The sequence below is a fragment of the Microtus oregoni genome, unplaced genomic scaffold (assembly GCF_018167655.1).
Source record: "Microtus oregoni isolate MIOR12 unplaced genomic scaffold, Mior012 000005F_ref0000423, whole genome shotgun sequence".
NCBI classification, from domain to species: Eukaryota; Metazoa; Chordata; class Mammalia; order Rodentia; family Cricetidae; genus Microtus; species Microtus oregoni.
This window is the reverse complement of record NW_024543064.1, coordinates 13,406,142-13,549,112: the sequence shown is the minus strand read 5'-3', so window position 1 is coordinate 13,549,112 and position 142,971 is coordinate 13,406,142. Positions and strand designations below refer to the sequence as shown.

Below are 142,971 nucleotides of genomic sequence, written 5' to 3'. Positions count from 1 at the left end.
GAGAGGGGCATGGTTAGGATTCCACTGGGGTCCACCAGGTTCTCAAGATTTTGCTGCTATCCCTCAGCCAAGAATCAGGGCCAGAGACATTGTCTCAGTGTGCTTCATGATAAACACCGTGACCAAAAGCAACTTGGGGAGAAAGGGTTTATTTGAGATGTGTCCCAGGTCACATGGTCCATTGCTGAGGAAAGTCAGGGCCGGAATTCCAGGCAGGAACTGATAGAGGGGTCTTGGAGGAACGCTGCTTCCTGACTTGTTCCTCATGGCTTGCTCAGCCTGCTTCCTTATACATGCCAGGACCCCCTGCCTAGGGATGGCTCTTCCCACAGTGGGCTGGACCCTCCCACATCAGTCATCAATCAAGAAGACACCCTACAGCCTTTCCTACAGGCTAATCTGATGGAGATATTTTCTCACTTGAGGTCCCTCTTCCCAGATGACTCGAGCTTGTGTCAAGTCGACAAAAAAACAAAAACAAATAAACACAAAAGACCAAGGGAGCAGACACCAAGGGCATTCCATGAGTGGTTCGATGTGGTTCATAATGTCACAGATGTGTTCCTGCCAACACCAGTTCCCAATTGTGTGTGTGTATGGGTGTGTATGTGAGTGTGCGTATGGGTGTGTGTGTGTGTGTACGTGTGTGTATGTGCATGTGTGTGTACGAGTGTGAGTACGTGTGTGTGTGTGTGAGTGTAGGCAGACAGTCAGTATCAAGTACCTTCTCTGGTTGTTCTCCACTATATTGTTTGAGGCAGGATCTCTCACTGACCCTGAAGCTTGCTATTTCAGTTAGACCAACTGGCAAGTGAGGTTCTGGGATCTGATCTGCCTGTCTCCACTTGTCCCCCCATAGGCACTGGGGTGCAAGTGCACATAGCCCGCATGTAAAGGCAACTGATGTGTGGGCTTTCTGTGTTTTCCTCTCTTCTTTCCTTCGGCACAGTTCCCTTGCTGTTCACCCTGTCTTTTCTCTCACGGTGCTGTCTCTTGCACCACCATGTCTTTTCTCTCATGGCTATTGGGGAGGTGATTTTTGTGGTGTGGATGGGCCCCTGGATATTAGTCCATTTATCGTTGAAGGATCTTGGGGTGGCCCCAGTGTTTGATTCTTGCATATGACGCTCCTACAAACATTTGTGCACTGGCATCTGCAGGGACATCCTGCCTCCAGGATAAATGTCCTGCCTGGGCTGCATCATAGAAGCTGCCCAGAAGCCAGGTGTGGTACTTTGAATGTAATCAGCCCCCATAATCTCATAAGGATTGGCACTATTAGGAGGGGGTGAACTGTTTGTGGGTCAGTATTGGGAGCAGATCCTGAATTTCTTGTAATCCCCTGATCTGAGTGCCTACAGCTGCTCTGAGCACGAGACCTTCAGGAGTTCCTGATGGCAGGAGAGTGGTTTCTGGTGGGTTTGGCTGGGGCGTGGCTATCTCTATATAAGCTGCCCCTGAACACAATAAAGGGGGCATTCTTGGGGAATTCAAGGATGACCCGTGTCGCTGTCTCTCTGTGTGTGTGTGTCTGTGTATTTTAACCTCCAGCCCCCTTGCCCAAAGCTCACGAGCTGGGTGCCAGTGCACAGAGCGCAGACATGGGGGCGCGGTGCGCAGCAGGCCAGCAAGAGGGCTCAGTAGGGTAAAGGTGGCATGCTGAACACTGCAGGCCTGGGCCAACCCTCACCTGCATCGCTCTGCTAGACAAGAGTCCTAAGGGTGACTCTCCTGTATCAGAGGGTTGAGCCACGATACCATGGAGACTTTCATCATGCTGCCATGCTTCCTGATTTTCTGCAGCCTCTTTAGTGCTGATCAACTCTTTGGACTCACAGGAAGGCATACGGTATTATTAAAATGAGATCCTGGGTATAGGCTTTTTGAGTTCAAATCCTGGTCCCGCTATCCACTTGCTGTGTAGCCTCGGTAAACTTGCTTGAGTTTCTAAGTCCTGTTTGCCTCTTATACATGAAAGGTAAAATAGAGACCCTGTTGGGAGGGTTGTTGAAAGCCCAAATAACACATTTGCATAAAGAATACAGTGTAGGGCTAGAGATGGTTCAGCAGGTAGGAGCACTTATTGCTCTTCCAGAGGACCTGGTTTCAGTTCCTAGCACCTATATTAGGCAGCTCACAATAGTCTGTAACTCTAGTCCCTGCACTCATGTGGTGGATATAAACTCACTCAGGCAAGCACATATCTTTACAGTGAAAATAAACGGAATACACAGAATCTTTCTTGGCACAGAGAAATTCAGTAGTAAGTAGTGACTCATCCTTTTAATCACTACCACCACTGTCTCCATCATGATCATCATCACCGTCATCACCTTAACTACCATCATCAACATCACCACCATCATCACCATTAGCACCATTACCACCAGCACCATCATTACCACTATCCTCATCACCATCAACAGCACCACCATTATCATCACACAGCATCACCACTACCATCTTCATCACTACCATTATCTGCACCACCATCATTACCACCATCACCACCATCAGCATCATCATCACTACCATCTTCATCACTACCATTATCTACACCACCATCATTACCACCATCACCACCATCAGCATCATCATCACTACCATCTTCATCACTACCATTATCTACACCACCATCATTACCACCATCACCATTATCACCATCAGCATCATCACCATCTTCATCACTACCATTATCTACACCACCATCATTACCACCATCACTACCAACATCATCACCATCTTCATCATTACCATTATCTACACCACCATCACCATTATCACCGCCATCAGCATCACCACCACCTTCATCATTACCATTATCTACACCACCATCATTACCACCATCATCATCATCACCACCATCTTCATCACTACTATTATCTACACCACCATCATTACCACCATCACCGCCATCAGCATCAGCATCCACATTACCATCATCATCGATGCTAAGCAGCACCATTTTCCTGGCACCAGCGATCTAGAGATGACTAACTGCTTCAGAGGGGTGCTCAAAGTCTCTCTTCAGGGACACAGGCATAGATGGGTCACTCAGGAGTCATGTGACAAGTGTCTGTGAATGGTGGAAAAGCACAGTAAAAGCCCCAGGGCAAGAGGAGGAATACTTGCTTGCCTGGATCTGGGGATGGGAAGGATGACTGAACTTCGAATCCTCCCGCCTCCATGAGTGCTGGGATTGCAGGTATGTGCCACCATCTCTTGTTCATGCTTTGCTGGGGATCTAACCCAGGCCTTCCTGACTGCTGGGCAGGTTCCCTATTCACTGAGCTGCAGCCGAACCCCTCCCCCCAAACTTGTTGAGATGCAGACACCTCAGGAGCTGATGGTACAGCTGGATGGGCTTCTAAGAGCCTCACAAATCAGATTCCGAGCCCCGCCCCCTGGGCTTCCTGGGTTTGGGCTTAGGCCGGTGGTGGTCTGGCTGGGTGGTGGGTGTTTGGAAAGGGGTGGGAGCTTCCAGAGAGAGTACAGATTTGCACTTGAGACCGTGTGATAAGGGGGGAGTGAGAAAGAGAGTACCACACAGTCCTGGGGGAAGGGTGTTCCAGGTAGAATGGGAAGCAGATACCAAAGCTGAACTTGGAGCCCAGAGGCAGAAGCCATGGTCACCATCGAGTGTCTTCTTTCTCTGTCTCCACATAGCCCATCATGACTTGCTCATGCCAGCAGCCCTAAGCTTTGGAGGAAGGGAGTCATTCTGAGGAGGAGAGAAATCTGGCAGGAAGCCTGCTTGGGCAGGATGTGGCACCTGCTTCTGGCTCCGTTGCTGGCAGAGTCAACTCACCCCTTCTGCACCTACGCCAGCCAGTGACCATGGCAACTTAGGAAGGACTATCCACCACGTCACCTCTCCAGGAGATTGAAGCATCACCCTCCAGATGGTGCCCGGGGAAGGAGAGGTGTTTAGGAAGGACAGCTGGAAATTGGTGAGATTAAGAACGGGGCAGTGCAGCCCTGTAATGAACCCCGATGCTCACTTCAGGAGCTCCCCCAGCTGCTCGGGTGGTCTCTGCTGTGCAAAACTGACAGAAATGGCATAGCGATGATCTCTTACTTAACATCCAAACCAATATTCACAGCACTTCCCAGGTCAGGCACAGTGGCTCACACCTATCATCCTGGCACTCAGGAGCCTGAGGCTGGAGGTTCATGAGTTCGAGGCCAGCCTGGCATGTCCAGGGAGCGTTTAATCGGAAGAAAAACAAACCTGGGGCCGAGGATGGAGCTCAGTGGAAGGGGAATTGCCTGGCTTACTCAAGGTGCTGTGTCTAAACTCCTGCAAATGCAAGCACCTGCAAAGCCAAAGGAGCAAAATCTGTCAGAAATGTTTGAAGGAACCCAAACAGGTGGCGGAGACTGGAGCCACCACAGTGGACTTCGCTTTGGGTGAACTTTGTGGCAAGTGAGGGGGTTGCATTATCTGAGCCTAGGTGCTGGTAGCTGGCATGGTGACTGTTGGCTCCTGTCTGGTTTTGTGCCCAGCTGTAGCACCTGCTGCTGTGTGACCTTGGGCATGTCCTTCGACCTCCACTGTCTGAGTTCTTTTCACCTGCAGTGTGGATGGATGGCCATGAGGGACTTACCATCTCTGGTCATGATAAATATGAAGGGTGTGGTGGCACATTCCTGTGATCCCAGCACTCCAGAGGCAGAGGCAAGAAGATGAGGCGTTCAAGGTCACCCTCAGCTACTTAGTAATTTCTTTCTGCGGAGTTGCTTACAAGAGTTTTGTGCGCTTCTGCTCACATTCCACTGATGGGTACTTAGTCATATGACCACATCTGGCCCAAGAAGAGCTGAAGCCAAGTAGTACTCGGTAAGTTACTAAGGGCTTTGGAACTCGTGGTCTGGAGCGTCAGCCCCTTTCACCCCGGGTGAGTCAGCCCCACCGTGGGATGTCCTAGACATTCACAAAGCTCAGACTGGCAAATTCAGCAGCTACAAAGAACATCTGACTGGCCTGGTAAGACTGACTTTGGGGCCATATTTAGACTGAAAAATTACCATTGAAACATGGTAGAGGCAGCTAATGAGGCCACAGGGAGGGCCCTGGCCTGCGCCTGTTACCACACCTCACCCAGGCTAGGAAGACCTCAGATCACTGAAGGTCTAGGTCAAGTCCAGTTCTGCAGGTGGCCTTGGGCAGGTCTCTCAAATCCTGAGTCTTTCCTTCCGCAGAAGGAGTTTCCTGGGTCAACCTGCTAGTGAGGTAGGAGCATGCTTTTAAATGCACCTGCATGCACTTGGGCTCACAAACGAAGACAGGCAGGTGTTGCTCCTTATAGAGTTCCCAACAATTCCACTGAGCTTTGCAGGGAACAAAGGGCTCAAATTGTTCCTCAGGAGGGAGGATGCTCCTGCAGGAGGAAGGATGGACTTGGCGAAGCAGGTGACCTAACTCGGGGTGGACTGGGGATAACAGTAGTCCTCCTCCTCTGGTCCCCATTCTCATCTTTTGCCTGCACTTGTGTATCCCTGGGTTCCTGCTCCCCACGGTGTCCCCGGCCCTCCGTGGCCACAGCCACGCTGTAGAATTTCCAATTTTCAGCTAATATGCAGGTCGTGACAGAGGCTCAGAGGCCCTGGTCGGACATAATGGTAGGAGAATTGTAAATGTCGCCCCGGTGAATGGCAATGAGCAGGGCAGGGAGGGGACTGTGCAGTGGCGGTGCGCCTGGGCAGGAATGCATTTTCTCTCGGACTGTGTCGTATTGGATTTCCAGAGGTGCGAGGGCTCCAGGTACATGTCATTAGTAACAGTTTGGGCGGTAATGAATCCTTTTATTTCTTTTCCTCACAGCTCATGAATACATAATGAGGCCCTGCTCAGGCGCATCTGGCCTGGGCCCTGCTCCTCTGCCACCTAATCTAGGTCCTGCTCCAATATCCAGGCAGCCCAGCTGGGGCCTGCCTTAAAGGAACCGCTGCCCTTTCCTGCCCTGCGGCTGCTGGCCTGGCCAAGGGCTGGGCACTCTTGATGCCCAGGATGGTGAGGAAATGGTAACATCAGGGAAAGACAGAGTCACCAGTTCCTGCCCTGGCGTATGGAGTAAGCACTCAGCAGTACATTCAGCAGGCACTCAACAGTGTATCCAGTAAGTCTTTAGCTTGCATCCAGCAGGTACTCAACAGTGTACCCAGCACAAATTGCACAATGTGTCCAGTAGGCACTTACAATGTATCTAGCACTTGACAATGTATCCAGCAGGTATATCCAGGCCAGCCCTGTATACAGCAGGAGGTCAACCAAGTGGGTCTGTGCAAGGCTATACTAAACATCTCCTTGAACTTGGCCAGCCACTCCATGTGGAACTTGGGACCGACTTTACAGCAAGAAACTGAGTCTTGGAAAGGGCAGGGTTGGTTACATGCTCATGCTTACACATATGCATACAAGTACATGTACACACACACATGCACACATGCATGCTCCTGTCCCTTCCCAGCTGACAGCTATTTGTGGAAGGCTCTTGGGAGTGGCATGTGCCCAGTTACCAGCTCTACATCCTTCCAGCCCACAGATTCCTTCTCTGCCTCCTCAACTCTCTACAGCTCTGTTGCATGATGAGCCATGCTTTCTGGAAGGCCACAGAGTTCAGTTTTTATCATTGTCTCCTCCCACTTCTCTGGGTGTCTATAATGTTTTAGGACTTTTTGTGGCCTTCGCCATGTCCCCTCGCTGTGTTGGGACATCTCTCGTCTCATCCCTCAGTGTCATTTCTCACTGGTCCCGGCCTTGGTTTGTGGTACCTTGAGCAGAGACTTTGCAGGTGAATCTCCATGGCTGTGGGCAATGCCTGGTTCGTAGCAGGTGCTCAACAAACACCCAGAGGATACCCATGCTTGATCACAGACACACAATGGGAGTGAAGGTGCCTGGAAAGTCACAGCGATGTCTGGAGCTGGAGTGAGCCCGCAGCCTGGCTCCTGGGTTCACTAGGCTGTTTGATGGTCTCTGGGCCTGAGGGTGAAGCATCTGGGGCAGCAAAGCTGCTCGCTGGTGGGACATATGAAACTCCTAGAAGGACCACAAGGCCCTGACTTGGGCCTGTGTTGTGGGACTCTGACATTGCTACCCTAGCTGGAAGCCTTCACCTATCAGAACCTTATGGCCCTCAGCATGGAAGTCCACTCTGAGGCCAGGTGGCAGCCAGGGACACTCAGATCGAATGCATAGGACAAGTGCTAAGTGACACTGAAGTAGTTGACCCTGAGCTCTAGGAGGTGGCCCAGTCACGAGCGTCTCTCCTAGGTGAAGAACCAGAGACAGAGAAACTGAGCCACCTGCCCAGAGACAAACAGCAACAAAAGCAGGCTTTGAACTCAGTCTGTAGGGTTTTGGAGGCAGGTTTTCAAAGTTCAGACCTCTGTCTCCTGTACTATACTGAGACAGAGATGTCCTGGGGTCCTCTGCCCAAAACATACCAGCCTGTCTTTCTAGAAATCCACAGAATACAGGGAATTTACCCCAGTTGGTACACCACTGAATCAGCAGAGGGATCTGGGAGGTATCTTTAAGGGACAGGCAGGTGGCCCAGAGTCAGGCGGGACCTGCCTGGTGTTGGGTGTGCTTCTGATAGCTATGGGTTCTCAGTGAAGCCACTGGGTATCTCTGGGCCTCATCGCCCTTGTCTGTCATCTGGGGGCACGTGGTAGGAAACAGAGCAACTCCCATGAGATTTAGAACAGTATACAGCAGGGTGTGAGAAAGGACTTTTCATGGCACAGGTCGTGGGTACAGAGGACACAAGTTGTCCTCAACATTTTTTTTTTCAGTTTCTTGTAGCTCAGGCTGGCCTCCAACTCCAACTATTTAGCTGAGGATGGCCTTGGGTTTCTGCTCCACCCTCACGTGTGCGCTACCATACGTGGTTAGCTTATCTTCTGTTCTGACTGGCCACCCCCGTGGCTCCCATCTCCACCCGCCTCCTGGCCGCTGTCCCAGCACTGCCACTATCATTTTGATGCTCATCTCAGCCTGAAGGGCACTGGTTGAGAGTCAGGCATGAGGACCTGGAGCATCAGGAGCCATCGGAAGAAGAGAAGAAACACAGACAAGGGCCTACTCCGCCTTGGGAGGGTGTTGCCGATACCACCCCAATCCACAGGAACACTTCTTCCAGGGAGCTCAGATCCGACTGGGTCCTCATGGTACTACCTGGTTACCCAGACTCTGACCTAAAGATTAGTATACTGAATACCTACTATGTGTTTTTGGGACTAAGACCTTTATGACTTCATACAGTGCTCACAGATTCCAGAGAAGACATCATTTCTATGTCGTAGGCAAAGAAAGTGGGGCTCAGGGAGGTTGAGTTATATGCTTAAGGCCACACAACAGGACTAAGGCAGAGCCTGGGTCTCTCCGACTCCAAAGCCTCTGAGCATTCTTTTTAATAGTGTGTTTGTAGACATGTCTATTGTAATATGAGTTCAGAATGTGAGCCATTTTTTTCAGAGAGAGAGAGAGCGTTTCTTTGTAACAGTCTTCCTAGCCAGCATTCAGCGGCTGAATGCGGCAATCCCAGCATTCAGGTGGCTGAAGAGGAAAGATCACCACAAGTCTGAGGTCAGCCTGGGTTATATAATGAATTCCAGTTCGATGTAGGCTACAGTGTGAAGCCTTGTCTCAAACAAGCAAAGGGACAAACAAACAAACTTTTTTTACTTGGGGTTAATTATACCACGCCCTTGCAATACTGCACATGCTCAGAGGGGCTGCGGAGATGGTGCCTTGCAAGCATAAAGAGCTAAGTTGCATCCCAAGCACCTACATAGAAAAGCCAGGCATGATAGCACACACTTGTTAATCCTAACCCTGGAGAGACTGAGCCTGGAAAATCCTGGGGCTAGCTGGCTGGCCTCGTCGGTGAGCTGCAGGTTCCGTGAGAGACCCTGCCTTAAAACATAAGGTGAAGAAGTGATTGAGGAAAACACTAGAGGTTTTCCTCTGTCCTCTGACACAGGAGCACACAAGCGCACACACACCTTTACACACATACACATACACACAGTCATGAATAAGCAGCATACATGTGAACACATACACACACAGGAGAGAAAGGGACAGAGAGATATAGAGAGAGGACACACACACACACGAGAGAGAGACAGAGACACAGACAGAAAGACACACACACACACACACACACACACACACAGAGAGAGAGAGAGAGAGAGAGAGAGAGAGAGAGAGAGAGAGAGAGAGATACAGTCAGGGAAGAGCACTAGGCTGGGTCTTTGGAAGTTTCCAGCAAAAAATGCTGTCTGTAATTACGGAACTTAGTCTTTCTTTTCCTTCCCTTCTTACGGCCCTCTCCATCCAGGGTTCTGCTAGGCTGACATCACCACACCGTTTCTGTCTCCATCTCATCTTCATCCCCTTTTGTGAGGGTCACCTTGGCCATCTTCGGACACCCAATCTGGTCACACCAATGCTGCTCATAAGTCTTAGATGGCTTCAGACTGTCCGTGAGATGAAGTGGGAGCCATTTATCCTGACATTCAAAGATTATTTCTTCTGAATCCAGACACCACTCAACGACATCTCCACTTTCTTGGTGCCCACCCAGGGTATGGGCTATCTGCCTCATTGGTGCCTCTGCTCCTCTGGGTCCTCAGCTCAGAACAGCTCCCTATCCTTTCTCCAGCCTGTGTGCCAGTCTCCAATAATCCATCCTCAGCCCCTCCCCCAGGCTCCCTGTGTCCAGTTTGTGTAGTATGTATTCCCACAGATATTCTCAGAACACAGGAGGCTGGTCTAATCCCCAAACTCTGTGGCTGTCCGCTTCTCTTGCCCAGTGTCCTCACAGAGTAAAGACAGAGCCAAGCTGGGTCATGTGGGCTCCCCAATCCTTGCAGGACATTCTGGGTAGCAACCTGAACACGATGAAGTCCCCAAATGCCCTGGGACAGATCCCATCTGCCTACCCCAGAGACACTGGTCTTTCTTTGGCTCTCACCTAGCCTGCATGACTGGCCTGGAATGTCTGGCTGAATTTGATTTGTCCTGTTCTGTGGGGTCAGTCCCTAAACCAAACCATATTCCCGCTAACCTGAGGTGCCCAATGTCCCCAGGGAGGTGGAGGCCAAGCCAGGCTGGGCCACAGCCTGCGGCCACCTTTACCAGTCCCTGCCCAGCGCGGCCACCTGAACTAATTTCCTAATCCTACTTCAGCCGTCCTGGCCCAGCAGCTCAGGAAGGCCCCATGCTTGCCCTATCCACCTTCCTGCCCGCCAGGATCTGAGGCCCTGGGCCCCTCACCCGCCAGCACCAGGCCTCAGCAGCCGAAGCTCTGAAACTGATTTAAGTCCGCTACTCTGCTGGCTTAGCAACCCCACCCCCCCGACCCCCAGCTAGGCCTCATAAGTGGATCCAGATGTCCTTTCCCCATCCCCAGGGTCCCCTGGATAATCCGTGACAGTCGGGGGGCATAGGGGGCAGGGGAAGTACAGGGGTTGCTGGGATGGGGGACAGACTCAGATGGGAGGCACAGGGTCAGGAGCACTGCCCAAGAAGCCACTGCCTATGTCTCTGGGGGGACCAAGACCAGGTGCACTAGCATGAGGGCAGGTTTACCTCACCTGCTGAACCAGCTAAGATTTCACACTGTTAATTCTGGTCTAACTGTGGAGGTCTCCTTTGTCATGGGGGCACATAGTAAGTCTTCATTAGGCAGGCTTGGGTGGGTCACCTCACCTACTCACCTGTAAAATTTGGGTGCTGAGAACTGTTCTCAAGGACTCCAGGGAGAACTGGTTTGCATCCTTATGGGGGAAGGAAGGGCTCCCCCTCCCAGAGTTTGCCCTGGCTGAGAGCCCCACCCCTACGGGGCTGTGGAGAGCAGAGACCCAGGTTTAGCCCCCAGTCTGCTATTCCTTATCTGGGCCTCAGTGTCTCCACCTGAAAGTCTTTTGAGTTCCAAGTTCTCAGAACACAGAAAATGCTACATAAGTGTTCATTGAATCACATTTAGTAAATTCTCCCTTTTACCCACACCCACCATCCCCCTTTCCTCCCCTGAACCCTCTCCAGTGGCTGTGACAGCCAGGATCACATTCAACAGACAGAGATGGAGGCCAGGGACTCAGACTGCAGGTCCTACCTACAGGGAAGGTTTGGAGTTGAAGGAGAATGGTCCCCTGCCCACAGAACACAGGAGAGGGCAGGAGGCAGGGCGAGGGGACTCTCTTACCAGTCCAGCCCTCTAGGTGACCCTGTCCTCCCTTGAGGGTGTGTCCTCATGCCTAAGGTCAGTTCTTGCATTACTGAGTGGACCACCCTTGAGCCACACTCCGCTGACCCAGCCTCCAAAGCAGCTGGGATGACAGGCTGGCATCCTCGGGCCCAACTTCTGATGCGTTTAGAGAAACTCACTCCTAATTTTTTGTTCCATTTATGTAACGCTCAGAGCCTGATGGCGATATGGAGGTAAGTAAGACCCAGATGTTCTCAGGAGACTGGGTGGCTGGGCTTGTAAGCGCTGGGGTTGAAGACTGAGGCAGGGTGAGAGGCAGGGTTGGGTGTGGAAGGGAAGAATGGACAGGTGGGAGTTTACAGGTGAAAGGAACCTCAGGATTTGGAAGCCACCATCATTCTATCTCCAGGCTGAAATGTAAGGCCCAAGGAATCAAATGACTCGCTGAGACCCTGTCTCTGTCAGTGTCCCCTTTAGGGCCTTTGCATATACGGTTACTCTGCCTGCAATGCCTTTCCTGGGCTTAGACAGTTGCTGCTTCTCCATCAGTTTGACATGTTAGTTCAGGCTTCTTGGGGACACACAGGAGAGCCCTGCAGGCTTTCTCCTTTACCTGACTGAGCAGGTCTGCAATGGCTATTTTCAATATGTACTGTTTGGCCGTTTGCTCTCTGAGATAGGGACTGACTGTGTTATTCAGCGTTGTGACTCTGGAATACTCAGGACCTGGCACTGGTTTGTCGAGTGAGTACAACCCGCATCAACACTCTCTCCACCTCCTCTACTTTATACAAATATCACTACTTTTGATAATTGTTTTTCATGGAGGAGTGAGATGTATCAGTGAGCAAAGGAGCTTGCTGCCAAGCCTGGCAGCCTGAGTTCAATCCCTGAATTCAGGATTCAATCCCACATTGTGAAAGGAGAAACCGCTCACTCACACTGTCTGTCTGTCTGCCTGTCTGTCTCTATCTCTTTCTCACTTTGTCTCTCCCCAACCCCCTGCTGGCTCAGTACTATGGGCTGCACACATGCTAAGCATGTTCTATCACTAAGTTAGACTCCAGTTTCCCCTCAACCATCTTTTATCTCTCTGTCATCTTGGCTTCCTAAATCAAATCTCAACTGTCAAATGCTCCCAGTATTCTAGGCTCCTCACTAACTTGGGCTTCCTGAAATGACTGTCTGATGGTGGAAATCAGCCATTCTCAGATCTCGACAGAGCAGAGCCCTGGATCTGAGGCCACAATGCCTGAGAACCATGTAGGGAGACAGCTGGCAGCCCAGCCTCAGACTTGTACAGCTGGCATGCTCTAGAGGGTTATAGTTCAAAAACATTTTAAAATGTATTTTATTTTATGTGTCTGAATGTTTCATCTGCATATATGTATGTCTGTCCATCCATGTGTGCCTGTGCCCATGGAGGTCAGAAGTGGATGTATGATCCCCTGGAACTGAACTTAGGGATGGTTGTGGGTCACCATGTGGGTGTTGGGGATCAAACCCAGGTCCTCTGCAAGAGCAGCCAGTGCTCTAAACTGCTGTGCTATCTGTCCAGGGCTGTACTTTCTTTCAATGGCTGTCCATTGTATGCCTTCCCTGAATGTTTTAAATTTGTAAAATTTCATATATATTCATGCTTCAAAACTCACCATCGCTTCCATAGTGTGGGTCCCAAGATTCTTCTTCCAACCGTTGCATGATGTGGGTGGTATATGTGATGTGGGATTCCCCTCTGTATGCTGTGATTACCATTGGTTAATAAAGAAACTGGCTTGGCCTATAGGCTAGAATAGATCTAGGCAGGGAAAACTAAACTGAATGCTGGGAAAAAGGAGGTGGAGAAAAAGAGAAGCCAGGTAGCCCTGCTAGAGACAGAATCCAAAACTTTAGCCAGTAAGCCACAGCCACATGGCAATACACAGATTAATGGAGATAGGCTAAATTAAGATATAAGAGTTAGCCAATAAGCTGCTAGAGTTAATCAGCCAAGCAATGATTTAAATGATATAGTTTCTGTGTGATTATTTTGGGGCTGAGCAGCCAGGAACAAACAAGCGGCTCCTTACAACAAATTGGCACCCAACATGGGTAACTAAAATCCACATAAAACCTGAGAGGGCTTGGAAAGGAATTCTAGACACTAAAAAAAAGTTTAGCTGCATTTTTTTCCCCTGAATGGGCTTTTCTTGCTGGTAGCATGATGGGGCTCCTTTAAAAGAGGTTTTCCTGATTCAGTGGTAGCAGAAAACAAGCCGTGGTTTTGAAATGCTGGCTTTCTGGGCCATGTGACCAGCATGAACTCAAACTCTTTTGAGAGACCTAGCCAAGCATTTAAATGAGGTTTGTAGCCTTTTCCATCTCCCTCTTAAAGAGGCAGTTTCTATCTCTCCTCTCTCTCTTTCCTCTCTCTCTGTTCTTCTCCTTCTCCTCATTCCCTTCTATAACCCATTAAATAAATATCCAACCTCACTCTGCAAAAAATAATAAAAATAAAAAATAAATTAAAAATGAGGTTTGTAAGCAGCATGTTACAAACTGTTTAATGGCTTGACATAGACCCACTGCATACTTGAAACTGGGGCAGTATGAGCAGCTCAGAAGCAGCAAACAGCTCTGCCATGTTGGACTGGGTGGGACAAGCAGGCAGTGCCTTATTTCCCCCTAGCAATGGTGCCACTTAAGTTCATAAGAAGGGCTTAGCATTTGAAGAAGCAGTCCTGGTCAGAAAATAATTATAAATACACAATAAAGACAAATCAGACATAAAAGACCTCTAAATGAGTCACAGTGTTGGATAAATGTACTTAGGTTTAGAAGAGAGAAGAAAATGAATACAGACAATCATAGATTAAAGGAGTAAAGACAATAAAATAAATATTAAAACGTAATAGATTTAAAACAAATAAGCTATGTAAAGACGGGAAATGCACAGAGAGTCTGGATTATGTATATTATTGTGTTTTCTTTGAATTTTTTGACTGTAAAAGAGCTAAGTAACCAACATATATACTTGTATCTTGACTTCAGAATTTGAGTCTAAGGATATATTGCTTTGGAAAAGAGCTTCTTCTTTTGTTTCCAGAGAGGATGAGAACCCGTGGATTGTTTCCAGACTAATATAGTTTGATGGACCAAGACCCCCTGAAAGGTCACCTGGAACACCCCTCAAAAATTACTTCACCCAATAAACAGCAGGAAGCAGTTTGGAGAAGAACTACGCCCATATTCCCAAATATTGTTTATAAATGTTTCTTTACATTTAAAGGGAGATATGCTATAGAGATTTGCATTGGTATGGATCTTGGTTTATTGATACAAATTAAAGTTGATTTTCTTATACTGTATATATTCATTCATTCATTCATTCACTTTTGTTTTTCTGAGACAGGGTCTCTATATGTAGTCTTGGCTGTCCTGGAACTTGCTGTGTAGACCAGGCTGATCTTGAACTCACAGAGATCATGAGTGTTGGGACTAAAGGAATATACACCACACCTGGGAGATTATATATATATATATATATATATATATATATATATATATATATGGAGAGAGAGAGAGAGAGAGAGAGAGAGAGAGAGAGAGAGAGAGTTGTGGTCTTACTATTTAGTTCAAGCTGGCCTTGAACTCACAATCCTTCCTGCTCATTTAACAGATGTATACCACTATGTCCAGTTCAGAGATGCTTCAAACACACAGCAAGCACTCAGATTTACTTTTTCTGTGCATGTATATGCTTTACACCCATGGACTAACTAATTGGCTGTCTTGGAGGTCATTCACTCTGTGTGTGTGTGTGTGTGTGTGTGTGTGTGTGTGTGTGCCACAGCATACGTGTGAAGATCAGAAGACAACTTGAAGGAATTGGTTCTCTCACCATGTGGGTCCTGGGGATTGAACTCACTCTTGGTGGCAAGCTCCTTTACCTGCTGAGCCATCTCTTCGGCCCTTTTCTACATTTTAATATGTGGCTGACTCAGTAGATCCTGACTTTGTAGCAGACATGACTCTCACTCAAGAGACCCAAATTCAGCATTTGTACTTCCCACATCATCCCCAATATCCAAAGTCCTTTTATCCTTGACCTTCACAGTAGGGTCATTTAAGCTGCCTGGTGAGGCTGGGCCCCATCCCATGGTAGAAAGAGAATTGTGCTTCTAGCAGCAGACTACCCTGGGTTCCAGCCCCTCCCATCTGCTGCCCCATCCTTTACTCTGAGGTCTTGAGCCTGTCTGAGCAGCAGTTACCTTTAAAATAGGCAAGCTCTTCTCCCAGAAGAAGACTGGCTTGGTCAGGCAGTGGTGGTGCACGGCTTTAATCCCAACCCTTGAGAGGCAGAGGCAGGTGGATTTCTGTGAGTTCAAGGCCAGCCTGGTTTGCAACAACTAGTTTTAAGACAGCTAGAACTGTTACACAGAGAAACCCTGTCTTGAAAAAACAAACAAACAAACAAACAAACAAACAAGGCTGGTTCATGTTCATTGCCCATTCAGTTAACAGTCTCATCAAAGGATATAGGTGACCTCCCTCAGTCCTGTTTGGGTTCATGTTCTTGATCCCACTGCCCTCTATGTACTCACAGGCTCAACAGATGACCAAGCACCCAGCAGTCAAAGGTTAAAAAATCCCGTCTCTCTCACCAACTTACTGTGGGACTCAGGCAAGTTGCTAACCCTCCCTAGGGCTTAGTTTTCCTGTCTGTACTTTAGAAACAATGATGGTATCCTGTAAAGATGTTGTGAGGCCTTGTCCCAGCCATATCCTGGCTCAAATAGCAGCAACTGTAACCATTATTAAACTGTGTCCAGTTGCATCGGGGGCCCTCGGGCCTCTGTGGTTCTCATTTTGTCTCTGTTTCAGACAAACCACTTAACTGCATCTAAGTCACATATCCAGAGAGTAGCGAGAGAGGTTGAGATGTGTCTGGGGCTGACAGAAAGGTTCTCCAGGTCCCTGGGCAAGGGGACAGCAAGGTGTGGTGCCTTCTTGTCTATGGCTTCGACCAGGCCCTGGACACAGAGGGACTGAGGATGGAGCAATGAGTGAGCCAAAAGGAGCCTATAATCAAACGTGGGAGCCATGTCAGCATCTGAAGGGACTGTGCTGAGTAAAAAGAGCTGTGCCATCTTCTGAGGTGACCATGGCATGGTCTCAGGACTCTTAAATGACTCCATGCGAGACCCCATGGATGTCACAAAGATGTCTAGAACATTATTCTACAGGAACCTTGACCACATTGGGGTGACCAGAGAGAACCTTCCCTGTTGTTGAAGCTGGATGGGGAAGTGGGGGGCACAAGAGAAGAAATACTATCAACTGTTTTTGAGGGTCGCTGGTGACTTTAGATGACTCAATCACAAGCTGCATTGCACTGGGTTTTGGTATATGCATTTAGGAAGAGAACATAAAATCTACAAGCAATTGTGCATGTATGCATGTGTGTGTACATATGTGTGTGAGCCTTTGGGCATGCATGGTCCCGTGTATGTGGGTGCACGTGTGTGGGAGTGCACTTGTATGTGTGTTCAGGTCCACATGTGAGGCCGAGTCTTTCCCTGAACCCAGAGCTCATGGATTCAGCTAGTCTAGCTAGCCATTTTGCCCCTGGGAACCAGTTTCTGCTTCCAGAGTGCTGGGTTATAGATGGCTGCCATGATTGCCTAGCATTTGCATGGATTCTGGGGGTCCAAACTTGAGTCCTTATACTTGGGTGGAAGGTGCTTTACCTACTGAGCCACCTCCCCAGCCTCTATATACATTTTTAAGATTAAAATGTTTGGACTCTTTGGGCTGGTGTCATGGTTCAGCAGACAAGGCCCTTGTTATGAAACTTGATGTCCTGAGTTCAATCACGGGGCCCCGCATTGTGAAGGAGGGCAACAATACCTGAGCGGGCTTTCCTCCTCCTCCTCCAAATGGGCCCATGCATGCCCTTTTCCACAAATAAATAAATGTAAACATTTTTTAAAAACTGGACCATTTTGGCTGAAATGGTGGTGATGGAGCGCTTGCCTTGCTTGTACAAGGCTCTGGATTCAGTCCCCAGCAACAAAAACAACTGATCATTTAAGTAATGTTGGGGATTGCTTGCCTGTCTTTGGTACCTTGGGCATGGATACCCACAGTGCCTTTCTCTCCTGTCCCCATGGCACTCACGGGAACAGGTGCGAGCTTTGATCTCATTGGTTCAGTCCATGCATCCTGCACCTAGAGATGCAGACATGCAACACATCCTGCACCTGGAGATGCAGACATGCAACGCTAAATGGCCAAGCCATGTCAGGGCTTTGCAGAGCAGGATGGAGCCTGGCCTCCTGATTATGCTGTTCTCTTCCTACCTCTGCTACCTCTGCTTTGCCAGGTTCAAGTCTGGCCAGAGTGCCATGGGCCTAATATTTGTCTCCTGAAGTACGATTAATAAAAGCTCAGAGACAGAAATTGGGGTTTGATGGAGGAAGGTCATTGGCTAATAAAGGCACTGCCCTGGCCCATTTTATTGGTTAGAGGATAGGTGGGAGGAGAAAACAGGACAGAACGCTGGGAGGAAGAGGAAGTGAGGTCAGAGACTCCACAGCTCTCTCGGGATCAGATGCCTGAGAGAGACGCCATGCCCCGCTCCCGGCATGAAGCTCCGACCCAGGATGGACTAGGCTAGAATCTTCCCGGTAAGACCGGTTCTCACAGATTATTAGAGATGGGTTGATCGGGATGTGAGAATTAGCCTGTAAGTGCTAGAGCTAAAGGGCCAAGCAGTGCTTAAAAGAATACAGTGTCTGTGTAATTATTTTGGGGCATAAGCTAGCCGGGCGGGCGGCTGGGGGGCTAGGGACGCAGGGCCGCTGCCCTTATTACTACAGGGGTTCAACCTGAAGACCATAAAAGTAAAACAGCCAGTCACTGGCTCTTACCTCAACTTCAGTCCGAAAATGGCAGTCCTGCCTCCAGGAATCTCACAATGAGACTGAGATTGAGAGCTGTCTCCTCCTGTCTTATATTCCTCTCTAGTTCTGGGATTAAGGGTGTGCACCACTACCGTCTGGTTTCTATGGCAAGCTAGTGTGGCTACTGGGATTAAAGGTGTGTGCCATTGCTACCTGGTCTGTAAGGCTGGCCAGTGTGGCTGTTTTACTTTTCTGATTCTCAGGCAAGCTTTAGTTATTAAAATACAAGTGAAATATCACTACAATCTCCCTGTGGCTGACATCAGTGAATTCCATCAGGAGGGAAACAGTGTGTGTACTCATTTCATTCCACCTGCTGGCTGCTGACATATTTGATCTCATATCTTATTTTACCATATCACAGCATGAAGGAGAGCCATCTGGTCAACCTAGAATAATAGAATAGAACAGTGTTTTAAGAGTCTGGAAGTGTGTGAGTTCAAATCCCAACTCTGCTACTTTCTGACTGTGTGGCCATGAGAAGATCACATGGCCTCTCTCTGTAACTCCATTTTCCCACTTGTCAAGTGATGCTGATATTAACTTCATAATGGTGTCATGTGGCTCAGATGAGATGAAGCCCTTAGTGCAGTGGCTGTGGCAGATAGTAGGGTGTGATCCACAGTGTAGTGACCATCTTCTCTTCTTTGTGCTTCCTCTTCCTCCCTTATGCCTCTTTGGAGGCTCACACAATCATGTTGTTAAGGCTGGTGTCTATTTCAGGCACAAACTCATCCCACGAGTAAATCAGTCTCTAAATGATGGGTACTTGAACACTTCTGAGGAACTGGTAGAAGTGTGTGTGCGTGTGTGTGTGTGTGTGTGTGTGTGTGTGTGTGTGTGGTTTGTGTGAGTGTAAGTATGTATGTGAGCATGTGTGCCTCGATATGTGCACAGTATGTGTTTTGCTTTGTTTTGTTTTGAGCAGGGCCTCTCTACCAAGCTCTGGTTGTCCTAGAATGCACTCTGTAGACCAGGCTGGCTTTGAACTCACAGAGATATGCTTGCCTCTGCTTCCCTAGTGCTAGGATTAAAGGTGTGCACTACTATTGCCCAGCCCACAGGGTCTTTTTGTTTCTACCTCTGCAGTGCTAGGATCACAGGGGAGCACCATGGCACCTCTCTCTCTCTCTCACTCTCTCTTTTTAACCGCTGTGCTAGGGATTACTACCACGTTGCCATGCCCCATTCCTGATTTCTTAAGTAGTACTTATTATTGGCATCATGTGTGCGTGTCTGTGAATATGGTATGTGAGTAAATATGGGCATGGATGTGCTCCAGGGCAGACATGGGGGTCAGAGGAAAACTCTCGGCAGTCAGCTCAGTTCTCCTTCTTTTGCTGTGGGTCTCAGGGATTGAACTCGGGCCATTGGGCTTGTTCAGCAACTTCTTTTACCTGTTGAGCCATCTGGCAGCGACCTGGATTGTTTAACCACCCCTAAATTCCTTAGTGAACTGGGAGCAAGGAGAGCGGTGGACACTGCTGAGGACCTGCCTGGCGTTGTGGAAATCCTTTCTCCAGCCATGCGCAGAAGACTCATGACCCCATCTTACAGCTGAGGAAACTGAGGCACAGAGACCAGGAGATTTGGCCAAGGTCACAGGCAGAGAAAGCAACCGAGACTCAACTCTGAAATTCAGGGGACTTTGGTTTTAAAATATGCTCTGTTCCACCAAGGTGTCTTGTGTTGTTCTCTGAGGCAGTGTGATCCAGGTGTCACTTGGGAAGGACAGAGTGTAGGGCAGCATGGGTCAGGGGGTGAGGGTGGTTTAAGCTCACACGTGCCCACAAAGTACCTTTGAAGTAAGCCACTGGAAGACCTGACGGCCGTGACAATTCTCTAACTCGCTTTCCCCATGCGAAGCTGGATGCTTCTCATGTGAGGGACGTCCTCCTCATGGGACACTTGGAAGATGCCATCTCGCTGAGGCAGGTGACAGTAAGCTAAGCGGACTGGAGGGACTCTGGTGAAGCTGTGTTTCCATTTCCCAGGGAAGGTGGGGGAGACCTCCAAGCTGAGGAAGAGGAAACTTTGGCCTGTCTGCACCGGCTGAACAGGAGCGGAGCCCCAGGAAGAGCCAGAGGTGCCCTACGGGGGACCAGGAGGAATGCCAGGGAGCTAGCAGCAGATGGAAACCAAGGCCAGAGGAGACTTACTGGGGAGCTAGGAGTCCTGAAACCCATCAAGGTGTATGTGTGTTGGAGGCAGGGAGGGAGTGCGGCGCTCAGAAGCAAGAAGCAAAGGAGAGGTCTAAGGCCCTTAGGTCCTCTGGCCCAAGAAACGTGGTCCAAGCTCAGACCAAGAAGCTGGCACATTCAAGATGGTGGCCTTACAGACACAGGGATGAGGCAGAGGAGCACAGGGATGACCTTCATCAATGTCACAAGAAACTCCACTCAGGGACAGGGAGCCAAGACCCCCTGACTGCCTCTCCCCATCTCTGCCTTCTGAACCCCAAAGTTCCATCAGACGGATCAAGTCATCGGCAACGGGTGTGCTCAATCCTTTCCTCTCTAGCCACAAAGAGACAACTGAACGGGGAAATAATTAGAAAATGAGAGCGGAGGTGAGGGTGGGGGTGGGAGTGGGGGGAGATGCACGGGGCCCAGGGAGGGGATTTCCAGAGGGGAGCGGGATGCAGCTCCGAGTGGTTGGCTGCAGATAACCAACAGATGCGATCCCGCAGATAAGCGTAGCAACTTAGATAAATCTTAGGCTTTGGAACTGGTCGCCTGCGTCCCCTCTCCTCCTGTCTGCCTTTTTTCAATTTTATCTCTGAGCCAAGGGAGGGGGAGAAGAGGGCAGGGGGCTCTGAGGGGTGAGGCAGCAGGAGGAGAGGAGGGCAGGGAGGGGGCCAGCTTCATCTTCTGGGGGGGACCTCGGCTTTTCTTTTTAATGTGTTTTTCCCAGAAGGTGGGAAAATGCCAGCACACACCCGGAGAGCTAGAAGGCGGCCTATGTTTTTTAAAAAGCGGCGGACAAAAAAATCAAAATATTTGAAAATGTATTTCATGGTAATTATGTCATATTTCATGGGCTGGTGCCACTACTGAAAGAGAGGCTGAATGCCTTAATTTGTATAGAAATTGTAATCATTTGTTCATTTCAAGGTGAAAATTGCATTTTTTAATTTAAATTGTATCCTGCGTGATGGTCTATTATCTAGTAAAATTGTCCCCATGTATGAATGGCGCCTATGCAGCTGCAATGCTTGTCACAAATCCACTTATATTCATAAAAAGCAGGTGGACATCTCGGGGAAATGGAAGCCCTGTATGTGTGTGTGCATGTGGAAGTGTGTGCACGCCACGGCCTCTCTCACCCTTCTCCGGCTCCGGTCTCCTCCACCCTGCCCCCACCTCCCCGTTGCACATCTGGAGGTGTTGGTGTGCCGAGCAGATGACAACTGGTTGTCATAAAGGTCAGATTCCCGCCTTGTACCTGGGTCCAGTTAGAGGGGCTGGCAAGTCTCTGGCTCTAGATCCCACTATATGTTCAGACCTGAGCTTTCTGTACGTGGCTTTCTTTACTGGGCCCGCATGGTCAAGAGCCTGGTTCCAGAGCCTAATGTGTCTGCTTGATTTTCCTTGCCACTGGCTAGCTATGGAATCACCCACAATGCCTTTTCTCTGGCTACGCGCTCAGTGTGTGTATGTGTGTGCCTGGGATGCATGTGTGTGTACATGTCTGTGGAGGACAGGTAGACATCAGCCGTCTTCTTTAGCTGCTCTGTACTCTAAGTTTTGATGAACTGTGTGTGTGCCCAAGCATGTGAGCAGGTGTGTGTGTGTGTGTGTGTGTGTGTGTGTGTGTGTGTGTGTGCAGGATGTATATACGATGGAGAACCTTGTTAGCCAATCATCTTTAAGATGTAGGTCTTAGTTAAAGTGTGGCTTCGCTGGGACCCAGGGTAAAACGTGTGCACCTCCGTGTGTGCGCTCTCTCTGTGCCGTTTCCTGCGGGACATTGCTGTGCTTGGATTTCTCGTTTCCTGTTTCATGAATTTTTCCCTTATAATAAATAAAGTATAATTGTTTTAATCTTAGCTAGCGTAGTGGTTATGTCAACATATATGTGCACAGGCACAGGTGTGCACGGTGATGTGTGTGTAGTACAGGTGTGTGTAAGTGTGCTCACGCTCACACGTGGAACTTTTAGATGGTTGTCCTCTTCTGCTGCCTTGTGGGATCTGAGAACTGAACTCAGGTTGTTAGGCATGTCCGCAAGCCACTATCTGCTGAGCCAGCTCTCCAGCCCTGCACTTTACTTTTTGAGACACAGTCTCTCACTGAATCTGTGGTTAAACAATTTGGCTGGACTAGTTAACTAGTGAGCTCAGAGATCCTTTACTCTCTGCTGCCCAGAACTGGGATCACAGATGAACACCACCACATGCGACTTTCACACGGGCGCTGGAGGTCTGAGTTCAGGACCTCGTGCTTGAGAGACTGAGCCGCCTCCCCAAACTTCTTAACTGCTTTATGACTCACTTTCTCTTTCTTTAAGAATGGCGTGACAATAACATTTATATACACGCGTCTTCCTGCCACGGCCACACAGCCAGAGAGCATTTTTTTAACCCCTGGAAAAGGAATCACAGCCACATGGTGGCCCACAACTGTCTATCACTCCAGGTCCAGGGGATCCAACGCCTGCTTCTGGTCTCTACAGGCACTGCATTCATGTGGTGCACAAACCTGAGATAAAACACTTATATTTGGGGCTGGAGAGATGGCTCAAAAGGTAAGAGCACTGCCTGCTCTTCCATAGGTCCTGAGTTCAATTCCCAGCAACCACATGGTGGCTCACAACCATCTGTAATGAGGTCTGGTGCCCTCTTCTGGCTTGCAGGCATACACACAGAATATTGTATACATAATAAGTAAATAAATTAAAAAAAACACTTATACTCACAGAATAAAACAAACAATTAAAAGAAGAAGTATTGCTGGCACACAGCTTGCTCCCGGGCATTTGGTGGCCGCTCTTCCAGAGTGGTGAAGTTGAACATTAGCAACAAGATGGCCTCATTCACAAAATCTACCATATTTGCTCCCTGGCTCCTAGGGGAGAATTTGCCAGCCCTTCAAACAATACAAACAAAGGGCTTAGACAAGTGCCAGCCCTTCATGTAAAAGGGCTGGGGTGTCAGGAGGGAAACCAGCCATGCAGGGTGATGTGGCAGGTGCCACAGGTCAAGTTCATTCAGAGTTGTCTGTCACTTATTCGTCAAAGGTACAGAAAATGCCTTTGAGGATTAGGAGGGGTTTTTGTTCCCGGAAGAACTCTACTCAGAATTTTCTCGAAAATTCTCTGACATTTGCTTATTCAAGGATGTCAGAAGGCATTCTGGACCAAGAGGGGCACTCATCTACCTTGGGCTTCAGCACCCACCTGCAAAATGGGTCCTTTCCAACAGCAGTGACCAAAAATGTCCCAGTGTGACCAGCGTGTTCTTGGTGATGGTAATGATGGAGGGGTGATGAGGGTGGTGGTGACGGTGTCTTAGTCACTGCTCTGTCACTGCGAAGAGACACCATGACCAAGGCTACTTATAAAAGAAATCCTTTAATTGGGGTCTGGCTTACAGTTAGAGAGGGTGAGTCCATCATCATCATGGTGGGAAGCAAGGCAGTAGGCAGGCAGGCATGGTGCTGGAGCAGTAGCTGGGAGCTCACAGCCTGGTTTGCAGGCAGAAGACAGAGAGAGACACTGGGCCTGGTATGGGTTTTTGAAACCTCAAAGCCCAACCCCTGTGAGACACCTCCTCCAACAAGGCCACATCCCCTAATCCTCCCCAAATGGTTTCATCAACTGGGACTAGGCATTCAAAGATGAGCCTGTGGGGCTGATCTCATTCAGTCCACCGCAGGTGGTGGTGATGGTGGTGGATAGTGGTAGTCATAGTGACGATCTCGTGTAAACTTGAAATGCTAGCTAAACCCATCACATCCCCTCCTCTCTTCCCGCAGACCTGTCTCCATATGACAACCACTTTTTCTCTAACATAAATTGGAGTGCATCCACCTCTGAAAACCTTTGGGACTGTCCCACATTCTTAGAATAAAGTCCACAGTCTCTTCCCATGTTACCCTTCTAGTCTTCCACCACAAACGAGTGACTGATGTGTGGAGTGAGTGAGTTTGCAAGAAAGGGTCTAGCCTTGGAAGACCTGACTTCATCCCTGGCTATCCTGAGATCCTGGATGAGCCCTTTGTGCTGTTGGGGCCTTTGAACTCAGCATCTTTCGAATGACCCTGGGTTGCAGATACCATCCTGGCTTTTGTAAGCCACTCACCAGTATCATTAACTTTTATTTGCATTCTGTGTTTTATTTTTTGTTAGGCAAAATAATTTCTAATTATTTTAAAAATTTAGAAATAATTTAATTCTAGGCAGATTGTAAAAAGTTGCATCTATACATGTAAATTATACAGATGTAATTTTTCTTACACTAAATCTTCTTCTTGCTTTGCTTTTTGTTTGTTTGTTTGTTTCTCTGTGTAACAGTTCTAGCTGTCCTGGAACTTACCCTGAAGACTAGGCTTGTCTCAAACTCACAGAGATCTGCCTGCCTTTGTCTCCCAAGTTCTATTTTTTTTTTGTTTTGTTTTGTTTTGTTTTTTTTTTTTTTTTTGGATTTTTCGAGACAGGGTTTCTCCATAGCTTTTTGGTTCCTGTCCTGGAACTAGCTCTTGTAGACCAGGCTAGCCTCGAACTCCCAGAGATCCGCCTGCCTCTGCCTCCCGAGTGCTGGAATTAAAGGCATGCGCCACCACCACCCGGCGTCTCCCAAGTTCTGGAACTAAAAGCGTGTGCCACCATGCTCAGCCCTTACACTCATTCTAAAAAATAATTTTTAAAAGGAACAAGTGAATATGAGCAAAGTTCAATGAGGTCCATGTATGAAACTTTCATAACAAACCTATTCATAATAATAAAAATATATTTTAAAAAATAAGGGTTTGGTGAGATGGCTCATGGTTAAAAGAATTTGTTGTGGAAGGTTGGAGACCTGAGTTCAGGCCCCAGAACCCACACAAAGGTGGAAGGAAAGAACCACATCCATAAAATTGCCCTCTGACTTCCAGGTGTGTGCTGTGGAGAACATGTGCCCTCAATAATAGTGAAAAGCAACAATTAACAAAAAAAAACTTAGAAATATTTTGCTGGGTGGTGGTGGCTCATGCCTTTATGCCTTTAATCCCAACACCTGCAGAGGCAGGTGGATCTCTGTGAGTTCAAAGCCAGAGTGGTCTAGAGAGTGAGTTCCAAGACAGTCAAGAATGATACACAGAGAAACCCCCAAAAAAGAAAGAAAGAAAGAAAGAGAAAAGGTATATTTTATTACGTACTGGCTTTGTGGGAGCCTAGGCAGTTTGAATGCTCACCTTTCGAGACCTGGATAGAGGTGGGCAGTCCTTGGGCTTCCCACAGGTCAGGGAACCCTGATTGCTCTTCGAGCAGATGAGGGAGGGGGACTTGATCGGGGGAGGGGGAGGAAAATGGGAAGCGGTTGTGGGGACGAGGCAGAAATCCTTAATAAATAAATAAATTTAAAAAAATAAAAAATAAAAAAAAGAGTAAATTAAAGCAATAAATGAACTGAAATATATTGAAATATTAAAATAACTTGAAGGCTAGAGCTGTAGCTTAGTGGTTCTTACCTGGCATGCATGAGGCCCTGCTCTGGACTCCTAGCACCTAAAGAAACAAACAAAAGCTACACAACACATAAAACATATAAAACATAAGAACAACCCAAAATGAGGAAACAAAGATACAAACAAAAGCAAGTTACAGACAAAAAGTGACATGGTAATAGACCTAAATCCAATTCTGTTAGTTATTATATTAAATGTAAAAGGCCTAAACAGACCTTAGAAGGCAGAGATTGTCAGACTTTGACAAAAACTAACAGAAGAAATATGTGGAGTTCCACACAATAAAAACAGACGGAACATTGCCAAACTTTTTTTATGAGGCTAAAATTATCCTGTTACCCAAACCACATAAAGACATTACTAAGAAAGAGAATTACAGGCAATCTCACTCATGAACACTGATGCAAAAATACTAAATAAAAATACTGGTAAATCAAATTTAAGAACACATCAGAACCATCATTCACCATGATCAGATTGACTTCATCCCAGAGATACAGGGATGGTTCAACATACGAAAATCTGTCAACGTTATCCACCATATAAACAAACTGAAAAATAAAAACCACATCATCATCTCATTAGATGCTTAAAAAGCTTTTAACAAAATATAACATCCCTTCATGATAAAGGTCTTGAAGAGAGCGGGAATACAAAGAACACACTTAAACATAATAAAGACAATTTGCAGCAAGCCAACAGCCAACATCAAACTAAATGGAGAGAAACTCCCAGCGATTCCACTAAAATCAGGAACAAGGCAAGGTTATCCACTCTCTCTATATCTATTCAATATAGTTCTTGAGGTCCTAGCTGGAGCAATAAGACACCAAAGGAAGATCAAGGAGATACAAATCAGAAAAGAAGAAGTCAAACTCTCACTATTTGCTGATGATATGACAGTTTACATAAGCAACCCCAAAACTCCTACCAAGGAACTTCTACAACTCATAAACACGTTCAGTAATATAGCAAGATACAAGATTAACTAAAAAAAAATCAGTAGCCCTCCTATTCACAGATAATAAATAGGCTGAGAAAGAAATCACAGAAACATCACCTTTCACAATAGCCACAAATAGCATAAAATATCTCAGAGTAACTCTAACAAAACAAGTGGAAGACTTTCATGATAAGAACTTTCAGTCTTTGAAGAAAGAAATTGAAGAAGATACCAGAGACTGGAAAGATTACCCATGCTCTTGGGTAGGTAGAATTAACATAGTAAAAATAACAATCTTACCAAAAGCAATCTACAGATTCAATGCAATTCCCATCAAAATTCCAGCAAAATTCTTCTCAGACCTCGAAAGAACGGTACTCAACTTCATATGGAAAAGCAAAAAACCCAGGATAGCCAAAACAATCCCGTACAATAAAAGAACTTCTGGAGACATCACAATCTCTGACTTCAAACTCTACTACAGAGCTGCAGTACTGAAAACAGACTGGTATTGGCATAAAAACAGAAAGGAGGACCAATGGAATCGAATTGAAGACCCGGATATTAATCCACACACCTTCAAACACCTGATTTTTGACAAAGAAGCAAAAAAAAAAAAAGTCAAATGGGAAAAAGAAAGTATATTTAACAAATGGTGCTGGCGTAACTGAATATCAACATGTAGAAGAATGAAAATAGACCCATATCTATCACCATGCACAAAACTCAAGTACAAATGGATCAAAGACCTCAACATAAAGCCAGCCACACTGAACTTCAGAAGAGAAAGTGGTAAGAACACTTGAGTACATTGGAACAGGAGACCACTTCCTAAATATAACCGCAGTAGCACAGACACTGAGAGGAACAGTTGATAAATGGGACCTCCTGAAACTGAAAAGCTTCTGTAAGGCAAAGCACATGATCAATAAGAAAAAAATTACAGCCTACAGAATTGGAAAAGATCTTCACCAACCCCACATCAGACAGAAGTCTGATCTCCAAAATATACAAAGAACTCAAGAAATTGGTCATTAAAAGAAAAAAACAACCCAATAAAAAATGGAGTACAGACTTAAACAGAGAACTCTCAACAGAGGAATCTAAAATGGCTGAAAGACACTTAAGGAAATGTTCAACATCCTTAGTCATCAGAGAAATGCAAATCAAAACAACTCTGAGAGTCCATCTTACACCTGTAGGAATGGCCAAGATCAAAAACACTGATGACAACTTATGCTGGAGAGGTTGTGGGGTAAACCTGCATTGCTGGTGGGAGTGCATTGCCTTTGGATATCAGTGTGGCAATTACTCAGAAAATTAGGAAACAATCTTCCTCAAGACCTAGCAATACCATTTTTGGGTATATATCCTAAGAATGTTCAATCGTGCCACAAGGACATGAGCTCAACTATGTTCACAGCAGCTTTGTTTGTCATAGCCAGAACCTGGAAACAACCTGAATGCCCCTCGACCGAAGAATGGATAAGGAAAATGTGGTACATTTACACAACGGAGTACTACACAGCAGAAATAAATAACGACAGCTTGAAATTTGCAGGCAAATGGATGGATCTAAAAAACATCATTTTGAGTGAGATAACCCATACCCAGAAAGACAGTTATCACATGTACTTATTCGTGTTTTTTAAACATAAAGCAAAGAAAAACAGCCTACAAATCACAATCCCAGAGAACTTAGACAACAATGAGGACTCTAAGAGAGACATACATGCTTTCACACGCCTCATCTCTTTCCATTGATATCAATAGGGTTCTGATTTTTCTATTGACTGCTGGGAAGCCCCTGGCTCATCCATATGTAGTCAGTAAACATTCTGCAGTAAAAGGTCATGTGATCAGTACATCTGTGAAACGTAGCCACAAGGAAATTCTGTGACCTTGCTGAATCCTCCCTACCACCTCGGAGGCTGATGCCATCTTTAACATCCTGTATAGAGAATTGGAGTCCTCAGAGAGAGCTGGGCACCTTGCACAAGATCAACCAGCGGTGGTCCCTAGGTTGGGCTGTAGGCTGACTTCAGAGTGGCTGCCTGAAAACTATAGGCAAATAGTGTGTAGAAGGTGCCTGGCACAGCAGACGTGGTCTTCACAGTGTAGCAGTTAATATAGGATGTCAGCCTAGCTTCCCAAAGCAGGGATTGTCTAAAGGGTAAGGAAGGTGTGGCTCAGTCCAAGACCTCAGGGAAGTCAGTCTCTTCTACCAAGAGCCTTACCTGAGCTCCGTATCTGGGATATTCCTGGTGACACACTCATATCTCATGCTCTTCCTGATAACCCAGTAACTTATCCTGACTCAGGTGATCTGACCTTCGGTCCTCCTGAGAGGCCTAGATGTCTGCCATGAGCCAGTTTGACAGGACTGGGGAAAGAGGCACTCAGGGTTTCAACCCTCCTGAGACGTAATTGTTGTCAATTAACTCTTTGTCCATGGAGTAGAAGAGGTCAGGTCAGACATGATGCAGTCTTGCTGTGTTTCTTGTACAATGCGCATCAATTCTTTACTCCTCTGGGATAAAATCAGATGGGCAGGAAGTGCATCCCCCACCGTTTGATTTGAGATTGGCTATGAGACTTGCCTCGGTCATGAGATGTCTGGGGATTTAGAGTGCGAAATGGGAGATAAATTGAATTAAGTGTACCCACAGTTATGCTGGGTCGTTGGTGCTTTAGAATGATGCTGTACTGCCTAGCTTCATGGCACCTTGACACAAGCTGGAATTATCTGAGGAGAGGAAACCACAATTGAGAAAATGCCTCCATAGGATGGGCTTATAGGGATTGTCTCAATGATTGGTGTGGGAGGACCCATCCCACAGTGGGTGTGCCACCCCTACGCAGGTGGTCTTGAGTTGTATAAGAAAGCAGATAGAGCTAGCCAGTAAGCAACCCTCCTCCATGGCTTCTGTCTAAGTTCCTGCCTCCAGGATCTGTCTTTGAGTTCCTGCCCTGACCTCCCTAGATGATAGACTACAAGCTGTAAGATGAAACAATGTCACAGCGCCACACAGACAAGTTGCTTGTGGTCAAGGTGTTTTATCAGAGCAGTAGAAACAGTGACTAAGACACAGGCGACTCCAGAACAAATACAGTCAGACCTGCAGGTTCTAGCATCCTGTGTCTCTCTGTGGGAGTCTCCATCATTCCACAAGTTAGGTACTCAGACAGCACTGAACATCTCATAAGATCTCAGCTCAGCAGAGCAGGGTCCCTGGCTGAGGATCTGGACTGTGGTGGTGAAGTATGGGCATGGGCGCATGGTTCCAGAGAGAAGATCCAGTTTTACAAGCTCTCTTGGGGTTTGGAGGGTTTTTGTCCCTGTCACTATGGAGAAAGGTCCTCTTCTCCTTAGTGTTGCCCAAGGTGATTTCCAATTTGTAGAGATAGCCATTCTTATCCATGTGACCTATCATTAATATTTCTTTATAGCTGGTAAGGGACCCTCTCTCCAGCCCACCATGATGGAGAACTACAGGATCTTGAGGGTGACTTTCATCATGTATGTTCATGTGTATGCATGCTCTTGTATTTGAGTGTGCATACATGTAACAGTACACACGTGGAGGGCAGAGGCCCACTTTGGTGTCACACTTCAGGCACCGTTCGCCACTTTTTGAGACAGTCTATCACAAAGACCTGGGACTCACCAAAAGTATATTAATTACCTTTCTGTTACTGCATAAAATAGCCTGAAAAGAAACAAGGTGGGGAAGGAAGGGTTTGCTTTGGAGGACGGTTCCAGGTCCCCTCTGAACTATGAGCCAAAGCAGACCCTTGCTCTTTGACAGTCATTGGGTCACAGTGGCCCGAAGAGCAACTGGAAGAGCATCTACATCTTTGTGGTGCTTGGGATTGGACCCAGGCCTTGGCACGTGCTAGACAAATGCTCTACCATTGGGTGCACCCAAGCCACCTTGGTACACAGCCCATCCCACCATGTTGTTATGAGGAAGGAAGCCCTTACCAGGCACTGAACAGATACAGCCTGTACTCTTGGGCTCTCCAGCCTCCAGAGCCATGAGCCAAATCAATGTCCACTCTTTTAACAAATTATTTTTTATTATTGAATGTGTGCACGGTGTATGTGTGGGTGTATAAGCTACAGCACAAGTCTGGAGGTCAGAGGACAATTTTGTGGAGCTGGTTCATGCCTTCCTGGACTCTGGGGTCAAACCCAGGTCTTCAGGTGTGACCAACAGTTGTCTTTACTCGCTAAGCCGTCATGATAGCCATGCCTATCAAGAAGGTCCCCATCTTGAGTGTTTTGCTATAGCAACAGCAATAGAACTAAGATTATAAATAGTGGTTGTGAGCAGTGATAAGGATCCCCCCCCCACACACACACACACACTGCAAGCTGTTGGTGTTTGAATCCAGCAAACCATTGCATTGTTGGCTATAGTTCTGATGCAGAGGGACAGACCCTATTCCTGTTTGAAGCATGGGACAGCTGAGGGAAAGTGACTTTCCTCTGGTCACACAGAAGGGACTTGGTCCTAATGGTGAGGCCTGATCAAAGGAACATTGTTCAACTCTTTGAGGGAAGGCAAGAGAGGTAGTAGAGATTTGAACCCACTCCCCGAAGCCTCCAGAGGAATAAGCCCCACTCCTAGCAGCAGCTGTTCATGTGGCTGGGATTATGAAAGTTGATCTCTGCTCAGAGTAGGTTACATAGCCTGAGGAGGGGACAGAATGGAATACTGGAAACTCTTAGGAAGACCAGGGTAGTAGTCTGAAAGAAAATGGTCCCCAAAGGAAGTGGCACTATTAGGAGGTGTGGTTTTGTTGGAGTAGGTGTGGCCTTGTTGGAGAAAGTGTATCACTGTAGGAGTGGGCTTTGAAGTCTCCTATGCTCAAGCTACACCCAGTGACACAGTTCACTTCCTGTTGCCTGTGGGTCAAGATGTAGTACTCTCAGCTCCTTCATATCTGCCTGCATGCCACCCAGTCACACCATGATGACAATGGACTAAACCTCTGCAAATGTAACCCAACCTAATTAAATGTTTTTTCCTTTATAAAGAGGTGCCATGGTCATGGTATCTCTTCGCAGCAATGGAAACCCTAAGACAACCAGATAGGCAGCAGTTGGGATTGGGCTAGTGTCTGTCTAGGTATCCTTCCCACCTCAGAGGTTCCATGCATCTTCTGTCTAAGCAATCTTTTGTCCCTTGTTAGTCAGTTTCATCCAAGGGAAGGCTTGGGAATGGACTCACGCTGGGGTGAGCGCAGTCAGATCGCTCTCTTACGTGGCATCATCACTGAAATAGCTGACAGGTACAAGTATCTGTCCAATGTCTATCTCTTCTTTTGCTTCATTCATGGAAATCTGACTTTGTGCTGGGTGGCAGTGTGTCCTCTTGAAGACCTTTCAGTTTTCCACGGGACACAGACAAAAGTTGTCAGGGGAAGGATGACCACCAGTAATGCTTCCGAGGAGTGTGTCAGGGAGTTCTCTGGGTCCCTGAGTACAAAGTCCCTGTTTTGGTATCTTATATTTTGGTTCCTTTCCCCAGCCCTGAAGATGAACATCTCGGAGCTGTCCCAGCATCCTGGAAGCAGCATTCAAGACCAGTCTTTGGCTCAGAGGATCTCCATGGTAACCTGGAAGGTCCTTAGAAGTCATCTAGCCTACTTTCTAGAACACATGGAGGTCCAGTCCAAGGGGGAGAGGGATGGCCTCAGGTCCTACAGTCAGTCTGATGCAGAGCTGAGGGTAGAACTTGGGGAGGCCTGGCTGTCCCCAAATCTTCTTAACTGAGAGGTTAAGGGTGTTCATCGGCTATGTTTGAGAGCACCAGTTACAACATTGAGGGTGTATATGGGACTCAGGACCCTCTCTGTGAAGAAGGTACTAGGCAGCTTCTATCTGGTCTCAGGCCAGGGGCATATTCGGCTTCCTTCCAAGTCCTGCTCTAGAGAGCTTGACCTTGGCTAGATAGATTCAGGTCAACAGGAGTGACTGACCCATGGGCCTTCCCCCATTTCTAACTTCCACACAACTCCTTTCTGTTCAGAATTTCATCCAAGGAAACCAGCACCGTGGGGTCACTCAGTCACTCAGCCAGAGTATACCTGTGACATCTGGTACTGCTCTTAGGGAAGCAGGTGCATCTGAGTCCTCTCCTAAGTGGAGTGAGAGCCACCAAAGGTTCTCAGCTCAGTGTTTGGGGGCTTCTCTCTGAAGCCTACAGAGATGCTTCAGTGGCTACCTCTGTTTATCTGTATCCACCTGTGTTGATATCTATTAATACCAAAGAAGCACACACACAGCATGCCAACAGCTGTTTGGTACTTGGGGAGGGTCATATGCAGTGGGGGTATGTATCCCACTCCTGGTACCAAAGGAGATATGATTGTATTTCGAGTTGACATGGGGCAGACTTAAGATGACTGTTCTTGGTTGTCAACTTGACTATATCTGGAATTATCTAAAATCCAAGTGACTGGGCACATCTCTGGGGGGGGGGTTGTTCTTGATTGGTTTATTTGAAGTGGGAAGACCCACCTTTAATCTGGGCCACACCTTCTGGTGACAGCCTATATAAAGGATACAGAAGCAGAAAGTGTTTGCTCTTTGCCTTTTTGCCCTCACAAAAGCAAATTCATTCCTTCAATGACACCAGAGTCTACTTCTTCATGACTCTAGCATACACTGATATCCAGCTGAGACATCCAGTCCGTGGACTGAAAAACAGCTGGATTCTTGGACTTTCTTTTGAGAAAGGACTATTGTTAGAATAGTTGGACTACAACCTGTGAACCAGTCTAATAAATCCCCCCCTTTCTTTCTCTGTGTGTGTATGTATGTGTGTGTGTGTGTGTGAATATTCTATCAGTTCTGTTTCTCTAGCAAACCCACCAATACAGAGTACAACAGAAGCATTTCCACGCCAACCCATTGTACACCCAGACATCCTGGTCCCCCCCAGCCACAGGATGGCAGTCAGTTGAGGATACAGAACCTTCATGTTTTTTTTTTTAATTTCTTTTAATGTATAACAGTTATGCCTGAGTTACAGAGGCAGCGCTTACAAGCAGCAGGTAGTTAAAGCAAATACCAGTTTGTCCTTCTAGTCTACTACTCCATATAGCTGAATAAATTATGGTGCGATTATATTTAGACACCCGCCCACACGCGCACATCCCACGCACACCCCTCATGCACACACACTCACTTCGCATGGAGGAAAATGGCTGAGTCCAACGCTGAAGCAACAATGTTGGGGTTCCTAGAAGGAAGGAATGTTCTCCAGCAGTGTGGGTATTTTCCCAGCAGGGGACTGCCCGGCTCAATAGGGACAGAGGCAACATTAAACACACAGGTGTCTTGAAGCATTTCAACACGGCAGCCTGAGTACCCCCATTTGGTCTTGGCTTAGTGAATCTGCAGAAGGTGAGGATACTTGTGTACCCTAAAAAGTGTCTGAGAGGGAGAGATGTGTCCAGAAGCCTGGGGAGAACGCCAGCCTCATAGAGGATCTACACGAGGTCATATTGCTGCAAAACTCCGCTTCTTTCTTGTCTCCCCAGACAGTCTCTCCCCCTCATTCTTGTCCCCTACTCTCTTGCCTCCCAACTTGTTTCCTCTGCTCCTTCCTGGTCCCCCAAAAGAAGGGCAAAGGTAAACTCAGTACAAAACAAGAGACTAGAAGCTTGGTTCTAACCACCATTGCTTTCATCTTCATAGCAAGAGAGAAATACCAAATTGAGAGGATGGTGGAAAAAAAATAATAATGAAGGAACCCAAGAAAGGCTGGAATACATAATCCAAAACACAGGATGAGCAAATCCCTACAGATGGTCCCTGGCACTAGCACAACACACACTGTGGGGGTTTCTTTCCTTTTTTTTTTTTTTAAGTATATAGATTTATATATAAAAAGCCAATGTTCTATAAACGAACAGCACAACACCACGTTCCCAACTAACATACAATGAGTTCGGGGGGGCCTCCACAGAACCAGGGGCTACTGGAGGTGACACGGAGGGCGCCCCTCTTATCTTGCTATTGACTCTATATACAGTGAAGAGGGGTGTTTCTGGTCTGGCCTACTAACCGGAAGTCAGGCCTCCTAGGCTGCACTCAACTCCAAAGGGACAGAGGCCCGGTGCCTCTCATCTAAACAACGTCACCTCTCTGGTGAAGTTGCAAGCTGCCCAAACAGGGCTGAGTTTTACAGACCAGAGTGGACAGATACACAAAAACATGAGATGCTGGGGAAATCTGTTGGGGACCAAGGGCCCCTCAGAACACAAGTCCAGTTTTATACCAAGATGGTAGCTTGGGGAACGTTCAGAGGTGGAGAATGGAATGAAAAGTCATTTTGTTTTCTCCCAAGCAGGTCTTGGTCGCCTTTACCCTAGTGGGCAGATCACTGTGATTGGTCCAAGCATTGGAATGTTGTCTCCTGGGCTGGGCCCTGGGGACGTCACCTGCTTGAGGTTCCTGCTTCTGAATCATAGTGGATGGAAGAAGATTCAGAGGCATCGAGAGCCAGGCCTCCGGGGAGCAAGGAATGTGCAGGAAAAAGCATTTGGTCTTCTGTTGGGGGCGCTCGCCACTGTGCAAGCAGCGAAAAGGGAAGCTGGGTTTCCAAGGGGCAATGTGGCTTTCCTCTTATCCAGGCCTTGAAGAGCCCAGAAGTCTCCTCTCTTGGAACCTGGACAGAGCTGGCGAGCCCCACCTGACTGGTGCTTGATGCTACCAGAGAGTCCGTGTGTCCCCAGTTATGATAGATGTCTCTAAACCACAGATCCAAGCCATCCTAGTCACGGCCCAGGACAGGCTTCAGATGATAGGTCTAGAGATGAGAAATAGATGTTCATCAGTCACGTGTTCGTGTAAATGAGTGTCCCAGTGTTTCGCCGGTCCAGCTCCCCAGGCAGAAGGAAATAGGTCGGGGCTCCTGAGCAGCAGCCCCTCTTTCTAGGAATGTCTTGCCGGCTAAGGGCAGGCAGTGTGGATTGGGCCAGCAAGTGGCCTCAGGTGTACAGGTGGGGACAGCCATCAGGCCCAGTGTCCGTGGGTTTGGTGCTGTGGCATCCCAGCACTAGATGGAGGTGGTCCAAGTGTAGATTATAGTGAGGGAGAGGGTAAAGATGGGCACAATTGATAAATAGGGGATGTGATGAAGAGCTCCAGGGAGGACACCTGGGGGTGCTGAGCAATCCATTCCCCCAAAGACCCAGCTCTAAAAGAGGGTGGAGTGCAAGGAACCTGGAGTGTTTAAGGAAGGTGCCTTATCCTCTTTGCTGAGATTTTCAGCATCTTCCTCTGCCTAGGGTTGGTGACTTAAAAACCGTGCCCCAGGTGCACTGTGTCTGGTGAGGCGACAGAAGCCTCCTGACCGAGAGCAGCCCACACTGAAAAAAGTGCCACTCTGAAAAGGAGATGGACGCTGCCTTCCACTGAGATGCCAAGGAGACTGGAGCATCTTCTCGGGAGTGAGGGGGGAGGGGACCAGCAGTTTTGCCTGGTCCGAGAAGGCTCTCTGTATCCAGTGGCTTACATGCTGGGAGAGGAGGCCCCCACTTTCAGAATGCGTGAGGCAGGTTCCCAGCTGCCAGCGAGATGGTATGCAGGACTCCAGTGGTGTGGACTTGAAGGCAGATGGCCCTCAGACCCTCTGAGCCTGCCTTGTGCCTCCTGTCACCTCACGATCTTCCCCTCTCCTACCAGTTGAGGAAACCAACAGGTTCTGTGGGCTTCCCCAGGCCCTGATGCAGTGGGCAAGCCTCTGGCAGACTGCAGGCGAGGAGTCCTGCACCTCCTGATGCTGGACCTGGGGCCTGGCATTCTGGGATAGCCCATGGCTGGCAATCTCTGCTTCTGCGCCCCCTGCCCCCTGGTAGAAGCTCTTCGTGGTCTCCTGATGTCCAGCAGAGGTGCGGGGGGGGGGGGCAGTACCAAAGTCCTCTGGATTCCTGGGGAAAACTGAGATGTTGCCTGTTTTCTCCTGGGAACGCCCTGGGGGGCTCATCTCAGTGTCCAGCGAAAGAGGATGCAGTTCTGATGCCAAGCAAGAGATTCACCCCGGTGAGCTCCACCTGCTTCTGTGGCACCCAGGACTCAGAGGCCAAGGATTTCAGGGCCTTGTCGTTGGCACCATTTTCCTCTGACGACTAGGTGCTCGGTTCAGGTTGACCCTCAGTCTCTGTGCTGAGACAGGACCAAGGCCACGACACTGAGAAATGTATATGAGCTGGAGGTCATTGCAGGATGGCTAGGAACCTCTCTGGAGGAGATGGGGGTGGGGAGGGCAGACCCAAGGAGCCACTCTAGGTCACTAACCATGGGCATATGACATACTGGTTGTCTGTCTCCAGGGGGCCATCTATGTGAAGGGAAAGGGTTTCTTCCCTGGCTTTTTTCGACCCCAGGGAGATGAAGGAACGGAGGTGAGGAGCTCAGGGGTTGGAAAGGGCTAGGCTGGGCAAGTTAGCTGGGGCAAGTTGCCCCAGGGGCCCTAGTAAGCCTGGCCTGTTTCCACAGGGAGAAGTCCCAGCACGGCGGAGTGTTCCCCAAGCTTCATGCGGCGCTGTGTGGACAGGCTCACGTTTTTGGCCAGGTAATCAACAGCAGCTGGAAAGAGAGAGAAGCTTCTAGAAATTGAGGTTCTTTTTTCATTTCACCCTTCTGTCCACCTGTACATCCATCCACCATCCATGTTTCTGTCCTCCCATCCATCTTCTGTCCATCCATTCATCTGTGTACCCATTCATCTTAACATTCTATCCATCCATTCTTATATTCATTCATTCTTCTGTCTACATGTCTATTCATCCATCCCTTTTTACAACCATCTATCGTCTGTCTTCCCATCCATCCATCCATCCATCCATCCATCCATCCATTTTCTCTCTGTCTGTCTGGTTACCCATCAATTAATATCCACCCATTTTCCATTCATCCATTATTCTGTCCACTCATCTGTACACATTTCCTTCCAGCTCTCCATCTCCCGACCTAGGCTTCTGTTCTTCTATCCATACTATTTATCTATCCATTCTTCTATTTATTCCATCCTCTGGTCCATCTGTCCATCTTTCCCTTATCCTCTGTTGGCTAGGTTTTATTATCAACTTGACACAGCCTAGAATTAACGGAGAAGCGAGCCTCACTGGAAGAATTGTCTAGATCAGGCTGGCTTGTGGGCGTGTCTGTGGGGAACTGTCTGGACTGCCAGTTGATTATAATCAACCCAGTCCATTGTGGGTGACACATTCCCTGGGCAGGGGGCCTTAAGCTGTATAAGAAAGAAGAAAGCTAGCCAAAGGCAAGGTGGGGTGAGTGCGTTTGTTTCTCTCTGCTTTTGACTGTGGGTGTGATGTGACCGGCTTCAAGTTCTTGCCTTAACTTCCCCGTTATCCCGGACTATCACATGTTATTGTAAGTAAGATGAACTCCTTCCTTCCTTAAGTTGTTTTTGGCCAGGGTATTCACCACAGCAGCAGAACTAAAACTAAAACCCCTCCACCCTTCTCCCACCCCTTCTTCCTCCACTGATCTCTTTCCCTCACCTCCTTTCCAGCCACTCTATAGGTCTTTACTCAAAGCTTATTGTTCTCCCAGCTCTCTTTCTGACCCCGTGGGCAAGTACAGACACACATCCCAGTGTTCAGTGGAGAATTAAGCTCCCTTCCCACAAGCCCTCTGGATATCCAGGCCATGGGGAGGCTAGTGAACCCGGCTGAGTGAGTCCAGGCGGCACTGAGGATGAGGGTTCTTGACCTGTGCTGGACCCTGAGAGTGTCTCATGCACGAGGCCGAGCAGTGCCCTTGATCAAGAGCCAAAGTGGCTTTGCAAGTGAGCCAAGGGGGCCGTCGGGAGAAAGAGTGGGGGCTGAGATCCACGGCCCATTACCTCAGTGAAGACAGGCTGGCATTGGTGGGGATGAGGTGTGAACATGAGTGGTGGTAGGGGGGTGCCCTGAGACCAGTGGAACGAGAGTGTCTTCACAAGGTAATGCTGAGTATAGAATGACCGTTCATACAGAACAATGCCTATCCATGCCCATTTGAGACACACACACACACACACACACACACACACACACACACACTAAGCAAGCACACACACGTGTGTGAACCATGTGCCCTTGTGAGTGGATGCACAAATGGGAACACCCATGCACACGCAGGTCCCGTGAATGTAAGAGGGAGACACAGGTGTCTATCATACACAGCTACAACTGCCTGCCTACAAGTGGACCTGTCCTGATTGAAGCTCTAGAAGAAATCTGTCCTGACCAAGGCACTCGACAGGCATGTGGCTAAGCCTCCCAGGGTGCAGGATGCTGCCTTCTAGGCAGGGCCTTGAGACTGTCGCCAGTGCACCCTATGGGACTCCCATGACACAGAGGACTCAGGGGATGATGGGAAGCTGTGCATGAAGCATCACAAGGCTCCCTCTGTCACCTGCCCTCTGGGCTCCCTGGAGACAGTATCTGTGCTTCCCCAAGCTTGGCACCTTGGGGTGGGGAGGGTAAAACTGAGAGGTGATGGATATAGCCTGATGGTTAGGCCAGGGAGGCCAGAGGGACAATCTCAGTAGCTGAGCTATGTCACACGGTGTGTGTGTGTGTGTGTGTGTGTGTGTGTGTGTGTGTGTCAAATGACCTGGATTTCAATTCTGTGACTGCCAACCTTGAGTATGATCTGAGGCACACCACCTCAGCCTCAGTTTCCTTGCTGGCATCATGGGACATAGCATCTGGACCAAAAAAATGCTGAGAAAGTTAAAAGACTCCACACACATAGCCTCCGAGGGTAGAGCGCAGGCCCAGAATAAATATGGCCTTCAATGGTGATATGGAGGAGGGGTGGCCAAGGGTGGCCACATTCCTGGCCATGTGATTGTGAGCAAACTGTCTTCCCTTTTAGATTTATTTATCCATCTGCAAAGGGGTGGGGTCAATGTTTTTTAAACTGTCACAGAGGGCTCAGAACAAGATCTCAGACTCTAAAGGATGTCCTGAGGTCTCTTTGGACCTTGACTGTGCCTCAGATAGTCGGGCTTGAGGTGGGTAAGTGGAGGAATTCCTGTGATGAGTTCCTGGGCTTAAGGGTCTGTGCCGTCACTCACTCGGCCCCAGGCTCTGGTTGGGAGAGCAGAGGCAGCTGTGGGCAGTGTGGGATTTCCAGCTCTAGCTTTGGGAAGACCCCGCAGCTCTGCCCACACGGTCATTTCTCCTTGGGTTCCAGGGTGCAGGGACCAGTAAGCCACCCTCCCAGAGGGGTGACAGGCACAGAAGGGATAGAACCAGAAGCTGCAAAGAGCTAGTCCTGTGCTGTTCTGTCCCCAGCCCTGTACTTGGGGTGCTTTTGGGTCTCATTCCAGCTCTACAAACCAGGTAGCGTGGCTGTCCCTTTTCCCAGTTTGACAGAGGTAGAGCCGAGGTCCTTGGGGACTGTAACTAAAATCAGCTGCTTTCTCCCATGTTTTCAAACCCAGGAAGCCTGGTGGCTCCTTAGCCTTGAGCTTCATCAGCAGCTCCTGGAATCGACCTTGAGACAGGAGCACCCCTGGAAATGACCCTCTATATGCATATGACCTTCAAGACTGAGGTACTTTGCCTGCCCCTTCCCCCTATATAGTCTTATTTCCTTTTCAGTCAATGTCACGAACTTACTAAGGGCACACATCACCTCCGGTGACCTTTCTTTGGTCACAGAAGGCGGTGGCCTACCTTGCCTCAGTCTATGCCATGCTGGGCTCTGGCATGACCTCATCATTAGTTATCGCTGTGATGGGCTCTGGGGTCTGTCCCTGGGGAGGGACAACAGCAAAGGCAGAGTCCACACTTAGTTGGCTCTTACTGTGTACTAGGGGACATGAGTTCTGTGTCTCAGGGAGGACAGTTCCCTCTTCCTACACGTGGAACAGGAGAGACAGTTTCCAGTCCGGACTAACACTTCACAAGTGGCCTGGAGGAGCTAAAGTTGACACCCATGGAGCTGGGGAGATGGCTTTATAGACAGAACTGTGCAGATGTGAAAACTGAATCCCTGGATGGAACCCATGCAGAAAAGCTGGACCCCAATGCTGGGGAGACAGGCAGCTGGATCCCCCAGGGCTTGGTGGACAGCCTGCTTGGTAAGTTCCAGGTCGGTGAGAGATGCTGTCTCAAAAACAAAATGGACAATGTCTGAGGATGATGCCTGAGCTTGACCTCTGACCTCTATGAGTACAACTCCACATACGTGAACACACACACGTATAAATGCAGGAAAAATAAAGAGTCGTTCCTCTGGCACCTCTACCCACGCTATGCCTGCTACCTGGTTGGCCTCCCCCAGCACATAGTAGGAGCTTTCCCAGCAACTTTCCTGCTGACCCTGGCAACTTCCAGAGCACCCAAGGGGCCAACTGTAGGGCTTGCTTGCCTCTTTCTAGGGTAGAGCCAAGGGGCTGGTGAGAAGGCAGGGAGGTGACATTCCTCATCAGGGACTCTGTCCCTCCGTGTTTCCCTTCTCCTGCCTCACACCCCGCCTGGGCTCTGAACATCTCCAATTACAGTAATCAGGAGTTGGCAGGAGATGGGCCAGCAATGCCAACCCGTAAACAAATCTCAGCCATCAATGCCTCGTCAGCGAGCGGCCCCAGAGGAGGACCCTTCTAGACACAAATTCTTATTAGAGTTGTCAGATCTATTAAAATTCTTTTCACACTCCTGCGTTCTATCAGCGCCATCATTAGTGTGGCCCTGGCCTCTGGGAACACTGGGGCCATATTAATCTACCATGTGCCCCGTCCCTGGCCTCCTGCCCCCACCCACCCTAGGGACGCTGAGAGATGGGCAGATGGATGGACGTGGCCAGAGCTGGAAAAGAAGGTGTGAAGGTGTCCCTGGGAAGGTGAGAGGCCCGAGGAGACAGGGGAGGGTTCTGCTGCACAGGAGTTGGGTCAGGTCCATGTTCCAAGGACGCCTGAAAGTGAGGGCTGGGATGCAGGCGAGGCTACCTCGCCCACCAATACCTTAGGCAGGTGATTTCTCTAGATGCCATTTCTGTAGCGAGCAGTGGGAATTACCAAGCATACGGCTCTGTGTGGTAGTGTAGCTAGGATGTCAACTCCATAGTAGATGCTCAACTAACCATCACTTCTCCTCCCTTCCTGCACACGCACTTTGCACAGCTATGCCTCGCCTCTGCGCACATGCTCAGTGGAACTCACATACATGAGTCTGCACACTGGAAAGCGAGTGTGCACCAATGAATAGCAAAGGTATTGCACGAAACTGGATCCACCTGTGGTTTGAGGTTGGAAAGCTGAGTCACAATCCCCCTGCTGTGGGACCTTGGGAACACTGCTTACTTCTCTGAGCCGAGCAAGCTGAGGACCCAGGAACTGTGAAAGCTATGTGAATAATCACACATTTTGCACAGCGCTACAGGAGCTAAACTCAAGCATGGAACAAGAGACAGCAGGTGACAGGTGGGTCAGGACCAATAAGGGAAGTGTGTGCAGGAATGCGTGACTTTCCAAGCTGATCAGGGAACTTGGCCTTGTGTGTGCTTGGGAATGTTGGCAGGTAGTTAATGGGAAGATGACATGCTCTTGGGCTGTTCCAGAATGTCAACAGAAAAGGAGATGGAGTGACAGGAAACCTCTGAGATGATCTGTCTGGTCCCAGACCCGTCCTGCAGGTGGGAAAGCTGAGGCTAGATGTGTATCTTGTCCATGGCAGAAGAAGAGCCTCAGTGAGTGGGGTCTATGTGGGGCTGGAGAAGATGGCCCAAGAGGAGTCTTTAGTGCTCCCTGCAGCAACAGAGGAGCAGGGAAAGGAGGGGAGGGGCGAGGAAGGAGAGGGAGGGCAACTACCTCTCCTTTCTGGACTCCTGGGCCCCTTCTCTTTTGATCCCCCTCCCCTACCACCCCCATACCGACTTTGGGGTTAATTTTATTTCCGAATTGGGCAGGCGCCCTGGAGCAGGGCAGGGGCTCCAGGCTCCGGGTGTGACTAACGCCTGCCTGGGGCTGGCCATGCTGCTGCTGCTGCTCTCAAAAGTTTTATCAAGAGCATGTGTGTCGCGTGTTGGGCTGGGAACATGTGCTGGGTCAGGAGGTCAACCCGGGACCCACTGGAAAGGCTCTGTGCACATGGGTGCATCCTGTTCACAGATGGTCATGTAAATCTGCTTCTCACACGTGTGTTCACACTCACAGTCCCACAATCCATAGTCACACATAAAACTGCATACACAGTCATAACCAGACACAGCATATACACATCCAGACACAAACAGCACAACCATGCAAGCACCCAAGCATGCCTAATAATAGACGCCTTTATGCACATGCACACACCAAAATACATGATTGCACACAATAATGTTTATCTGCATACTCATTGTACTCAAAGGATACACACACATGTCAATGCACACACACATAAATAGACACACAAGCCCTTAAGAACCCACCCATGAAAATTTAAACGTGTGCATATTACTAAATGCTGTCTGTCATAGGTATGTGTGCCTGTGTGTGCTCATACATGCAAAACCATAAACCTGTACCAGTGGTCATTTGTATGTATTTGCATATAGTTAAAGATAAATGTAAACATGTATGTTCGTCACAAATGTACACACTTATAGGCAACTTATTTATCTGAAAATACGGGGCCATTTTGCAGCTGCTGAATTAATCCAAGTCACATCACTTGTACATAGCTGTGTACAGACACTTGGACTGCAACATACCTGTGATGCATACACACATGCAAGCATGCACACAGGCACATGGGAGGTGGAGGTCCACACAGCTGGCCCTCATTTAACCGTGGAGGCCAAGGCCATGTGATTGGAGTGGGCTGGGGGCCTCAGGAAGCAGAGGTCAGTGTGGCAGGGGCAGGCAGCAGCTGGAGGAGAGGATGCCCTCTGGCTGGAGGCCTCACCCTCTCCACACGCTCTCCTGATTAGTTTGACACCAGCAGGTGAGGCCTTTGCTGGGAGGTGGCAGGAGGGCAGCTTTGTGACCTTTGGCTCCCCCATCCTGTCTGGGCCTGCCCTGCTGCTGGCCCTATCAGGTGGCAGCCAGAGGTTGTGGTCAAGCCCATCTTGTCCAGCTGTTGGCCTGAGGGTCCGCCATCCCCACATCAAGGCAAGATGCCAAGGGAACAATGGCTGGAATGGGTATGTGAAACCTTGGAGCCCGGGGGAGGGGGAGTCATACAGAAGACAGAGCTCTACACAAAGCCGTCCCCCCCATGCATATGGGGAAGAGGGAATCAGATCCCCCACTGTATGGTCCCCACTTCATGCCACCGGCCACATGCAGCTAACTGTCCTGCACTTGACCCTGGTGCAATGGGGAACAGACTCTCAGATGTCAGTTTTATGTCATTCAAACTCAAAAACTGATCTTTAATTTCATAGTTTCATGGTTGAAAACTTACAAATCTATTTAGAAGGACTTGGGGGCGCTGTACCACGTCCTCAACAGCCCCTTCATGAACTTTAAGATGAAAAACAGAAATTCAAGTCCCATCTGGGCTGCAGAGTGAGTTCAGGCCAGTGTGGATGGACATCCTAGTGAGACCTTGTCTCAAAGTAAGAAGTCAATAGAGGACTGGGGATGTAGCCGAGTGGTGGCGCTCTTCTCTAGCTTGGGCAAGGTCCTAGGTTCGAGCCCCAGTATCACTAACAGATAGCAACAAAGTTTCAAAGGCAGTCTGAACAAAATAAGATAGATTGTTTCCTGGGTAATCACATCTTGACTGTGTGAAGCAGTGACCTGCTCTGGGTATATCGGGTTAAATAAAATATGTTAATAAAAATGACCCTGCCCTGTTCTTCTTATATTTTAAAGTTTGGCCTTTAGAAAATGCAGGGACGTTTGTGGCTCTCGGGCTGTAAGTGAGAGTCTCACTCAGAGGTGAGCGGGTTGGATGGGCAGCTCAGAACATCTTAGGTACCTCTGCTTCCTTGAAGGGCCTCTGTTTTCCCTGTGAAAGGGACATCTGGGCCTGAGCAATGGCTCAAAGGGTGAAACACAACCTTGAGTTTGAGTCCCAGAACCCATGTAAAGGTGGACAGAGAGAAACAATTCCCTGAATTTGTCCTCTGACCCCTCCACTCAGGTCCAAGTCCATGCCTCCTTTCACATACATCACACACACACACACACACACACACACACACACACACACACACAATTAAAAAAAAATTGTAGGGGCTGAAGAGATGGGTCAGTGGTCAAGGGCACTGACTGCTCTTCCAGGGGACCCTGGTTCAATTCCCAGTAACCACCTGGCAGCTCACAACTGTCTCTAACTCCAAGACCCAACACCCTCACGCAGACATACATACAGGCAAAACACCAATAAAATAAAACTAAATTTAAAAAAAAATAGTTTCATTTTTGTTGCTTGTTTTCTGAGACAGAGTTTCTTTGTGTAACAGTCCTGGCTGTCCTAGAACTCACACTATAGACCAGGCTGGCCTTGAACTCACAGAGATCCACCTGCCTCTATTCCCCAAGCGCTGGGATTAAAAGAGTGAGCCACCATTGCCTGGCTTATTTTAAGATTTAAATGAGGGCTGGAGAGATGGCTCAGTGGTTAAGAGCACTGACTGCTCTTCCAGGTTAAGAGTACTGGCTGCTCTTGCCAAGGCCCTGGGCTCAGTTCTCAGCACCCATAGCATGACTTACACATATCTGTCACTCCAGTTCCAGGGGATCAGACACCCTCTTCTGGCCATGGCACACCACACTCACGTGGTACACAGACACACAGGCAGACAAAACCTTCATACGCATAAACTAAGATAATTTTAAATATTTTAAAAGAAAGAAACACCCTCCACCCTGGCCACCACTTTGCCCAGGAATAAACCAGCCCACTGGAGGTGGGCAACAAGGGGGACACTCACTTTGGCCATACTGGCCATACTGGTAGCCAGCCACAGGGTCCACACTGTAGCCAGTGGTGCTGTAGGTAGGTGGGCAGTAGGACTGGGACGTGGGCAAGCTGTCTCCTGGCTTGATGGAGTCGGCCCGCTGGCTGCAACTGGCTGAGATAGAGGAAGCAGACTCCAGGCCTCCATGGAGCGGAGAGATGGAGAAGTCGGCCTGGGGCTGTGGAGGCACCGCGCTCGGGTTGCTGAGGATGCTCATCACCTGCAGGAGAGACAGGCAGTGCCAGAGGCTGGACCCCAGGGCACCATCGCGAAAGGACCGAACCGAGAGGCCCAGGGCAGACCTCAGCAGTATAACAGCCTTGTGTAGGAAATGGATGCTGGTCTTCAGTATTTTCCCTGCCCAATATGGGCCCAAGGGACTGTTCCCTATCAGAAGCTCCAGGAGCAAGGCAGGCCCTTTGTCACTTTCTGTCCCTTATGGCCTAGTTTGAGGGGGTTACCCTCTGCCTTCTGCTGAATGAATGAATGAAGGAATGATGCATGCATGAGTAACTTCACTAACTGGATAAGGGTATCCTGGGTCTGTTGACTGAACGAGTGAATAAATGAGGGATGGGTGCTTACAAGACAAGAGGCACTCTGAGCCTATCAGCTGAACGAATAAGCCAGGGCTAAATGCATGAATGATGTACTAACTCACAAAGGGGCATCCTGGACCCATCAGCTACATGAGTGAAGAAATGAATGAATGCATAATGAATGGGTGTATATGTCTCTGAACTAACAAACACGCTAGCCACACAAGGTTTGTCTATCAGTTGAATGAATGAATGAATGAATGAGCGAATGGGCACCAACTAGACAAAGGGCAGTCTGGGCCGATCATCTAGGTGTCTGACTGACTGAATGAATGAATGGAAGAACGAATAAATGCACACATGCACAAGAGATAAATTTACTAACTAGGTAAAAAGGCACTATGGGGCTATCAGCTGAAGGGGTGAATGAATGAATGTAAGCATGAAGGAACAAATGCATTCACTAGATAATGGACACCCTAGGCCCATCAGCTGAAGGGGTGAATGAAAGAATGTAAGCATGAAGGAACAAATGCACTCACTAGCTAATGGACACCCTAGGCCTATCAGCTGAAGGGATGAATGAATGAATGAGTGAATGCATGAATGAGCAAATACACTCACTAGATAATGGACACCCTAGGCCTATCAGGGGTGAATGAATGGTGGAATTGCGCCTGAGTTGCTGAGTGCATTCCTAAATCTCCTAACTAGATGATCATGTCTCTCTCATCAGTCAGGGAGCTTCCCTCTGATAATTAGTTGACTGTGCCTCCCCATCAGATTGGGATGCCCATCTTCACACACACTGAAGTGAGGCTGGTCCTCCTGGCTTCATGACCTCCACACACACATTTGTCATGCTGACTGTAACATTCTCGACTCTGGACTTTGAGCTCCTACCTCTACTATACCAAAGCACAAAGCCTGTGCTTTTAATATTTTATTTGTTCATGTGTGTATGTGTGTCTGCGTGGTGTGTGTGTGTGTGTGTGTGTGTGTGTGTTGGGGGGTGCATGTCATAGCATACATGTGGAGATCAGAAGACAACCTAAGGAAATCACCATGTGGGTCCTGGGGATCGAACTTGGGTCATCAGGCTTGGCAGCCCTTAACCCTCTGACCCATCTCTGCTGTCTCTGGCTTTCACCCATGAGCCTGCTTGGCCTGGTTCAGCAGTAGGACCCCCCAGACTGATCTCTAGGAACTCAGCCTGAAGAATGGATGTTGGGCATTGGGGTGCTCACTGAGTCATTCAACAGATACTGATAACAAGTCTAGCCTCGTGCCCTAGGTTGAAGGCCATGGAACTTCAGAGTTCTGGCCCTTGCCCACTGAAGCAAAAGAATGGGACCAAACTGTCTGGGCAATAAGCAAAGATCCTCACAGCACAGAACGTTGAGGGGTTTGAGAGAGATAGCTTTGAATGTGACCTCTTCACCTGTCTCTAGGCATAAGACTAGCTGCCAGTCCAAGAAAAGTTGAAGCCAGACCCCTCTGAGGACATCTGTCTCCCCATGACTTGGCCTGCACAGGATGAGGCAGAAGAACAGGTCAAGGGCAGACACACAGGTTTTTCAAGCCCTGGATGGAGGGAGGGCTCTCATACTTAACAGCTGCGTAACTGAGGGGGGCGTAGGCAGCCCGGAAATCCCATGTCTCCTGAAGTCCCATGGAAAGAGATTGTGAAGGTGGCTGAGTTAGAGGGTGGCTGGGAGGCTGAAGGGAGCTCTGCCCAGGACAGGCTCCGCCTTGGACATGCTCAGGCTAAGAGCCTGAGAAACAGGGTCCTGTTCTCACAGGCTCCTCAGCGGCCCCTCCCTTCACACCTCTCCTTAGTCACTCGCCTGCATGACAGTCCCCCATCTGGAACACTATGGAGACATGTGGGACAGAGCTAAGAACCCATTTCTCAGGCAAAAGCAGGGGGGTCCACAGAGATCTCACAGCCGGCCAGGGAGCCAGCAGGCTAGGGCCCGGTTCATGGTTCAGATCACCTGCCACAGATTCCCAAGGATCAAGTTGTCCCATCCAAGGCCCTTAGGAGGGCACCACCCCATGGCTATGAATGTAGTTATCTGGTTTTGGGGAACCAGTAGAAGAGGAGAAGCACCTCTTTTGGTGCCCGGACTTTGTGAACCTGACCCTAAGCAGAGCCGGAAGGAGGGGATAGCAGCTGCCCATAGGCTTTGCTGGTGGGATCTTTAGGCTGGGCAGAACCCTGCAGACCCCTTTAAGATGGCAAAGATATTCTGAGTCTTCGGGGAGGTGTGAAAGGGATGCGTGAAACTGTGTGGGATGCACCTGGACCACTCTAAGTTGTCTGCACAGCTCGCAGGCTCACCCTGCCTCTGACATCTCTGGCAGGGCAGGATCAATAGTGGGGTGCTGGGTTTTGGGGATGTGACGACAGCCAAACCCTGACCTGGGTCTGTGGTGTTCAGATCTTCAAGATGGGTGTCCCCAAGGCTGGGAAACCTGCTGTGGGGTGCGTATAGGGATTCCAGGGTGAACTCAGGACTCTAAAACTGATCCAGGCCTGGGAGACTCCATTCCCAGCTGTGTTTGATTCCTAATCAAGACCGCATTTCTCCACCTAAATGATGACACTCATCCTGTCTCCTACAAACAGCTCACTACCCCTTGTAGGGAGCCTGGGCTGCAGGAATAGACTCAGCGGCCCCTTCCTTTCTTTCCGAAAACACATCAGGGTGGGAGGATCCTGGAGGAGGTTGGGGCTCAGCTCGTCTCTAATCCCGCCCTTTACCATCAGCTCAGAAAAGATGTGGGGGAAGTAGAAAGGAGAGGGGTGGGTAGGGAGAAGAGGCGGTACTCCACAGACCCCATGCATGCACATTCTCTATGACAGACACCCACACACGTCTCTATGACAGACACCCACCCACCCTGACCTGACGGGGTCACTCGCGAACTAGCAAGGGCTCCAGCAAGGGCTTCTTGTGACCACACCTTTCCCTGCTAGTCCAGTTTCTCAGGCCCCTCTGCGATCCCACATTGTTGTGTTCTCCAAAGCCAAGAACGTTCATGCACTCATTTGTTATCCAGCAAACGTGTCACGGGATGCTGCGGTGGCACAAAGTACGCGCTCTCAACTGCTTCGCGGCTCCAGCGTGTGCTGTGTATCTGCAGCCCTCAGCGAGCTCAGAGGGCTCACTGAATTCACACACAGGGCTCTAATATTTACTGAGCATTTATCATGCACCTGACCCTAAGCCAAGCACTAGGACATCCCAAAGGATAATCCCAACTCCCTCTTGAAGCTGTCAGTTTAATGAAGGAAGCTGGCAACAAAGAAGTAGACAGATACAAAGTATAATCTGGACTACAGGAGACCACTATGGATGAGACCCTGAAGGGCATGGGGCGGTAGAGCACTGGAGGCAGAGGGGTGGGGGAAGAGGGGTGGGAGCGGGGTTAAGGTAGACCTGTCTCGAGTGTTCATATCCACCAAGTTCAAAAGAACCAGTCATTGCAAGATGTGCTCAGCAGAGGGCTTTCCAGATAGGGGAATCTACAAATGCGAAGGCCCCAAGGTGAGAACACACCCAATAAGCTTAGGAAACAGCCAGAAGGTCAACATCAAGGGAGTTGGGGAGATGGCTGAGGACTCTTGCAGAGGACTCAAGTTTGATCCCCAGAACACATATCAGGCAGCTCACAATCACCTTTAAGTACAGCTGCAGGGACTGTAGCGCCCTCTTCTGGTCTCCTTGGACACCTGCATGGACATGTTGTACATAGACTCATGAAGGTACACACACACACACACACACACACACACACACACACACACACACTGGAAAGTAATGAACTCGTTTTAAAAATATTTTAAGTGGAGCATGATTCTGGATGCTCAGCACTTGGGTGGCAGAGGTAGGTGGAGCTCTGAGAGTTCAGAGTCAGCCTGGTTACATAGTGAGTTCCAAGACAGCCAGGGCTACACGGCGAGGAGACCTGGGAGCTATGAGGCCTCCTGCAGCCCTTTGTAGGAAGGGGTTTGTGTGGTGCCCAGTGGCTCTGAAGGCCTTGGACCCTGCCGGTTAACAGACAGCTCGGCCCAGGGAGCTTTTCCTATAATGGGATTTGCTCAATGGGATTTGGCCTGGAACATCAAATCAAATCCACATCTGGGGTAGGTGTGAATGGTGGATCTGAGTCCCTGGAGGCCTGTGGATCAAATGGTTTCCATTTCATCTGCCCGAGAGCCCCTTTCCAGCAAACAGACAGGGCAAAACCTAAGAGAACCGGGCAGCTACCATGGAGGAGAGGCTTCAGCCAGGGTGGTGGTACCAAGTCATTGCTGTAAATGGTCGCTAGCAAATGGGTTTTCTACCCCTAATCTGTAAATGGGGAAACTGAGGCACCAGGGAATGGATTTCATACAGCTGGTTAGTGGCCACTCCAGGGTCTATGCCTGGGTCTCAGTCTCTCAGGTGGTGCTCCTACTAGGTTTTGGGGTCTTCCCGGCACTGAGGGTGCAGAGGCCTGGGGACCTCTGTAGGAAGTCTCTCTGTCACAGAAGCAGGAAGCATCTTGCCCACAGTGGGGCTCAGCGGAGGTCTGGGCCTGCACACTTTTGAACTTGAGGAAGTACTGGTCTCCTGCGGTAATGCACGCCCCCTCAGGAATGCCGAGGCCTCTCCCGGGTGGGGTTTGCTTTATCTTGGTGACCTTGCTTTCACTAATGTATTACTTCTTGGTAAGGTACCGTTACTAACTCAAAATCAATACTGACCTCCACATCTGTAAGGTTTTATCTGAAGGCAAATCTCGGGGCTGTCCGTCAGCCTGACTGACAGCCTTACCTTCCTCTCTCTTCCTTTCTTCCCCCTTCACCACCACCCCACCCCCAACCCCGTGGCGCACTCACCCCCACCCCCTTCCCCAAATCAGTCCCAGCCCAGACCTGGCTAAATCAATAAGGGGCCAGCTTCACCCACCCTCTTCCGCCCCTGGGGAGAGGCCTGCTGCTTTCAGGGGTGCCTCTCCTTCCACAGCCTCTGCTCTGCAGCCCCTCCTCTGTGGACGCCCCGACGCGCTCCCCTACTTTAAAAGGGGATGGTAGAATGTAATTAATTCCCTTCATTCCTGAGCTGGCCCGAGGGCCTGGGGACTGAAGAGCCTGAGCTTGGAGCTCTGCACCCTCTGTGATAACCCAGCATGGCTTGGGGAGCGGAGTTGAAATTAGAGGTGTCATAGCTAAACCAGGGCTGTGTGGTAGGTAAGCTCTGGGTGGCAGGGAGAGGGAGGAGATGGGCCCAGGACTGAGAAGGTAATGGGAGGGCAACCATTAGGTCGAAGATCCCCACCCACCCCCACCCTTGTGACCAGCTGCAGGTTGGAGACTGTTCCTTCTCCGAGGCCCTGAGCACTACAGTTCTTTCCTCAAGGGCTCTAGATCAGCTGAAGGCAGAAAGGCTGGGGATCCTCCTGGAGACTGGAAGGCGTCTCACCGGAGCCCAGGCTAGCCTCGAACACTCAACTGTCCTACCAGATCCAGTTTCATATAGTCCAAGGCTGCCCCAGAACTCCTTGTGTAGCTAAAAGTAACCGTGAATTGCAGAGCACCGGCTTGCAAACAGACACTCCTACGCCTGGCTTCAGGATCAGGTCTTTTAGTTTAGACACTTAAGACCACGTCGCTGAGCCCACTCTGCCCCCACCCTGACCCTCACACTTTCTTCCCCCATTACCCCTGCTGCAAGCTCTTTAATCTACCAGGCCTTGGTCTTCTCATCTCTGTGATGGGAACAGCGTGGAACTCAGCTGCCTAGAGTGTTAATGTGAAGAGAATGCAGTGAGGATGTGCCCAGCATCCAGTCAGCCCGGCTGTCCTCCCTCCCTGCTGGTTCTGCTAAAACCTGGGTTAAAGGGGAGGAGCAAGAAGGGGCCCTGGGACCCCCTGAGATGGAAATGAACCTTAGAGAGTACAGCCACCTGGGTGAATGTGTCCTTTTCGGCTCTGTCTTTATGTTTCTGGAGGAAGCTTGGCTCTGCTCTGGGATGGGTCCATCCTACCTAGGAGTGGGCTGCAGTCTCCAAAAGGGAGCAGGCATGGGACACTTCAGCAAGCCACACCCCCTCAGGCATGATGATAGTCATCATTAGAGAGGAGGTGGCTGGGAGGATTTGGGGTAAGTCTATGAGGTTTCCTAGACTTGGGCTGCTGGGACACTCACATTTTGGTACAGGCATGTATAGCCTGTATCCACAGATGGGATAACTTTCTTCTGATGCCCAAGCAGGTTTTCCTGTTTTACCATCAAGAACACTCTTTTACCTCTGCAGGTACATTTTAGTAAAGGGCTTACTGCCACCCCCCACCCACTCCTACTGCCACCATCTGTCAGACTGTTTGGTCATAAAGGACTCTCTGATATGGCACACAAAATATTGCTCCTCCAGCTTCGGGTCTAGCTCCATCCCTGACTCAACCTCTTGCTAAACACATCACTGTGACTTCCGAAAGTAGCCAGGCCAGAGTGGGGACATACGGGTGACCGGCTGTTCCATTGCCAGGGATGGAAGACAGGGCTTGTTGGGGGCTGTGCAAAAATGTCGCTGTTCACTGGTATCATCTGTCTGGATCCTGGGAATATTGTTTAATATCCCCAGGTGACTCCAATGGGGACACACTACAAGTCATCTCTGTGCTTGTTACACTGGTAGCCTCAAAACATAGCCAGGGCCACTTGGGCAAAGACATGGAAGATACACGATACACACACATACAAATGCACATGTGCAATATGCACGCATACACACACATGTTAGGTCATGAGTCATCCACATACCGCACAGAGGCGAACTGATCCACACTTAACTCCCACACACCACAGCCTCTCACCTCCACATTCTCCTGTGCCGATCTATGCATCTCTATCCCCTCCTCCAATCTCAATACACGCAAGCACACAGACACACACACACACAGACACACACACACACACAGACACACACACACACACACACACACAAGCATTCCCTCCTGCTGGTCCCCTGCCTCTCTCCAGCTGGGATTAGAGCAATCGAGAAATCCCCCACCCAGGCAGCCAGCTACCACTGCTCCCCTCTCCCTCTCCCGACTCTCAATTCTCTGCTAAGAGGATCTATGCCCCCCAAGCCCCCTGTGGACTGCAGTAATGGGCTTCGGGTGCTGACTCGGAACTTCCAAACAAGATTTCTCCCAGGCCTCCCCAGCCCTGCCCCTTCACCAGCGTATAGGGGCTACACCCCATCCCCCACTTCACATGGAAGCCCCACTCTTGCCTCCCTCCAGCCTCCAGAGAGTTCTTCAATTGCTGAAGCATAGCATCCTCCAGTTCCCAGAGCCTGTCCCTGTCAAGTCCATGGCCTACTCTGAGGCAGTTACTCTACTGGGTAGATGAGGAAATTGAGGCTCTGGGGCTTGCCTGGAGTCACCTAAGGGGCAAATAATAGTGAGATCCCGAGCCCTGGCTTTCAGTGCTATGCTCTTGTCTTCTCCTGTGCTGAGGTGTGCTCTACCAATCAGCTCAGCAGCTCAGTATGGTGTGTACTCCATGTGTATGGGTCACATGTGTGCACGGGAGTACTGAGTGCACAATGCTGTTAGGTGTGTATACGCACGATTGCTGTGTGTATGTGTGTATACGTGGGAATACCACATAGAGGATTTTTGTCTGCATGCGGACATGGGTGTGAATATCACATGTGTGTGAGGGCTATGTGTGCACACACATGTGTATGGAAGGACCGAGTGCATGTTCTCATAGCTGTTAACCGTGTGCGTGCATGAGCGTCAGTTGTGCATGTGTGTGCACAAGGGACTATCCTATTCAAGATGTGTGTGCACAGGCAAGCATTATACATTCCTAGGAGAATCTTTTTGTGCTTGTGTACATTTGTACACATTTGTGCACATGGTACTACTTATCTGTGTGTACATAGACATATTATTTGTGCACGTCTGAGTACACCTGTGAGTTTGGTGTATGTGTGCAAGGTAAGGGTTGCAGGCAAGATCCCCTGGAGTGAGGAGGAAGGGGAAAAGGGCTCTCCCTCTGGGATCATCAGAAGGGATCCAGGGGAGACTTTGGAAGGCCCTCCTGGAATCCAAAGAGACTGGAGAAGGCCTGGCAAGGAGAGCCTGTCAAGGAGAGCCTGTCGCCTCATTGGCTGGAGCCTCACCTCAAAGAGGTAGCCCTCAGCTCTCCGGTAGCCCCACACTCTTCCCAGGCTTAGGCTGCTGCTGTGCATACGGCAAATTCACTCACACGTCCACAGCACACACCCAAACACACAAACACTTCAATACCTACGCATTCTATCGGGGCCATGCGCCATCGCCATGGATGGGCACGAGCTGCTTGAGGACAGACTGGGTGCCTGGCACACAGTAGGTGTCCAACAAACATTGGCTGAACTGAGCAAGTTCAGGAGGAAAACAAGGACTGGAGGTTTTTTTCTCTCTAGCCCAGGCCTGGCGTGTATCTGGCTTGCTTAAATGAAAAGCAAAAGGGGCAGGTTTAGTGGTGTGCTTATGCCCCCCAATCCTAAAGATTCTCTAGGGACCCCTCCCTAGCCCACAGAGCTAGGGAGGCAGGACAGGAGGCAGGACAGGACATCCTGGACGGGATGACCTCTTGCTGGAGGTCAAGAACATATCTAGACATCTGGTATTTGGTTGACAAAGTGCCACTCTCCTGCCATCTGGAGACATGGTGGAGGTTTTAACCATCCCTCCCTGGGCAGATCCTTAGGCTGGCCTAGGTTGGGGGTGTCCACGTGGGGTGGGGGGTGGGTAAAGGAGGATAAGATGGAAAAGCATCTCTGATAGCTGGATAAACACGGCCAGGGGATTAGAGCGACTGCCAGGAGCAGTGGCAGAGGGGTTGGGAAGGAAGGGACCAGCCGATCGCTGGGAAAGATATGACTATTTAAAGATAATGATTGCATAAATTTAATTAGCAGAGTTTCACGCGGCAAATGGCCGTTTTGTAATTAATGTAGCCGGCCTTACTAAGCATGAAAGATCCCATCGCTCTCCCCTCCCTCGCCTGCTCCCCCTCCTCTGCTGCCCCTAATGAAAGACAGAGAGCAAGTGACAGAAACAGTTTGTCAGCGGCTCCAGGTGTCAGGAGCCTAATTGGCCAAGCTGAGGGGGAGGAGGCGGCAGAGGGGTGAAGGAGAGGGAAGCAGGAGGGGTCCTCAGCCCCCCCCCCCCGTGTGTGTGTGTGTGTGTGTGTGTGTGTGTGTGGTGTCCCCTTCATAATTGTCAGAGAGGATCTGTAGATTGGTGGTGGCAGGGACTGAGTGGTGGCAGTGAGGCCTCATTAGTGTCTGGGCAGACAAGCTGGCATGCATCACAGTGCGTTAGGGACCCACAGCCATGATGGTTCAGGCTGCTGCTCACCCAGAGTGCCAGTTCCCCACAACAGGGTAAAAGGACCCATGGGTCTCAGTTTCTTCTATCTGGCCCCTAAACTGACAGGCCCACATTGCTAGATACCTACTGTGTGCATCTTCCCATCTACTATGTGTGGGCAGCCATTCTTTTCCACCAATCAGAAAGACACCAGGTCAGGGACACACACTTCAATCTTTCTGAAGTGGGGCTGTCCCTCCACCCAGCAGACATCTTCGAATGAGCAGGCTGCCATGACACCTCTGGACACCTCCTGGTCAGCTCGAGGAGGAGCCAGCCATACACCCCACGGCCTTGACCCTGTGAAGTGTTGGCCTAATGAAAAACAGCTGTTTAGGGGTTGGAGCAACAGCTCAGCAGTTAAAGCACTGGCTGTTCAGTTCCCAGCACCTACACCAGGTAGCTCAGAACCACCTGCAAGTCTAACTCCAGGGGATCTGGTGCCCTCTCTGGCTTTCACAGTGCCTATACACACCTGCATGGATGGACTGACGGACACACACACACACACACACACACTAAAAGGAAACAGAGGCTTATTGAGATCAGTATGCTTAGTTCCTTGTGGATACCATAAGGTACACTGAAAGCCGATCCCATTCCTAACACCTCCTGGAGGGAGGCAGTGTGGGGCCAGCCCAGATCCTGTTCCTATTTCACAGTAACTGAGATGCCTCACGGGCTACAGAGCAAACTCTTCTTGTGACATCCCTCCAGCCACCTGTCCCCAGGGCCACTCAGCATTTCTTTCCTTCCCTCTGTGTGTGCACATATGGGAGTGGAGGCCACGTGACAACCTTACATGTTCCTCTTCTGTGACCCCCACCGTGGGTCTCTCACTAACATGGAGCTAACCTGACCCTCCTGTCTCTACCTCGACACTTAGGTTACAGGTGCTCACCACCTTACCAGGCTTTTGATACGGGTTCTGAGGGTCAAACTCAGGTCACTTCCTTTCCCCCTAACTTCCCTGATGCTCCACCTCCCTCGCCCATTCTTGTTGGCTGGCCAGATGGTGAGGCAGAGAATGAGTGGCCACATCCATCTTAGGCTGCATCCGTGAGACCGAGGCCATGTGCAACCTGCCTCTCTGACAGTGGCCCTTAAGGTCCTTATCATTCTCTCTGTTGCAATCTGCTACCCTCAAACCCACAGCCCATGCCCTCAGCAAGCCTGCCCTTGCCCACCAGTTTTGTCTGTGGATGGCAGGGCAGGGAGGCCCTGAGCCAGCCTGGCTGCTAGAACTGAAGCAGGGTGGGGAGCAACCACCCTCTCCCAGACCAAATTCAATTTCAGAGCTTAATGGGCTTGCAGAAGAGCCCAGTGAACTCTCTGACGCAGCTCCTTGCCGGCTGGGTGGTTCTGGGCCGGGCCACCGAGCGCGCGCCGTGGCTAAGCAGGGAGAGCCCTGGGCCCCATCAAGAGTGGCGGGGGCACTGAGGGAATGAAAAATGTCAGAGCAAATTGCTCTTGACAGCGTTAATATCTGCACCTCATAGCAATAATTACATGTAAATAAATAGCAAAATCACACTCAGCTGGAGGCAGCTTGGGAGACTGAGCGGCTAAGGACCAGCTGAGGGCCCGTGGTGCTCCGCTCCACCCGTTTGTTTCTTCCTCTCTCAGCACCTCTGCTTCTTAGGCCCCTCAGCCAGCACAGAGTAGAGAGCTGAACACCCCAACCACTTACACTAAGGAGGGTCTGGGGGAGGGAACCACTGGGGTCCCTCACCCCACTTTCTCAACCAGCCTTCATGGTTTATCTGAGCAAGCATGCTTCTACCTTCTTCCTTCTTGTTCTTTATTTCATCCCCAGGTTTTTGGGACTCCTCTGAGCTCTACCCAGTTCACCTATCTGGCTCCCTCCTGCCTTGATCTCTAAAGAGCTACGATCCAGAACCTTCCCCCAGATTCCCTGTTTGTGTCTGTGACTTGTCTTGGTCACCCAGACATCTTTGCTTCCTCTCTCAGACTCAACACCTGGTAAGCCATCATGAGCCATGCAAAGTCACAAACTAAACATGGTGGAACTTCCTGGAGACCAAGGGTCAACTTGACATGATGCTAACGTCTCATGGCTCCAACATTGAAGAGCTAACACATACTTTAAAGGTACACTCTGGGGCCTCTGGGGAAGCACTGTCAACTACAACCTGGGGTGACTGGGAGGTACCCTGGGGGTTCCAGAGAGCCATTCCCCAGAGATCACCAATGCTAAGGAAGCTCCAGGGAATATTCTAGAGCCTCTGAACAGACCCGTCTCTTGCTTCTGGAGTTCCAGGGCCTGCAAATTTGTTGCTGTGGTTTTGTTCAATTGGATCAGGGAAGTCGGCAAGAGCTGAGCCTGAATCCCCAGTCAAGACACAGTGGAAGAGGCTGAGGAGACAGAAAGTAGAGGCTGGAAGGGAAGGAGGAAGGAGACAGCCATGAGAGTATTTCCATCCAGGCAGGTGCTCCCATGCTCAGTATGATGAGCCCAGGTGGATCATAAGCCTGGAAAGAATGCAGAGTCCCCTTTCCCCCACCCACCAACTCCTAGCCCCTCCCCTTGGCTTCCGGGTTGCTTTCCAGCAAGCAAGTTCTTAGCTGAGACAAGGCGTGCAGATGGCCCTTCTAGCGCCTCAGACACCCCGCACGGGGCAGAGAACGCTGTCTCCATTCTTCCGGAAACAAACCTCCTCTGTGGCGCAGCCCCCACGCCCCCGCACCTCCTTGTTTAGCGCAGAGACTAATCCACTTATCGAGGCTAAGGCGCCTGTGAATCCTCGTTTGATAAAGGCAGCTACAAAATTAGCAAAAAAACGTGCCCACGGCATGGAGGAATCCATAGCAAACAAACAAGAGGCTGGGGACCGCGCTGAGATGTTGTCTGTTCCCATCCTGGGGCGGGAGAGATGCGGCTAGAGATAGGGGCTCACTGGCTGGGATGGGGATGCTGACGGCTCAGTTTATATGGTTATACAGGAAAGGGAGGGACAGGGGGGACACGGGGAGAAACTAGAATGCTATACTAATATCCCCAGCTCCAATCTGAGCCCCCACTCCATGACCCTGGAGTTGGCTGCACTTCTAAATATAGCTATACATAATTGAAATCATTGTCTTCTGACTGCGGACTCAGACCAGGTACACATAGAATCCTCAGAGTACCTAGGATATTAGCAGCACAGAGAGGTCCAGTCAGCTGCTTAAGATCACATAACTAGTAAGCACTGCTTTTTATTCAAAGAATGCTCTCTGATTCGACATGATCAGTTTTAACTCTAACTGTGGTCCCCAAATCTGACAGCAACCTTCTAAACTGGCCAAGACCCCCTAACTTTGGCAGTACTTCCCGCTATGCAGGGTCCCCCCTACTGCCATTCTATGTCGAGACTACAGGTCCTCAAGGTTTGGGGTGCGATCTGAAAACTTGGGTTCCCTCCCATATCACTGGTCTGTACCCCATGTTCATGTGGGATCCTAGGGAAGGGAGAGACCAGAAGAGGATTCGAAAAGGCCAGGCAGGATTCTGTACTGCCCACCCACAGCCAGCCATGGCTTGGGGAAGAAAAGCAGGTCCCAGGGCTAGGAGGTGGTGACATTAATCACAGGAAGCATCTGTCAGGGTACTATCTGGAACTAAAGGAAAACACTCGGCAAAAGGGCAGGACTTCTCACCTCAGAGTCCGGGAGTTTGGGGACCACCACTGCCATCCTGGGAAGCCAGGACTTCTGAAAAAGTTTCTGCTCTGATGTGTGTGTGTGTGGGGGGTGCAGTACTACCTGGAGATTGCGCTAGATCGACTCTAGCAGGTCACCCCATGGGGCTACACAATGGGCCCGTGTTGCTGCTGATCTGGTGGACAGGGCAGTCCAAGGCTACACAGCCGGGTGCTGGTGGGGCTGGAATTCCAATCTGTGTTCCTCTGGCTACAGAGTGATGCTGGGTGCCTTCCTCACAGAGCCCTCCGACCCCTCTCAGCACCTGCGCTCACCTCCCCCCTCCATGCTCTGGGCCCTCCTTCCCAGATCCCTGATCTCTGCCTCTCTGCGGGAGGGCTCTGACCCTCCATCAGCCTTCACTACAGTGCCTTTGCCTCCCCTCTGCTTCTCTCTCCCTGCCTCTGCCCCCTGTCACCGAGCCCCAATTCGTCCCTCTGCTCTTAGTCTTCTGTGTTCTCTCTCTCTCTCTCTCTCTCTCCCTCCTCCTCCTCCTCCTCCTCCTCCTCCTCCTCCTCCTCCTCCTCCTCTCTTCCTTCCCTGACTCTGTATTATCACTCAGACCCACCTTCCTTCTCTCTCCAGTGTCTCACAGGGCAGCTCTCTGGTCCATCTGTCCAAACATATGGACTTTTTCTTCTTTGTTTCCCTCTGTCCATCCTGCCCCCAATATGCCTCCTGGTTGAACCTGGTCCAGTAGGTGGCCAGGACAGCTCTTATAGACTTCAAGGTTGAGGAGCCCTTGGGCTACCTGTCTTACTCCCTTGCCATTTCCTCTTGGCCCCTAGGATCTGGGGTCTGGGATCTGGGGGCTCCCTTTCACATGCCCACCTTTCTTCACCCGTTGGGTTGCTGGGAGAGGATGATTGGAGAAGCCACCTGGCTGGGACTGCTCACACCTTCAGGGCACAGTATCCCTGGGAATCCTCTAAATAACAGCCTAGATCTGAGCAGCAAAGGTGATAACAAGCCTGTCCCTATGCCCATCGGAGGGAAGGACATTTGCCCCAGAGTAGATCTGGGTTTGGAATTCTGACATTGTCCTGGCATGCTGACCTTGGATTTCACATCTGAGTCAGCAAAATGGACAGGCTGACAATGGGTCCTGGGTCCTGGTCCTCGGTGCTCAGTCACCATCAGACTACCGTCAGTGGGGACAAAAAGGGCTTGGGATGTAGTTCAGTAGTAACACAACTGCCCAGAACCTACCTACAAGGCACTGAGTTCTATGCCCAGCAGGGTAGAAACCAAAGAGAACCATTAATTCAGCCGCTATATACACTAATCATATCAGGATGTGATATGCAGCTCAAAGCAGAGCAAAACCCCAATGGCGGCAGCTACTTCACCCCAGAGATAGCAAGAGAGAATGAAGTTGGCTGGGAGTCGGGTGAGCCCCCTGGGAGCTCGGGGAAGGATGCTGGAGAGTTTCAGGCCAGGAGGGCATGTCTGTGGCTGGAAGGGAAAGGGAGCCCTTTGGGTAAGGATCAGGGACTTCTGCCCCTGGGCACCACATCTCAATTTCAGCCTGGACATGTCCCCTTTATGATAAGACACTTGCCAGGGCCCTCATGGGACCTTAATCCTCTGATGCCTCTGGTCAGACAGCTCTGGTCTGATGAGAGGGTCTCGCTCATTTGGCCTCAGGCCAGCTCTGCTTGGCAGTCCTCTGGGCCTGGGGAGCTGAGGTCTGCGCTACAGCAGGATGGAGGGACAGAGAGAGGGCAGGGTGGGTCTCCTGTCCCCTTGGCCATTATTGTCTTACCCACAAGGCTGCTGATGTTTCTGTTTTGGACCCATGACTAACTAGGCTCTGTCAAGACATCGCCCTGGCTCAGCAGCAGAAACAGGTTCAGAGAAGCCTAATAACAAGTCTCTCTGTCAGCCAAGATTCAGGGCCTCTCCAGGTGCCATGTAAGACAGAGGCTATTCCAGGGTGTCGCCCAGCTCTGAGATGTCTGGGAACAAAGTGTCAGTGCAGTTCCCAACAGACTCTACTGACAGGCAATTTTGTTTTTCCTTTTCGGAGGGAGTGATGTGTGGTTGTGGTTGTGTGTGTGTGTGTGTGTGTGTGTGAGAGAGAGAGAGAGAGAGAGAGAGAGAGAGAGAGAGAGCTGGCATGCACGCATGCATGCATGCATGACCATACACATTTGCACATGTGTGGGTGTGTATTCACATGCCTGGGTATACATGTGAAGACCAGAGGTGGGTAAATGGATATCAAGTGTCTTCTTTTTTTAAAGAAATACTTATTTATTTTTAATTTATGTTCATGGGTGTGTCTGTATGCCTGTAGTGCCCACAGAGGCCAGAGGGGCCAGAGGGGCCAGAGGGCATCAGATCCTGGAGCTAGAGAGAGAGTTATGAGCTGCCAGGTGGGTGCTGGGAATTGAACCTGGATCCTCTGGGAAAGCAGCAGTGCTCTTAACCACTGAGCCATCTCTGCAGCCCTTGCAAGTATCTTCTTTAATCGCTTTTCACCTTATGAGACAAATATTCTCACTGAACCCGTGCTTACTGTTCAGGCTAGACCAACTGTTCAGAGAGCCCGAGAGGTTTTTCTCTATCTGTTTCCCTGGACTAGGGTTACAACTGTTCCATGTCACATAGAGTTTTAGGTGGGTGTTGGGGACTGAACTTGGGTCCTCCTGCCTTGTATAGTAAACACTTTACCAACTGAGCCATCTCCCCAGCCTGGGGGAGGGGACTGCCCCTTGTAAAAGTTCCTTGCCTCTTCCTTCCACACAGTGGGACTGCTGGAATGTTTCACTTGCTCTCAGAGTCATATTATAAAGAAAAGGGGGTTGGCACGCCTTTGAGGTATACAGGCGACCCAAGCATATGAAACCAGGAAGGTCTTTGGCAGAGTCTCCAGCCATGCTGGGCAATATTGCCAGTATTAATCCAGTGCTCTGGGGTGCCAGGCTGCCAATGGGCTCCCTCAGGTACTTAGTGCCATCTTGAAAAGCAGGTTCCTTGTGCCCACTGCAGACCTGTCATGACTGTCATGGACTGATCTGGGAGTTGAGTTTTAACAAACACCCTAGATTCTTTCGATGCCCATCTCTAGAAAACCCTGGTGCTGATCTTCTCTCTCTTGCCTGTGAAGGATCTGCTCTGCTTGCATCATCCCAGCATCCACAGGTGCTCACTAACTCTCAGAACTTCCCCTTCCAGTCCTGGCTGTCAGGACTCCTGAGCCGAATCCAGTTCCTTTGACCCTTGCTTCTGCCACCAGGCACACGAAAAGCTCTCTGTGCCAACACCATGGTGGGAAGTTGTCCATCATGGGGTCCCTGAAATTTCCTATCAATGGGGCTTTTCTAGACCCTATTGCCAAGGACAGAGAGCCTAGACCAGCCTCCTAGAGACCTAACTGTCATGCCAAGAAGTATGCCCCTGGGTGGGGGTGTCTAGGACCCACAGACCACCCCCTACTTTATCTTGGGTATGCCTTCCTCTCTGAAGGCTTCTGTCTCAGTGGTGGCTTCTTGCTTCTTGGAGGCAGGGTCCAAACAAGGCTGGTCCACTTTCTGTCCCTAGTACTGAGCATTTACCGGGTACCTGCTATGTGTAAAGCTTTGTGTTGGGGACACAGGACAACAGACAGCCTGGACCATGCTCTACAGAGGGAACAAGAACTATCCAGAAAGTTAGAAGGCAAAGCTAGTGCTGCAAGCACAGGAATGAGAGAGGCTGGGGAAAGTGGAGGGTGAAAGAGCTGAGGATCAAGAGTGGGCAGCCTTTGCTGGAGGCAGAGAATGTTGGAAAGAGGGAAAGTGCCTTGGTGGGGATGGGACAAGGAGGATCTCCGAAACTGCAAAGAGAAGGGGGCCTAGCCAGTATCACCGGATACACAACCCCCTGTCTTGGGTTCACCCCTGATGTCGGTACCCGGAGCTGCACCCCATCCTGGGTCTAGGGACCAGGCTGGTTCTCAAAGCTGCTTCTGCTGCCAGTTGACTTGCTGCTGCACGGGATCCCAGGCCGGGCAGCAGGAATTAAGCAGGCTGCGGAGCCCAGTGAGTCCTTATCTCGGGGAGACAGTTGTTGGGAATCACTTTGACTGAGTGGTTTTGTCTCCCCGCATTTTCCACTGTCAGGCGGCCTCAGGCCATGGATCAAAGGCGCGGCAGCCGAAGCAGCAGCGGAGCGGGAGGGGCCTCAGCTGCCCGCCCCGCCCCCGTCCGTGTCCCCATCCTGGTCCTCCCGCTCCCTACCCCCACACAAGGCCTGGGGACCCTGCACCCAGCTCGGCCTCAACGCGGTGTAGGTTGAATGAGCTGCCCAGAGAGATGAGGAATCGTGGCAGAGGTGAAGGAGGGACTGAAGATGAGGAAGAAGAGGCTCTCTGTTGAGCCAGGGAAAGGAAAGGTGCGGAGGAAAAATTAGGGCGGACAATAGGGGTGGGGACTGGGACTGCCAGGAAAGAGGGAGGAAGAAAGGAAGAGGGTCTGAACTGATGAATGAGGAACGTCCTGAGGGAGAAGGGCCTGCACCTGTGTTCAGGTATGCAGAAGAGTAAGATGGGGGCGCCCAAGAGGATGTGGGGGTGGGGCCCATGAATCAAGAGACAGCGGGGCTGGAGCCGAGGAAAGGATGGGGACAGGAGAGAAATGAACAGAAGCCACAGATACACTCTTAGCAGCTGTGTGCCTGAGAGAACATTTTGGGCTGGGACCTCAGGTGAGGGAGGTATGGGAAGAGGAAAGGAAAGGCTGCCCGCGCTCCCTGGAAAGTGCAGGCAGAGAGAATCCCCACAGCCAAGGTACATAGGAATGAGATCCCAGTCTGGCTTGCTCTTCCGAGGGTCTCCAACTACACCTGGGGGAAGCAGCCCAGACCTAGCTATCCCCAGGAATTTCACACCAGGCAAGAGTCTCCTGTGCCTCTGCCCTTCGCTTTAGGAGAAAGAACTCTGTGGGTGGTCGAACAAAGGAACACCTGTCCCAAATGAGAAGGGTGCTAAAGGAAGTGTCCCAGCTGGGGAGAGAGTCAGAGCGGTTAGGGGAGACCCTTGGTTAGAGAGGAGCCTGGAGCAGAGGGAACAAGATGGAGACCAAGAGCTGCTGAGAGCTGCAGGGAAGGAAAGGGATTCTCGGAAGCCCAAGTCTCAGTCTAGATCCACACTGTTTCCTTGCGACCTTGAACCCCTTGTGGCCCTCAGCAAGGCACACAGGCTGTGCAGGTGCAATTTGGACACATTGTTCCTTAGACTCGCTTTCCATGGGGGGGGATACTGAGGCAGGAGAAAGGCTGCCTGGATCACACAGGTGTGGACCGACAGTGTTGCGGATACTCTTCCCAACCTCGGCCCTTTTCTGTCCTCTGCTCTTCGGTTGTCTTTGACCTCTGTTATTCTCCTTTAGAGCAGTCTGTGATCAACTAAGGTCAGAGAGTCCCACTGAGGGCTTTGCGAGATCCTACCAGAGAGCCAGAGAGGTGGCTCAGAGGATTAAGGATCTTGCACCAAACCTGAGAGCTGAGTTTGATCCCTAGGACCCAGAAAACCAACTCCATCAAATTGTTCTCTGGCCTCCATACGCATATGTACATTGTGGTGCTCATATCATGTATGCATGTGCACATGCATACAATAAATAAACAAAGATATATTTTTATACTCTCACCCATCTTTATGACATGCCCTGAGGAAGAGCAGTGTGTCTGGGGCCAGGCTGGCTGGATTCTGGTCCAGGCTCTGCCCTGTGTGTTAACTTTTAGACAGACTGCTTATAACCTGCTCCACTCCTCTCCCTGCCTCCACTCGTGATGCAGAAATGATCCCAGGGCCTCCTCCAAGGGGATGTTTTAAAGATGGACTAAAATGGCCCACATACTGGGCTCAGCACACATCTGGCCTGGGGATGAGCATGCAAAAGAAAAAAAAATGTAATCATCATTATTACTACTTAAAAGCACTTGTCTAACAATTCAGGCACTTTCCATATGCTGATAAAAACTGATAAAAAGCCTGAGGAAGTATGGCTACCCAGTAGGAGGGGGCCCAAAAAACATTTCCAGAAGGAGAAGTCTAAAAGAGTAAACGGGGCTGGGTTCCAGGGGATGGTGGGGTGGGGGTGGGGGAGCTGGCCCTATAACAAAGGGGCAGCAGGTGCAGGGCGAGGAAGCAGGAAGAGTGTGGCCCTTTGGAGACCTTCAATGTGACCCCCCCACACCTCTCCTTTGTGGGGTCCTTGTGGCTTCTGGACAGTTCCTGCTTCCACTAGGAAGCCCAAGGACAGTTCTCAAGCCCCCTTCCCCCCCTCCCCCGGCCAGCCTGTAATATTAATTGTTAACCTCCTTCATTTTCTCTTCCCCATCTGCCCTGTACCTTCTCTCCCCGAGTCCCTGCATCACCCAGAAAGGAAGAGAAATTGGTCATTTGCATTCTTTCCCACCAAGCCAAGCAGCTCCAGAAAGCTAAACCCTTGGCCTTCTGGGAAGCGCAGCAGCCCAAGCATGAGGTGGGAAACCAAGGCCCACAGCAGGGACACATCTCATCAGACCACAGAGTGAGTCTGAGATAAAGCTCGGAAAGAGTTTAGTTAGATCTCTCAGTTTTTCTGACTGGTGACTGCCTGGGTTTGCAGAGGATTGGGCATAGCAAGACTTCTTCACAGTAGGATCTCGGCTCAGAGTGGGAGAAGCAGAAAGAACCCAGTTATTAAGTCCCTACCTTGTAAAGGAGTGGCAAGGACTCTTTCCCTTGAACTTCTTTCTTCTTGCCTTTCTTTAGCTAGCGTCTCATATATCCTAGGTCGGCCTTTAACCTGACATGTAGCCTAAGCTCAACTTGAACCTCTAATCCTCCTGCCTCTACCTCCTGAGTACTGGGATTACAGGTGCCCACTGCCACGCTCTGTTTCTATCGTGCTGGGGATGGACCCCAGCTTCTTGCATGCTAGGCAAGCACTCTATCGACTGAGCTTTGCCCCCAGCCCCCCCCCCCACTTAATTCTAAGGCTACAGATGAGTGGTGTGGATGAGGAGAGGGAGGCCCAGAAGGTAGGTTCAAGTAGGTTGTTTGTGGTCACACAAGTAGAGAGAGGAGCTGGAACGGAAACCCTGAGACGCAGACTGACACCGGTTCAGGCTGCATCTGTTATTGGCTGTCACAGTCTTTGCTATGATGCAGCCCTTCTGTCTTGCATATCTCCTCCACTCTTCCTGCTGAACCAGAAAACCCTCAGGATTGTCCACAATCAATTCTCCAGTGATGTTTGTGTGTGAGGCGGGGGGAAGAGTCATGATGAGGAGAGGAGAAGGTATCATCCTCCCCAAAATGCACCTCGCTGGAGCACAAGAGTCTTCCCATCCCTTCTTCCCAAGCCTCCCTGTGTACTGTGCCCAGTGAACTTGACAGGCATCATGAAGAATTCAAGTGCAGCTGCTTCCAAGTCCCTGTGGGAGCTGATCTCAGCTATGCCTCATCAGAGTCTGCAGGCCTGGGGTGGACCAACCATTCCTGGTGACCTACTATGTTCTGGATGCTGAGAATGACGAGTGATACCAAGCGACAGTGTCTTGAGAAACATGGAGATGTGGAGTCCCACAGAAACTCTTGTCCCTCCTGGTGCCCCTGGCCCCACACAGGAACAGAGGGTGGCTCTGGTCACAGTTCTCCCATGGATGCATGGGGACACTTAGATAGATGTAGCTATTTCTATAGTAGGCTAAGCTGCAGCTCTTTCGGGTCTCATTCCAAAAGAGGGCCAGTAGACTTAGCCATTGTCCTTTCAATCATCAAAGAGTCCCCAGTGTCACCCTGAAAGCCAAGCCACAAGTCATTCACCCTGAATCAGCACAGGCATGGTACCCGCACCTCAGCTAGCTACCCGGAGGTTTCCCATTCTGTTTTAGGGAGTCAGTTCCCACCGTTGGTCCCCCTTTGTTCCCTCCACCCAGGATAAAGGGCAAGAGCAGAGACATAAACAGAGGTCTGTTTTCACTGGAGGCGGCTGCCCATTCTCTCCCTGAGGACCAGAGCCGTGGCCTCTGATGGATGAAAGCAGGTGGCTGTGTCAGAAGCAGCAGCCAGTGGGAAATAACTCAGCTTTTCCACGGAGGTGGCTGACCTCGGACAAAGTCAGAATGGCTGGATAGCAGGCACTGGCAGGGTCTGGGCCCTGGCAACGGAAGCTCAGTATATCCAGGCCGGGACAAAAGCTGGCCACCAAGACCATTGGCTCATACCTCTGCAGTGGCTAATTCCTTGCCAGAGCTGGCCAGGCCCAGAATGCTGGTGGGAAGGAGAGATGCAAGGGACCCCTGGAGAGCACAGTGATGGTGACATGTTCCCCAGCTGCTGCCCCATCTGGCTTTAACTGGGGGCTGGCAGGTGTGGCCTGCATGTCTAAGAGATGGACTATTGCTGGGTATGGGGAAAGCCAGTTGAGGAGGGCAGATGGGAAAAAAATGATACTGGGCTTTGGATCCAACAAAGTCCAGCCACAGACTCCCGGTCCTGTCTGGAAACTGACCCCTGGCCCTACACTGGCACTGCCAGTCATGATGAGAAACGGGGCAGGGAAGGGAGGGTGGGAATGATTCCATTGACTGTCCTCTGACCCTGGGAAGCCACGCAGAGTCTGAATTATCTCAGCCTTCCCTCTCATCTCGCCTTCTGGGGAGCACAGTGGGGAACCTCCCATGCTTTCTGTACAGCAGTGCCGCCTGCACCCCAGCATTGCTATTTCCAGGTTGGGTCGGCTGAGCACACCACACTGTTGTAAGGAAGAAACCAGCACAGCCATTTCCCCGCCAACCAATAGGGCTGAGAGGGAGGGCAAGGAAGGGGGAAGGAGGGAAGGACAGTTTGGAGGCTGAGGCATAGTGGTGCAGAAAATGCACATTTAACAAGCACCTACTGTGTGCCAAGTCCTTTGCTCAAATCTCCATTCTCCTCTGAGAAGCAGAGAGAATGTCCCTCCTTCTAGGTGAGGCAAATGAAGCCCAGAGAGGTTAAGTAAGCTGCCCTGGGGTCACACAGCATAGTAAATAATAGAATCAATAATAATAGAAACTTGGTGTCCACCTTGAGGTTTCTTCCAACCCAGCCAAGTTCCACTTGTGGGGCCTGAGTGGAAGGTTCCCTGAGAAAAGGGAAGCATAGAGACCCTGCGCTAAGGCAGAAGGAAGGAAGCCAATGCCAGGAGAGACACCTAAGAAGGGAGGAGAAGGAAGTGCTGGGTGGGAGGGGGTGCAGAGGAGACTCTGGCTAGGGTTAAAGCCCTGTGTCCCTACAACATGCTAAGCCTGAGAAATGAATTCCGATCCCTCCAAATCCCAACCTTGGAAGATCTCGTTTCAGGGGAGCAGAAGATCCTTCACGCCTCCTCCTGATGCCCGGGTAATGCCAGGATGCCCCCAATCTGCTTTGAGGAATGGAGGATTAAGAATAATAAAAAAATTGCAATAAAATATGTGTGAAGGAGGGGGTAATTGTGGACAAACGCAGCATTCAAATTCATTTTTCAGCTCTTTTACACACCATTTCAATCTTATTTTCTGCTTGTTAATGAGATCTTGTTGCCTGGGCTAGGCAAACCTTCCAGTATCAGGGCATAATTGCACGTAATTTTCTCTCCTACCAATGATTTGCATCAGGTTTTTAAAAATTCTGGGCTATTGAACACCCCATGATCCCCCCTACACCGCCCCTTCTTCCTGCCTCCATGTCTCTCGCTCCCTCCTCCTTCCTCATCCCTGGTCCAGCAAGACTCATTTTAAATGCTTATTAGAAACGCAATGTCACCAATAAAGGGGTGGGGACAAAGAGGAAGTGAGAGGAGAAAGAGGCTGGAAGTCTCTTATACAGGTGAAATCCGCCCCAAGAGTCAGCGGACTGCCTTGCTTTTGTCTTATTGAAGGTCAGGAGTGGTGCGGTTCAGAGGTCAAGTAGATCTCAGTCAGAAGCCCAGTTCTACGCTCACTGGCTCTGAGGCCCTTCTGTGAATTTCTTAACCTCTCTTGAAGACTACCTCCCTAACAGGAGGAGTGTTGTGGGACTTGAATGTCTTCAAATAGGTCAGATGATTACATGGGCTCTGGTGTCAAGCGTCTGACCTTGCTGGTCTGTTTCCCCCTGGAGGCCTTGGACTGTGATGGAGGGCAGAACTGGCCCCTGCCATTGAGAAGTACTTGGGAGTTGACATTTGTCAATAACCATGCAGTTCTGAAGCTCTGTCTAGGGAGGAAAGAAATATTGCCATTTGAGGATGCCAACTTGGAATCCAGATCTGCCCTTAGCAGCCCCTGCCGCCTTGGACCTCAACTTCCTTGTTTGGATCATCACACAAAGCTTCTTTTATATGGACCATTGTATCAACTTCATGAGGCAGATACAACCCAAGAGCAAGGTGGACTCTGCAGGCAGGCTGTCCCAGTCTTAGCTCTGATGCTTTCTAGAACCTGGTAGAGACTGGCACAGCACCTTGGATGAATGGATGGATGGATGGATGGATGAATGGATGGATGGATGGATGAATGGGTGAATAGATGAGTAGATGATTAAATGTATAGACATATGAGTGGATGGATAGATAGGTAGATGGAAATGTATATGGAGTGAATGGATGGTTGAATGGAAATATGAATAAATAAGATGAATAAATAGGTGTGTGGATGGGGGATGGATAGACGGACGGATTGGATAGTGTGGTGAATGGATAAATGGGATGGAGTAAGGGAGGGTGGAAGGGTAGATAGACAGATGGATATATGGAAAAACTGTATTATGGATGGATTTGTGGATTTGTTGGTGGGTGGATAGGGGATGAGTGGGCAGGTGGTTGGATAGGAATATGAATAAATAAATGAGAAGATAAATGGGTGGGAGGGTAGGCAGGTAAATGTATAGACATGTGGATGGATGTGTAAGCAGATTGATGGAAGGATGGATTGGATGGTAGATATATGAATGGATGGATGGGCTTGGTGGGTGAATGAATGAATGGATAGACGAATAAATGAGATGATGGCTAGATGTGAGGCTGGTTGGGTAGGATGATGAGTGGATAAATGAGATTGAGGGAGGATGGATGATGGATGGATGAGTTAGTAGGTAGGTGGATGGATAGATGAGTGCCTGAATGGATGGATAGATGAATGAATGGATGGATGGATAAATGGATGGGTAGATGGATAGATGGATGGATGGGTGATAAATGGGTGGGTGGATGGATGATAAATAATGGGTGGGTGGATGGGTGGATGGATGATAAATGGGTGGGTGGATGGATGGATGGATGGATGGATAAATGGATGGGTGGATGGATGATAAATGGGTGGGTGGATGGATGATAAATGGGTGGGTGGATGGATGGATGACCCTGGATGGCATAGTCTTCCCACCTGCAGAATGGAAGTCATAAGACAACTGCCAGAATTCTAGGAATGGAAGCAAGTACCACAGTTTGCTACTTCTATGCCTGGGCCTGAATTCAGCATTAACTTTGTGTTGATGGTCACTGTAATTAGCATTGAGCTATTTATTCATTTATTTACGTTTATACTGCTAGAGGTCAAGTCCAGAGCCTAGTGCAAGGTCAGCAACACTGTCTCTGAGCCACACTCCCTTCCCCAATCCATTAGGGTGCCGTATAACTACTCTAGGCACAGGAGGGAAAAGGAGGAAGGAGCCAAGAAGAGGGAAAGACAAAAGGGCTTGATTTGCCGAGATCATGGTCATGTGACTCATGGCCCTCCTACAGACTATTTTGGAGGAAACTAAATATGGAGAGGGTCAAAGAAGATGATGGTGAGTGAGGGTGTGAGGAGTGAGAGTGAGCTGTGACCATGTCACCTTCTGTGACACAGCAGCAAGCGCCCTTGACTCAGGGTCTAGAGTGTGACTTTGCGAGACTCTTGGCACACCAGGCCTCCCCGGACCTCGGTTTCCACTCCCAAGTCCATCCTCCAAAGGTGGGTGAGAAGGGAGCATAGGGAATGTCTTCTCCCCCTAGATTCCACAAGTGTGCCCCCAAAGAGGCCCAGCGCAGGCCCCCTGCCTGCAGCCTGAAGTCCCCTGCGTGGCAGAACTTCGCTCCTGTCCTGACTCTTTTCTTGGGTTCTGGGTGGATATGTTTGGCTGCTCGTCACAGCCTCTTGACACATGTCGCTACATCCCACTGGGACCTCAACAAGGGAGGCCATCTCATCAGGACACCTGAGACAAGAAATGTGTCTCTGCCATGTTTCTCCTAAGGTCAGGGGTTCTGCTTTGCCATCAGATTGGGACCCTTCCATCAGGCTGGTCTCTTCCTTGACCTGTAGGTCTTTCACGCTGTCCCTGGGAAGAACCGGAAGCAAATGTCCATCTTATCTATTTGCAGTGCTGAGAACCTGAAGGACTCACCTTGCAAAGGCTGCCTGCTAACCTCCCTGCCAACCTGCCTGCCTTCCTTCTCCCCTCTCCCAACAGTGTCTCTTGTAGCCCAGGCTAGCCTTCAGCTCATCATGTAGCTCATTACGTAGGAAAAAGAGATCTTAGCTAAAGCATGGAAGAGGTCTGTTTTCCCACAGGCAGCCACAGACCACCAGCAAGGTACGCATGCTGGTCCCATCCCTAAGTCTCCCAGCTTCAGCCACACACAGGACCCCCTTTGGTTTCTGGAAAAACAAAAATGCCTTCCAACTTGCATGGCTAACACTATCCAGGTGTCAGGGGCCAGATCTCTGATTCTGGGTGATAGTGTGCTAATCTAGCTCAGCTCAGGTGACACACTCCTAGGGGGCCTAGATGAACCAAGGGGAAGTTTCCTATTGGGTTCAGAGGACAAGGGATGTCCATTTGTACTATGAATTGTCCTCCCTCCCTGCAACAGATCCCTCCCAAGACCCCAGAGCCATGAAGATGAGAGTTCACTCTGAGTTAAGTGGCGACTTTGAAACGTTGAGACTTTTGACTTCCAGACTCCATTCAAGCCTTGCTGTTCTGAGGGTACCCTTGCCACCTTAGGTCAGTTATAATCATCAGTAGATGGACGCACATGCACGTAATCATCCACATACCTCAGCTGTGTTTCTGGTAGGCTATTAGGAATAGACTCTGTAAACAGGACAAAGCTGAGGTACCCAGATGTACATTGGCCCCAGAGCAGCAGAAGGAGGCTTTCTGCCTCCCCCAAAGACTGCACCTTCTCCCGCACAGCACAGCTGTTCAGATCAGTTTGCTCGCCTTGCCAAGCCTGGCCTCTGCAGATGGGAGGAAGAGGGACATAGCAGGTGGGAGGTAGGATAAACTTCTTTCCTCAGGGGACTTGGGAGCCTGTTACAACTACAGAAGCAAGCACAGCAACTCCTAAAAAAATCACTCAGACTCCAAGCGTCAGGTCTGCTCAACAGACCCACCGAGAGCCACTCCAAGCTCTTTGTTATTGTTCCATCTTTTCCCAAAGCCTTGACTCCATTAGGTCATAAGTGACTGAGCCAGCAAGGACACGCCAATGAGTTTCTAAGTTCTAATCTAGAGTTGAGTTTCTGGCCCAGCACCTTGGCAGCAATTCTCTCCACCAATAGGAGTGATCCCTTTCTCCCAGTGATTGGTCACTCCTGACAACAAACAAGGCATGGAGTGAGTGTTGGCTGGATCTAGGAAGAACTCTTGGTTCTAGATTCAAACCCCGAGCCTAGCTTCTCCTGCTCACTGTAGGAAAGTACCTGGGGCACACGAAGGCACCATGGGTCAGTTATCAAGCCTGGAATGGCTGTTGGGCCAGGAGTGGGTCCTATAATCAGTCCCTGCTGATTTGAAGGAATCTTGGCAGCAAGAGGAAGCCATGATCACAACAAGGCAAGGAAAGGAAGAAGAAACATTCGTTTCCCATTCAAATTCTCTCAGGGTCCCCAGGCCCAGAGGCTTCCCAAGGCCACTGAGTTCTGAGTAACACATTTCCCCTGTAGGATAAAAACAGCCTGGGTTACCCTTGAGCCCTTCTGGTTGGGCCAGCAGGAGTCTGGCAATGAGACTCCCCAAATGGAGCAAAGAGGCCACCTACCTGAGGAGACAGGCCGTTGCTGACAGGGTTCATGTGGTTGGAGGGGGCCCCCGGGTTCATGAAGCTGTCCGAGTAGCTGGAGAAGCTGTGGCGGGCTCCATAAGCAGAGCTGGTGTCAGCTGCTGCAGCGGCTGCAGCCAGTCCACCCTGATGCATGGTTGATGGTGGAAGGGGCTGGGGCCTGTGCACTGTGCTGCCGCCATCTGAGGAGAGACCCAGAGAGGTCCTAAGCAAGTGGCAAAGCAGCCTTGGGACCCTCCCACCCAGACATGCCCTCTGGAAGGAAGGGACCAGCTTCTCAAGTGACTTGGACTGAAATAAGCTGGTTCTCAGGCAGTCTTATAGACTGGCTTGGGCTTGACTGCCACCCAGCTGACATCCAGATGACCTCCGACAAATTACACACAGATAGGCCCTGGCACTTTGTGTTAGGTATACAGTAGATGCTCAATAAATGGATTGCGAGTTGCACCTGCCGAGGACTATAGTCTACCCAAACTTGCCCTGTTAGCATTTTGAGGGTAATGCGGACCTGTCAGGTGCCTTCATTTACACTGGAGAAGGGTTCAAAGCAAGAGTGAGTCCTAGCTTATAGGGAGAGGGGACAGGGGCCTCTGGGGTTCAGTCAGCTTGGACTAGAGTCAAGGTCAATCAATGAGTGAACTATGCTTGAATTCTTTTCCTTTTTTTAAAGTTTGTTTATTTATTTATTTATTTATTTATTTATGTATTTATGTATTTTATGTACATGAGTGCTCTGTCCTTATGCACACCAGAAAAGGTCACCAGATCTCATTACTTGTGAGCACCATATAGGTGCTGGGAATTGAACTCAGGACCTCTGGAAGAACAACCAGTGTTCTTAACTGCTGAGCCAGCCCATGAACTATGCTTGAAATGATTGAACTAGAGTTGGTTTTCCTTGCGACCACTACACTACACTATTTGGCTCAGTAGCATCCCTCTGCACAGGGACAGCTGTCTCCAGCACTGGCTTGATTTCTTTCTTTTTTTTTCAAATATTTATTTATTATTTATTTATTATGTATACAATATTCTGTTTGTGTGTATGCCTGCAGGCCAGAAGAGGGTACCAGACCCCATTACAGATGGTTGTGAGCCATCATGTGGTTGCTGGGAATTGAACTCAGGACCTTTGGAAGAGCAGGCAATGCTCTTAACCTCTGAGCCATCTCTCCAGCCCCCCTGGCTTGATTTGTTATTGCAAATCATGGGCAGGGCTCTCTGCCTCCTTTACCTCTGGAATGTCAGCCTCCAGGTTCTTCAGGAGGCAGCCCTGTGCCTCAGAAGTCAAGAGGTTCCTCCTGTGTGCTGGGTTGGGAGCAAGATGTAGGGAGGGGGCGTCTAGGAAACTGGGAGGAAACATTTACTTTCGAGGGCCGTTGGGTATCCTGGGCTCTCTCCCTGCCACCTCCCTCCCTCGGCATTCCCTTGCTGGGGTTGTGTGGCGTCTTAGAAGCTACCTGAAGAACTGCACCCAAAGGCTCTTCCTTCAATGAGGGGTCTCAGTGACCTAGTGCAGCCCTGGAGGGTGGAGGAGTGGGAGTGGCTGGCTCTTTAGCCCTGAGTGACCAGAGTTTCAAGGTCATAACAATAGGATGGTTCGGGGCTGGAGAGATGGCTCAGAGGTTAAGAGCACTGGCTGCTCTTCCAGAGGTCCTGAGTTCAATTCCCAGCAACCACATGGTGGCTCACAACCATCCGTACTGAGATCTGGCACCCTGCTCTGGCGTGTGGGCATACATCGAGGCAGAATGTTGTATACATAATAAATAAATAAATCTTAAAAAAAACAACAACAATAGGATGGTTCGCTTTCTAATCGCAGACACTCACCTTGGGAGATGGTGGTGGTGGGGTAGGTAGAGTCCGGCAGCTGGTAGGGTGGCAAGGTGGGCATACCAGTGGGTGGGAAACCTCCGGGCAGAAGGTGGTTGAAGGCAGCCAGCTGGTTAGCTCCTGCCTGCTTGCGCCAGCGGGCACGGCGGTTACTGAACCAGACCTGAAGGGGAGAAGATGCTGAGCCTTCGTCCCTGAGGAGGGCTGAAGCATGGGTGAGATGGTACCCAGCAGGCAGCTCCCAGCTGGTAAGTGTCTTCTTCCAAGAAGCAGAGGGCACCGTTCAACAGCCCAGGATGGTCTGCAGGGAGCTTCAAAGGCAGGGTCCCCTCACCACTATCCAGGGAAGTCTTTTAGAATGGCCACTGCTTTACACTAAGAACTAGAGGGAGTAGGTGACAGCCACAGGCCGGGACAACAGGCCTGGAGAAGTCTGTCAGCACTCCTCTCAGTCCTGTGCTCCAGTCCAAGGTCTCCCATCCTTGCTCTAAGCCTCCAGCCCCTCCAGGAAGCCCTCCAAGAGAACACCACACATACAGAATGTCCTGAGTAAGGATGTCTTTGTCAACCAGCTGGGTCAACTGGAGGCTGAGACCCTGCCCTGCCGCATAGCCTGGGCACTGCTAGAATAGGACATGCACAGGTCCACACATACAAGGATGCACACCAACACACACAACACACACACATGCGTGCATGCACTGCTGGGGGGGGGGGAGGGTTCCTTTCCACTTCTAGACTTTACACACGCTGCTCCCTTTCACCAGAGGCTGTTCTTGTGTTGGGCTCTTTGGCTTCCAGATGGAAAGTCCTCCTATGCCAACCTCTCATGGCTGCATCTAAGGTGGAGCAAGTGAATCCTCTACCCCCTCAAGGGAGGCCCTGCTGGGTCCTTCCTCATGTGATTTTTTTTCCATTTTTCTCCTCCTGGCTGAGTGGTTCCTAGTCGTCCTTCAGGTTAGGGGCATCCAGGGCAGAGGCCCTGCATCCCTTATGCCCTGCAGGGTGAGCATTCCATAGGTGCTCAATACCCATTGAATAAATGAATGCTAAATAAAAGAAAAAAGGAACAAGGGTGGAACAAGGGTGGAACAAGATCTCTCCATGAGACTGTCCTCAAACTCCCTGTGTAGACCAGGCTTAAACTCACAGAGATCCCCCTGCCTCTGCCTCCTGAGTACTGGGATTAAAGGTGTGCTGGCTTACTGTGCTCTCTCTCTCTCTCTCTCTCTCTCTCTCTCTCTCTCTCTCTCTCTCCACACACACACACACACACACACACACACACACACACACACACACACACGGACAAGGTCTCCTGTAGTCTAGGCTGGCTTTGAACTTGAAAGGTAGCCAAGGATAATGTTAAACTTCTGCTCTTTCTCCCTCCATTCCCAAGTACTGAGGTTACAGGTGTGTACCAACCTGTTTATACAGCACTGGGGATCAAACCAAGGGCCTTGTGCATGCTAGGCGAGCACTCTGCCCACTGAGCTACAAGCTCACCATAGTCCCTGACATCATGTTGCTCTGCATTTAATCATGTAACCCCAGAAGACAGCAGATCCTGCTGCCATGTCTCCATTTTACAGAAAAGGACACTGGGACAGGGAGGATACGCAGGGGCAGAATTCAACCACTCCCATCACCTACACGCTGAGATGAGATGTGCCAGGGTTGTGAGACCCCAGGAGCACAGATTCTTCAAAGCAGAGGCTAAGTGGCAAAACACATGGAACTGGAACATCCCAACAGCACTGAGAGCCTTGAGTCCCTGGCCTGCTACCCTCAGCAGGAACCCTTCGCCAGGATTCCTGATCCATGGATGTTGTGGTTTTTTGGAACACTTCCATCTACAGGGGTCTCATCTCCTCACTGGGTATCGCGATGCCAATAAGGCCTCAGAACCCAAAGGAGTCTGGGTGACCACTGAGCTCCAACCCTGAGATCCTGAGCTCATTTGGAGGAGGAGGCTGAGCTGCTAAAGGGGGCTCAGCTGCTCAGTGGTGGGGATGGAGGCTTTCCACCTGGGGCCTCTCCCTACAGACCCTTCTGTTGGACTTGAGTGTATGTCCTGTGAGTTCTTGCCCCACCTCCAGGACTTCTAAGTGTCTGGATGCTTCTAGACTCCTCCCTTAGGGCTACCACTTCAGATTTGGGGTCAGCCTCTCTAAAATGTTGTTTTTGGTTCTTCCTCTCTGCACTGTCCTACCCAGGGAGCTCACAGCCCCTGAGAGGAGAGAGACCCAGCGAAGCAATGGCTGGTGGCCTTTCCGTGGTTTGTCAAGGCTTGGCCTCCTCCATTCCCAGACCCCTCCCTCTTTGGACCTTGAGTGACACCTGTTTCTCTTTCCCTTGGGCCAACGAAAGCACTGTCCTGATGGCCAGGGACTTTTCTGAGAAGCTGCCAGGCTCTGGGTGGTGGGAAGCCTCGAGGCTACCAGACTAGGCTCTGAGAAGGCTGGGAGGAATGTGCCCAGGACAACAGCTGTTGCGAGGATCAAGCAGAGCGGGAAGGCAGTCTGCAGCTCCAGTGTCACCAGGAGGGGAGGGGATGGATGAGATGAGCTGGCTGCCAGTGGCCTGCCCTCTTCCCCTTGAGGGTTGGAGACTGGAGGAAGGTTAGCCAGCTCCTGGAGGGTTTAAGGCCAGTTTCTTCTAGGACTTTCCTTATTGCTTTCTAATTCCATCTTTGGGGTCAGCTTCCTTCTCTTGGGTACAGAAAGAATGGAAGCTTCTGTGTCAGACAGGCCAAGCTGCCACAGTCTAGCTCTGTGTCCCATGGGCCACCTCTCTGAGCTCGAGCCTCTGACATAGGCTGGGGGAGTGGCTATCCCAACCTGACTGCGAGCCTGAGGCTCCATCCCCTTCAACATCGCGGCTTGTAGCCATGAGGTCGCTGAGGAGCGCCATTTCTCGGGATGACATGGTTTGAGATGGCCCCTCTGCAGAGCAACCTCCTCTGGACATGAAGGTGACAGTCCAGGACAAACCACTCATCAAGTCACCCTGCCCTCCCCCAAACTCCTCCATAGTCTTAGCCCTCTCCAGGCAGGTGCAGAGATGAGTCTAGTCTATGCTCTACAGAAGAGATCCCCAGTGCTCAGCCGGGAGGATGAGATGGGCTGCCCCTCCCTCTCTGCTCTTCCCCCCCCCCCCCCCATGCAGACCTGAACCTCAGCCCATCACCTTCAGGTGTTTAGGGCCCAGAACATATCTTGCATTCTTCTAGCGATGGGAAACTCATTCCCTGCCTGAGGAAGACAGGCCTCCTGGGAAATTGCCCTCCTCCCAGGGAGGTTTGGAGACAGTGTGTCTGCCCTCTTCTCTGACTGACTACTCTTTCTCCTCTCCTCCCACTTCCCTTCCCGTTCTCCCTCTTCCTTTTCTTCTTTCTTCTCATCTCCCGCTGTGTCCCTCCTCCCCTTTGGACTCTCCACCTCTCTGTCAATCTATAAATCAATCAACTGACTCGTGCTTCCTGCTGAGTGTGTTACTATGTCCCTGAGCCCAGGATCACCCACGGCAAACCCCTGGAAAAAGCACTACACTCGGGACCTGCTCACAGTACCCCTGCCACCCCAGTCTCTGGCTCCAGCACTCCTGGAGCAAGCACTACACTCGGAACCTGCCCTCAGTACCTTCTCCACCCTATCCTCGGGCTCCAGCAAGCATCCAATTCTCCTTACCTGGACGCGTGCCTCCGTGAGTTTGGTCCTCTGGGCCAGCTCCTCTCGGGTATAGATGTCCGGGTAGTGGGTCCTCTCAAAGGCCTTTTCCAGTTCCTCCAGCTGCTCGGCAGTGAATGTGGTCCGGCTGCGACGCTGCTTGCGCTTCAGCGGGAGGTCGGGTTCTGACTCCACATCTGAGCCCTCATCCAGGCGATTCCCTGCAGCCAGGCGACACAGTGGGCACGGGGTCATGCCTATGTCTTTCTCTGAACACTGCCCTCCCTGGGGATCCAGTCTCTCCTAACGGAAAAAGGCTGCTTACCACATCAGGGCTTAGCAATAAAGAATGGGAGATAACCTCCATGCCCAGCCCGGGAGACTGGGGAAACACTCCTGCCCAACCATTCCCCCTGCTTTTAAAGCCAGTCCCCTCCAGCTGGGCACTTTGATTATCTTCACCGACATCGAAGCCCCTGACATAAGACTTGATTAAATACATTTCTCAAAACTCTGGGGGTAAAGGTGGCATAAACACTACCTGGAATTCAAGTCCCTGGAAACCATATGGTGAAAGGAGAGAACCCACTTGCAAGTATGCACAAATCCCTCCTACAAAATAAATAAATGTAAAATAAAATTTGAAAATTCCTCAAAGGATGATAAGCTCTGAGGCAGGAGTGGTTGGTTGTGTTTTATGGCACTGTCAGTAAGCCTGCCTTTAAGCAAAGTAGGAAAGCATAAACCAGTAAGCATGGAGCAACTCCACCTTTGGGGAAAACATGCAAGGTAAAGGCTTTGGTCTCACATGTGTGTACATGCGTGTGTGTGTGCATGCGTGTGTGTGTGTGCGCGCACGCGGGAGTCTGGGGCCAGGCTTATTCAGGAAGGGGCTATCAGGCCGGCTGAGCTCTGAGTCCAGCTGGGGAGGGGACTACAGAAATGGCTTGATCAGCCAGGCAGTGGTGGCTCGCCCCTTTAATTCCAGCACTGGGGAGGCAGAGGCAGGCAGATCTCTGTGAGTTCAAGGCCAACCTGATCTATAGAGCAAGTTTCAGGACGGTCAAAGCTACACAGAGAAACTCTGTCTCAAAAAAACAGAAAAACAAAACACCAAAAACTCGCTTGCTCAGTTGTTCCAGCGGTTGGGGCTAAGACTTGGGGAACAGAGCTGGCCTTGCATCCCCACGAGCGGCCCTGAGCCTCCTGCCCTTTTCTGGCCTGGTGGAGCCAATGAGAAGCAACTGAACCAGTCCTGTCTCTCCCTCTTTTTACCCTTCCTTCATCTTTCCCTGTACTTTGCTATGCCATTGGGATCTATGGAGATTTTCTGTCCATTTGTCCATCCATTCTCTCACTTATTCATTCATTTATGGACCATTTACTCAGCACCTACCATGCTTCTGTAGAGGCCAAGCGTACGGGGGTGGGGGGAACTATACTCTGTGCCTAGAGCACTCAGCCTAGGGCAAGCTAGAGAGACTCAGAGGCTGCCTGCTCACACTCTCAATGGAGAAACAGTCATAGAAAGGCAGGCTGAAGTGTCCAAAATCTCTGGGCAAGTGTCTACACTGCAGTTAGTCTATACTCTCCTCTCTGACCTACATACCAGCACACACTCAGATGCCCCTGGGATTGGCTACACAAGAATCTAGGCCCTTCCTCCTCCCCCTCCACCCCGACTCACAACACACTGAGAACAACAACAACAACAACAACAACAACAACAACAACAACAAAACAGCAATTTTGAAGTCATGCCAGGCTGAGGAAAGAGGGGTGCCAAAGGCCCCGTGAGTCAAAGTACAGAGATCTTTTTGCCAAAAGGCTGTGTCCACAGCCATGAGACAGGCGGCACAGGGAGGGGAAGAGTCTTGGCCAATGCCCTGACTTGGCCCGGATTCCTCCCCACCTCTTCCCTCTACCACTTTATCTTGTTCACTGGGGACTCATCTCTGTAATTTAACGACCACTGCCAGGCTGTGTCTAATTGTGACACTATACTCCACGGTCAGAGAGCCAAAGGGTAGCCACATAAAGTCAGAGTCAACCCTTCCTCTGCCCTTCTCTAGACAGCCTGCAAGCTGCCCACCCACCCTAGCTCTGATGAGAGCATCAAAGGTGGGCACACATGGCACCCTGGGGCTCCCTTCCCAACACACATGGCACCCTGGGGTTCCCTTCCCAGCCCACATTGGGCTCAGAGCCAGACACACCAGTGATCTCAGTGTCCTGATGGGGACTAGGAGAGCAGTTAAGTCAGGGGAGCAAACAGGCACGACAAGATCAGGCTCCAGGGAATATTCCTCCACGTTACCCTGAATTCAGAACTCAGACACTGGCGAGGTAGATGGCAATCAGGACTGTCAGGAACAAAATTGTGGGCAGAGACCATCCTGCCAGCTGAGGGCTGAAATCCAAGGTGCTGTACCATGGCCAGACTCTTGCCCCTCCCTGAGGGCTGAAACCCAAGGTGCTGTACCATGGCCAGACTCTTGCCCCTCCCTCACTCTTCTCTCCCTGCTTTCAGATTGCAGCCTTCTGAACAGACCATCGACTTCCTCCCTGACTCCCTGCCCCTCCCCTCCTTAGTAAGCCAGGACCCGTGGAGCTTTGTGTATCTCGAGGCACCAAACCCAAGCCCAAACTGAGGACAGCAAAGCAGGGCCCACAGGCTCCTGCTGTTTGAGAGAACTGGTCCTCTGGGATGAAGCGTTGCCATAACAACCCTCTGGATACTGAGGAGAACCTGTCTATCCCACTGCCCACAGAGATCCAAAGAGTTCTTAAGAGACCAAGGCTGCAGCCTACTTGTGACTTCAGTTTCCAACTCTCTGGCCCATCCCAGGGGACCTGCAGCCATCTTTATGCAGCCATTCCTGCAGCCTTCTCTATACAGCCATTCCTGCAGCCTTCTCTATGCAGTCATTCCTGCAGCCATTGCTGCAACCATTCCTGTAGCCATTGCTGCAGCCTTCTCTATGCAGCCTTATTTGACAGAGCTGTGATGCCTGCTCTATTGAGTCCTTTAAAAACAGGGCCAAATAAGGTTTGGACTCACTCGAAGGAGGCCATACAGCCCAAAGTCTAAGTTTCTTCATTCCTGTGGAGAGGAGTAGTTGGGAGATAGTTTGGGTGTCTGAGGACTCCTGGGACAACTCTGGTCCAGTTGGGACCTGAGAACTGGACCCAGGTCTCTGACATTCTCTTTCGTGTGCCTTTGGAGAGTCACTTTCTCTCTTGGCTTTCTCAATTGGAAAGAGAGGATGAAATAAATTAGTGCATACCCACCCCTACCCCAATGGCTTAGGGAACAGAAAAAAAAGTAGACAGGGGGTGATTTGGGACAGAAAGTGCACAGGTAGGATTGTCATTATTATGATGATAGTAAAGATGATAGAAAAGGGGGGAGGGGAGGAGCAGAGAGTCTAGAGAAGGGACACGAAGAGTCTCTATGTCACCCCTCAGTGCCCTTGATTCAGTTCCTTGTACCCCACTTTCTCAGTACCCACTTCTTTACCCCTAGGAACCCTTCACCTTCTGAGTTAGACTAATCAACAAGACTAAGTGTGCTGGTAGCTCTGCAGACTACAGCTGAGTCCTCTGGGCGGGGAAAGTTGGTAGCCTGGGCATCGAGCCTGGGGAGAGAGATTGTAGGGAAAGTAGACACGGAAAAGCACTCATTAAATAATCGGCAGATTTGGGGTGGGCAGGAGGGAGCGGATCCTGGCCAGTTGTTACTCCTACCTTCCTCCTTCCCTGCAGCTGGGGATGCAATTGAACCAAGCACCAATTAAAAAGGAAAGGGACAGTAAGGAGCCCTCTTTGGTTCTCTGCTTAGAGGAACAGGAGGCCCATGCCAAGCAAGGAAGAACGGTCTCTAAGTTGGGGCCTCCAATCTTATAGGGAGAAGCAGACTATTTTAGGAAGCTTCTGGTCTGATGAAGGAGGCATCACTCCTGTGCTGGGACTTCCTAGTCCAAGGTGGGAAGTATTGTATCCAGGGAATGTTTGCATGGACAGACAGATGACAGACATTAAGATTGCTACATGACCTGCAAAAGTCAGGGAAATCTGAAGATAGTTCAGGGACCAGAGATGTTGGGTTTGTCAAAGCCCAGGATAGCCTATCCCAGGATAGCCTAGCTCAGGCTGATGGTGGGAGACAAGGATAGCCTATCACAGAATAGCTTAGCCCAGGATAGCCTCGCCCAGTCTGATGGTGGGAGACAAGGATAACCTATCCCAGGATAGCCTAGCTCAGGCTGACAGTGAAAGACAAATGAAGACTGGAAAGTCACTGGGATTGGTTACCAAAACCTCCCCAGCCACACCATTTCTGCCTCTGCCTTCTTTGGGGTATTTTATTAGAGTCCATCCCATCCCAGGAAGCCATCACCAAGTACTGGGCTATGGCAAGAAGTCTCTGTAAACCAGTGACTCTACTAACCATCTATCATCCGTGTGTCCAGACTCTACACTCCCTCATACAAGGCTCCCAATGATGCTCATCACTTACGTAGGGCCACCTCCTGCCTCTCTCACAGCCATGTCCTTGCTGTGAGATGGAGCCTGCTTATCCAGTAAAACCCCTCACAGTGGGTGATCCTCCATCAAGGAGCCAGACCAGGTAGATTTCAGCACCATTTTGAGGCAAGGGGGTCTTAAGTCTCAACCATCAGAAAACAGGGATGAAGGGCTGGGAGATGACTTCATGGCCAAGTGCTCACTGCACACACAAGTGTGAGGACCTGATTTCAATCCCCAGCTACCACATAAAGAGCCAGGGAGAGGTGTGCACCTGTAATCTCAGCACAGGAGAGGCAGAAACAAATGAACCTCTGGGGGTCACTGGCCAGCTATCCCGACTCAACTGGTCAGCCCTAGGTCCTAGTGAGATACCCTGTCCCAATAGACAGCTCCTGGGGAAACAGCACCAAGATTGATGTCTGGTCCCTACGTACATCCCATCCTCCAACACACACATACGCAGTCATGTCTTAAGTCTCTGGAGACAGTGGCCATCCATGTCTGTGTATGGGTCTTCTGCTAGGCCAGCAGGTCCACCGTGCCTATGATACAGATGGTGCCTGGCACACAGCAGGCACTCAGGATAGCAGCACCAATGCTCACAGCCTGGCAGAGCAATCTCAAGTGCCTTTTGAAGTCTGGCATCCTGCCGCACCCACTGCCATGCAGGCTGCTGCAGACCCTTCACACTGCTAACACAAAATCATTGTTCTGATCAGTTGGAATGCCAGAAGACGAGGTTGGCCCATTTCACAGGTGCCCAGTGGTGCCCTGGAGCAGTGAAGCTGGACCAAAAGCCAAGGACCCTGACTTCACACCTGGTGGTGGACACCTGCCATGGCAGCTTCTCTGAGAAGCCCCCCCCCCCCCCCCCCGCCATGAAATCACAGTGGCTGCTCCGCCTTCCCCCCAACCTTTCCCTCCTCTTTCTGGCTGGAGAAGTCCTGAGCCGGTAGTGATGGTTTTTGAAGCTACACACCTCCCAAGGCCTCCTCACCCCCAGGCAGTGTAAGCCAACACTAGCCAAGAAGCACAGGGAGGGTCTCTACTCCGCACCCCAACACAGAAGCCCTCCCAGCCCCGTTCCCTGCACCCTCTCCCTCCTCCTCCCCTCCCTGTTATTACAGTTTAACATAGGCCCTAGTGTGGAGCTGTGGCCGAGAAACGAATCACATAATAGTTGATATGCGTTTTAATCAAGTAATTCGGGCAGAGCCGAGAGCTGGCGAGTGTGGGCCCAGTGTCCCTGAATACCAAGCAGGCCTGGGCGCAGGCCTCTGCAAATGGAAAAGTCATTTACAGCTCAGCTGGGGGCCGCCAGCCTAGTGGTGGCCTGTCCTTTCGTTCCCTCTGTGCAAAGTGCTCAGCCGTAACTGGCTCACCAGGTGTTCACAGGCCAGGCTAGTCTGCAGGAACTGGCCTTAAGTGATTCAGAGACTGGGGGACTCCTGACAAGAGATGAAGCACCCCAATCCTGCCCCTCTTCTATCCCAGCACCCCATTCCTGTCCATCTTTTCTATCCCAGCACCCCATTCCCACCCATTTCTTCTATCCCAGCACCCCATTCCTGCCCACCTCTTTACGTGTGATTCACGGACACTTAGGGACTCCTGCCCGGAGATGAAGTACCTCAATCCTGCCCACCTCTTCTAACCCAGCACCCCAATCCTGCCCACTTCTTCTACCCATATTCATCTTTAGCACTCAGCCTAGCACCAAGCAACTCAGCTTCAGGCCCCAGCCCTCTGTCCTGCCCAAGTCTGCCCTTTCCACCCATCCTGGGCTGTGCCCTCTGTCTCATCATGGCCCCCTGGCCTGGTTCACTCATGAAGCCTGTGGCTAACTAGCCAGGCCCAGGAAGGCTGGAAGTGGGCAAAACAGCCAGATACTAGCTGCTGGCCCACACAGGATTCTTTGGACTCTTGTGTGGAACCATCTCATACTGGGGACCCAACTTTTCCAGTGAGTCTGGGGGATGTGCCCACAGCCACAGTCAAGAAGGCAGTGGTGGTGGTGTTTCTCCTCTAGGCTCTTCCACAGCCTGAGCCCAGGCTAGCCCAGGAGCTCTGTGAGATCTACCCCATGTCTAGGGAGGTGTGTAAAATGCGCCAGTCCAGCAGGGCTAGCTCCTACTTCTCCAGGGGACTCTGGTCTGTCAGAGGGTAGGATACCCACCCCTTCAGGTCTGAAGGACACCTGTGACCCAGAACCAGACAGCAGGCTGTTAGAACCCTCGCTTCCTTAGAGGTTCCTCTAGAGGTGGGGGCACTGGTGAGGGGCAGATGCAAACAGGATCCCGGATCCCCAGTCTTTTGATGTTTCAATCTCCTAATCCAACAAGAGACAAGAAGTAGCCTCTCTGGGAACATCTACCCACAACTCGACAAAACTCCTTCTCAGGTAGGAAGTCCCCAGTCTCCTTGAGATTGTACTTTCAAATTCTGAGCCTTGGAGGGATCATTTATTTTTGTTTATTTATTTTTGTTTTATTTTGTCTTTTGTTTTTTCGAGACCCGGTTTCTCTGGGAGGGATCATTTGTATCAGAAAACGTGGGGTCCATGTGGGACAGTTTGAACATGATCCTGTGCTAAGAGCTCAGTACTGTCCTTGGACATTAGAGGGCACTGTCTATACATTCCTGACAGGAAGGGGCGGATCCAGGAAGAAGGAAGTAGCCCTGCTTGGACACTACTGTGTAATCAGAATTCAGTCATGTTTTCCAGGGTGGACCTAGTGTTCTTTCTCCCGCACTGACCTGGGAACCAAGCATCTGTCATGTGTGGGAGTCAGGTGTCCTACGTGGGAAACGCCTTCACCAGGGTTGCGCCTGGGTCCAGAGCTCAAAACTATGGTTTATCTGCCTGAAGGCAGAAGGTCAAGGGTCCTGGGGACCTTTCCTACTCAGTCTCTTTAACCTGTTGTTCCATGTGGCTAACGTGGTGTGTGGGGAGGTGTGACAGATGTATGGGAGAATCTGAGCACCTTGGAGACAGGAGCAAACCTGCCCTAACTGGAGCTGAACTCCAAAACTTTCCACTCTAACTGTGGCTTTAAGAACACTGTTTTGTCCTCTTCTTCCTCGGGTTATTTCAATGTATGTCACACTCAGAGGTTCATGCACTTCCGGGGGTGGGAGAGTGGGCATGAGGAAATGTGGCGGTCATTCCTCAGGCACTTCCCACTTTTTGTTTGAGACAGGGTCTCTGATTGGCCTAGAACTCAATGAGTAGTCCAGGCTGGTTGGCCAGTGGGTTTCCAGGGATGTGCCTGTCTCAACCTCCTCAGCGCTGAGATTACAAGCGTGTGTCACAGCGCCTGGCTTTTTAAGTGGTTCCCGGGGCTCAAACTCGATTCCCCCTGCCTGCAAAGCAAGTGTTTTCCCAACTGAGCCATCTCCCTGTCCCTTCCTCGGGTTATTCCAATAATTGACTGACACCAACTACCTATATTAATAAACAATTTTTAAAATTGGCATTAGTCAATCAATAAGAGAGAGCAATGGCCAGTGTTGGGTAGAGTAGAGCCCAGGACACCATTTCTTGCCTTCTTAGTTCTGAGAGAGTATGGTCAATCAACGCAACCAAAGCTGACAAGGGTGCCAGGGAAATGGGAGGAACCAGAGTTGGTGGCTCAGGCCACGGATACTGCTAGACTTGTCATTGATGACAAGGATCACTGATGACAGTGTGGAGGGAAGCTAAGCAGAGGGAAACCGCTGTGAGGGAATGGAATCCCAGGCTGAGCTTCCAGACCTGTGTGTGACAGAGTCCGAGGTGACCAACTCAGCGAGCCACCATCCCAGACCCTTCTTTTCATCTCGCTTGGTAGAGAAGACTGGCAGCCTCAGGCTCTAGCCCCAGGAGTGTTACTTGTGCCTTTAGTCCCATCACTCAGGAGGCAGAGGTAGGTGGATCTCTGTGAGTTCGAGGCCAGCCTGGGCTACGTAGTGAGTTCAAAGTCAGCCACTGCTACCTAATGAGACCCTGTCTCAAAAATAGAATGGACGAGTCTGCAGCCACCAGCTAAATACAGAAGCCACAGACCTTACCCATTCGGAAAACAAAAACTGACAGAGAACCTGGGAGCCTGCTTGGTTGGCAAGCCTGAGTTTGATCCCTGGAGCCCATGTAAGAGCCAGGTGTCATGCACAGCCTTGTCATTCCAGCCATGGAGTGACTGAGACAGGAGAAGGTCTGGGACTCACAGGCCAGCAGACCTAGTCTACATGGGGCAATCTAGGCCTCTGGGAGACCCTGTCTCAAAACAGAGGCAGACAGCACCCGAGGAAGGACATCTGAGCTTGTTCTCTGGTTCTCTACACACATGAGCACACGTTTGCATATGCATGGGTGTACACACACACAGGAGAGAGAGAGAGAGAAAGAGAGAGAGAGAGAGAGAGAGAGAGCGAGCTCATGCCCAAGTTGTAGCTTCCTCCCCGGGATCCTTCTTAGGTTGATTTTAGACACGCAGGAGAACCCCTTCTTCTCAAAGATGGGGAAATGGGACTCAGAGAGGTGGTTGAGACTCAACAAAGGTCACATAGTGAGTTGGTGAAACTTCAAGGTCCCCATCTAGGTTTATTTTTTTTAAATCAGCCCAAAGACTTTTCTGTGAACATTTCCATGGGTTAGTCCCATTATCTGGGTGAGTTGTGGGGCTTCCGCAATGACATATTCACACTCACACACAAACACTTGAGACACAAGTGCTAAGTTAGAGGCATGTCCCAGCCCATCTGGTTTATGCAGTGCTGGGGATGGAACCCAGGGCTTCCTGTGTGCTAGACAAGCACTCTACCACCTGAGCTACGTCTCTGGCCCTATGCACAGTTTTACAAATGCACCTTTAGGGTTTTTTTTTTTAATGTGCTTGAGTTTTGTCTACATGTATGCCTGTGTTCCACATGTGTTCAATGCCTGTGGAAAAAGCATCAGATCCCCTGGAACTAGAGTTACAGACAGTTGTTAGCCACTGTGTGAGTGCTGGGAATTGGAACTGGGGTTTATTCATCACTCAGCAAAGCCCTGGGACAGTGTGCTCAGCACACAGTAGGGCTGACTGTTACCCTAGAAAGGACTGCAGATCAGTGGGAGTTGAAGTTCCAGAGGGGTCTGGATATTAAGTTACTGGAGGAGGGGTCAGTGTGGGTCAAAGGACACCCTAAAATCATGTTTTCTGCATGGGACATGAAGGGCTTTTCCCTCACAAGCTGTCTGGGACCAACTCTGTTTTATCTTTTTCCTAAACCCTCTTCCTCTCAAGAGGATGGAAGGGGTAGGCTTTCCCTCCTCTCCCTTCCCCTTCCCTCCCCTTCCCCCTGTCTCTCTCTGTCTCTCTGTCTCTCTCTCTCTCTCTCTCTCTCTCTCTCTCTCTCTCTCTCTCCTCCTAGTCCTAGTCCTAGAGGCCCCTTGCATCCTGCTGGTCACTGGCCTCTCTCCTCTGAATCTGCCCCCTCCCCTCCTGCCTTCTCTCCAACAACCTCTTCCCCTGGCAGAGGTGGAGGTGGGGGTGGAGACAACCCTCCATCAATCCAGGCTGCCCAGCCCTCTCCAGCTGGCCTGGCTGGGCTGTTCCCAGGCAGAGCAGGGCCACAGTGGAAGGTGGTGGAAAAATGTGGACAAATTTCTGATTTGCAACACTCTGGGAAAGAGTTTATTGCCATTGTTTGAGGACGAATGTGTAAATAAAGCAAGGCGAAGATGGCGGGGGAGGCTGACGAGAGGCAGAAAACGAGAAATTTTATGGCCCTAAGGAGCGTACTCTAATGGTGATTTCTGAGGCATTGGACCATGCTAGTTACTTAGCCAAATGATTGTGGAGGTGCTGGGCGAGGCGGCTTATTTCTTAATTACAGTTGCGTCTTACAGTCGGCAGACGCCCCTGCCCTGCAAGGCTTGGTCCAGAGCAGACGCTGGCCTGAAACCAGGTCCCGATACTGCAGTGCTGGTTGGCAGCTGAGAGAGTGGGAGCTGTGTCTTGCCCCCATCAGGGCAAGGGAGAGTCAGAACTTCTGTCTGTGCCCCTGGCCTTTGCCAGTCTTCTCCCACCCCATCCTGGGAAAGCCACGATGCCTGGAAGAGAAAGATCAACCTAGAACTGGAGCTGAGTTCCCTTGGAGCTGCCTGGCTGTGAGGACCCACAGAGTGACACCAGGGGACATAGTCAGGAGGGCATGGGCAGCTGGCTCTGACACACTGTACTGGGACTAGGTGAAATGTCCCCATGATCCTGCCTCTTCCCGCTAAGAAGGGGCGAGATTAGATAGCCCCTCTGGGTGCTCACATCTTCGTATGGATCCTAACATCTGACCTCTCTGATGCTCTGAGTGGGGGATACTCATTTTTAGAGCTGGGGAAACTGATTTGCAGAAGTGACAGTGTGGGCCTGTTGAGCAGCCAGCCGACTGCCTTCTCTGCTTCCTGTCTGTCCCTAATGGCACAACAGAGGGAAGGAGGTGGCTGTTGATTAAGGGCCAGCTTTGATCTGAGATGTCCCAGCAGTTCACGAGGTCGTTAGAATCTTCAGTCCGCGTATGGACAGGGCAATCAGGAGTCCTTGGGGGACACTCAGAAAGGCGAGGAGATCTGAGCCGGTGGTAAGATGCAAGGTCTGGGTTAAAAGCTGGGGAAGACCCCCAGAGCTAAGACTACATCCAGCCAGCAGGCTGTGCAGCAGCAACGCCCTCCCCCCACCAAGCTTCCCATGTGGGGATCACCTGGTGGGTCTATGAGTGGTGCCTAAGAAGGCGTATTTGTAGCCTAGATCCCTCCCCAGTGTCACCTGGGAGGGCTGGTCACTGTCAGCTTTGAGAGCCACTCAGGGACAGGGCTCTGCAGCAACCCACAAGACAAGGCTGTCTGCACTGTGGAGAGGGTAGGGCCATGGAGACTTACAGCTCTCCTCCCCTCTGTGATGATGGAGAGGACCAGAGAGCCTGAAAACCACCCTAAGCCTGCTCCTGCCACCTGATGTGACCCTGCCTGCATCACAGGACTCTTGGCTGTCCCCTGCTCTCTTAACCACGTCCCACAGACCCCAGCCTACAGGCCCCCCTTTCTGGACACGCCCCCTCCTCTCCATCTAGGCTCTGACCTAAGTCCCCACTCTTCACCCCCCCCACCCCCGACTTCCCCTTTGTGTTCTGCAATCAGAGGCATTCCTAATATTTTCCAGGGCAAATAACTGTCATCCAATCAAGAGAGACTCTAAAAACACTGAAGCCAGAACTGCACCTATCCCACACCAACTCTGTGGTTCAACGATTTGGAGAACCCACAGGGGTGTATGTCGTCACAGACTGACGATGTATATTCATTTCTGTTTTGCTCATTGCTTTATTCCTGATGCCCAGGAGAGGAGGTGGCCTATGGTCATGAATGAATGAATGAATGAGTGAATGATCCTCCATATCCAATTGGGCGCCCTAACTTGCGAGGCCCCAGCAGATGCCCACGGCAGTTTGCTATTTAAGCCAGTGTGATTGTTGGCCAGTCTGTTAGCATCTCCTTGCACAAGAATCTCATTAGAGATTGATTTATGTGGCACTAGCCACCTGCCTGGTCCCTGCTGACTGCTCCAAGAGGGCTGAGGACCTAAGCCCTGGGAACCAACATGTAGACCATCCATCCGGTCCTCATTTGTACCCAGATGTGCAGTTCTCTTCTGTCCCCCTGCAAACACGGTGTCTTCATCATGATTGCTGAATAGTCCCCTTGACCTAGGGACTTTCACATCCCCTGGACTCTCAGTAGACCTAAACAGCTCTGTAAATGGGCTGCTGAGGGACTTAAAGTCCAGTCTGCCCCTGTTGGCTATTCCATTTCTAGGTTGATATGTCTCAGATAATATAGACAGATAGACAGACAGATAAACCTGTTACTTGCAACCTGTGGCGATTACTATTCTGAGCTCAGGTAGCTGAATCTTGTTCAAACAAGCAATGTGGCCAGCCATTGTAGGGAAGTGGCATTAAGATACCAGGAGGTGGCAAACTCCAAATACATACAGGTTCTCAGTGGACAAAATCCTTGCTTCTGGGTATTTTTGAACATGGACAAAATGCTCTCACTGAAGGAGTTGTGGGCAGAGGGCGAGAGAGAGCTGGCGGCTACTATGTGAAGACAAACTGAAACTGGGCGGCCGAGACGCTCTGCAAGTGTCAAGCTGTGCACCTATAACTGTGTCAGGACCCTGTGGGCACCCAAGGCCAACCTCATTCCAAAGCTGAGAGTGAGGAAGGGGCTGGGACTTACCCAAGAGCACACAGCTACTAGTGGCTGAGGCGGGACTTAAACCCAGACCTCTGGTCATCTCGCCCTTTGTGAACTGAGGGTATTGAACAGACCATGGAAACTGCAGAACACACTCGGGCTGATGCAGATGACTCTGTCTCTGTGGACTGAGGCTGCATTTGCCGATAATGGACGAAGCAGCATCCTGAACAAGGACACATATGGTAGTAGATGCCTTGGGTGGCGGGACCGATGGGGACAGCCTCACCGGCACTGCCAGACCTTCGTCAGCCAGGCACAGGTGTGTAACTCGGGGGATGTTCCTTGACTTTCCTTCTTGGGACAAGGTCTCACTCTGTTCCCACACAGGCCTGAAGCTCACTATGCATCCTGGAGACGCAGCTCAGTTGCTTAAGTGCTTGCCTAGCTTGTGTGAGGTCCTGGGTTCAATCCTCAGCACCACCATGCAAACTGAAACAGGAGGATCAGGAGTTCAAACTCCTTTTTGGTTGCATGGGGAGTCATTGACAAAACAAGATCTAAACACAAGGCACCTCACTGTGCAGCCCAGTCCCAGCCTCAAACTCTTGACAACCCTCCTGTCCCAACCTCCCAAGCCTTGGGGTGGCAGGCATGAACTAGCAAGCCCAACTATTTTCTCTTCTATTTTTTGGCAAAGCCAAGCTGCCGGATTCGCATCCAGGTTCCCGGGACCCTCTGTGGCGCTATGAATGAAGGTGTTCCTCCACACAGCCCTCCTCCTGAACCAGTCACTGGGGCCGCCCAGCTCAACCTTGGCCTCTATCCCTCCCCAGCTTGGCCCCTACCCTCTAATTAGATTCCCCTTGGGAATAAGCGGTTTTGTACAGTTCTGCTAAAGGCAAAGAGGTTTCACAATTGCCTTTCTTTCTCCTCGTTAATAACTCGCTACGTCTCAAGGAGGTTGTACTTATGGCCGGCACGCTGAAAAATTATTCTGTCTCTTGCGAGCTTGCTTTTCTCTTGAGGGAAATTGAAAGCTGGATTTTCTTCTCCATTCCGGCTCCTACTCTACCCACCTGTGCTCAGAATATTCTCACCCTGGTCCTCCATGCCTCTCAAACCGATTCCTCTGCCTCCTGCCCCCAGCATGGAAAAGCTAGGGGCCCGAGGTTGATCTGGGGAAACAGTGAGGGATCTTTCAAAAGTTTTAGGGAGCCACGGTGAGTGGTTAGGGTGGCCTGAGGTGGGAGCAGAGAAGTCGGCACCACTTTGAGATGCTTTTTGCCTCTAGAACTGGATGGGCTCCAGCCTTCCTGAGGCTGGGCACTGGGCACGCTGGGAGCCTTTATTGGTCCCATCAGGTTCCCGTTAAGGGTCAGGGAGTAAATCACAAACAAATGGCCCACATTTCCATTTCTGAAGGCATCTCCAGCCGGACGGGCCCTCCACATGAGGGACATCCTCCTAAGTGGGGCCTGATGGGCTCAGGAGCCGGGTGGAGAGTATCCCCACGGGCCAGGGCTACCGTCTGCACAGCCCAAGGCCTTCCCTGGTCAGCACCACCCTCCAGTCCCCAAAATCTGGCTAGTAAGACTTCCTTCAGATAGGAGAATAGACAAATGATTGGATGCCTGGTGGGGGTGGGGTGGGGTGGTGGGAGGTGGTGTGGGGGTGGGTAGGTGTTGCCAGGATCGGGATCATGAGTCCAGGGGCTTCAGTAATTAGGGGTGGAGAATTCTGATCCAGGGGATACAAGCGGATGGAAGGAGAGCTTGTGGAGGAAGCAGACTCCGCTTAGGGGGACCCACAGTCATGGGCTAAAGGAGTGGGGTAGAACACGGGTGTGAGGTAGAGCCTGGGCACCCAGGATGTCCAGATACTTGAGCAGGGTCACCAAAGGCCACACGAGTCTATGTGTCACATTCTTGGGCTGCCAAACTCTCCTGTCCTGCTCTCAAGACAGGGTTGGGCAAAGGGAGACAGACTCAACCACACCCGTGGAGATAATTGGCTTTTGCAATGACTGAGCCTCTTTACCCACCAAGCTCCAGGTACCCAGTATCTCATCTAATCCTTGCAGGTGCTCCTTCCTCCTTGCAAGTAGACACCATCATGCCCGTGTGAGAGACCCAGGCTCCGAATGGCGGTGCCACCCCATCAGTGGCTGTGAGGGCATGGGGAAGGCAGCTCCCGTGCCCCGGGTGCTGTGGAGGCATCTGTAGAAGAGCTCTTTCTATTTAACTATCACAAAGAGTCAGCTCTCTCAGCTACATTTAAGATGAAGCAGCCCAAAGAAGCAAAGCTACCTTCTGTTGTGACGGAACTTCCAGGCTGACTATGGGGCTGAGCCCAGGGCTGCTGTTTGCAGAGGCACTCTGTCTACTTGCTTCACGCCTCCTTCCACATTGCCTTACTGGTGAGAAGAATGATAGAGAGGGAATGGAACTCACGAGAAGTCACACATCAGGTGACTGAAGGAGCTAAGGACTGGCATCAGGCCCTTCCCCACTTCATTTGTTCCCAGAGACTCCAGGATGTGCTCAGAGCCTGTCACTGAAGAGCGGGGTGAAGGATGGGATGCCCTAGAAGACAATGAAGGAGTCTAGCGTCCTCTTTGTGGCTACTTTTCACTAAGTCTTAAGTTCACCCATCACTAGCTCTAAAGCATGGTGGCTTCCTTCTGCTCTCTGCCGGGGAGCCTAGAAGCAGGGCTACCCTACTCCCTGTGAGGGTGTCCTAGACCTGGAAACAAGAGAGAGGGTAAAGGAGAGACTCCGTGTCCCAGTGCCAGGAGCAAAGTGTTGTCCCACCAAACCGAGCTCCCCTGCTCCCTAGATGACCAGGGACATCTAGGACAGAAGGGTTAAAGAGAGAAGGGTTTCCAGTCTCTCAGCCCCCAGCCCCTACCGGGGCCTCTTGGGAAAATCGACACAAAAGCTTGCCACATCCTCCTGGGCCCTGACATGTTGGGGAGAAACCTGAGGAAGCTGGGACTAGCCGAGGAAGAGACTTATCTATAGCCAAGTGGCTGAGTCACTGTTTGCTGAAGGTTGCCTAGATATGTCCCAACAGGCATGAGCCCAGGGCCTGCTCCAGCTGCAGACACGCCCCAGCGTCCCAAAGCAGGACAAAGGCAACCCTCCTGGTGTGTTGTGTGTAGGGTGGTGGTCTGCTCCAGAGAAGAACCTGTGTAGAGGCATGCAAAGGGGTGGGCACCTGATTGGTGCTTCAGAAACAGAAGCCATTACTATGGCTGCTGGACTGTCCATAGTGTTCCTGTTGAGCCTGGGGGGAGGAGGGTTGAAATCACCTGTGAGCCTTTTTTTTTTTTTGGTATGGGGAAGCGAGTTAGGTTCTCCTGTAGCCCAGGCTAGAGCCTCAAACTCACTATGTAGCAGAGGATGACCCTGAACTTGTGCTCTCCCTACCTCGCCCTCTTGAGGGCTGAGTTTACTGGCGTGTGTCACCATGCCCTGTGCCCTGTCTGGGGCAGCATTGGGGACTCTAACTGAGGACTCTGTACATTCTAGGGGAACACTCCATTGACTCAGCTCTATCCCCAGCCTTCCCTGGGAGCTTTTAAACAACTACCCGAGCCCACTCTGGGTTGTTTGGGCTCACTGGGCTGGAGGAAGTTCCTCATTGGCACCAGGGACCCCAGCTGAAGGGGACAGTATACCCAAGCCCCTGGGTAGGAACTCGGGCAGTGAGTAGCCCATGCCCCAGTGTGTAGAGTCCGTTCCGAAATCCTCCACTCGCCACCCCTCCCCCACAAGATGAAGTTGGGGCTCCTGAGCTCTAGTCATGAATGGCTTCTGGGGCAAAGGGCATCTTCATTTGGTAGCCTGATTGCCCAGCAGGCAGGGCACGGTGGGTTTGGTCCCCAGCCCTGCTGAGCTGGGTGTGATTATACTCTAGTACTGGGAGCTGAATGCAGGAGGATTAGAAGTTCAAGATCATCCTTGGGCACACAGCCAGACTAGGCTACTATCCATCCAGAGGCTCTGAGAAGGGCTCAGGTGAAGCCCATCAACACCTTTCTCCCTAGCTCTTCCTCTTATCTATAGTGTGTTCCCTGTGGCCAGGAACTTTTCTTTCTTTTTTTTATTTCTGACAGGGTCTCTCTATGTAGCTCTAGCTGTCCTAGAATTCACTATATAGACCAGGCTGGCCTCGAACTCACAGACATCTGCGTGCCTCTGCTGGCATTCAAGCCGTGCACCACCACCACCACCCAGCCCTTCTAACCTGAGTGTTCTGGCCCCTCCTCCATTACACAGTTACAGCAGGAGGTACTCACAGCTTTCTGTGGAAGGGTCAGGGCTTGGATCTGTCTCCTTAGCTCAGCTGTCTTCTTCTTCTTTTTATTTTTTTATCTGAAGGAAAGTCACACCAAAGGAAGAACCAGCCAACCTTGGTAGCTCTAAACCCTGAAGCAGCTGTCAAGGATGGGAATGGGGGCAGGGGGGGAGGTCTCAAGAGCATCTCTGAGGCTTCCTCAATAACCATAAAAGGCCCCTACCCCTTAAGCATCTCAGCCAAGTTCACCAACAGGCAGTGTGGATTTTCCCTAGGTGAGGTGAGGGGAAATTCAATCCTGTTTCCTTAGATCCCGTACTTGCCAACAATGTGTTTGCTTCCAGCACTCTGAGAGGCCCCACGGGCCTTGGCTGCCTTGCTTCAAGTAACTGACTTTCAAAGCCTGTCTTTAGGTGAAGGATTGCCTCACACTACCTGGGTGAGAGGTGGGACCCCAAGGACCTTGCCAGGGACCAGGGAGGTGCCTGGCTTGGGAACTGGCCAGATGCTTTCTGCAGTGGCCCCACTGGCCCTTCTACTCCAAGGCTTTCCCACGGTCACAGGCCAGTTGGGCCTTGAGTCACACTGGAGGTTGAGCCAGCAGCAGCAGCAGCAGCAGCAGCAGCAGCAGCAGGAAGAGCCCCTTGGTTCCTGTGGCATTACACCTACAGAGAACTGTGGCACCTGGGGTGTGTGCACCCATGTGCTGGCCATTCTAGGGTAGAGGCAGAGCATGGGCCAGTCTTCCTCCTGACAACTGATTTGGGAGCCGGAGGCATGTGAACAGACATTGTGTTGGTCTTGGCTTTCATCCTGGAATACAGAATTATTTTACCTTTTTAAAACTATTTTTCCCCTTCCTTCCTTTCTTTCTTTCTTTCTTTCTTTCTTTCTTTCTTTCTGGTTTTTTTGAGACAGTGTTTCTCTGTGTAGCTTTGGAACCTGTCCCAGAACTCACTCTGCAAACCAGGCTGGCCACAAACTCATAGAGATCCGCCTGCCTCTGCCTCCCGAGTGCTGGGATTAAAGGCGTGTGCTGCTACCACCTGACCTAACTAATTTCTTTTTAGCGATTTCATTTTGAGTTTATTTTACCTAATTCTGGGTGTTTGAGAACAGGGTCTCGTAGCCAAAACTGGTCTTGAACTCTTAATATGCCTGCCTCCTCCTCCCAAGTTCTACGATGACAGACACATGCCACCGTGCCTAGTTTATTTTAGATTCTGTTGTTCGGTTGTGAAACAGGTTTATACTATTTGGAACAGGCCAACTTGAAATGTGTCATCCTGCCCCCCATCATGGCTGCTAAGATGTCAGGGTTGAGCCACAGGGCAGGCTACAGAACAGTTTGAAGTAATCAAGCCATTACTTTGAAGCTGGTCTGACTGTTGTGCTTTGGGGAAAGAGTGCCACAGTTCTTGCTCTTCTTCAGAACGGGACCATTTCCACAGCAGCGCCCACGCACACCCCATCTCTCCAGCCCCAGGCACGAACCTACCTGATCCCACCTTGACCACTTCTGGTCATCCATGGATAAATGATACAAGTTATGGATATGTTGCCAGTGACCCAAAACTGAGAGCAGAGACCCTGCCAAACCCTCCCCTCGCCAGTCAGCCTGATAGCAACACTTAGGTCATTATACATATTGAGGATCTACTGTGACCAGACTGGCTGCCTACAAGAGGTCATCTCCTCTCTCAAGTACTATAAAGAAATGTGCACTACACCTAGGAATATGGGAACACAGAGAAACAGTGCCATTTTCCCCACGGACAAACAACAGATTCAGGCTGGAACTTGAATTCACCTGAATAGAATTCAACTTGAATAGAGCCCGAAAGGGAGCACTATGAATCCTGCCTTGCTCAGAATCACTGATGTCCAGGGATGGCCTCTCTACTCACTCAGGGCTCACTTCCCTCTGTCTGGAAGAGGCTTCAGAGCCAGGAGTTCCTCCACTTTTTAGGGGGTGCGGGGGGGAAGGACTGTATGGTTTCCAAGTCCTTAGTCCACCCACACCTGATATTCTATCACTTACTGTGTGCTCTGAGTGACTGATACTACCCTTGGAGCCTCAGTTTCTCTAATTATAAAAGAGGGGGCCAAGGTTCCTCCACAAAGGTTATGCACACTTAGCCTTGAAGAAACTTGGTAAACTGTGAAGTTCGAAGCCACAATTGAACACTGTGGTATTTTCAATCCTGGCCCTCACCTATAGAGCACAAACACCCTGGCCATTGCCAGCCATTGCCACTGTCATCCTCCCTGCCTTCATTTTCCTTTCCTTTCCTGTCACAATCATCACAGTCTCAGAAGACTGGTTCTGCCCTCGGTTTGACACCAGTGAGCTACATTACCTAGGGACAGTCAGGTAACTCTCCCGAGGACACGGTGTCCCCCTGTGAAAAGTGAGACGGTCTGGATGTTTCCATAGCTAACATCTAGAGGGGTCTGATGATTAGGGAGTTTTTCAGGGCAGCCCCAAACTATGACAGGATCTGGTGGCTACCGATTGTCATCCAAGCCATTTAGAAGTCGGAGGCAGAAGGATCACAAGTTTAAGGCCAGCCTGGACTATAGAGTGAGTTCAAGGCTAGCCTGGACAAGTTAGTAAGAAATTGTCTTAAAATAAAAAATAGAGAGAGAGCTAAGGGAGGTCCGAGATGGCCCAGTGGGTAAAGGTACTTGCTGCCAAGTCTGCTGAGCTGAGTTTGATCCCCGAGACCCACACAGTAGAAAAGAGAGCTGATTAAAGTCCCAAGCTTCCAGCAAACACTGTCCTAGGCACACCGTCATCTAGGTAAGATTCCAACAGGGTCACCGCACTGTCCCATTGTGAGAGGACACAATGGCAGAGATAAGTACACTTCAGAGAGAAACATCTAGAATATCAAACTTTCTATGCACTTTGACCAATTTCTTTCTACAAGGAGCAAGTGATTCTTGCAATCAGAAAAGTCAATACAATTTTTGTAGACGTTAAGACCCAGATTTCTTCTGCTCAAATTCCAGGCAGAAGTCTGACCTGAAGCTGCAGTTTCAGAGGGTAAAGGAGTGAATGGTGAATTATGCAAATTAATGGCTAATACGGAATGAGTAATGAACAAATGATGAATGAATGATGAATATGTGGTGAAGGAAGGAAGGAAGGAAGGGCAGGACAAAGACTGAATGGATGAGTGGGTGACAAATGAATGAATGAATGAATGAATGGTGAGCAGAAGGAAGGTGGAAGTTAAACCCTAACCTTCCCAAAGGCTTGTAATTGGATGCCACCAGTAAGTGTCCCCAGCACATCCCTGGGATGCTGGTACTCTACCTGACTCAAGTCTCACACTGTGGAATGTTCATCATGGGCCTGGAGACACCAAAGCTCCCTGTCTTCCTTAGCCAACCTTGAAAGGTGGTATCCCTAGCCACTGGCTACCCACAGCTGTCACCCAGCCCCTGAGCGGACCTCAAAGGATGCTGGCACAAACTGAGAACAAGTTGCTTATCAAAAAAAGCAAGTCTCCCTCTAGATTCAGGCTGACTACCACCCCTCCCTAGGAATACTCTTTAGTTCCAACATGGGGCTGCAGCACAAACCAGCAAAATGTTCTATACCCCTAAACAAATGGGCAGCTGCTTAAACCCCCCTCGGGTGCCCTCCACCCACCCCTGCCCCTTGAAGGCCAGGCTGAGGGCATGACAGCACCATTGTCCCTGGATGATTAATTGTGGTAATAAAGGGCCGCACTGACCTTCAAAGGCTGGCCAGGCTGTGGGAGCCCAGGCTCTGTGCACAGCCAGGAAGCCCATGTGGGCCCCGGGGCCTCCTGGACACTAGCACTTATGTTCTAAGGGTCCACTGTGTGCCAGGTCAAGAACTCAGTGTGTGGCTCCTCCCACTGTGAGGTGGCAAACCCACTCCCACCCACATAGGTGGTGCTTGCCTGAGGTGGCAGAGCAGAGCAAGGGCTGAGCTAAGATAGGAGTCTGCCCAGTGCCAGCTTCCAAAGAGACCTGGAGGGGCGGTGGGGACAGACTCCTCCCCCAGCCCTTACCTTCCTATCTGAAAGATGAGGGAGAATGGAGGTTCCATTAAAGAGATACGGCTAGGACAAAGGCAAGCCTGGGGCAAGAAGCAGAAGGTGGGAGCAGAGATCAGAATCAATCTCTCCCCTCCCTCCCCGTGTGTGTGTGTGTGTGTGTGTGTGTGTGTGTGTGTGATGTATACATGTGTGCACACATGTGCAGAGACCACAGGAAGATGACCGTATCTTGTTCTACCAATCTCTACTTCATTCCCTTGAGACAGAGTCTCTCACTAAATCTGGAGCTAGACCAGAGACCAGTAAGACCCAACAATCCTCCTGCCTCCACTGCACCTCCCTCACAGCACCGGGGTTACAGATGTGCACAGTCATGGACACTTGGGATTTGAACTCAGGTCCTCAAGCTTGCACAGCAAGCTCTTACCAGATGAACTCAGGTCCTCAAGCTTGCACAGCAAGCTCTTACCAGATGAACTCCCCCCTAGTCTGGAGATCTGAAAGTCTACCGAGATCCATGGCAAATGCAATTGGAGAAAATCAGGACAAAAGCAAACAAGATGGCAACTCATGCCTGCCATCCTGGCACTTGAGAGGCTGAGATAGGAAGATTGGGACTTCTGTACCAGTCTGGATTACAGGGTGAGTCTGAACAGGCAGGAGGCCACAGAATGAGACCATGTCTCAAAATGCCAGCCAACCAGACAGACAGACAGAGACAGAGAGATGGAGAAACCCAGCCAATCACCTGTCCAACATGAGACATCTTATATAGGATAAGAGGGGACACATTTGCCTGTCTATCACTACAGGGGTCCCTGAGGACAGGGATGAGTCTACACTGTTCTTGGCTTTTGCACGGGTCTGGCATTGCTAGCGATGAGGCAAGATATGCCATTAGCTCACACCCTTGGGTTAATAACTGCAACCCTCATTGCTGAATCTACCCCGTCCTCTGTCACGCCTGGGCACAGACCTTCACATTGTCCCCCTCCAACACATGCAAGTCTTCACTCCTGGCGAGGCCTGCAGTAGCTGCCATCTTCACAGCGTCCATGCATCCTTGCTAAACCACACAAGGAAGGCAAAGCCACTCCACTTTACAGGTAAACCAACACAGCCAGAGAGAAGAGAGATCTCATGTGGGGGCAGCTGCCCTAACTCTCGCTACCTCCTGCTCACCCTCTAGAAGCCCAGTCCTCCATCCCTCCACCTCCCCAGGTTCTCTGTGACTACTCACAGGCTAGGATGGCTCCTCCCAGACCCATCTGGCTTTTCACTCAGGATTCCTGAGCTCAGGACCTGGCTTGCTGATGGCCTTGTTCCCTAGGGCTGGCTCAGGGCAGCTCTCTGGGGCTAGGAGGAGCTTTTGAAGGTGCTAACTACAGGTTACAGGGGTCATGGGTCAGAACCCTTCCTCCAGGGAAGTTTGGCTTGAATCATCCGTGAAATAGCTATCTTTCACTGGAGTGGGTGGACAGGGGCGAGAGACAGATTTCTTCAGTTACAATGGCTGTTCCATCACCTTCCCCCGCCCATGCCCATACACACATACACACACATGCATGTATGCACATGCACACATGCATATACATGCACATATGAATGCACACATCTGGATTTCCTTTCTCCCAATCCTATCCTTAAGCCAGAAGACATGAAAGCGGCTGGGCAAGAACAGAGACAGGGCTGGCCTGGATGCCTGAACATTGGTCCCAACTTGAACATTTTCTTGGAGTTTTTCCTTTCCGCTGGCCAAGAAGACTTGGGTCACAGTGACTCAGTTGGCAAGCAGCAGGGGCAGGATTTGAACCTGTGCTGGTCCACACCAAAGGTGAGGTGAGGCTGAGGCTGCCCTGCTAGTAGACTAAGCTGATTCACCTGAGCCCTCTGGGCCATCCATAGGCCTAGAGGGCCTGGGGCTGGGGGCGGGGCGTGGTTTCCATTGCACAAATAAGAGGAAACTGAGAGACCCTTTTGCTATCAGAGAGGGCCATTAGGAGCCAGAGTGGGTCCTTCTCAGGCAGTGGCTCCAACCCCTTTTACTCTTTCAAGCTATCCCTATCCTTGAAGGGGAATATCAATCCCCCTAGCATTGCCAGGAGAGGACTGCTCAGAAGGGGAAGGCAGTGGTCCCTGAGGTTGGGAGGGAAGAGCTTCGGTCCCCAGGAGTAGCAGCTGCCCCTCCAGATCTCAGGAAGGTTCTAAAGGCAAGGAACATTTTTTTGAGCACCTGTCTCAGTGTCCTGACCCTGGAGCTGCGGGATCCAGACAGAACAAAATGCATTTGAAGTATACACGCATAGGCACAGGCTTGCACGCCCATACACGGCATGTACACTGCCCAGTCCAGCTGAAGAGGGCAGATCTGACCCTTGTTAAGCTTCTCGGTCCAGTGTCCACCCCTGAACGTGTCAGCATCCATGAGTCCTCTTTAGGTAACTTCTCCTCCCCTCGTGTCCCACTCCTATGGATCTCCCACAGCCTCGCCCACCTAGCTTCCTAGGGTCAGGCATCTGGCTGTCCCTGTCCCTTTGCGGGGGAAACCTACCATATCTAGGGACTCTTAAACCCAGACACTGAGTTAACCAGGTCTGGGGAATATCCCAGGCTTCCACTCACCTGCCTGGATTTCCATCCATACATGGGACGGAGGATCCCCAACTACAGGATTGATGATGTAGCTAAGTTCCTAGCGCCCATCCCCTGGGGCACAAGAGGATGGACCAACGAAACAGAGGCTCCCAAACCCTGTTCTTTCCTTCCTTTCCAGAAATAGCAGGGGTACTCCCAGGACATAGACAGCAGAGCTGGGTAACATATGCCTCTAGGACAGCTGTGGGGAGGGAGGGGGTGGCAAGGGGAGGGGCAGGTGGGGGCAGGGCAGAGGAGGAGGAGGAGGAGGAGGAGGGTGTATTTAAGAGAAAAGAAAAACCCACACAAAACCAACAGAATTCCAGCCGATTATTCCCGCGGGTGCAGATGTACATTAATGCAGGAGCGAAGTGGGGGGATGCAGCTTTGCGCCAGGCAGAGAGAAACGGCTAGCAGTTCCTTTTAACAAGCCGTTGTCTGGCTTGATCTTGTCACTCTGAAGAGGGCCATTGAGAGGTATTCAAGCGTCGGCCCTGGGGGGACAAAAGGGCCCAGTCTATATACTGACTGCTCAGTTGCCTGCAGGCCCAGGGGCTTTTGTCTAACCTCTCTTAATAAACTTTTTGGAAGAGTTCATCAATCCACTTCAATGGCTGATGTTCTCATTTTCAAGGAGAGGGGAAAATAGCAGAAGGCTGGCGTGTCTCTCTCTCTCCTTTTTTTTTTTTTAAAGGGGGTATTCTCAATAAGAGGGGGGAGGGGGAAGGGAGAGAGAAAGCCAGAGACTGCAGACACCCCACTTTAAAGGGAAAAAGAACACATCATAGACCCTAAAAGGGGACCCAGACAAAACGGCTATTCATCGGCTGGATGCTGCTTCCCTGGCCGGCCGGAGAGCAGACCCAGGGAGGCAGGGAGGCTGTCTCCGGACTCTGCAGACTGCGGCCCAAGAGGAGACTCCAGTAGCAGTTTTTAAACCTGAGTGGTTTGGGTTCCTCTGCAACAGGCAGTGTTTAAAAGCTGGTGCGCATGTTGGGGGAGGGGGGGTGATACACAGTAATTAGCTCTCTTTAAAGTCATCTTTTCTACGCCCCCACCCCCGCCATGTTGAGAATCATTTCCTGCATCTAGGCAAGAGCTCTGTGACTGAATTAGTCCCCCAACCCTATAAGACGGTTTCCTTGCTTTCTTATTCGAAGAACCCTTGTGGCCCTCTGTCTTTGGCTTCAGACTCTCTTCTGGAAACTTCTGCTTTCCCGACTTCAGATTAGGGTCCCTTCCAAACGCATATGCTTCTCACCCAAGGACTGAGATCTAGACAGCACCCCCAGGGATTCCACACTGTGTAGCAAGGGACTGAGGGGGGGGGGCAGGTAGATGAGGTGGGGGGGGCAAAAAAGAAATTCTCTTCCTAATGTCCCTGCGGGACCACAGAGCCTCACTGGTTTTATTGCTGTGCCAACCCACTCCTCACCACAACCTTGCTTCTTCACTGAACTTTGGGGAAACTGAGGCTCAAAGAAAAGGCTCTCCTCCAAACACGGAAGCTGAAGTTCCAACTAAGGCTCCTGGGGAAGAGCTCCTGGAGATCACAGCAGCTACCAAAGTCAGGCTCTGAAATGCAGCCGCTCAGATTGGGGTGCAGTTTGGTGGCAGAGTGCTTGCCCAGCAAGCTAAGTCCCACTGTGATAGACCAGACAGTCACAGGCAAACTCCAATTGAAGTTCGACTCTAAAGCTCCCGGGGGGGGGGGGGGCTCACTCCCAGCGTTTTTCTGCCTTTGATAACCGGCAGATGCAAGAAAACAAACCATTGTGACTTCTGGTCCCATGGCCAAGCCTGAGCTGAGTCTCCCAGGGCCTGGCTCAGCTCCGGAGTGCGCGCTCCCAGATGCTCACACACAGCTAACACATACCCTCTCCGAGTTCCCCCAGCGGCTCCAGTTCAATGTTTTACAGGCCTAATGAGTGTTGACAAGTTTAATGAGTTTGTTTTAAAGAGGGGAGGGGGAACCTGGTCAAGTTGAGATTTCCGAGTCAAATGAATTAGCAGAGGCCGCCAGACTTCAGCTGACAGGCCTCAGAACCCTCCTGAAGAAGGCAGCCTGAAGGCATAGACCCCGGCTCCTCTCAATGGGAAGCAGGGTCCCACGCCAGACTCTAGGGGCCTCTGAGTGGCCCTGGGGTGCCTGGGTCTCACTGATACTCGTTTCTCTATCAGCCAGCCCCCCTCCTTTTGCAGTCCACCCTGGTGGGCCCCCCTTCTGCCTGACTCTCCCCCCCCCCTGAGTCCCCAATGAGAAATTTGATTCAAACCCAGTTTGGCACTTGTTTGCATATTGATTGCGTGGTAATTAAGTGGCTTCATCTGCGGAGGCGACTCGCCACCTGCATTTCTAAGCTTTGCAGTCACGGGCTGGGACCTGCCACAGCCCTTGTTTCTGATCCAAGGAGACCCACATCTGGCTACGAGAAGTGGTTGGGGGCATTGTTTTCCACCCAGACAGTGTCTTTATTTCCTTTTTGGTGTGCTATGGGAAGGACCAGAAAGGTGTTTGCAGGTGGTTAAAAAGGGTTTGCAAGCTAAGAAAGAACATAGCTGAATTTGTCAGTAATGTCCAAATTCAAGAAAGAATAGGTGGGGGGCTGGAGAGATGGCTCAGAGGTTAAGAGCATTGCTTGCTCTTCCAAACGTCCTGAGTTCAATTCCCAGCAACCACATGGTGGCTCACAACCATCTGTAATGGGGTCTGGTGTCTTCTTCTGGCCTGTGGGCATACACACAGACAGAATATTGTATACATAATAAATAAATAAATTTTTTTTTAAAAAGAAAGACATAGGTGGCTCTGGATTGGGAGCTAAAATCTCCGCCGCACTGTAGATGCCAGCCAGGCGTCAGTTCTCCCATTGATAGATTCTTCCTGACCCCATCTCACCCCCCCACACATACACAAGGGTGATAGCTACCTTTTTGTTTTGGTTTAGTTCAGTTTTGGTTTTTGAGATAGGATTTCTCTTTGTAACCCTGGCTGTCCTGGAACTCACTCTGTAGACAAAGCTGGCCTCAAACTCACAGAGATCCACCTTGTCTCTGCCTCCTGAGTGCTAGGATTAAAGGCTGAACACCATGCCCAGTGAGGTGGTTAGTCTTGAACCCAGAGCCAAGAAAGGCTAGGATCAAATGGCTCTTCTGTCTCTTTCTCGGTCCCTGTGGCCTGGGTCAAGTGACTAAATCTCTTGGGGGCTGTATTTTGTCATCTGCAAAATGGGATTACGAGCATCTTTTCGGGGCTCTGAGATGGAAGGCTATGGCTGTCACACAGAGGTCACCTGCCAAAGAAGCTCTGCACCCAGAAATTTCTCCCAACCACTGGTCAGCAGACTGCTCACCTTATGGCTCATTTATTTCGGTGCTGTGGCTCTGGGCTACATGTTCCAGCCCTCCATGTCTCTCACCCTCACTGCCTTGAAAGTCCGCGCAGATGACCACCTGGCCTTTCCCACTTTGGTTTCCTTCCCTCCAGTAGGGCAGGGTGAAGTTTTCAAGTAGCCAGAGCTATTTCAGCTGTCTCTGAAGGGAGAGGTGGAGATACGGGAAGGAGAAGGGCAGTGTACCTGGCTGGGTTGGTTTTGTCTCTCTTATCACCACCTTCCCAGCCCCCAGAATCTTGCTAGTAGCCCAGGCTAGCCATTCTCCCACCTCAGCCTGTTAAGTGTTGGGATTGTCTGCTTATCTTGTCGTTGTAGAACAGGTTGGGTAGAATGCCCCAGTTGGGATTCTGACACCAGGCCCCTCCCCAATAGTTGATTATTTCCTGGATGAAAGGGTGCTCCCCTTCTTCTCTAACACCTCCCCCCCCCACACACACACACCCTCAATCTCTAGAGGAAGGCTTTACTTGTGCAAAGTAGTCTAGTCTGTAGAGTGAGAAATTTCTATGCAGACTGTTTATGCTTCCAGCCTGATGCTTAGAGCTGGAGCTGGGGGAAGGGCAGGCGGTCGGGGTCACTTGGAGTCAAGCGGGCAGACCGTGACCCACCCGCCCCACTGGACAGGACTCTGTGTTCCCCTGTCGATTCCTTCACTTCCTAGGTCTTTCCATTGTTCAAGGCTGCAGCCAGCTGCAGGCGTTAATCTTTGGCGCGTTTGCAATCCCCAGAAAGAAAGGCCCTCGTGTGACGGGGCTGGGGGCCCAGGAATGGGCAGAGAGGCCAGAATGAGGAGGGGGCATGCATGTGATCACACACACGCGCACACACACACACACACACACACACACACACACACACACACACGTCCTCCAGACCCCTCGATGACAGTGGGGCCCCTGCATGCTGCCAGCTCCTTTAAACTTTTTGCTGTCACTTAAATCTTCCCTGGGGAGCCGAGAAGAGCAGCCAGGCTCTAAAGCCAGCCTTGGTTTCTAGTCCCCACGTAGCCACTCACAGCTAGATGCTTTCACAAAACTGACTTGGCTCCTCTATCCTGTTTCCTTTTTATGAATGGGGCCGTGGGCATATCTACAGGCCTACACCTAGCAGAGTGGGCTTCACGAAGTCACATGGCACACACCTCTTTTGTTCTATAGCAATACCGTGGCTACACCCCTATGCGTGGCGGCAGCAGCGGGCACACATGCTAGGCTATTTCACACACATACACTGAAGACCAGAGACACCTGCTGTGGGCTTCCAGACAACCCAGATACAGCTCAGCCCAGGCCAGGTATAAGGTTAACAAAGGCTACACAGGAATTGCTGCTTCTACCCATCCAACACACTTCCAGGCCACTGAGGTTTCTTGATTTAGGATTACAGACAGCAAGTTGGCAACACCACCTGCTGGAACTCTGTTAGAAAAAGGAGCCAGCCACTACTCTCCAGGAATCTTTCCCTAAAAGGTAAACCCCTTCCCAGGAGGAGACAAGGAAGCCACTCTCCAAGGACACAGGACCCTGTGAACTTCTGAAGAACGTTCCAAAGTTGCATGCCTGTGGAAAAGCCAATGCCACAATAGAAAGACATCTATTAGTTCCTGGCTCTGCCTCTTTCTAGCTGTGTGACACCAGGTGGATGAATGAACCTTTCTGTTTTTATCAGCCGACAGATAATAAGGCTGGCTGGTTGAATGAGACCGGTTCACTCAGCATGGTCCTTCAGGTTAGTTAAAGGCGGTCGGTCCCATTGAACATGGGTGCCCATCAAGAAGGTCCTGCCCCAGTGGGATCACTGTGTCTCAGTTTTTGAATATCTAAATGGGCTTTGTAATAATTCCTACTTCCAAGTGTTGTCTGGTGGGCCTGGAGAATTCACTCCTGTTAAAGTATAGAGTCGGTTGTAGGTTTTTATTTGTTTTGTATGACTGCTCTCCAACCTGTGATCCTCCAGCCTCAGCAGCATCAGGTCTGGGATTACAGACACTATCACCTTGCCTAGTTGGTTGGTATCTTCAATGTATGTCTGCCTCTCTCCTGCTTTGCAGGTCTTAGGTCAAACTGCTACTGCCCCCGCAGCCCTCTCCCACAAGCATCTGCTAGCTCCGCATTCCCGGCATCCCTTCTTTTCATCCTCCAGCCCCGTCTCTACCTTTTGCAAGTCTCTCCTAGTTTGTGGACCAGCTCATTGCCAGTTTTCCGAGTGGAAAAACCTGAAGTGGGGTCCTGCCCCTCCATACCTACGCTCTCAGCCCTGACCCGCCCACAGTACGTATTCTCCACATCTCTAGACAGAATAAAATGATGTCTCTTAACTCTGTCTTCTGGAGGAAAATGAGGGGGGATGGGACAGCTGGGGGGGGGGGTGTTCTTGCAACACACACCACTGTGACTTCTAACCCCTCCCAGTATGGTTCCTGGGGTGGCAGCCCAGTTGGCCCAGGCTTTCTGCTGCCCAGGATTCTCCTGCTACCTGCGGCCTGCTGCCAGGAGGCCAGCAAGCCTTGAGGCCTTGATAGGTTTACCTGGGTGTTAATCCTAACAATCTCTTCTGGCCCAACCAGAGCACTATCCTCCATTCTTGTCCTGTGTCTAATTAAGCCCCTAAAATACCACTTCCCCTTTCAGGCCTGACTGCTTTTCTCAAAGACAGGCAGGTAAAGCCCAGCCTGCTGCTTTGAAGCGGAGGAGGCGGAAGCTGGGGCAGGTGCAGGAGGGGGAAGGGAGGGGAAGCATTTAGGTGTGTGTGTGGGGGGGGGTGTTGATTTGAGAGGACAAACACCTGCAAATGTTCGGACTTGGGTGTTTAACCTGTTAGGGATGCTGAGCTCTGGCCAAGCTAGGGTACAGCTGGAACATCACAAGCAGCCCAGGGGGAGAAAACAAAGAAACAATTCCCAAGGATGCTCCCTGGGGCAGCAGCATACAGAGATCATTAGGAACTCAACCTGGGGTTCATGGTCCACACCTCTGTGGTCACAGAGTGAGCTAACATGGTCCATTTTACACCCTCATCCAGTTCCAGGTCTACAAGGAACACTCGGATACATATAATCACAGCCAAGCAGAGAGACGCTAGCCAGTTCTTCCCTGAAAGGTTACCCATGGACCCAAAGGTGACCCTTTAAACATTAATTTCTATACTATAAAATATTTTTTGAATTAATTTCTCTTCTTTTGTGTGCATGAGTGTTTTGCCTCGTGTGTGTGTGTGTGTGTGTGTGTGTGTGTGTGTGTGTGCCATCTGTGTGCCTGGTGTCTGTGGAGGTCAGAAGACAGTTTCTGAGTCCCTAGAACAGGACTTCCAGATGGTTGTGAGGGCTACTGTGTGGCTTCTGAATGGGTGAGGGGGCGTCCTCTGCAAAAGCGGCATGTGCCCTTAACCACTGAGCCATCTCTCCAGCCCTAGGTAATAGTTTTTTATTATTTGAAAATCCATAGGGGCTGGGGATGTAGCTCAGTTAGCAGAGTGTTTGCCCAGCATGCGTGAGGCCCTGGGTTCAGTCACTAGTACTGCATGACCTGAGTGGGGTGATCCTGTAATCTCAGCACTTGGAAGGGGCAGGCAGGAGGATCAGAGAGTTAAGATCATCTTTGACTGTACAGTAAGTTTCTGGCTAACTTGGGATACATAGACCTGTCTCAAAAAGAAGAAGGAGGAGGAGGAGAAAGAAGAGGAAGAAGAAGAAGAAGAAGAAGAAGAAGAAGAAGAAGAAGAAGAAGAGAGAAAAGAAAGAAAGAAAGAGAAAAGAAATAAATTTCCAGCAGTTGGTGGTAGTGGTGCACACCTTTAATCCTAGTACTCAAGAGGCAGATGCAGGTGGATCCCTGTGAATACAGGGCCAGCCTGGTTTCCAGGACAGCCAGAACCATTACACAAAGAAAAACTGTCTTGAAAAACCAAAATAAGTAAATAAATAATAAGAAAAATAATAAAAAATAAAACAATTTCACAAGCATGTATCATCTTTGTTGTAAATTCTTAAATGCATAAGAGGGGGAATTCTGTTTGTGTTTGTTTCAAAGCCCCTAGTGACTGGTATGCACTGACTTGGGAATCCCTCACTTAGCTGGCCTCCTGTTAGCTCCATCCCACACAGACCGCCCTCCAGTTTTTCTCCTTATCTTAGCCAGGTCCCCCTAAAGGCCTGGTGCCTCTTCTGCTCCAATCCCTTCCTGTCTGTGTGACTCAATGGCTGGGTTGGAAAGCCAAGACAGGGGACAGAGAGAATGAAAACCACAGATCAGGGATATACTAGGCTTGAGATGGAGACACACTGCCTAGGAGGCCACCTCATGGACCAAGCTAGAGCAGGGAGCAGCAGGGCAGAGCAGAGTGTGGTCCCCGGCTAGAGCATATTCTCAACAGGGACAAGTGATGTGTAAAGGACAAGGAACCCTTTGACTTTGGAAGAAGGACCTAGCCTTCTGGCTCTGTTCAGATGCTCTTGACTTGCTCTGTGACAGTTACCAAGTCCCTCCCCTTCTCTGGGCCTCTGTTTCTTTATCTATACACCCGTGCTTTATACTAGGCTAGTGACTCTCAACCTTGGTGGACATCAAATGACCTGGGACACACATGTTTGTCTTGCTGACCGGACGGCCTCCATTTGGCACATTCTGCCGATCTGCCCTTGAGAAATGTCCTGATGCACCACACTGCTGGCACCCACTCCCTCTCCACCATCACCAGTAAAGCCCAGGGGCAATCTCTTGCCTTTGTCACACAGCAAGCTGGGCAAACTTGAGAGACAGACACCAGGGTCCATAAAACAGCCCTGCCTAAGACTCTCAGCCAGGAGAGAAAGTTCCCTAATCAGGGGACTAGAAAGGGAAAGGATTCACTCGCCACCAGATAAGTATCACCTCCTTATCTCTGAGGACCAATAACCACAGCCCCAGGCTCTGATTCCCAGAGAAGCAGCTTCCCCTCCGCCCCCTTAGCCCTGTCAGAGAAGCCTTGGAGAGCAGCCGGGCCTGTCCTTCCTGGGGCAAAGCCTACCCTCACTGGAATGCCCTCCACCAGACCCAGCAAGTCTGCCTCGTGTATCTTCCCCTCTGGTGCACACCTGTGCAGAGCTGGAGCTCTGTGTATTCATCCTACACAAGTTGAAAACCACCGGGCTGAGCCTGGCCATGGTTAGGACAAAGAGATCCAAGGACCAGAGATTTGAAGGGGCTCACTCTGTCCACTGCCAACTCCTGCCAGTCTGTGGCCACCTGGCCTCCCAGCTTCATGTCCCCATTGTTTACTGGGTCTTTCACAGGGTGACAAAACAGACCTCTCAGAGGCCATGGTTGAGACATCTGTCTAGTCTCAGCCCTCATAAGATACTTGGGGATGTTAACATACTAAATGGTTAATGGGGGTGCCTATTGGAGCCATAGTGTCCCCCGGGACTGAAGAAGGTCCAGGGCTCATGAAAGACAGGGAAGGGTGGTGGGCCTCAGTTGTCCAGCCCAAACAAACAGAGGAGCGGGGCTGGGTCCCCCTCCAGGCCACTGAAAACCAAGGACATTAGGGTCTAGCTGACACAGAAGAGAGTACTCCTCCCCGCCAACCTCTGCCTCAGTTTCCCCCTCAGTGGAGTATTCAAGCATGTACCACACTCAACACAGAGTCTGCAGAGACGAGAAAGGAGCGGATTTCACCTAGTGCCATCTGAATACCCGTCCTCAGCTTGCTGATCTTGCCCTTCAACCCATAATGTCTGTGACCTGTCTCTCCTCAGTCTCGCTCCTGTCACTTTTTCCAACCTCGCACTGTGAAGTGATGAGCTCTGGGATCTGGACAAGTCTGTGTCCACCCAGCCTGAAGAGGAAAACCCCCAGGTGGCAGCTGTTGGCCCCACACCTTGGAGCCTCCAGTGCAGGGAGGACCCAGAGACTGAGCTGCCTCCTCCCTCCCTTCCTCCGCAGCAGCAGGGAGGTCCCCCACCTCTCTGTGCATCTTCTGCTCTCCACTCCCATCGGGTCGGGTCACAGCATCAACCTCCACGCCTTCCAATACATTCCCTGCTCAGTCCATCACTCTGAGGCTCCCCACTGCCCTTAGAATAAGCTGTACCGTTGAAGTCTCCAGCTCAGCATTTGAGGATCCTACAGCTAGGTCCCTGGGGGAGCACCTCCCCAGCACAGTCCACCATGACAAGCTTAGTCTCTTGGGATGGGATGAATGGTTGAAGAGGAGCATGCCTGTACATCATGACTCAGCCATGCAGGGGTCACATGGACCTTGTCTCAAGGGTACAGGGGTACAGGAAAGGATATTATGGGCACAGGCCGAGTGGGTTGGGGGAACAGAGGCAGGGAGAAGGGGAGTCCTGCCACTCAGCTTTTCCTGCCTCCTTTACAGATTTTTGTCATGTTTGGTCCCCAGTGTTTGGCCTCACTCTCTCTACTGAGCTGCCCAGCCTCTACCTCCAGAGGGACAGAGCTACCAAGGTCTTTGCATTCACCTGCAGTTAGGTGCAACTGTCGGAGCTGGCTCTTTCTCCTTTGGTCCTCTGTAGATGGGCAGCTCCCTGAGTCTATCACGTTTCCTGGTTCCGGTTTGTAGACAGGAAGGATGTGGCCATCTGCCCAGGTCCTGCCTCCCCACTACTCATCTTTGGATGATGGCTGTAGAATCATAGCCCACATGCCAAGGTCATGGAGGAGGACCTCTGCTTCTTAAAGGAATCCTTGAAGGAAGAAGGATACTGAGGAAGCTGGGAGTTTGTGCTGGCTTTGTATGGTGTCATCTTTTCCTCTTCCCAGCATCCTGAGACCTATGTCCACCTGCCATTTGCCAAGAGTATTTGAATTTAATCCCAGCACTTGGGAGGCAAAGGTAGAGGCAGGTGGATCTCTAAGTTTGATCTACAGAGCGAGTTCCAGGACAGCCAGGGCTACACAGAGAAAATCCTGTCCAAAAAAAAAAAAAAAAGTACATGGAGTCTCAGAGAAATTTCTCTGAGTTACCAGAATATCTCAGCATTCTCTTCCTCCGTGGACCCTCCTGGGTGTCAGTTTCAATCACCTCCTCTTTAGTGGCTAAATTGGTAGCCTCCAACAGCCAGGAGGGCACTGCTCAGCTGCTCAGGTGCTCTGGAGCTTCCTGGACTCACCAAGGAGGGACATTCCAGAGGCAGAGCAGTGTGCACGAGGCGGGGGGGGGGGGGGGGGGGGGGGGGCAGGCATCACCACCATCCGATCAATCCACAAGCTAAGGTCTAGATTGGTGGCCAGCCTGTCCTAGGCCTTTGGTGGCCAGCCTGGGCAGTCACCCTAAAGCAGCTTAGCAGAAAGATCCCTGTAACCGGGGGAAGGGGGGGTGGGGGTTGGCTGCTCCCATTTGGTTGGGGGTTTTGTGGGCCTGCCCCCACCCCTCGAGGCCCTGCGTGTGTGCTGTGTGCGACTCTTGACTTCATCTACTAAGTCAATAGAGTGGCTCAGAGGCTGCTCCCCCCCCTCGCATCCCCCTCGCCTCCCCTTCCCCGTTTTCTTCTCGGGATAATGGGGGCTCTTTGTGGCCTAATGAGCCTCCTGAGGGGCCCGGAGGCCGGGAGCTCTTCCCCCGTAGTCACCGGTGGAAATGAAAGCAAGATTAGGCCAGGGTCTGGCCCACACCACAGCAAAGCGCCACCAGGCATTCGCGGCTTCAAAGCCCCTTGGGAGTTTGGTTACTTTATTTCTAAAGTTGTTTGTATTTCTAAAGTGGCCATTGAGGCGAGAGCAGGCAGGCGACTGAGGGGAGGAGGAGCCAGGGCCTCTCCATCGCTGGGATTCCCTGACAGGCTCCAGGGAGCTTTCCCCCTACCCGCCCAGACTTTTCTGCAGTCCGGAGCATCTCATCAAAGCAGCTGATCAGACGGGGAAACTGAGGCCATGGCTGACTGCGAAGTCACTGCTGTGGCAAGGCTCCCTGCCAGGGACTAGAATTTTTGGGATAGGAACCCACCAAACAGCGAGAGAAATGGGTCCTTGGGGAGCAGAGCAAAAGGCCATTTGCAGCCTGGTTAGGGGCACGCTCTCCTGAGACCTCACTGTAGCCCCATCTGGTTATAGAAAGGAATGTCCCAACGGGAACACATTGAGAGTCTCCCACTTTCAATAAACTTCCACAGTCTCATTTCCTAGAGTCTTCTTGGAGCCCCACTAATAAAGGCGTGAAATACAGGGGCAGTTCACTAGAGGGGTGGGCATTCCGACTGACTCCTGTTTCTTTTGGGTCAGCAGGAGGACTATGAGAGGAAGGGTACTGGCCCCCAGGTCAGGGGAGGTCCAGAGCTGAAGCCCAAGGTGCCTTCCAGCTGCAGCCCGCCTCCTCCATTGGAATTTATTGTTTTCTACGGATTTTTGGGCCCTGGAAAGGGCAAATCCAGGAAGTCCTGTCCAAGAAGGAAATTACAAGGATGGGGGGTGGAGTCAGAAGCTTAACTCAGAGCCAGAAGGGCTCAGTATACCAAATCTCTTGGTTCTGTAATCACAAGAGAAAGCAGGGGATTGGGGTACTTTTGGAAGCTTCCGTTAGGAAGTAAAGATCCAAAACTTTCCTAAACCCCCCCCCCCGCGCCCACGATCCCTATCAACCCCAAAACTTGCCTAGGAGGCAAACTCCAGCTTTCTTTGATTTCATGTCTACACAGCTCATATAAACCCAAGGTAGACTTTAAGACAGCTTCCTGAGCTCCAGGAAGCTTGAACCCAGATACCACCACCTCCCCCCAACTCCACATCACACTCCCCAACACCTCCACACCCATACAGAACACCTCTGAAGGCTGGGCTCCACATTCTCCAATCTCCTTAAAGACCTGTTGTCTGAAATTAAACTCACATCCGGAGGCGTGGCTGATCACCTGTCATCTCTGCTGAGGCTTCCAGCCTTGGAGAGGAACCCCCAGAAGGATCCCAGCCCACTCGCTGGGGCTTCCCCCAAAGGGACCCCAGAAAAGTTTAGGTTAGAGTTTTCTAAGCTACTTCTCTTGTTCCCACCCCCTTTTCTGTCCTGCCGGGATTTCTTTGATCTCAGGTCTTTTGGTCCCTCAGACAAAGAGTTCAGTGACGGCAAGAGACTCGGTCCTCCCTCCACCATTGCCTTGAACCCTCAATGCAGAAAGCCGGGCAGCGGATGCCTGGAACTCCAAAGGTCAACTGGGAGGCTGCTTGCTCCACTCAGAGGCAGCACCAACACACCCTGCTGTGTGCTCCCAGGCAGACCCGAACACAGGCGCGCTCACGCACGCACGCAAGCACGCACACAGTGTTTATCTTATTGTCTGTTTCTCCCTGCCAGGATCAGAATTCATGAAGGCAGGGACCTGATATCTGGAGTATAATTTAGGCGCTTAACACTGTGCCTGGTCCCTCAAATATGCTTAACAAAAGTCTAAAGAATGAATGATGAGACTCATATGTATTTACTCCTCAGGGGCAGAGTTTTCTCTCCTTCCTTTTTTTTTTTTTGTGATATGGGACAAAAGGGGACATCACATATGCACTTATCTGTGAAGGGACCAGTGAGATGGCTCAGCCGGGAAAGGGGCTTGCCTTCAAGACTGATGATCTGAGTTTGATCTTGGGACCCACATGATGAAGAGAGAACGGACTCCTGCAAATTGTCCTCTGACCTCCACATATGCATACTCAATCCCAAACAAACAAACAATAAATAAATGAAAAAAATTTAATGCCTGGGAAAAGACCCTTCCAATCATGAAGCCGAGAGGCTGCTTTGGAGAAAGACTAGTTAGACACTACTTGGGTCCCCAAGTATTTGGCTGTTTTGGAAAGAGAGAGAAGTGAGGCCAGACAGCTAGCTCTCACTCCCCCCCCCCCACGCCCTTTATGGAAATCTTTTCATTCTGGGAAACTGGGGCTCTTTAAAGAATACGGGGTCATCAAAAACTGTAGCGGTGGCGTTCTGAGCAAGGTGTGGCCTCAGGAAGCAGAGGCACGTTTTTACTCAGTATTTAAAACTCTGCCCCTATGGACTCCAGTAAAGGCTTGGTTGGTTTGTTTAGCTTTTACCTGACTGGCAAATGGCTCCAGAATCCCATCCAAATGATAGGGACCTTTGTGTAAATCCCTGTCCATGGAAAACCCAGGCGCAGAGAGACTCCTCGATGTGTTGTAAATTGCAAGACTAGTGTGCTGGGGACTGGGGACTGGTGCATTCTGCCCCTCCCTGGTACTCCAGCCTCGCCCACCGGTAGCTGCTGGGGCCCAGGAGCACAGGCCGGTTGGGGGCCGCGAATACCCAGTTGCGGATAAGTGGTGGGTGGAACAGGACCCGGGGCAGCACTCAGCCTTCACTGTGCGCTAGGACGCAGTCTTTCAGTTATCGTCACCCCCCCCCACACACACACACCCCATTCCTCTGAAACCAAAACCTGGAGCTGATAACTTAGGCGTTGTCGCCGGGAACTTTGCAGTGGGACAGTTAAGCGGGAAGGCTAGAGCCGGGCTACAGGCTGGAGCGGGGGTGGGGGTGGAGGATCGCTCACGGCCGCACCGCTGGCCGAGGCCCAGCACTGGGTCACAACGCGCCGCCCGGGTCCCCGCCCCACCAGCCCGGCGCGCTCGCCTCTAATTAAGCGGCTGGATCCCGGGAAGCCGCCGGGCCGCGCGGTAATACGATGAGCCGCCTTTGTACTGGTGTCACCCAACGCCGAGGATCAAAAGCGCTGCGACCCGCCGCCCGGCCCCGCTAGGTCTGTAGCCCGCCGCGCTCGCGGGCCCGGGTTGCCTCTCGGCTACTGCATCCTTTTGTCCTTCCAGCTGCTATCCTGCACCCCTCTCTGTCTATCCTTGGAACTGCTTAGCGTCCCCACACTCCACTCCCAGTAGTCTCTACTGCGTGGGTCTCCACGATCGCGCCCTTCTGCAGACTCTCTCTGGTCCCCGGTTCCATCCCGCCGCTGCTAGACTCTCCACTGGGACTCAGGCTTCGCGCACTTCCAAGGCCTGGCAACCAAGCCATCAAGCTGACCCTAGACCTCGGGCTCACTAGGCCAATTCATGACAGCAATGGATTTCCAAAGACCTGCGGCGGCCTCCTGCTCCCTGGAAATCTGCCCGAACTCAACTCGCTGCCGCACTAAAGAACCAGACACAAGCTCTAGGGTACTTCGAAACTGGATTTGGGGCACACACAATTTTCCCGCATCCCTCCTGAAACTGCCAGGGTCTGTCGGAGGCTTTCTCTCTCCCCCGGGACTTAAGTTATTGACCCCGCCTTCAAATCTCTCTCCCCACACCCCTTCGTTTGGCCCCCACCTCCCCTTTGCCCTCGACCCCTTCTCTTCCTCCTGCAGGCCCCACCCCTTCGCATGTTGAGTCTCCCCCCCCCACACACACACACTCCTTCCCCTAGCTCTCCCCACTCTTCGCATCCCGGTCTCGCCTCTCCCCAGCCCCACTTTGTTTGAAGTTATGGAGAGATCTAGCTACTAATGGTGCAGCTTCCCCCTTAGGTCGCCGTTCTGCCTTGATTAGATTTGGGAAGGCGAGTTTCCTCCCTCCCCCGGCCTGACCCCAGTGGGGCCAGTCCCAACAGAGCGGGTCAGAAAGTGCTGACCCCATTTCCACCTCCTCCCCACGTTCAGCGGGAGTTAAGGGTCGGAAAAAGAGAGGGAGGGCCCCGGGTAACAGAAACTTAGGGGGGTATCTCAGTCTTCCAATCACCTTGGGTCCCCAACTGGGTTTCCTAATTACTCCATTAGCGGAGTGGGAGGGGATGTAGCTATTTTTCAGGAATTCCCGGAATGCACCCCCCCACCCTCTTAGTCAGGCCTTCCCGGCCCCAGAGAGAACCTTCCCTTTGGGGTCTCAAGCTCCTCACAGGCCGATTGTCCTGAGCTTGTTAGTTTACGGGTTTATATCCTAAGATGCCCTCAACCCCAGGTGAGAGAGACCGCCTTAACTTTGTTGATGGCCGAGGACTAATGGCATATCACAACTTCGGGAAGAACCGTCGTTTACTCGGGGCGCTCTCTCTGTGCTTTCTGTAATATTGATAGGTAACGTAATGTGTAACAACTGTTTTCATAAAAAGGCTCCTAAATAAAAATAAAAGTTCCAAGAATCACCTCTCTGCCTTGTGGCCGTTGCTATGTGTGCTTTAAAACCCTTCCATGTAAATTCCACTCAAAAATTTGGAAAGCTGAGAAAGGGGAGGGGTGGCGGGCGGGGGAGGTTAATCCGGGTTTAACGCTCTTGCGCTGCAGACTCAGGACCAGGGTTGGCCCGATTGCCTTATCGCCTCCCAACATTTGAGACGCCCATATTTTACCCAGCCAAATAGCTTGGAGAGCAGAGCAGACGGCTGCCGTGGTCGCGCCTCAGGAAAATGTGTTATTAATATCTAAATAACTTCCCAATACTGTCTGGTAAATCTCCCTTCACCGTTCCAAATGATGAATTCGTTTGAAGTCTTCCCCCAGCCTCATATTTTCAGTGTGTGTGTGTGTGTGTGTCTCTCTTCTCTCTTCTTCTTAGCCAGGCTTATTTCAAACTGGTAAATATCTAATTCCTTTAACTGCCACTCTGTGCGCACGAATCTTTTAGGTACAGACGCCTTGAAATGGCCGCTGCGCTGCGGGTGCGTGCCCGGAGGTGAACACAGAACCCGCGCGTCCTCACAGCGGGGGACCCCACTTGCTAGACCCCGGCAACTTCTGTTGGCCCGGGCTTCTTTCTTGAACGCCCCCTCCCATCCCGGGCCGGGCTCCTGCAGCCCAGCAGCATCCCCAGAGTCCCTGAGGCAACCCCAGCAACCAGACCCAGCGGCCAGTTGCTGCCCTGCTAGGTTCGCGCTCTCGGCACTCGCTGGTTCTCTTGTTTATAAAGTTTGTTTTCTCAATGTCTTCTATTAGATTACGCTCCTTCCTCGCCCCTCCCCAGTCTTATCTCCTTCTGTCTCTTCTCTCCTGGCCCGTCACACTAGATTTAGGCACCCGTTTATCTGGAGCGCAGTTTGCAGACTTTATTTACCGCGGGATGCGGGGCTGCGAGCGTGCGAGCGCGTGTTCGCCTTTGTAACAGTTATCGCCCCCATTGTAGTGTCGGTTAGTCTCAGCTCCCTCCTCCTCACTCTCGTCTTGGGTTCAGGGGAATGGGGGGGGTCTTGTCAGCGCAGTGTGGGCTCACCCCCTCGCTAGGAGTTCCCTTCCCCCAGGACCTTCCCGCGTCCCCCTCCCCCACCGGGCCTTGGGGCTTCCAGGGCCCCCTCCCACGCTTGCTCTGTTCCCTCCACGTCCGCACCGGAGCGCTGCCTAAAGCCGAGGAATTGCCTGACACCCCTATCTTCCTCGGAGCCCCCATTATGCGAAGCTGATCCTCCTCTGAACAGACTCAAATCCCGCCTGGACTGTGTTTGATTAGATTGCCAACCCGGGGTAATCCTTTGATTTGCTGGAGTGTCAATTACCTTTCTCTAAACACACATTTACAGAGGAGGGAAGTTGTAGGTTTAAATCAGTGCAGATCGTCTCCTGATAAATGGGCCGACTAGGTCCCTTTTCGGCCCAGCCCTCTTCTCCAAGGCCCCTCCCAATCCCCTTCTCACCTATCTCCCCAAACAGCCACCCTTCCAGGTGTGAAGTCTCCGGGGTGAAAAAAAAAGAAAGAAAGAAAAAAAGAAAAGAAGAAGTGTGGACTGAGAGGAGCCCTGCCCCCCCTTCCCCATTCATTCGCTCCCCCGGAGCCTAATTAAATTTGGCAGGTCCTTGTACACACAATCAAAACAGCTTCCTCCGGTGCGGCAAACGACCGAAAACCGCATTAGCAGCCATCGCCGCTGCCAAATTAAATTGTTTCCCACCTCCTTTTACAAGTGTCTAAACCCGACACTCCCGGCTCTGCCTCCTCTCCATCCTTCCCCATCATCTCCCACTCCACACCTGTAAGTTTGCCTTTCTTCAAACAAATGAAGGGGAAAATGCAAAGAAAACAAACCTAAGGCCTGAGCTGTAGCTCAGTGGGAGGAGAGTGAGTGCTTGCCTGGCGTGTGCGAGGCTTTGGATGGAAAAATCAAGCCCTGGTCCCCACCCTCCCCATCTCCCTAGCCTCCTACGGCCTTTCACACTCCGGGACACCTTTCCCATTGGACCCTGACACCCAAAGGTATTCCCGGTCACACGGGAAAACAATTTCTCATCCCCCAGTAACTTCTGAGTGTTTCATGTTAATTATAACCTCATTGGGCCTTGTAGCCTAGAGAGCCATCCTATGTCTGAAGTGCTCATCTGCCGCTTCTGCTTGAGCACTGTCAGCTGCCTGAAGCTTTGGCCGCAGGTTGTGAAGCTATTGTTGATTTACTGTCTATTTCTCTCTCCCCCTTGTCTCTCTCTCGGTGGCAACAACCCTTCTTTGCACGCCCTTATCAATTTCTTGGGGGAAAATCTTTTCCCTCCTCTGCCTTCTCTGCTCAGATCCCTAGCAAGCCAGCTCTCGGAACTACCATCCCCCTGACTCTTGGGGAGAGGGACGAAAAAGAGAGTGTCCCTTTTGCATCAAAGGTGCCAACTGTCTCCCACCTTCCCCAGGTAAGCTAAGTGAGACCGCAGCCCCTATCGGCAGCAGTCCTGAGGATTCTCACAAGCAACAATCCTAATAACTCAGTCTTAACTAGGGTAAGAGGGAAAGAGGGGGAAAAAAAGCCCACAGTCTCATGAATATCAGCCCAAGGGAAGCAGGAGTGAGCCGTTCAGAGATGAAAGTGCGGAGAAATAAAAGCTCAATTTAATCTGCTTTAAAACCCTTCAACTTAACGTTTGTGCTTCAAACTCTGAGAGTGAAGACTGATTGCGGATAAATAGTTTCTTACCATGCCTGGAAGCTATTACACCCCTCTCCAACACAGCTTCCTATTCAGCAGCCTCAGTTTTCATTACCAGCTCTAATAAGTCTTAACATTATTAAATGCCAAGCGGACGATAGGAAGAAACGGACTCAGGGAGGGATCTCTCTTTAGCGCTTAAAGAGGAGCTCTCTTAAACCCCTCTTTGGTGGCTCCCTGCCACGAGAGGGGCGACCCTGGGAGAAAGCATTTGTCAAAAAAGCAAGAAGCCAAAACAAAGTTGTGAGTGTATAGCCCTCCCCTTGCTCTCTCTCAACGGGAGGGGGTAAATCGGGCGTCTGGGCCCTCTCTGAACTCCCAGTACCCGAGTGCCGGCTGGAGGGGCTTTAACTCAGCGGGGGAAACTGATGTCTTTGGGGAGAGATGAGCAGTCCCCAAATGCCTGCCAGCCAACTGGCCAGGGCTCACACTAGACACCAAGTCTGTCCAGAATGAAAACCGTCTCTCATTTGAACCACCACTGCCTCTCCGTGACTACTGCCTCTTCTTCAGACTGGAGACTTACGTAGGTAGGCATACAACCACCAGGAGGAAACAAGCGCCCACACTGCCATCCAGAGACCCTGAGTGCCACTCAGGCTCCTACAACAACTCAAACCCTGTCAGGGGATCTGTCAGGACACCAGCCTCCCGCAAAGCCGATTCATCCTTACTGCGCTCCGCATTCAACTTGTGCTCTCAGCTGCCCCCCCCACCCCCAATCTGGAAGGGCCAGCCTGATTTCTAAACCCTTGGAGACATGAAGCATCCTGGGTCTCTGGCAAGGAAACCCTCTCTCCAGCGAAGCAGCTGGCTCACCGGTTTTCGTGAGGCCCATGAATTCTCTGAGTCCCCAAGACACAAGCCCTTTTCTTTCTCTTCCTTTTCTCAGAGGTCAGCGACTTCTTGGCGGTTCATCACACACTGAACTAGACGCATGGCCTTTCATACACACACGTGAGCTATCTCCTAACAAACTCGAATCTCCCAGCTGCTTCCTGGGGCTAGCTCCTAGAGGTGCTTGGTCTGCAGCATGTACCTTGGAAAGATTATTCTGACTCACGGTCCACCAGGAGCAAGCAGACTGATTTTTAAAAAGAAAAGAAAAGTCCAATTTGTCTTTCTGATAAACTGAGATAACTCCTGCGCCGGCAGGAAGGAGTTCCAGGACTCTGGGCAGAATGGCCAATCTAGTGGCTACTTGGTGGAGCAGAGGCTACCTCCTGAGTCTGGCCTCTAGGCTCCTCTGGCAGGCTGGGCACAGCAGGGCACCGGGCTTTCCCCTTCCCTTTCTTCCTGGCCCCTTTTGTCCCTGGAGGGACCGCAGCTCCTCTATCCCCCCCCCCCCAGAGTGTCAGCAGCCTGTTCTTAGCTTGCAAGAGGCTGCTCTAAAAGGGGGGCTGCTTCCTCTCAATCCCCCTGCCCACCTTGAACAAGCTGGTAGGGGTTGATGGGGGCTAGTGGGGGTGGACCTCCGACTCTGGGGCTTGTCTTTAAAAGTGGGCTTTTGTCTGTGAAGTTCACCCTCAAGGTTGGGATAAACCAGAGAGAGACCTAGACTGGTCAGGCTGGGAAACCTCTGGAAGAACTCTCAGGGCAACAAGGGGTCCTTAGTAAACGTCCTCCATTTTCCCCAAAGACACTTGTCTTCAGGGTTCATTCTGCTTTCCTGGCATGTGTGTTCCAACTCCCCCCCCCCCCCACCTCCGGGTCAGTCTTTGTAATTCCGAAGTCTTCCACCACTATTCCTATCCACTCGCACACTTTGGCCCCACTTAAAACAAAGACAAGAAAACTTCTACGGGAGAGGTGACGAGGGAAGACTTCCCCATCCAGAAACAGAAACACAGCAGGATTCTCCAAACCAGGGTGCCGGCACTTGAAAGATAAACTTCAGCTTTAGCAGCTGGCGAAAGAAAGCGGAGCGAGGGAGTCGGCGGCGCAGAGAAGCCTAGCTAAGGTTGGGCAGAGAGTGTGGGGCGCCGACCCTTGGCATCTGGGAACTTGGCCTCCAGCCCCCGCCACAACAGTGCTTGCCAAGAGGAAAGCATTTGAGTGCCCTCCGCTCCTCCCTGGCCATGCGGGGCTGAGAGGCGGCCCGCGCGGCCTGCGCTAATTTTTATTGATTGCAGCGGTCAGTCAGCTGTCAGGCGGGGTTTCAAGGGACCGTTTAGAAAGCGTGTGCGGGTCTGGTTAACAAATTCATTTAGGGAGCCCCGGGCGGGCTCCTCCTTCCTCGCCCTCCTCCCTTCCCCCCTCCCCTGCAAGCTTGCCCAAGTTTTCTATAAATAATTGATCGACGCCAAAACGCCAGCTCCGGAAGATGCAGAGGCTGTGGGCTGGTGGGCAAGAGTGACAGCTGAGGTGCACGACTGTGCGACCCCGCAGCCCGGCTCCCCTGGGCTGGCATGGTGGGGAGGGATATACCACCGGAGCAAGGTAAAGCCTTCAAAAGCTCGAACCGGCGCCGGCAACCTGCGACGTTTTTTCCGACCGTCCCAGCTGTGGCAGAGGTTAATCCTCACAGGTCCTCACCACCAGCTGGGGAAAACGTGGTCTCCCGCGGCTTCAGGGCCACGGCAGGTTCTTACCTTTGTCGCCCAGGATGCCGTCGATGCTGTGTTTAGCTTTCTTCTCGCCATCGTCCTCTTTCTTGTCCCCTTCTTCATCGTCCTCTTTCTTCCCGAACTTGATTCTGAGCACTCGGCTAATCGAACTCACTAAACCTCAGAAATTAAAGGCAAAAGGGAGAGTATAAGTTATTGGGGCGGAGGACCAGGAGGCCCATTCTCGGCTCTCTGGCACCCAGGCATTTCAGGCTTGTTTCAGCGGCAGCTTAGGAAACTTAGGTCACTCCTGGGGCGTGCAAACGACCAGGTAAGCCTGCAGAGCACCCACCTAGTGCTTCTCAGTACACTTCCTTGCACACTCACCAGGTGCCTGACCCTACCCCGTGCCCTGCATGCACTCACAACAAGCCCACTGCTTTAGTGCCACCCAGAGTACCCCAGCCTTCGGTGCAGCCATGCAGGTGTATCCTGGTCCTGCAATCTTGCACAAAATTATACAGTCAGAAACAAACTGAGCATCTTTCCCCCATCACAGCATAGTCTGAGATTTGAGCTTCAAAACAGAGGGGCAAATAGTGGTGGTGGGGGCGGCAAGAACACCAACCCTCCTGGGGCAGGTGTCTCTCCAGACCACTTTTCCCAAAGCTCAGGGCAACCCTACCTTCGAGGTTAACTTCTTTTCAGTTCCTCTCAGCATCCTCACCTCCTTCCTCCCTCTTTTCTTCCCACCTCCCTCCCTTCTTTGAACCTCTCCTTTCCCAACTTTCTGCTCCCCTTCTTCTTCTAGTCCTCCTGCTGTGTTCGCTCCACTTCTATGCTTAACTGTTTTCCTCCCAGGTGCCACCCCCTCCCCTTCCCCTGTCCACCCTCCAGTCCTAAACGCTGAATCTCCAGCCAGCCGGACTCCCTGCCCCCGGCTCAGCTGCCTTCTCACCTGAGGGCACCGTGCTTCGGTCACAGTGGCCGTCCTTCAGCAGCCGGTCCCGGATTTCCCAGCTGAACATCCCGGGATTTTCTCTCTTGTACTCCTCAATCTTTTTCTCCACATCCGGAGTCGCCACCTGCTTCAGAAGTGGAGGTGGGGTAGTCGGAATGGAGAGATGGGATGGGAGAAGGGAAATACTTTTAGTATCAACCTCCCAAAAGCTCCCAGCCAGGCTGACCTCTCCTGTGGCCATACCCTTCCTCCTAAGAAGGGCTTTAGGTTTTTCAAGGAAACTGTCCCTGGTTCCCTGGATGGCACTGGGATAAGTAACAAAATAAAAATCAAATCTAATTCATAACCCTGTGTTCCCTCCTTGCCTCATCAGGCAACACCAAAGGGAGATTTCCTCTGGCCAGGGTGCAGGTACGGTGTTGGGGCAGATGTGGGGAAATCCCAGTGAGGATTATCGGCTTCAAAGTCTTGGACAATCTAGCACTCACATCCTTCAAATTTTCAGATAATGGGACAGTTTCTCAGGGCTAAAGAGGAGTTCCTACAGTTAGTACCATGGGAAGCTTTCAGACACCCAGGGCTGCTAGTTGATATGAGATAGAGAGGTGACAACCAAGGTCCCCACACTAGGGAAGGTCTACTGCCGGCCGCAGAGGCAAAGACACTCACTCTGGGCTTGCTGCCACCGATGGCCCCAGGTCGGATGGACCCAGTCTCCTGGTACCGACACAGAATCTTGGAGACACAGCCATGGGAGACACGGAGCTGACGGGAGATGACGCAGGGTCGGATGCCGTGGTGGGCCATTTCCACTATCTTGTGACGGATGTGGTTCGGCAGAGGTCGCCCGTTGATGAAGACCCCACCGAGCTGATTGACCCGACCTTGACCAAGAGGGGTGGACACTGGAGGAGGGAGGAAAGATGATGGGTCAGAGTGACTTAGACCAAGGTTAGCGCAGGAGAGGGGGAGCTGAGGCCCAAGGCTCCCACCAGCCAATCTCCAAGGTCTACAGGGAGTTCCAGGAGGCTCCTACAGGGAGAAAGAGAAGGGCCCTGGCTTCAGAGCCTTGGTTTGTATGTCCCTCGAAGTCACCCTACACTGCAGGAAATGAAGATACACCTTTTGGCGATGTGGATTTTTGAAGGGATAGACTAGAAAGCCTAGAGTGGCAATGGCAAAGGGTTCTGAAGCTGTAGCTTAAGGTCACAGGCCTGTGGCCTCTGGATGAGGCTAGTGGTCAGTTCCACAACCCTGCGGGTCAGGACCCCATTATCAGTAGGCCTCTGGGCTCCCCAACATTAACAGCTCTGACTTGAGCAGTTAAGGTTGTGCCATCTTAAGCCTTCACAGCTTAAGGCTTGGTGACGTGAAGCTCTATCCCCTACTGCCTTCAGAGAGCCCAGGCTATCCCTTAACGTTTTCCCTTAGCTTCCAAGCACCCCCAAAGTTTTCATTTCGTTTGGGGACAAATCGGGGACACATGCCACAATTACCACAAGTTCCAAAATACCCCTCACTTGGTCTCAGAAATGCAATAACTGTCCCAGAAGTCTTTGCTGCAATGAAGATGGGTCACTGTGTGTGTGTGTGTGTGTGTGTGTGTGTGTGTGTGTACAGGGAAGATAGGCATACCTGGTGTGTTCTGGGGAGGGGAGAACTCAGGCAGGCCTTAATGCAAAGTCTACACAATTTTCTCACAGAAGGTTGGGGGGGGCACCCGGTGCACTAATCCGGTCTCGATACCCACAATTTGGGGACTCGCGGCTGCAGAGATCTGGAAGATTACAACGATTTCACAGCGGCCCAAGCAGAGAAAGCAGATAGAATAATTGGAAAGGAGGAGGCTAGAAAAGGCTCAGGCTGCTGAGCTGTTCCTACCGCCCCCTCCTTACTTTCCTACTCCCCCCTCTACCAATTTCTCTTTGTAAAAGTAGGTATCTGAAGTCACCCTCGGATTTAATCAGAAATCGTGCGTCGCCAAGCCAGAGTCACTCGGTCTCCGTGGCGGGATACGCCATTAGCGCTGGAGAGCTCTCAAACGCCCAACTTTATATTCAAGAGCCTCTTTAGCGACCGGCACTCGGCTCTCCTCAGTATTCTGCGTCATGTTGGGCAAATATTGTCCTAATCCTTCGTGCGTCCTCAGCCGCCTGTTTTGCTTCCATTCGTTCCAGGAGAGGGCTCCGGCAAATCCCCGGCTGCCGCGCTCTCCCGCCTGCGTGGCCGCTCGTGCACACTTGATCACGCAGCCCGCTCTCCTCGCCTCTGTCTAATTCTGGGACCCGGCGGCTTCTCGCTGCCCGAGGGGGGTCTCCCTCCCCAGATCGCAGGCTGCCAGACCGCCCCTTCTCGCCTTCTCTCCCCATCCTCCCGCACCCTCAAGTGGGGGCCACACAATGACAAGAGGGGCGACTAAAAAATAAAATTGGCAAGCCATTTCTAACGCTCCTGTGACACCCTGGGCTGCTTGACCCGAGGAAGTCAGATGACCCTTCCGTGACTGGCTGAAAGCCTTCCATCAGTTTAAATAGAAAAGGGAGGGGGGCGCAAAGGGGCCCTTTCTCCTCTCCGGGCCCGGCACCGCCTGCTGGTCCCTTCTACTCCCTCGAGTGGCTGAAGAATTTGGCTGAATTCGTTTCATCGCCAAGACAGTACTCTGGATTGGACATTGCTGTACTCTCTCTCTGTCTCGAGTTTCTCTTCCGGGACATTTGTAGACTTCAGAAAGACCGAGTAAAAAGTTGTGTTTGTTTTTGTTTTTCTGGAAAATATGGTACTATGTATTATTTCCAATTAGTTTGTTTCCGGGCCGAAAAAACCAGCCGATTTGTAAATTGCTTTGGAGGAAGCGGACAGTTTGGTAGGGTAGGAATAGAGCTTCGCTTGTTGGTATTTCAAAATAAAAGGGGTTGGGACCCTATCCCGAGTCTAGGGGGACCTACTTAAAACTAGGGAAGAAAGCCGGCGACACTGCGTAGAGACCGGGGAACTTCGCAAAGCGTCAGAAAATAATGGGGGAAAACTGGAATTTACTGGGACGCCAAACGCAGCAGCTGCAAACTCCCCGGGGAGTCGCACCCTGCGGGGAAAGGCCCGCCGCTGCCCGGTGACCCAAGTAGCTCAGGCCGCGGGTCAGCGGAACCCCTGCAGAAACAGACAAGTGTTGTCTGCAGAAACTTCCCTGGTCGCACGAGGATCCAGCAGAGCCCCGGAAGACTCACCGCTCGCTCCCCCGGGGTGTGCACCTCCGAGACCCTCAGGGTACTCGGTGAAAGCCTCCTGTGCGCACTTACCTTCCAGGGGGAAGCCGGTGCGCGGGTAGTTCTGCCCCGGGCCGGGTCTCATCATCCTGGGGACCGCGCCAGGCAGCGCCGCCATTCCTGCGCACGCCGGAGACGAATCCAGAGTCGGCCGGAGAAACCTTACTACAGCGTCTCTTCCTTTCACCCCTGCTGCGATCCTCCTCTCCTCTCCTCTTCTTCCCCGCCCCCCAGCCTCTTCCCCCTCCCTTTTGCACCCCCCCCCCGCTAAAGACGCGCCCCTTCCAGAAGCTGGGCAGAGGGGGTGAGGTGTGGGGAGGGGAAGGTGGCGACAAGGAAGTTCAAACAAACAAACACTCCAACCCCAAGTCCGCCTGGGCCCGCCAGGCCGGGCCAGAAGTTGAGCCGAGTGACACCGGCAGCCACGGACCCTGCAGGCCGGGCTCTCGGTCCCCAGCTGCGCTTTGCGGGCCACTGGCTCCCGCGCTCCGGGACGAAGTTCCTGAGCCGAGAGGCTGCAGAGTGGATTTCTTTGGATCTTTATTTATATATTTATTCTCTGACTCGGGCTCCCTCCTCCCCTAGATCCCTCCACTCCACGCCTCTTTCTGCTCTTCCTCACACCCTGTCCCCCGGAGGACTGGAGCGGGGATGCGCGCCTGCTCCGGTTTCTGGCTGGAGGGGAGGCGACCCGAGTGACAGGGCTGGGGATGAGAAGAGGAAAAGCGAGGGGGCGCGAGCGATCAGCTGGGTAAGTTGTGCAAAAGTGTTCAACCGTAGGGGAGGGGAGGGAGTAGGCGACAGCCAGAGAGATCTGATAGGTTCGGACTTTTCTTTTATTCATGAGGAGGGAAGGGGGCCAGTTCGGGAGGGAGAGGGGACCGCTAACGAAAAGAAATCGCCAACGATATTTTTTTCTCTTCCTTTCTGATCTCCAACTCGACCCGGTTTCTCTCTCTCTCTCTCTCTCTCTCTCTCTCTCTCTCTCTCTCTGTTTTCCCCTCTCCCTCTCTTTCTTTCTCTTGGCAGGGGGTGGTGGGAAGGGAAATAATTTGAACCGCTGGTGAAAATACAGAGGGAGCAGAGCCCAGGGATGGGGTGGGGGCTGGGGTTGCTCAGAGAGAGGGTAGGGACAACTTCTTCTAAGTTTGGTCCAGGGATAAACGGTCTGGTCTCGCGTTCTTTAGCCCGGGTCCTCAGCTGTCTCCCTGATGAGTAGGAAGCCGGCCTTGGGCTGGGCGCTTCTCTGTCCTCTCCTGGGGTCTCGGGCCTCCAAAACTGGAGTTTACCGTTCCCACCTCTTCTCTGTTTAGCTCGCTAACTTTGAACTTTCCGTGACAACGACTCCCTCCCTGGCGGACCATTTTGGGGTGACTTCTCGGGGAAAGATCTTTTACATCTCTGGCACGAGGTCAGGGCTTTTTGGCTCCGGTTGCGCCGCGCCTAGCAGCTCGAAGAAGCCCAGCAGGACGCACCTAAGCGTGCTGGTGGCAAACCTGGATCTGTCAAAACCCTGAGAACAGCCTCTCTCTTTCCAGCTCCGCCTTCTCTGGCTCCTAGGCCGCCACCTAGCACCCCTTACTACTGAACCGCAAGGTGTTGGGAAGCTACCCCGTCAAAACTGTGGGTCTGGGAGGCAGATGGGAGATGAGCGGAGACGGCTGGGCAGAGCTTGGTACCAATTCAACTTCCAACTCCTCCACTGGTAGACTGGGGGTGGGGGTGCTCCAATCAGACGATCCAGAGTGTGTGTGGGTTGGTCAGAGGTCCCACAATTCTCTGCTCTCTGAAGCCGGAGTAACCAGGTCTCAGCCTCAGGACAGAGATTCCTAGGGGTGAAAACGCCCTCGCAGCAGGGTAGGACGCCACTACTAGAGACCTTTTGTGTCGTCCTCCCGCGCCCCCCCCCCCCAACACTCCAGGAAAAGGCCTCGCTGGCCCAGCCCTGGAGGTAAAATACAATAAAATAAATCCACCCCCAAACTCGCTCCCTCCTTCCCTCTCCTGGTGGCAGAGGGGGTCAGTCTGGTGTTGGCCTGGGGGTGCTCTCTGCCGCCTGGCCCCAATGTGTCCTCTTCCTTTCCCTCCTCCTCACCTGTGACCTTTGCCCCTCTCAGCATGCTACTGACCCTTTTCCCCCCCACCGTGGGGGAAGCCTCAGACTTTTTTGGGGGGTGGGGGAGGTTTTCCGAGCACGGGAGCCCTGTGGAAATGCTTGTTAAATACCTGCTTGCGGGATTGAATGGGGAGAGGGGAGAAGCCATTTAGTTTTAGACTCTGTTGCTTGAGCCACAGGAACCTTCACCAGCCACATGGGGAGACAGAGTTTCTGGCCGGTAGTCTGTTCAGGGAATAGGGAAACTTGCTGAGACCCTAGGCGTCTTTAATTCTTAAATTAATTAATTAAAATTAATTCTTTAATTATTGTTATATAAACACATCTATGTCCATATATCTCTCTATAAACATAGAATACACACATTTGATGTGTTTTCATTCAGTCATCTGTCTGTCCGTCCATCCACACCTTGGCATGGTAGGTTTTTAGGTACCCTTCTATATATGGTGGCATGGTCTCAGTGTACTCATGGATGACTTTCACTGGAATATTTGGGTTTTTATTTGCAGGTGTGTGTGTGGGGGGGGGTCTGTCCTGAGTCAATATAGGTAAATTAAATGTGAGTTCCTCAATAGGAGTGTTATGCTGTAGATTCCATGTATGTTTAAGCATGGCTCTAAGCAAAGTCTTAGAAAGGGTGGTGGGCTATTTTGATTAGCTCTTTTGTGGGGGAGTGCCTGCCACCTGGGCTGTTAGACCCAGTCTTGCTGTTATCAATACCGCAACTGGAGCCCCGAGCCTAGGTGAAGTGAGACAGACACCCAGCTGGTCACCTTGGTGCAGGGAGGATGCTGCTGGCATCCTCAGACCTGTGGTTGGGGTCCACCTTGCCCTTGAGCTGATCTTCCACTCTCTACACACCGGGAGGAAGACACAGAGACTCACTACTCAGGCCCTGCGCTGGCCATGCTGCCTTCCTGCAGCTGGGGATCCCTTGAGCCCAGGCAGGGTGGGCACCAGGGGGGGAGGAAGGGGGGTTGTCTGTCAGAATGAGCGTGGCCGTTCTTGCCTGTTGGAGACCAATTTCACAAATGATTTTTGCAACAATTAAGAAGTGTGGCGGGGTGAAATGGCGATTTCACATCCAGCAGGGGAAAGGGGGGTTCACCTGGGGATGGGTGGCTACAGCTGGGGTCGGGGAGAAACTCTCCTGCTCGACTGGTCCCCCTGGCTAGCCCCTGGTCCCAGTGCATCCCTCTCAAGTCATCAATCAACTCCCAAGACCTCCAGAGTCTCAGAGGCTCCCAGGACTCGCCCCAGCTGTGTGTGCGTGTGCCCGCGCGCGCGTGCGCGCGCGCGCGTTAGTGTGTGTGCCCGCGTGCCGCCTGCTATGGCCTGCACTTGCCCTGTTCTGCTCTCTTTAGCCCCCTACCCTCCCTCTCTCTCTCCTCCCTCCCTCCCTCCCTCCCTCTGCCTCAGTTCTCGGCACACTTTTTCTGTCCCAGCCTCCCTCTGCACACCACCATTTGTCTTTTCTCTCCTTTCGTCTGCTTTGTGCTAGGGTCTCTCTCTCTCTCTCTCTCTCTCTCTCTCCTCTCTCTCTCTCTCTCTCTCTCTCTCTCTCTCTCTCTCTCTCTCTCTTCTCCTCCCTCCCCTTCCTCCTAGCCTTTCTGACTCCTCCCCAGTGGGTTTCCTCTCCCGACTCTGTGGTCTGGTCTTCCCGCCTCCCCATCTCCATGGTTTCCAGAAGTATGACCGGCCTCCACTGCTCTGTGGGCTGGAACTCAGACCAGAATCCTTTGGTCCAGATGGGGCTGGACCCCTTTGGGGAAGAGACTCTTTCTCCCATTCCTCCCCTTTTCCTCCTCTCTCCCTTCCTCCTCTTCCCCCCCCCCCCCCGTCCTCTCCTTTTCCCTCCTCTTCTCCCTTCTCTTTCCTTCTTCCTTCTCCCCTCCTTTCCCTGTCTTCTTCCTCGTCTTGCTCCCCTCCTCCCTCTTCTCTCCTCCACCTTTTCTCTTCCCTTCTTCCCTTCGGTCTAATGATACATGCCATCCTCTTCATCCTCTTAGAAACCACTTCTGTTCCAGCGCTGTCCCCGCTTGGGCAGTTGTCCCCTAAGTCCACCTCTCCTAGCCTAGTCTGGAATCTCTGCACACAACCCTCCCCCTTTTAAAGGGCTGCAGCAACATCAACAGTCTTCCTTTCGAGTTTCAGTGGAGCCCTCCGAGCTGTATTAAGCAAGGGAGAAGGAAATGGAGCCAATATGAACTGTTGGAAGAGCTGGGGGACCAGTGGCCCTGGCTGCTCAGGTCTACACATGACCAACAGGACGCGTGAGACTTCAACCAACACCCCCCACCCCGCGCCAGTGCCCACTGTTGCACCCTTAGCTCTAGGGAGTATTCGCTGTTTATTTCACCTCGGATGCAGCAAGCATTATTGGAACGTGATTACCCAATGGCATCTTTCTTTACACAATGCTAAAGACACATTGAAAAATAGGGCTTTTGGTTCGGGATCTTTGACATTTCCTGAGGCTCCTGACGCGTTTGCTGGGATGGGAGGGGCCAGAGTCACAAACTGGAATGCTGCGGTTGGCTGAGACTGAAGGGTGGGTCTGGGGACGGGGACAGGCCTTGAGTAGCCCGTAACAAAGGGCCCTGAGGCTCCTGGATTTTCCAGGTGGGACTCTGGAGCCCCACTGGTAGAGGCTCCTTGGAGGACACAGCTGTGCCTTCTCTTTAAGGAAGCATGCTTTTTGGTGCAGTGCGTGTGTGTGTGTGTGTAGACACCAAAGTGCTCGCCCAGGCAGGAATGGGAAAGAGAAAGAAGCCCAATTGTTTTTATATCTCACATTCTCATTTCCCCCAGAAAAATAAAATCAATTTGCATAGAGATTGTTGCTCTCAAGGCACGGAAGTACATGCTGAGAGCCAGGAGCCTGAGGGTGAGGTTTAGGGGCTCCTTTGCAGGCTTCCCTCCCCCTTCCTCCTCTTCCTTTCCACTCTTCTCTCTTTCCTGCTCTTAGGTCTCTTTCCTTCTCTCTCTTCTTTTTCGTTCTCACTTCTGCCCCTTTTCCTTTCCTTCCCTCCCTCTCTCCTCCCTATTTTTCCTGCTTCTTTATCTTCTGCCTTCTTCTCAGGCTGGTCCAGGGAGGCTACACCTCTGAAGTTTCTAGAAATAAAAAGCAGAGCAGATGAAGCTGGTGTGGATGTGGGTGACCCAGGAGTGCCTCCTGCTGTCCTTTGCATTGAAGATTGCTGGTCCCCTCTCCCTCCTCCTTGTCCTGATGCACCCCTCCCTACCTTTGCGGGCCATCACTAGGATTTGTAGCAGCCTTTCCTCGTTTCTGTTTCCCCTTGACTCCTGGAATGTAAGAGTGGGCGCCCCCATCCAGCTGAGTGTGCTGGGGGTAACCTGTATATGGGAGTGTGCGTGTTCACTGCGTGTGGCTAGGAGCATGTGTGTGCACACATATACAAGAGCCTGTGAGCACAGCCCGGGATGGTGCACATGTGCCTCCTCTGGGCTCCCAGCAGTCCGAACAAAAGACCAAGTATCGGATGGCATTGGGCTGCCACAGGCCCTAGCCCCTTTAGATTCCTCCTCCAAGTTCAATTTGCTCCAAGTCTGGGCGTTAATAGATTGTAGACCTTGCCCTTGGACAACCACCTTATCACAGCCGACATCTATGGCACCATCAAAGTATTTTCATTAGCAAAATCAAAGCAGGTGGGTGGGTGGAGGAGCAGTGAGCCCAGTGCAGTCTGGCCTGCAGCTCTGAGACCGACCTGCAGCTTGGGACTGTGTACCAGTGCAGGGAAAGCTTCAAGCACCGGGAAACTTTGCCTCAGCATCCCCAGGCTTTTTAGGGATACCAGGAAGGATGAGAATGGAGATATAAAGATCAAAGGCTACCTGTTCTCCACCCCAGATTGGCCAGTTGCCAAGGGGAAGCTGATGGAATTGGGTTCCCTAGGCCCCTGGGGCTCCTGCTTCTTCCTGCCTCCAAATTAGTTCCCTGGAGAGGGAGGTGTCTCTTTCCACTCCTGTCAGCTGGAGCAAAGGTCTTGGAATCTTCCAGAAGCTCCGCCAGTGGGAGGGCATTGCTATGTTCTATGCATTGCTGTCTCCCACCTGCCCTCCTGGATGCTCGATGTATTTTCACTGGGTGGATGAACAAGAGCGTGAATAAATGATTCTCACCTAAGCAGGCTCTCTGGGCTCAAGGGAAAGCTGAAGGACCTTGGCTCAAATCTTGGGGACTCAGTGATTTGCTCTTATTTTAAGTGTTTTGTGTCCTCTGGGGCCAGGTGGGATACCAGGAGGGTATGTGGCCATCTATGCATGGCGAATGACAGATACAGCCTGCCAGCCCTGAGTTTGGTGGCTGCATTGGGTGAGAACATGGATCCTGTCAGCCTGCCTGTAGCTGGCACTCAGTGCATGCTGACTCTTGCTTGCTGCTTCCCTTGGCAGTGGTTGGCATTTGTACCTCTGCTATGCCTGGACTGAGCTCATGAGGTAAAGAGCAAATGATGCTCATTTGATAGCCAAGCTGAATGATTGTGAGTTGCCCCGGATCTTTGGGATAGGCTTCCTCTGCCTTGGGTATATAAGGCAAGCCTGTGACTGTGACCTCTGAGCTGCCCTGTGCGGGGAAGGCATCTAAACTCTTGTTCTACAACGAGGAAGCAGGCTAAGTGTTGACTTAGTAGGAAAGGATTTTAACTGGACTTCCTGATCCCGTGGCCTCAGTTTCCCCTTGACATCGATACCCAATATCAGGCATGGAGTGGTCACACAAAAGAGTGGATGAATGAATGAATGAATGAATGAAGTTGCAGCATCTTGATGGTGACAGGATTTTGTACCCTAGAGGCATGGTGGGGGTGGGAAAATTGAAGACCAGGGAATTAGAGTTTGGAGGAAGCCTGGGGGATGCATGACCTTGTCCAAGGCATTTGCAGTTTCTGGAGCCTGGCTTCCAGGGATGCCAGGGCTTCATTGACAGGCACGCAGCAGAGGAAGGGGGACCTTTGAGGCTGCCTGGTGCCTGGCCTTCATTGGAATGTGTGGGTGGAAGGGATGCATGGCTTATTTGTCTAGGTGAATTAGAAGCACAATCCCAGTCTCCCAGAGGGAGACGTTGGTTCATATTTATACATTTGGTCTTACAGGTGTAAAATAGGGTTCCTTTATGCTTATACCGTAATTTTTCATTTGAATTTCAAGGCTTTATTCCCTTCCTTGGATTCAAGCCTTCCACCTGAACTCGATTCTCTCCATAACCATTAATTCCTTCATCACGGAAATGAATTCTATCTAATTTTCTATAGTGGCAGTTAGAGCAGATCAAAAAGTGCCCTGGCAGAGGCTCCTTCCAACCAAGGTGGCTGCCGGCTCCCCTCACCCCGCCCCCACCACGGATGAGGTTCGGAAAACCAGGGCCTGGAAGCCTGAAAATGGACCTCTCCTCTCTCATTCAAGATCCTCCTGTCTTGTGAGAGCATAGCCCTGCCTGTTGGAGAAAGTGGTCATCGCTTTTAGGAGGGCCTATTTTACACTTGCAAAGGCAGGCAGTGGGCCACTACAGCCTCACACAGGAGATGAAGAGACAAAGGTCCAGAGATGTGGAGTGAATTCCATAAGGTCACACAGTTTGGATGCTGGAGGCAGCTGGCCTTTTTTCTCTTATTTTTAATAACTATGGGGGGTAGAGGTGGCTGGGCAGTTAAGACTGTGTGCTGCTCTTGCAAAGGGCCTGAGTTTGGCTTTTATCACCCACATTGGGTGTAACTTCAGCTCCAGGGATATGACATCCTCTTCTGGCCTCTGTGGGTATTGTCCCCATGTGGCAGATACACAGACGTGCACACACACACACACGAAGAAAAGTAAAATAAATATTTTTTGTATGTGTATGATTGTGGGCATGTATTTGCAGTGTTCACTTACACACATATATGCATGCTGTCTACATGTGTGTGCATGCTAACAATTATGCATTGGTACAGGCATTTGAGAACATGCATTTGTGTATTTATGTGCATACTGCATGTATGTATGTATGGCAGGTTCACATGTGTGCCTTAGTGTGAGTTATTTGACCTGGAATGCAATGGATGGAAGTCTATTAAATGAATGGGTGAGTGTGATCATGTGTGTGTGTGGGGGGGGCCTGGAGGCATATTCTACTAGGTGAGCTCCTAGTTATGTATGGTTAGAATGACCATAGGTGGTAATTCTGGGAACTCACCTAAGTTGGTGCCAATATTAATTAAACTTATTACATGTAAGGGGAGACTGCTTGTTTGTTTCCTGGCAACTCAGACCCAAATAATCCCCCAGAAACTGTATTAATTATAACACTGCTTAGGCATATCTTTGGCTAAGTCTTTTTTTTTTTAAAGATTTTATTTATTTATTATGTATACAACATTCTGCCTCCATGTATGCCTGAATGCCAGAAGAGGGCTCCAGATCTCATTACAGATGGTTGTGAGCCACCATGTGGTTGCTGGGAATTGAACTCAGGACCTCTGGAAGAGCAGCCTGGGCTCTTAACCACTGAGCCATCTCTCCAGCCCCCTTGGCTAAGTCTTATATCTTAAACTAACCTATTTTTATTAATCTTTGTATCGCCACAAGGTTGTGGCTTACCAGGTAAAGTTTTAGCATCTGTCTCCTTTAGCAGCTACATGGCATCTCTTCGACTCCACCTTCTTTCTCCCAGCATTCAGTGTAGTTTTTCTGCCTTACTCTATTCTGCCCTGTCATAGGGAATCCCATATCAGTTATAGTTTATGGAGTTTTTGTGCTTATCTTCTCTTTCTCTCTCTCTCTCTCTCTCTCTCTCTCTCTCTCTCTTTCTCTCTCTCTCCCGTGTGTGTGTGTGTGTGTGTGTGTGTGTGTGTGTGTGTGTGTTTTGCCCTCAGAGGCCAGAAGAGGGTATTTCATTCCCTGAAGCTAGAGTTACAGATGGTTGTGAACTGCCCGATGTAAGTGCTGGAAACTAAACTTGAGTCCTTTGAAGGAGCAGCCAGTGTTCTTACCACAGCTGAGCCACCTCTCCAGCCCTCTTCATACTCATCCCTTGACAGTTCTCTCTTCCATCCTGTGTGAAGTGAAGACCAACGCTCACGTCAGATGGAGGAAGGCTGGTGGTGGCCCCACAGAGTGGTTCACCAGTTGTCATAAAATGATCAGCCAAGTGTTAAGCATGGAGAAAGGCTTGTGAATGGCGTGGATTTGCTAAATGTAACCTTGGTTTCATGTCTTGGGAGGGAACCACCAAGAAAACCACTCAACTCTCATCTCTCCCAAAGAATAAACACAGTAGCTGCAGCATGTGGGAGGCTCTAGCTAGGCAGAGCATGGCAGGTCTGAGAGCCTGGCTCCATGTGGCTCATCACCTACCCTCTTGCAGTCCTGGGTAGTTGCCCACATTCCACCAGCTGCAGAACCAGTCGGCTGGCATCAACTATTATCACTAGGGGGCTAGAGTCATCCTTCTCTGGGGGTCACTGGGGCATGATGACCTGTGATCTGTGACCACAGCCAGCAGGAGTAGGAGCCCAGTGGGTGTTGGGGGGTCATTTTGGAATTCTGGAAGAACCTGACAAGCCACTTTCCAACTAGGACTTCTCATTATGTAGGGAATCAAAGAAATTGCCCCAGGCTGCCAGCTGGAGAGGGCCCAGGGCTGGTGGGGTGGGAGGGGTACATGCTGGTAGACAAGGGGGCCCCCTGTCTGGTGACCAAGTGGATCTCAAAGGAACAGAGGGACATATGAAGAAGGAAGTCCAGTGAAAATAAGACAGAGATAATGGGGGGGGGGGCACCCCGGGAGCTGGTTCAGTAAGAGTGTTTACTGTGCAAGCCTGAGCACCTGAGTTCAAATCCCCAGCACTCAGGCAAAAACTGTGTGTGTGTGTGTGTGTGTGTGTGTGTGTGTGTGCGTAAAACCCAGAATTAGAGGACAGAGACAGGCAGATCCCTGGGTCAAGGCAATAAGGCAGAAAGCACTGAAGAAAGATATGGCAACCTCCTCTGACCTCTGACCTCTTCATAAATGCTTGTAGGTGTATGCTCACACGCCTCTCTCTCTCTCTCTCTCTCTCTCTCTCTCTTCCTCCCCCCCCCCTCTCACACACACACCAAGTAAAATAAAAACAAAGGACAAGCCAGCGAGATACCTTAGGGTCTCTGCTTTAGAGGGCTGATATCTTTGCTATATAAAGAGCTTTTTTAAATCAATAAGAATGATGAACAAGTTCTGGGCCAAGGATACAGATAGGCAGTTTATGAAACGCATACCTGAGTGCTTCAAGTGTGTGAAAAATTGTCAGTCTCACCCAATATCCAAGAAAAGGGAAATGCGAGCAGTAAGATGCCACACTCACCCATCAAAGTGGCAGCCATGAGGGGATGATGGTATCGGGGCTAAAGCCCTGGAAACTTTTAGTAAATTGATACCAGCTTGCGGAGGCACAGTTTGGAAAGTCTGAGAAGCTATAGCAGTGTTTAGCGCCCTCGTTGGCATATTGTTCGTGTGTCTGGGGTTTGTCACGCATGTGTGCCGAGACATACAAACATCCCAACGTTCCCACAAAGGGGACAAGGGATAGGACTAAAACTCGTAATGACAGGATACCGACAGATACAGCAGGAAACATCCGTCTTATGTCATGTTCTAGAAGTATCGTGCAGACCAGAAAGAAGATGTGCAATTGTGCTGTGTGTGTTTCTTCCTCTCCATCTTAGCCACCGTCTGTGCATGGATTAGTTCGGGCCATTCTCACAACTTGTGGGGTACTAACAGCATTTTAGTTCTGGTGGGGAAGAAAGGGGAGCCATGGTGCCTTCTCCTTCAGCCCTTTCCCCTCCTCCTCTTCCCCCTCTTCTTCATTCTGACCCCAGCACTGCAAAATAGCAAAACAAAGGACCACCCAGTTCAACCCAGGTGAAAACCACTCTGATGGCGTCTGCCTTTGTTCTTTGCACCCTACTGTCCCCTCAGTCAAGTAAATGAAGTCAGTCACTGGAGGTGTCCCCACCCCACCTGTGACCCTAGGCCCTCCCTCTTTCTCTCCTCTCAGGAAGCAAGAGCCCTGCTGTGATTTGTTCTTCTCCTCGACAAAGATAACAACCAGAGACAACCTTGTTCATTGCTGCGTATGCCCACTGGGACTCATGGCGTGATCATTGCTGCACATGCCCACTGGGGCCCACGACTGTGTGTGTGTGTTCATGGGAACACACAAGGGGCAGTGAACACGCGCGTGCACATATGTGGAGGTTGATGTCAGGTGACTTCCTTAATTACTTTTCATCCTACTTTAGGGGGCACAGGGTCTCCCTTTGAATTTGGGGTTATCTAACTGGGCTAGACTGGCCGGCTGGTGAATCCCAAAGGGTTCTCCTGTCTCTGCCTCCCCACTGCTGGAGTTTCCTGCGAGTGTTGACACGCCTGGCTTTTCACATAAGTTCTGGGGTTCTGAACTCAGGTCCCCAGGCGTTCACAGAAGGTGTTTTTCCGACTGAACCTCCCCCCCCAGTGCCTGTTTGACTTTGCATCCCAAGCCAGAAGCAATGAACCCTTCTGCTCCAGGTGAAGAAAGTTACTCTTTTGTTTGAAAAAAAGATGTAGCATTTAGGACACGTGCTAACAATAGATGTAGCATTTAGGACACCCGCTGATGAACCTTGAATGGGCCACAGACCAGCAGCCTCTTAGTGTCTTCTGCGAGCCTGTGGGGAAATGAAGCTTCTCAGATGCCACCCCTACCTCCAACAGACTCCACCTCCCAACAGACCCCACCCTCAACAGACCCCACCCCCAACAGATCCCACCTAACCCCAACAGACCCCACCCCAATAGACCCCACGCCTGCCCCAACAGACTCTACCCCCCCCAACAGACCACACCCCCAAAAGACTCCCCCAATAGACTTGCTGAGTCAGGGTTCTGAAGAGTGGGAAGGCAGGTGGGTGGAGGCAGCAATCTCTGCTTCTACAAGCCTTCTGGAAGATTCCAAGGTGCATGACTAGTGAGTCACCGATGCTGAGGGCCTCATATACACAGGGGTTGGGGTGTCTGAGGAGGGGACTTTTCCCATCTTCTTGAATATTCCCAGAGTGGCCGGCTCTGTTAAACTCATTTCTGAAATTGGGAAGCCAGGCTCTGGTAAATGAGTTAGCGTCTCCACCAGGCCTCCCTCGCAGCACATAGACAGCTGATGAATGGGAACAAGTCCCCAAAGGTCTCTCCACATACATTAAGCCAAGGAAGTCTCTGAGAACACTCTGTGGTGCTAGTGTCTGCAGAAGTTCCCTCCGTGGCTCTCCTCCGGGAAGGGACCATTGTCTGTGTCTTTAGGACTTAGTGTCCTCAATCCTTTGTAAAATTTTGTTGTTATTGAATTTTTATGTGTATGAATGTTTTGCCTGTGTGTGTGAACGAGTGCACTAGGTGTTGCATGGTGACCTTGGAGGCCAGAAGAGGGCATTAGATCCCCTGGATCTAGAGTTGCAGACAGTTGTGAATTACACAACTGAAGTTGTAAGGATAGTTGTGAGCTGCCACAGGGTGCTGGAAAATGAACTCAGGTCCTCTGCAAGAATATACAGGTTTCTTAACCACTCACCTCTCCACCCCTCTTCCTCTTCCTTCCTCATGTATGTACATATGTTTAAGTGTGAATGTGTCTGTACATATATGTACATATGTTTAAGTGTGAGTGTGTCTGTACATATATGTACATATGTTTAAGTGTGAGTGTGTATATACATGGCTCATGTGTAGTGGTGGAGGACAGTGTCTGGTGTGCACTCTAGACTGGCATCTGTCTCACCATAGGCATGCTGGGATTGCAGCGCATGCACTGCTGCACCTGGTGTAAGGGGGCTCTAGGCTCTGAATTCAGGTCTGCATGCAAGTATGTTGTCCACTGAGCCATATCCCCAGCCCATGTCCCGCCTCCAGCTAACATAAATTACTAGCATGGTCTTGTGCTTTTTCCTTCCTTCCTTCCTTCCTTCCTTCCTCCCTCCCTCCCTCCCTCCCTCCTTCCCTCCCTCCCTCCCTCCCTCCCTTCCTCCCTCCCTCTCTCCCTCTCTCCCTCTCTCCCTCTCTCCCTCTCTCCCTTCCTCTTTTTTGACTGTAGGTTGGAACTCACTATGTAGACCAGACTAGCCTCAAACTCACAGAAATCTGCCTGCCTCTTCCTCCCAAGGGTTGGGAATAAAGCTATGTGCCACCATGCCCCACAGTAGATTACTTTTCTTTTTAAAGATGTTTTTATTTATTATATATTCTGCCTGCATGCCAGAAGAGGGCACCAGATCCCATTATAGATGGTTGTGAGCAACAATGTGGTTGCTGGGAATTGAACTCAGGACTTCTGGAAGAACAGCCAGTGCTTTTAACCTCTGAGCCATCTCTCCATCCCAGTAGGTTGCTTCTTGTCCTGGCCTCCTTGTCCCTTGCTTTAACTACAGGGTCGCGGGGAGGGGTGTCCTGATCCTGGATCCATGAATTGCAATCTGGAACTTCTATTGAGCTTTGCATTTCCAGAGTGGGTGCTCCTGAATGTGAGAGACCGAAGCTTAGCTGTGTGGACTGACTCATTCTGGGGAAGGAAGCTGAGTCTGTGCGTGAGTAACTGCTTCGTGTGTGCGTGTGTGTGTGTGAGAGAGAGAATGAGTGTTTGTCTGTTCCTGTGTGTTCTGCCGTGTGAGAGAGGAGGGAGTGTTCATGTGAGTGTGAGTGAGCATATTTGAGAGTTTGTGTAAGTGGGCATCTGAGTGTGTGTGTGTTTGAGTGGATGTGTGTGGTGTGTCCCCCAGAGCTCTTCTGGTCCTCTCTGAGCTGTATTTCTTGACTTGTCTCTCCAGAAAGCAGCCACAAGGCTGGGAGGTCTAAGCCACCTGCTGCTGCCTCCCCTCCTGCCATGAGAATTCTCAGCGGATGCCGCTGCATGAAGTGAAAAGAAAGATGAGCCATTTGCAGCCTGAGAGCCTTTTCTTTTCTTTTCTTTTCTTTTCTTTTCTTTTCTTTTCTTTTGAAACAGGGTTTCTCTGTAGCCCTGGCTGTCCTGCACTCATTGTATAGACCAGACTGGCCTTGAACTCACAGATCTGTGTCTGCCTCTGCCTCCCAAGTGCTGGGATTAAAGGCATGTACCACCACTGCCCGACTGTTTTTTGTTTTTTAAGGTAGGGTTTTTTCTGTGCAGCCCTAGCTGTCCTGGAAATCACTTTATAGACTAGGCTGGCCTTGAACTGAGAGCCCTTTCCAATGGAAGCTCTTCTTGATGTTCCCTGGAATTTTCTTGGAGAAAAATAGTTTGGATTAAAAAAGCAACACTGGGCTGGAAAGAAGGTTCAACAGTTAAGAGCACTAGTTGCTCTTCCAAGAAACCCTGGATTCTGTTCCCAGCATCTACAGAGCTGTTCACAGCCATCTCAAGTTCCAGGGGCCCCAAGGCCCTCTTCTGGTCTCCTCAGGAACTGCACACATGTGATGCGCATACATTCATGCAGGCAGAACACAAATATACATGGGGAAAGAAATCCCCAAGAGCAAAGCAGATTCTGTATTTGCAGTCAGGAGAATGAAGGAAAGATGTCTGAAGGCTGGGGGTGCACCTCATTGTGTGTGTGTGTGTGTGTGTGTGTGTGTGCATATATGTGCATGTGCGTGCGTGTGTGAGTGTGCCTCTGTGTGTGTGTGTGCACACATGTGTGCCCTCAGTTCAACCCCACAAACTGGGCACTGTGGTGCATACCTGTACTCCCAGCATTCCTGAGGTGGAGGCATGAGGATCAAGAGCTCAAAAGGTATACTTGTTTCTATGAGTTCAAGGACAGTTTGGGCTACAGCTCATAAGTAAGTAATTAAATAATTGTAAAAAGGGGCAGGCCATGTGGCTGAATGCTTTCTTAGTATCTACAAAGCTATAGATTCATTCTCAGTGACAAAAACACAAGACAGGACCAGGAGCCAGCGAAGGGCATCTCCTTTTCACTCCATCTCTGGACTATTGGAATCTCATCTGTATCAGAAGCCCATCCAGAGCAGAGAAGTGTGAGAAGCCGGGGCGAGGAGATGGGAGGATGCACTGGGGTCCTGGGGCTGCCTGGGACGCCGGTCAAAGGGATATTTTGTCTACACTAGAGTGTGCAGCTGGTTCAAAGCTTGGATTTTTGTTTTCTTTTCCCTCGCTTGGACTGGCCACTTTAACTTCATGAAGGAGCAATTTGAGATTGACTGGGGAAAAATAATATTTTCACT

General features: G+C 51.0%; 1 protein-coding gene across 2 annotated transcripts; it reads right to left on the bottom strand.

Moving 5' to 3' along the window:
• Nucleotides 1-37,106: 37,106 nt before the first annotated feature.
• Pax7 (paired box 7) lies at nt 37,107-127,733 on the bottom strand. Of its 2 annotated transcripts, none has more exons than XM_041652716.1 (9): nt 127,649-127,733; nt 125,022-125,257; nt 124,350-124,479; nt 123,437-123,571; nt 78,928-79,127; nt 75,236-75,401; nt 73,379-73,581; nt 45,681-45,927; nt 37,107-37,382 (listed from the first exon to the last, which is right to left on the bottom strand). In XM_041652716.1, the coding sequence occupies exons 1-9, from the start codon at nt 127,731-127,733 to the stop codon at nt 37,267-37,269; spliced, it is 1,518 nt and encodes a 505-aa protein (XP_041508650.1). In that variant the 3' UTR covers nt 37,107-37,266. The 2 variants fall into 2 exon arrangements, with proteins under 2 accessions (XP_041508650.1, XP_041508651.1); XM_041652717.1 differs by having other exon boundaries at nt 123,437-123,565.
• Between the last annotated feature and the right edge of the window lie 15,238 nt (nt 127,734-142,971).

What these genes read in the sequence shown, in the direction of transcription:
- Pax7 (XM_041652716.1), bottom strand. Translation starts at nt 127,733, where the DNA reads ATGGCGGCGCTGCCTGGCGCGGTCCCCAGGATGATGAGACCCGGCCCG. An exon ending in CACCGGCTTCCCCCTGGAAG is followed by an intron (nt 125,258 to 127,648) that starts GTAAGTGCGCAC and finishes TCCCTCCTCCAG; the next exon opens with TGTCCACCCCTCTTGGTCAA. An exon ending in CCGAAGCACGGTGCCCTCAG is followed by an intron (nt 123,572 to 124,349) that starts GTGAGAAGGCAG and finishes TTAATTTCTGAG; the next exon opens with GTTTAGTGAGTTCGATTAGC.